Raw genomic sequence first — 144,179 nt, 5'->3', positions numbered from 1 at the left:
TCATTCTTTGGATTACAGTGGAAGAAACTAATGGGAAAAGTCCTTAAACACTGTTTTTCGTATCCTCTGGATGATACTTAGTTACAAGTTAACCTACGTTTGCCCACCTTTCTGGTTCCTGACCTTCTCACCATTTACAAACCTGTTCCTTCGTTCTCTATCTCTGCCTGGATTTCTGTTGATAATCTAACTATGAGCACCCTGCCTACGGTGTAGCTGCTGATGTGTCTTGACCTGCCTTGATCAGTCATCACTTAACCGATATTACTCCTGCAGTAGCAACCTAATTGTTTACTGCTGTTTATCTTACTGTGGTTAAAGAGGACCTGTCACCCTGAAAAATGGCACTAGGTGCTGCTTACTAAATTAAGCAGCTCCTAGTGCTAAAACAAACGCAGCAGTGTTACAATGACAGCGTTATCGGAAACCTATGATAACGCTATCTAACACTCCTGCGCTGTACACTAGAAATACCGGACCGCTCTCAACGCCCGCTCGCTCCATAGGCCGGTGGAGACTGATGCACACCATGCGGCAGTTACCGCCCCAATACCGCCTTCTCATGAATGCGCCAGACCGCCTTGAGACCGGTCCAGTGTTTGTAATGTACAGCACAGCAGTGTTAGTTAGCGTCATCGGAGGTTTCCAATAATGCTATTATTGTAACACTGCTGCGTTTGTTTTAGCACTAGGAGCTGCTTACGAAAGTAAGTAGCTCCTAGTGCCGTTTTTCAGGGTGACAGGTCCTCTTTAAATACTGAAAACCTTGGGGTTAGATCAACAAACTCTTTTTGAGCAAATTGAATATTTGGTGCTAGAGTTGTGGTCTAAGGTTAAGTTAAGGCTATGATCACATCTTTGTTTAAGGTTACAAACGTCAAAAGGCTTCTAAAGGTCTGTGCTAGTAGGTTTAGGAGACATTGGGGCACATTTACTTACCTGTTAAAATCGCAATCCCTGAGGTGCGTTCCCCGACGATGATGCACTGTGCAGTAAAGCACGTATATCCTGCGCCCGATATCCTGCCTGTGTCGCTCCCCACTCAAGTCTGCTGGAGTTCACGTTCTTCTTCCCGGTGCATGTAAGTTAAGTACTTGGCTTGCAGCACAAATTTGAATGTTAAATCCCGCGCTTAGTTCGATTCTGGCGCATCCTCTGGGGCCTTTAGTAAATAAGTCCAATTGAGTTTTACTCCTATTGTCTCATTCGGTAGTCTGAACTCATCTCTAGTGGCTCACTGATCTAATCCTTCACTCTGCACTCTGCCTCTGTCTTGTAAGAGTTAACTCTCTGTGCCTGTGATTGCTTGCTCTTTCCACCTATAAGTGTCCAGCACAGTCTACACTCCTTGCTGGTCAAATTTTTGTCAAGCCCTGGTCACATTGTTTTCTTCATTTGTTTGCTACTTCCTGGTTTTTGATCTTTCACCATTTTTTCTGATGTCTCTATTGGATTAAAGTTTTGTCATTGTTTGCTTCTGTTATTGCTGCCCCTGTTTGTCCACTCCACCTTATTGTGCTATTTGTTTGGTTGTTGTGTTCCATGTGTACATGATCTTCTTCTAGTTGTCTACCCCCTACCTAAGGGGTGGGGGGTCAGAAACAGGAAGGGACAGCATGGAACTGGGTTAAGTTTCAGGCCGTTGTCACATGTTCCGGTAGCATCGCTGAGGCCCATTATGAACGCCACGCTAGTGGAACGTGTGACCACAGCCTCAGGGCCCGCTGTCTGTGTTATTTGCCTGTCCCCTGGGTCCCGGGTCCACCTTAGGGTGATGCCACAGATGGTGTTTTTGGTCTGTTTTTAAGCATGTGTTTTCAGGCCGTTTAAAAAACGCATGTGTTTTTTCCGTTTATCATGCATTTGACTGCATTGAACCTGTTAATCTTAAAAAATAAAGAGGTTCAAAGCAGCCAAATGCATGGTAAATGGTAAAAGATGCATGCTAAGCAACGAACCAAAAACGCCATGTGTGGCATCATCCTTACACTCTATTAGAAACGTCTGTCATAGGGAAAAAAGGAAAAACTGCATTTATACATCTGACAAATGATGGACATTATCATAGTGAACATGACTCATAGAGATCCCTTTGTGTCCATTAAAACGAGGATTCGTTTTCAGTTTTTCTGCTTCTGCAAAAAATAAAAAAAAAACCCATGAGAGATGTGGACTCAGTCCAAGCATAACAATATATTATGTAATCCGAGCAGATCCATTTCATTGTAATGTCCTCCAGACGTCATTTTACTGTCAAGATGAAAACAAATTAGACTTATGACTTGAAATTCGGTGCCTCTGTTTACAAGAGCTGAGCGTAACCTCTCAAATGAAAGCAAATGTAGATTGACACTTGTATTTACTGCAAAGTGAATCATTTTCCGGCATTAAATGCCATTAACAACTAGTAATGTCATTAGCAACAGGAAAACAAATTTGCATATAAATCATTACACGGTTCACATATGCTCGCTCGCAGTGATGCTATTGATTGCCCTGAGCTTTCAGCAGTGAGAAGCGCAGCCTCTAATTGATTATACAAGATCTCGCCATGGACAGCCCGGTCAAGCGAGATGGAAGAATGTGGGTTTGAAACATGTCTGTCCTGCTGTGTTCCACCAGCAACATCAAGGACCAAAACAATGATAAATGGAGCCATTCATTGTCAGGAATAATCACGTAAGTCTGTATTTAGACAGAGAATATCACAGTATAATAAATGTGGCCATTTAGCCGGCTCCTTTAATTAGTCTTGCTAAGATGAAAATGAATGTTTTATACATTTAAATTCTACATCCAAATGTTTTATTCTCAGTTTGTCAATTACATACGGATGTTAGGCTATGACAGATGAATAAGACATCTCTGCACACATTTGTTCTATGATGTCCTGCTTGACTATTTAACCGGTTAAGGACCAGGCCCTTTTTTGTTTTTTCATTTCCATTTTTCACCTTCAAAAATCTATAACTTTTTTATTTTATGGCTTTAACTGTGCGCCCAAAATGACATGTCTACTTTATTCTTTGGGTTGGTACGATTACACGGATACCATATTTGCATAGGTTTTATAATGTTTTCATACATTTACAAAAATGAAAACCTCCTGTATCATTTTTTTTTAATTTTCTGGCACTAACTTTTTGATACTTCGTTGTACAGAGCTGTGGGTGGTGTCATTTTTTGAGACTTTTGATGATATTTTCAGTTACATGAAAAAAGGGCCATTTTCGACTTTGAGCATTATTATCTGTTACAAGGTTAAATGGAGTGAAAAAACTTTATTATATTTTGGTAGATCAGGCATTTTCAGACACGGTGATACCTAATCTGTTTCTCGGGAATGAGACCCCCAAAGATCACGAAAACGAGGTGTTCAATGGGGTCCCAGATACCTCAGTCAGACCCCTTGTCGCTTCGGAAGACTTATGGAGCCGATGGCTACAAATGACCATAAATGACCATAAATCTTAATGGAGCCGACAAAATTGCAGAGTGCCAAACCTTTATGGTCTAAACAGTTGCCATCATTAACTACTTTATTTGTGTACATACTAGGGGACAGTACAGTTCCCAAAGAGGGACCTCTTTTAGGTACATATCTACATTCTCTACTAAGAATTATGGTAGCACAAGTGGTAGCACCTGATCTTACTACGGATCTTCCCTTCATCACGTGTGACCGCCCGGCTGTAGCCGAGTGGGCACACGTCTAGCGCCACGGACTGGACCCCTCCCATCTCCATAGAGATCCCCAATGCATGGTGCTGTAACTCAGGGAAAGATAGGTCATGTCCTATCTTTACCCGTGTGCGGAGCAGTGCGGTGCACGTATTGCTCTGTTCGGCCATTGCCGTCTATGGGGGACATCTGTACAGCCGCCGTACATGCATCTCCCTGTGGTCGTGTGCATGGGGCCTAAGAGCCATTTATAGTCTCAAAATGCATCAGCTGCACGTGCTATCGTGACATGCTGAAGTTTTTCCCAATACCCATGTGGATATCTTGGAGTTCTGCCAGCAACCATCCTTGCACAGTGACCGCATTACACCCCATGAGTGCACAGTCTTAATCCATTAAGGAGTGTGGTAAGCTCTAGTGGGTTCTTTTGCAGTGCTGCAAATTTGCACCAAGAATTTTTCATTACTAGTTGACAAACTGAAGAGCAAACCGAAAAACAGAATGATACACAAATTATGTTACATGGCTCTGGCACAAACCACCGAGGAAATAAAGCCAGAGACATACTCCAGGCAGTGACGTAACATGAAGCTGATAGTTTCCAGTGCAAAGTCTGTGCCAAGGCTCCAACTATTATGTAAGGCTTATGTACTAGCCTTTTCATATTGGAAAGTGACACCTTATGGGCTCCTTAAGCCTCTTGGACTGCACCCTGGTTCTGACTGCACCCTCTGCACCCGCTCAAGTTATGCCCCTCACTGCTGCCCTCTATGCACATGTGCTGGATCTTGAAAAAATGTGTCTCCAAGATAAGATTTGACAAAGCTGTTCTGATGTAGCAGTGACAAGGAGCCATCCTACCAAGCAAGGATTGTGTTATGGTAAAAAAATATGCCAAAGCAAACTATGAGTTAAATGAAAATAAATCTTTGATATATATCTCTTCTATACATTACATTATTTCTCTTCTATACATTAAACTATTCTACTTTCTGTAGAGAGCAAAGTGGAGCGGACAGGGGAAAAAGGATAGAAGGAAAACAAAGGTTACATCTTGTGTCAATACCAGGAAATCTGAACCTACAAAGAAACAGAAGTATAAAGAAAATGTTAGTTAATTGTAACAAAATTGTAAAAAAAAAATTCAGTATTTTGCTCCAGTTTAAAACTTTCCACTCAACATTTAGTGGATTTATTTTTCTTCCAGGACATTACGTACATCTACTAAAAGCCTTTATAAAACAACATCCAGACATAGGTTTCTTTCTGCTTCTCTGTCTAAGACAGAAAAATGATTCACACAACTTAAGTTATTTTTCTCCATGTCCTGAAATAGCTTCCATTTGTTGCGCTGCTTCTTGAAAGGTTTTTGTACACATTTTTGGAACAACATTTTTTCATGTTTACATGTGTTGTGCTCATTGAGTCCAGCATCCACCAGAATGCACTGCCTTCCATAACTTTATTTGTTAATTCTTAGACTGATCATTGCAGGTATTTTAACCCCAATCTAGCACCAGCCTTGTTTCAGTACATAGTTTAAAACCTGCCTGTAAGCCCACTTTATTTGAAAAAAAATCATGTAAAAGAGAGAAGCTTTGATTCACGGATAGCCACCAGTGTGCAAGAAACAACGATGAAAATCAGCCAAACCTACACATTTCAAGTGTTATACCTGTGCGCTTACTCACGGTTAATCAACCCTTGTGTTGTGGAGCAATCTGTCTTAAGTTATAATCATCATGACCTTGAATTTGGGCTTCTACTCTACCTTATATCCAGCAAGGGTGAAATAGAGATTTTGGCTGCAACTCCTGTTAAGAAAAAGTCAGAAAAAACTTGGATCCTGTTAGATTTCTTTAGGGGGTATTATCTTGTTTGCAAAAACATGCTAGGCATAATGTGACCCAATACACTTTCCTATTGTTCAGCATTGCAATCTTTGGTCACGTGCCAGATATCGTAGCCAAGACCATCATAAAGAACCAAGACTTTTGAAGCTTATTGTGGATTTTCGTTGGCCTGATAAAGGTTACATTGTGGAAAATGTTTTCCACATGTCTATGGATAATCCCATGTCTTGGATTAAAAAGTCCTTTCAATCATTGCATCTCTTCAGTTGAGTATAGGAACTGGTTTGGCTATGTGGGAAGCCTTCGACATGGTTCAAGAAGGGGAATAATTCTCCTAGTGTGAAATCAGAAATCTACTGTTCTAAGCAAATAAAATGTCCTTGTGCTACAGCTTTGCCTCGGCCATGTTTGCTTCATTAAAACTTTGAAAGATACACATCCCAGGGATGCACCCCAACTAGAGTGAGTCCCCTCTCTGCAGGTGTCTCATAGCTATCACGGTGAAAGGTCATTTGTGTTATGAAGCTTTTAATTTCCAGTTAACATGAACCATAAAATGTCAAGCTCACTTGCATATAATACACATAATACATATAGATTTAATATGTTAACCAATATACATGTGCACATTAAGGAGACATTTCATCAAGCACATCATATCTTAATATATTGAAGTAATCCATCGACTCGCAGTTTCAAGCGAAGAATCACGCAACCAAATTAACAAATCAATTTCTGTAATTTCATGTTGTTTCAACAAGGACTAATCCAAGAAAAAACCTTATTCTGAGTCGTTCTATTTCCAATACTTGATTATGTAATAGAAGTAAGATGGAGCTCTTGTTATTTCGATGTACTTGGCTCTGCAGCACAATTTTTCTTGTTCTAGTGTTTGACCCGGTAAATGTATCCTACTGAACACAGCCAAGCTCAGACTAGAGTAGATGTGTGAGAATGTGTTAGTGTGAGGAGCTAGGATTCCCTACGAGTGCTCAGACTCATTAACTTGTCACATTCAAGTCCTGTCCATCATCTTTTCTAACTGCTCAGTTTAGCTCTCTAGACAGCCGCCTTGTTACGTGGATGCTGTCTGATACAATCCCCAGGCGATTGCATCTCATTTCTAAACAAAGCTTTGGTCACTTGAGTCACCTTCATGTCAAGACTACATATGCTTCTTGCCTATCTACTTGTCAATTTGCTTGTTTCAAGTGAAATCTATCTGATGATGTTACAAAAAAAACTTACTGCATTGATGTTTCTGTTGCTGAATTGAGTTTGAAAGCTCCCTGTTTTCCTTTATAATCCCTGGTATAATACAGCAACGCTTTACCATCATAGTCTTAATAGAGTAAGTGGATTGTGGCTGCATACTGTACATTGTCCATTATACACATTACATTTGTGGTAGTAGTATGCTCATATATTATTTATTATTATTATTATTATTGTTATCAATTAGAATAATGATGCAACAGAGGTGAATAAAAATATCCATAGAGATATTTGTATATAATATGCATAGCTCAATCGTCCCAGATTCTGTGGGACAGTACATTTTTTTAACCGCTATCCCACCATTCAGGCAGTTGGGAGATTGTCCCAGATGGGCATTCCTTGCTTCGCTTTGTCCCACCTCCTCCTGGACCAGACACATTAATGCTGAAAAGCAGCCAAATCATCAGGACCAGGAGGCGGCTACCTTCTCACATATAGGCTTCATCTTTTCAGCAGGCATGTGAGGATGAAGCAGGACTACTGCACAGGGGAAAGGGAAAGAAAAGTAACAAACTGTTTTTTTTTTTGTTTAAAACCAGCAACAACAGTTGGAGGAGAGGGGCCACAATATGAGAAGAAAGAGGATAGGGAGCCACATTATGAGGGTGGTGGATATGAGGTCACAGTATGATGGGGATGGAGAAGGAGAAGGGTCTATAGTATGAGGGGGATGAAGGAGGCGAGGGGCCTTGGTATGATAGGGATGAAGGACAGGATGCCATTCTATGAGAAGGATGAAGAATAGGAGGCCACAATATGAGAAAGATAGAAGACAGGAGGCTACAATATGGGGGGAATGGAAGACAGGAGTCCACAACATGAGGGGGAGGGGGAAGGGGGGTAGGAGTAAAGAAAGCTTTGCATTATAAATGAAAGGAAAAAATGAAGGAAAAATTAAAGAGGGGCATTTATGTTGTTGCTGAGTTGCATTAGGGCATATTATTTAGATACAAGCAGGTTCCTATAGAGACCTATTCAGTTACTGACAATTATTTTTAGAAATCACTGAGGAGCTGAATTGGGTATGTCCCAAAAATACAATTTCTAGAGAAGGAGTCACGGGTATAATTGGGGAAAATAAAATATAACTTTTAATAAACACATGTTAAAAAACTCTCCAATGTATGCATCAGTGTGTACTAAGGTAAAGATAATGACAACGTAACACACTGTTACATCTGATAATAAAAGAGGACTATTATGGCTCAGAGAGTGCACTCTGCATGAATTGTTAGCAGATGCAAGTTTTCTCAGTGGCCGTTAAGCAGGTAGGTATGTAGCGTATTGACAATATCCTCATTGCCTTGTATTCAATTTGTACCCAGTAAGGCAATGACGGAAATTATTCCCTGCTTGTGGAGCAGTCCTTTGTGCTACAATCACTTATGCCCTAACTTCTCATCTCTCCACCTCTACGCGTTTTACCCCTGATAGTGGGGCTCGTCAGGAGAACCGTAGAGGATGAGGTTAATTAGAATGGATTCTTATATCCTACATTCATTCAGGACACAAAAATAATAAAGAGAGCCCTGGCGTCCTGATGGTGGGCGCCAGCGTGTTATAGTCGTTGCCGCCGGCGCGGCGGGTCCGCTGGAGTATAAGTCCAGGAGGCTCCGCCTTGTGGGTCGGGCGCATCGCGTCATTGGAGGCACGAACCTGATCGCGGCCAATGAGGTGAATGGGAGGTACGTATGATGTCATAAGTCCGCCCATTAGTTCGTGATAGGTTGCCCAGATAGTGACGACAGGCAATCCAAACTCCGCCCCTTCTGATGTAAGAAACGCTGTAAGGCCGCCCATACGGTCGAGATAGGATGCTACAGTGGTGGGCGGTACCCATACCAGGCCGCCCCTATGATCGTAATAGGGTGCCACAGCGGTGGGCGGTGACCATAACAGCTGTCCATTCGGAGTGTGGACAGCTGTCATTGTTTAGGTCAATACGATACCTCTGGATCGCGAATAGGATGGAATTCACAGGGTAAGTATGATGATATGTAGGGACCAATGTTCTGGTAACCATAACCAGAGTCGTAGGGTCCCCTATATCCTTGTAGGAATACTCAGAAGTCGGCTCAGAGAATGAAACTTGGGCCGACGTTAGTACGATTTATGTACAGGTCAATTGCACAAAAATACCGAGCAGTAAACAACCATAACAAAGTACACTGTATGGGATAAAAATCCCTTTATGATAACTCTAAGATGATTGACACATAGGGGGTTGGCTTATATGAATGGCGCGAACGAGATATTGTCATTTAAACCTTCCGGTTTCACACACTTCATTCGGAAAATCCATTGGGATTCCTTTCTTAAGATGTTGTTATTCCAATCCCCTCTTCTTGGGGGTGGTCGAATTTTCTCGATGCCCTGAAATTTAAGAGCATCAAGGTTGCCCCCATGGTGTTTGTGAACATGATTAGCCAAAGGTCTGTCCTCCTCTCTCCTGATGTTTCCAATGTGGTCCAGGATTCTAACCCTGAATTCTTTTATGGTCTTCCCCACATAGTTGAGAGGGCATGGACAGGTGGCCAGGTAGACAACCCCCATAGTGCGGCAATTGATGAATTCACGGTTCTGGTAGGAAACCCCAGTTGATACACTACAGAAGGACTTACTTTGATTGATGTGTTTGCATGCCCTGCAGTCTCCACACCTATAGGTCCCTTTGATCCTATTTTTGTGGAGCCAGGTGTTATCTGATGCGATCGGTGCCAGATGGCTATGGACTAAACGATCGCCTAGATTTTTGCCTCTTCTGTAGGTAATCGCCGGATAAATGTCTATCCTGTTTTTCAAATCATGATCATGACAGAGGATCCCCCAGAATTTTTTAAGTACATTTTTCACTTCCGGGGCCTTGTCATCAAACGTTCCAATAAGTCTGATCTTGTTATCTCCATCCTCCTTTCGCCTAGGGATCAACAGAGATGTTCTGTCCAGACCCCTCGCGTGGCATTTAGCCTCATCCAGCACATTTTTTGGGTACCCCCTTTTCAGAAATCGGTTCTTTAGATCCCTTGCCTTTAGGTCAAAATCAGGTTGGGAGGAACAGTTCCTTCTTATGCGCAGGAACTGTCCTTTGGGAATACCTCTTTTAAGTGTTGGTGGGTGATAACTCTGCCACATTAGGAGGTTATTAGACGCCGTTGGTTTGCGGAATACTGAGGTTTCAAGGCTGCCATCTCCTTTGATGGTTATAAGGAGATCCAGAAATGAGACTCAGATTGAATTTCGGAGGTTAATCTGATGCCCAGATTATTCTCATTGAGGGTATTCACAAACGTTCTTTTGTGTCCATCCATAGGAGTAGGACGTCGTCTATGAATCTGATCCATAGACCAATTTTTGATGTCCAAGCCTCCATTTCTTCCGCAAAGACGAAACGCTCCTCCCACTATCCCAGGAACAAGTTGGCATACGTGGGGGCCATTGGGCTCCCCATTGCAGTGACAACTATTTTTATAGCTGAAAATTGTTTTGCTTACATCCAAATTAATCACCTTTTATCTTATATTACCGTGTCCTGCTCATCCGGCCCCTCCAATCTAATACTCGCCATGCCTTATGCCTCATTACTGTTCACAGTTCATGTCATGTGACCAGAGTGACATCATCTCAGGTCCTTTAGCTTCTTAACCCCTTAACGACCTGGCCCTTTTTAGTTTTTTCACTTCCAGTTTTCACTCCCCACCATCAAAAATCTATAACTTTTTTATCTTTCCACGTAAAAAATGGCTTATTTTCTGTGTGACAAATTGCACTTCATAGTGATGGTATTTCGTTTTCTATCTCGTGTACTGGGAAGCAGGAAAAAAAATCCAAATACAGTAAAAAAATGGTGAAAAAACACATTTGCACAGTATTCTTGTGGGCTCGGATTTTACGGCTTTCACTGTGCGCCCAAAATGGCATGTTTACTTTATTCTTTGGGTCGGTGCAATCACAGGGATACCAAATTTATATAGGTTTTATAATGTTTTCATACATTTACAAAAATCAAAACCTCCTGTACAAAATGTTTTTTTATTTTATTTTGCTATCTTCTGGTGCTAATAACAAGACTTACCGGCTATGAAGAGGGGTCAGACCGTGAACCCTCTCCATGCACTGGGACCCGATGCACGCCATACTAGTACCTCTCCATCCTCCATGGAGGATGATGTGATTTCATATGATCACATATATGGTGTATAGTTTGCTATTGTTAGAACACTGACCTGCTATGATGACACTCTGGTCCCCTGCCATGAATCTAACACAAGGCACCGTGTAAAAAAATTGATAAATATTTCCCATCTGTACATAGAGCTTTATGTCTGTAGTTGAATATTAGCAGGCAGTCCCTAAGTACAAGGAAGCAGAGCAGTGATTTGAAGAGACACAGAGCTTTAAGTCAGAATAATGGGGCGTGGTTCACTTCCAGCCCAGTAGAGAGATGAGTCAGAGATACTAGACATGAGTCAGAAAAGCTAATTTGCATATCAGAAAAACATCTGGGCCCCACTGGCAGCTAATTTCGGTGATATGCAGAGGACTTATAAGGACTAGAGCATGCTCTAACTTCCCCTGTGGATGGTATGGTACGTGCCACATATCTGTACACACTGTACTGCTGCCGAGCGTCCTAAATTCACCTTGAAAGTTGCCTTTAAAGAGGATCTATCACTGTTCAGAACATGTACATTTTCAGTCATTTACACTTCCTGTGAACATTTGTCTGAGTGTGTCTTTGTCTGCTATTGCAGGAGAATGCCCCATTTTTTAGGGAAAACCCAGCTGCCACCACAATAGAACAGCCCAATTTCATTTTATACATGTGTGCTGCTACATAGCATCATGATGTATACATCAGATGTGGTATAATACACAGCTCAGCTGCTAAATATGGATGCAATTGTTAATACTCTATAAAGATACGAAAAACATGGCAGAGATAATACAAGATTTTAGAAGCAATGTTCACGCTCATATATTAATAACAAATTCAGGAAAAGCAGTTCAGATCTTGTGGAAACCTGGCAGGCGATCCATCTGGTCACTATAATCACTGCCAATAGAGTTTGTCACATTTACAGATCCAGCATATGGAGATTTTAGAAATGGCTTATCAGGCTATCAACTGCCTACATATGAGAATACAACTCACTGACTTACAATTTTTACTGAATTTAAAAATCCATAACTTTTTGTATTTTACATGTACAGAGCTTTATGTTGGTTTGTTTTCTGCATAACAAATTGTACTTCCTGGTGACAGTATTTTATGATCTATGACATGTACTGGGAAGCTGGAAAGAAAATCCAAATGCCTAACATTTATGATTTTATTTGTTTATTATTATATCAGTTCTAGGGAAATGAGGGGGTGATTAGGATTTTTAGTTTTTAACTTTTTTTTTACTATTTGCTTTCCTAGGGTATTTTTAAACTGGGGAGTCTTATCCCTTCAACCATATACTGCAATACAACAGTATTGCAGTATATGAAGGATTTGCAAAGAATCTTGTTATAGATCTTGCCAAATGACAGGTCCTGGCACTGTCATGGGAACGGATTGTTGCTCCCCAATGACATCATGGGGAGCGACTATCCTACCCAAAATGGCAGTGCCCATGCACCATCCGTATTTGACTGCCGTCGGGAGCTTTATCAGTGGCACTTAAATGGTTAGCAGCCCACATCAGTGCCAAGATGGTCGGTGTTTGCTGCATAACAGTGAGAAAGTAAAATGGCAATGAGTGTTTGCTGCATAACAGTGAAGAAGTAGAATGAACCAGCCGAACTGCAAGCGTTAAAGTGATACATTTAAGTGACATCAAGTAAAACAGCCAACACATTTTAACCCTTTAACGACCCGTGACGTAATAGCATGTCACGGGTCGGCTGAAGGTGCATGGAGAACCACTGCACCTGCACCCTCTCTCCACCACACTCGTTTCCAGCCATATTCCATCCACACCGCCCCACTTCTAGGGCACAGCCAGCGCTCCCAACAATAGAAGTGCAATGGTGGGATAATGGCAGGAGATCATCTTGCGGAGTCTGACCTGATGTCAAATAACAATCATTAATAAAAATGCTAAAAGATATCTAACTCAGGATGGGGCGCATCAATCAATTCTACCACATACTTTTTTCCTCAACCTGTATATCCTCTATGCATTAGGGTTTTTACCTGGTTCCTTGTGGCTACTCACCCAGCCGGGTCACTTCCGACGTGTTGGGTTTATATTTAATCTGATTGTATTGTACTGTTGTGTTGTTATAGCTTTATTAATTTACATGTACTTTTTGCCACATGGTTGTATTTATTTATTCATTTAATCATGTCACATTTTCATTATGAATTGACACTCCGCCTGTCCATACATATTGGGTCCTTTGTCCTGTGTTTTTGATTGTTTTTAAAAATAGATTTTTTTGCTCAATAAAATTCATATTTATAGTCCATACGCATCATCTTTTTTTTCTATTGATGTATATTTCAGACCGTTATAGACCCCTACACAGTAGTGGATTATAATGTAGGCAGTTTGTGCCGTAGCGCAAGCTTCCTAGGGAGTTGATGACCACCCGAGCCACCCACCCAATTTTACACTAAGAAGGACCGTCACCAATGAAATCCTTGTACATCTGTTCCTGTTCCTAATACACATGTACACAAGAACTATTTCAGGACCTTTAAAGGTCTTCCAGAGGTCCTGAAACCACAGATTGAAAGCAGGTAGAAAGGACACATCCTCCATTCCCCAAGAAACTGATTCTCTTACCACATGTAGGAAGTGATCCCAGACTTGTAAGAGCTATAACATTCATACAGCACAGGGCAATCTTAATCCACTCCTGTCCCTACATGCGAATTTTGTTGGTTTAAGACCCGTTTTGGACCTGGCAGACTCCACTTCATTGTATCGAAAGGATGGACAAGGGTCTGAGGATTGTTTTTGCTGTGGAACACACCCACTCCTAAACTAAACAAGCTGAATAGCTCCATTCCCACTTTGTTATTAGGAACACTAAAAGCCTCTCCATCTAACAGGTCATTCACACTAATGTAGTGTTTATCTGTGGTTTACTCTCAAAAATATTTTATTTTCAGTTATTAGGGTGATCATTGCTGAACAAACTAGATAAATTGCATCTTTGTGTGAATGGCCGGGGAGATGGAATTCAGCTTGTTATGTCTAATGTCGCAGTGGAATAAAGAAGGTAATTGAATGCTTCCTTGACAGCTCTTATAATATGATATCTCAGAGGCAAAACTATAGTGAATTAAAATTGGAGCAGTCACTGGAAATGCTAGACAAGCTAACACTCACAACAAAAAAGCCCAAGCAGCTGCCGCAGTACATGACGGCATCTATTGTGTTATCAGCCTCTTCCGATGTTCAGTACTATGAGTTCTGTCAGCATCCTAATGCTCCTATTATCCTGCATTGCTGCACTTAACCAGTCGGCCACATAAGAACTGTGTGAACATAATGTTATCTCCATAATAATGATGTTTGTGTTTTAATAGTTGGATATGTGTTAAATGCAATTGTATTTGTAGTTATTATTGCAAGTTTATGGCTTTTGACTTCTATACGGATTTGTTTCTGCAACACCCCTGCCAACATATAGGCAGAGGGGTATTGCAAATGAGGTCCTCCCTCTGCATCTCCCCAGCAGGTGACCCTGCGCAACTTGCCTCAGGGAGAATACAGTCATTGTTAGGCACCAGCAGCTGTAGATACTGCCTGAACAGGCAAGGGTTAAGTATTGTAAGATTGTCATCCAATGATATTCCTTTATGTGAACTGGAGTGTGATTGGAGAGTGAGCCACCACCTGACCAGGGTTTAATAAAACCCCTGGACAGGAAGAGGCAAGTCCTCTTAGGCCCCAGTTCCTGACAGAGGTGCACTTCCTAGACTAGAGCTCTCAACATAGGAGAAGCTCTTGGAATCTAGCTCCTGACACAGGAGCAGTTTATACCACCAGCTCTCCCTAGAGAGCACAGATCTATCAGTGACCAGAGAGACAGTGTGTAGCACACCTTCAATGCTACACATAGAACTACCACCCAGGACGAAGCTTCAGCATCCAGTATTGGACACAGCTACATCCCAGCCTACATCTACTACCAGGCTGGTGAACCAACTCCTGACCACTCCAGTAATCCAGAATCATCCTGTAATCCGGAATCTGTAACAAGATCGGTTGGCCTGTTGCCTGCAGTTGTTCTAATAAAGAACCATGAGTTATTTTGCACAACGTTGCCTCCGTCTGATCCCTGGATACGGCTGTATCACCACCACGGGTTCCCCATCCATTACCCTGGGACATATATTACAGACACTAAGAGGGTTGTCTCAAGGAGAACCAGTACCTCAGCCTCTCCCTCCATCCTTCTTGCACACACCACCTGCTGGAGACCTGCCCGGTTGTAGACTCGTCCTCCAGTCCCCATACCAAGCACTGTGACATCAGCGTGCCTAGGCCGCAACCGCCAGCCACTCCAGTATTCTGGGCCCCGGCAGCCTCCAGGCCCCAATAAAAAGGCTAGGTCCCGGCGAGGGGTGTTGCATTTCTATAAGAAGATATCCAAGGAGTTTAAATCCCTGCTGCTGTTTTGGATTTAGAGCACATTCACACGTTGCGTTGCGTCACATTTTTTTTTAAGCGTTTCAAAAGGCTCCAGCCTTGATCACTTGTTGAAGTAACATTGCGTTTTAGCAATTAGAATGGAAATGCAATGTTACTTCAACATGTGATCAAGGCTGAAGCCTTTTGAATGTGTCAAAAAAGCATCAAAAAACGTAATGCGATGCATTGTGTGAAAGCGCCCTAAGGCTTTCAGTCTTGTGCCTAGGAAGTTCCCGGACACTTGACCTGATTGTAGAACCAGGGGGGCATTTATTATCAACTTTCTAATGGAAAACTGGAATTTGTTTTCCCTTGTTGCGCCTCTTGCGCATTATTTACGAAGAGACAGCGCCACAATATTTGTGCTTTTTCAACACTTACGACTTGTTCTTTTTTGGGTCCAAAATTCTGGTGCCGCTTGTGAATCCAACACTTTTTGGGTGTATCTATTTTTGGACTTGTTTTGTGGCACAATTTTTGGCTAACTTTTAGAACAGATAAAAGCTGGTCTAGCGAGTTCTATTTCACCTTCATCATGGGGTAGACAGTTCTTAACCTTGTTGTTCGTGCCGCAAACCATTAATCCCTTGCACCAAAATACATAAATATCTCCCAAGGTGCATTCACGCATTTAGTTTTTCAGATGCAGTTTTTAAAGGCAGAAGGTGTGGATAATAATGACTGAGAACTTTTGATTAAGGCCCCTTTCACACTTGCATTCTTCACACGCAAGTTCTGCGCGTGCTTTTAACGCACAGAACTTGCATTGCACTCTGACCCATGGTAATCAATGGGCTTTGCAACTTTTTTTACGTACACATGCACGGTTTTTTTAACGCGTTTAAATCTAGGCATGCTCTACTTTTGCAAGTCCCGCGCGTGAAAAGCGCACCATACATGGAAGTGCATCAAAAACGCCTTGTAAGTGCAATGCGTTTTTCACGCATCAATTGCCATAGAAAAGATAGAGTTCAGTCCTGAGTCTGATTGAAAACTGTTGAACTCTGTTGAAAAATGTCAGTTTTTCACTGACCAAACCCTGATCGCTCACTGATCGAAACTGACGTGATCTGCAATGCAAGTGAGCAAGAGGCCTTAGAGGTGCTACTCCTCTTTTTTAACTCCACACCTGGTTTGTAGCACATCTAGGTTATGCTACTCACAAGCAACACCATTACGTGGCTAGACACAATCAGTGGAAGCTATATTTATCACAAGTTACTACCAGAAACAAGCAAGTACCGGATTCAGGTATGTCAAACAGACAAAGAAGCTGGTAAACCATGAGCATTCAGTTAATTTTGGTGAAAAATGTACTTGGGATTCTTGTAGGGGGGCTTCCTAACGGGATATACAGCACCTTTTGCTCCATTCTGACCTTTGATGTAGCAATTTCTTTCCAGACATAGGAAAATAAGCTGAATGTCTGTCACAATTTTAATGTTCTAATGTTTGCTCACAATCACACAATCCGATGTAGAACAGAGGATGGCTTCAGGGTTTTTGTAGGACTGAATTATTTATATGGAATTATTTACATACAAAATAGACAAAAAAGTCCAGGACTGCACATTCATTTCATTCAAAGAGATTTATCGTTACCAAGCTAATAAAATTGTTCCAAAAAACGTAACAGGGGGTTCTTATAATATGCTGTTTGAAGCATATACTGATCAATAAAGCTCACATTTATGTATGTCTCGGTAAACAGCAAATCTTGATCAGAAAATAGGGATCTTAGGTCAAAACCCATGTTGGAAATTCCAATAACAGAGTTTGACTGAGTATTTGATATATTGCGTGAATGGAATCAGCCCAATCATACACACAGAAGGTTAATTCACAATATATATTTTGTAAGTTGTATGTCTTGCTTCACATGACGGTGGTTGGTCCTTAGTGTCTTGCCAAAGACTTGAAGCCCACATTTATTGAAGCCCCTGCACCAGTTTTCTTCTCTGAGTTTGCACGATCCTCGTAGTGAAAACTGCTTGCACATGTATTTATAAAGTGCACGCACTGTACCCAACGCAAAATTCTGCACGGAAATGGGCTTTCCTGTACACAGTCAGACCATGCTCCACATGTATAATATAGGGGCACATTTACTTACCCATTGCGATCCCCGCTGTGCGTCCTCTGACCTGGGTTCGGAGCTGCCGCGATCCACTAAGATCGTGATTCCAATTTCCTGCATGTGTCGCTTCCCCAGTGAGGCCCACCAGAGTTCACCATCTTCTTCCCAGCGCATCGTCATCCCATCACCTGGTACCAGCCCGATGCGTCTTATAACTGCGTGTCTTTCTGGCGCGCGATCCCTCCAAACCGCTCCACTGTACGCATGCAGCCGTATCCCTGCGACACTGGAACGTAACGGTAAGCCCTTCTCTCCACCAGTTTCATTTTCATTTACCTCCCCTCTGATACCCCGTCTCAACCCCTTGCTTCTTCTTCTCCCTCAGGTTTGGTCACCGGCCAGAGGCCACCCCTCCTGCAGGTACCTGAAATACCCCCCTTCCTGCAGGTACACATTCTCCATTTTTACTATCCTTTCTACCCAAACCACCCCACATACACTTTTATCTCTAATATCCAACTAATCAATTATGAAATTAAGTAATTAATTAATAATACTGCTTTATAATATTATAATATTTGAATACCTTATATGAATCCAATGAGCCCATTGTACCCAATGTATTCAGCATCTCCACATCAACTTTCTGACCCCCCCCCCCCCAACCATTCCACATCCTATGTATATGCATATACTCATTCCTATCTACCTGGTTTGCATTATTAGCATCATTGTCATGGATTATATTATTATTACATTGTGGATTATGTTATCACTATTTTTATCTATTTATTCGTCCACTTACTGATTATTGCTTTTGGATTTTAACTACTGTCTATTTGTGTATTGATTTGTGTATTTATCCTTTAATTACGGTACTTTTACCCTCAATTATCCTATATTTATACCTAACGTGGATAGTTACTAATTTATTAATTTACTAATCTACTCTATTTATTCTTGTTCTTGTCTTGTGTCATCCTATGCTATTATCACAGTCTCTAACCTGATGAAGACACCGTTACGGTGTTGAAACGCGTTGTCAATAAATACAAATAAAATTCCCTTCATTTCACTCTGGATGTAGCGTGTCGATCTATTTCCCCGTACCATTTTTTACCCCTTGCATCTATTATCTTCCCGGTGTATGTAAGTGCTGATCTTGCAACACAATTTGATTTTAAAATTCAGCGGTTTGTCCAAATCAGTCGGGTTGTTTGATGGCCACACCCCCGATTTGTGTTGCATAAAAGCCGGCGGCGATGCGCCACAATCCGATAGCGTGCACCAAAAAACCCGGGGCAATTCAGCGCAAAAATCAGTCACGGTCCTCGGACCCTTAGTAAATATCCCCTGTAGTGTCCGACAGAAATGTATCACACGCTCTACGTTAAAGGTGCACAAAAAAAATGTTAGTGCTCCCGGTCGGAGCAGCGTAGGGAGTGCCAGATTCATAAAGAATGTGTGACAGAGTTCATGAATCTGGCCCGCCTTGCATACTACACAGATAAACTGCACCAAGTACAGTGCATTGTTTTTGATAAATGTGGCCCAATTTATTTTCCTTTGCCTATGGTGTAGCAGGGTCGTTTTGGGCCGGCGGGGGGCCAGGGAATCCCACTGTGGGCCCCGTTCCAGACACCGACACCGAAGTTGCAGGGGCCTCCGTTTGCATCGGAGGCCCCTTCCAGTGATTATATAATACACATGCGGACGCTAAGGTGTGCTTTAGGATGCAGATGACATGTCTGGTCCAGGACTGTCATCGCGAACATTGGCAGTCAGTAGGAAGCAGCCACAGCCGCAGTGAGACTCACGGCGCCAGTACCTCAAGTTTTACAGTCTCCCAGACCCCGGATGTGCAACTCGATTTTCTTTCCGGACCCAAAGAGCTGAACATAGGAGGATGCGCCGACTGTGCATAGGTAAGTTATTGGGTTTTTTGTTGTTTTTTTCCCCCACCTTCAGGCCAAGGAATGGAGGGCAAAGGGGGACCCGGGGGCAGTGTTTATAAAAAGAATGGAGGGCAAAGAGGACCCTCAGGGGGAAGGGGGTTAGTATTTATCAAAATAATGGAGGGCAAAGGTGGCCCTAGGAGGGGCAGCAGAATTTATCAAAAGAATTTAGGGTATGGGCGGTCCTTGGGGGGCAGTATTTATTAAAAGGAAGGAGGGCAAAGGGGGCAGTATATACACCCACTGTATGTATATGAAATGGAAGGTTTCACACCTAAACGTCACCACTGTTTCAATAAACCTCACCCTTTGGAATTTTGCATTTTTGGAGTGCTGCCTACACTTTTTTAACTTTTTTAACTTTAACACAGCCAACCGACCCCCTGTATTCTACAGCCAGCCAGCCCCCTGTAGTATACAGCCAGCCAGCCCCCAGAAGTATACAGCCAGTCAGCCCCTGTAGTATACAGCCAGCCAGCCCCTGTAATATACAGCCATCCCCCTGTGGTATAAAGCCAGCCAGCCCCCAGTGGTATAAAGCCAGCCATCCCCCATGTAGTATACAGCCAGCCAATCCCATGTAGTATACAGCTAGCCTCCAGTAGTATACAACCAGCCAGCCTCCTGTAGTATATAGCCTGCCAACCCCCTGTAGTATATATCCGGCCAGCCCCTGTTGTATACAGCCAGCCAGTCCCATGTAGTACATGTAGTATACAGCCTGCCAGCCCCCTGTATTATATAGCCAGCCAACCCCCAGTAGTATACAGCCAGCTAGCCCACAGTAGTATACAGACAGACAGCCCCCAGTAGTATACAGCCTGCCAGGCCCCTGTATTATATAGCCAGCCAGCCCCCAGTAGTATTCAGCCAGCCAGCCCCCAGTATTATACAGCCAGTCCCCATGTAGTATACAGCCTCCAGTAGTATATAGCCTGCCAGCCCCATGTAGTATGCATCCTGCCAGCCCCCTGTAGTATACAGCCTGACAACCCCCAATAGTATACAGCCAGCCAGCCCCATGTACTTTATAGCCAGCCCCCATGTAGTACACAGACAGCCCCCAGTAGTATACAGCCAGCCAGCCCCCAGTAGTATACAGCCAGCCAGCCCCCAGTAGTATACAGCCTGACAGCCCCCTGTAGTATATAGCCTTCCAGCCCCCCGTGGTATATAGCCAACCCCTGTAGTATATAGCCTGCCAGCCCCCAGTAGTATACGGCCTGCCAGTCCCCAATAGTATACAGCCTCCCAGCCCGTGTAGTATACAGCCAGCCAGACCCCATTAGTATAGAGCCAGCCCCTGTAGTATAGAGCCAGCCCCCAGTAGTATACAGTCAGCCAGCCCCCAGTAGTATACAGTTTGCCAGCCCCCTGTATTATATAGCCAGCCAGCCCCCAGTAGTATACAGCCAGCCAGCCCCTAGTATTATACAGCCAGCCAGCCCCCATGTAGTATACAGCCACCAGTAGTATATAGCCTGCCTGCCCCCTGTAGTATGCATCCTGCCAGCCCCCAGTGGTATACAGCCTGACAACCCCCAGTAGTATACAGCCAGCCAGCCCCCAGTAGTATATAGCCTGAGAGCCCCCTGTAGTATATAGCCAACCCCTGTAGTATATAGCCTGACAGACCCCTCTAGTATATAGCCTGCCAGCCTCCAATAGTATACAGCCAGCCCCTGTAGTATATAGCCTGCCAGCCCCCAGTAAAATACAGCCAGCCCACCTGCAGTTTGCCTAGCATATAAAAAATAATAAACTTTCATACTCACCTCCCAGCGCCCTGATGTGGCGCTCGGCTCCTCTTCTTTCTTCTCTGTGCTGTAACCGCTGGCACAGATGCGTCCACGCGATCTGCCGACCAGTGCACAGTATGACGTCATCAGCATTACAGTGTGCGCCGGCCGGCAGATCGTATGTATGCGTCTCTGCCGGCTAATACAGCATATAGAAGGTAGAAGAGGAGCCGCGCCGAGGATCAGGCGCCATAGGTTGAGTATGTAAGTTTTGGGGTTTTTTATTGACAAGTTGAGGTTTTTCAGCACATTTTTTGTGCTTCCCTTTCTATACAATTCATTCTTGGTTTTGGGTTTGGAAAAAGTATCCAAAACCTTAACATAGAATGCAAAATAAGAGCATCTTGTAAGTGTAGGCCATTTGTCAGCATTTACACTCTCTATCAAACAGGATGCTCCGTCTTTTTTCGTGTATACCTTCCGTGTTATTTTAAAAAAAGTTTTTGGAATAAAAAGTTTTTCATGGTTTTATCCACACCTGGTGCGGCATGCAATTTTTTCCTGCTGAACTTCTACCACAATGTAATGTTAGACATATTTTTAACTTTAAATAGAAGGCAAAGGAAAATTTCTGTGTCCATTTTGCATTTTGTTTTTTCTCCGACAACCTAAAACAGATTTTCGAGCCCCCACTGAGTAATAATTACATTATATAAGTGAATACCAGAATATTTGTAAATAATTTGACAAGGAACATCCTTTCCACTATCCTCTATATTTCCACATTGTTATTTGTTCATATATGTATAATAGGAGACATACTGGGAGGTTAATTAATGTATATGTGAAGTATTATAAGCTGGCTGAGAAAAATGCTGCAAGTAAAATGACATGTTTTCTTCCCAGATAGGGAACGTTCCTTGTTAGGCATCAGGGATGGAATAAAATCTATTCCTTTGCTGTCTGCTTTTCACATTAGCTCAAGATTTTATTATTCCCTAAGTTTTCACAGCTTTGTGACGAAAGTGGTCTTATTTTCATCCAGATCACTTTCTCTACAAAGCCGGGGGACAATCACCACTTAGCGCCATCAACTTGCTATTCATATTATTTCTTGTTTTCTCCTTTTTTCATGTCTACACCGCCGTGTCAAACTTTTTGCTAATGCAATACTTATGCAACTGAGTGCCTGTGTGATGGAGATATCTAGTGCTGAGGTATTAGTACCAGAGGTTGGAGGAGGTCAATTAGACTCCTTTCGGTAGTCGGTTTACCGAGTGAGAACTAGCTGTGTATTTGCCAATTTAGGACTCTTAGTCCTGGGAGACACATATCACCCCTTATACTAGTGGCGGCTAACCTATAGCACAGGTGCCAGAGGTGGCACTCTGAGCCATCTCTGTGGGCACCCAGGCCTTCACCCAGCACATAGGCCACCATTCAGGACTCCTCCTCCTGCAGTCTCGAGCAACCTAGGATGTGCCACGTTCAGCGCTGACTTGAAGTGCAGGAGGAACAAGGAGGTGTGACAGATCTGGATTATCATTGTAGTCCCTTCTCCAGACTTATGATTCATCCTGTTAAGGGAACCCTAGAAGGAAACTTCAATAATAATCCAAATTACTCCTTCTTTCTACTGTATTGGTGTCCTCAGGATGCCAATACATTTGAAACCTGTAAATTACTTTAATTTGGCACTTTGTGAAAAATATGTGGCTTTTGCTTGTAGTTTCGGCACTCAGTCCCTTAAAGGTTCACCATCAATGCCTTATACCTAACCATGAACCATGCCTGCGGCACAAAATTGATATTCTCCTAACCGCCGATGCACAGGAGTTGAGGTGGAGGCTAAACTGCTATGCCGGAATCTTCAGTGCCTTAATCCTGAGTCAGGTATGGCCTCAATGTTATGGGATTACGTGCTGAACCTTAGCCTTATCACTGAAGCATACCCATGTATAATTGCACTTAGCGGTACCAGTTGTTACGCAACCATTGGACATGCGCACTAGATATGTTTACAAACATCGAGTATCAGGCACAGTGTGGTGATTGTCGTTGTTTATGTATACCACATATTCACTTAGATTGTCCTTTTGCAAATGACTAGGACATTTTAATGTTATGTACTCCCTGCACAAATACCCCAGTGCCAAAACAACTATACACTATTAGATATATTTCTCCTTTACCTGAGATACCCAGGTCTGTGTTAGAGCATGGTTGTGCTCATTTAGTATGACTCCCCAATATTCTTCTGAACAAAGCACACAAACGAGCAGCACTCTGTGGCGTGGTATATTTATTCACAATTGGAAATGCAACATTTCAGCTAACTCAATGTAGCCATTCTCAAGCAATGTGAACAGTGTTACAAGGCGGGTTTAAATCCCCCGCCTTGTAACACTGTTCACATTGCTTGAGAATGGCTACATTGAGTTAGCTGAAATGTTGCATTTCCAATTGTGAATAAATATACCACGCCACAGAGTGCTGCTCGTTTGTGTGCTTTGTTCAGAAGAATATTGGGGAGTCATACTAAATGAGCACAACCATGCTCTAACACAGACCTGGGTATCTCAGGTAAAGGAGAAATATATCTAATAGTGTATAGTTGTTTTGGCACTGGGTGAGGTCTATGCTTAATGTAATTCCAAAGTCTTAATACATAATAAGGGTTTTATTATTCATACTACAATGGAAAAACAGCCTTTATGAAATCAGATTCCGGGTTGCAGGCACACCCGTGCCCCTCACTGTTCGGGTGCCCCCGTGCCTCTACGCAGTCTTCCCTCCCTGCCTTACCTGTGCACGTTCCAGCGTCGGAACTTGAAGATTTAAAGGGCCAGTGCACCGCTAATTGGTGCTGGCCATTCCCAGGAAATTGACAAAAGCCGGCCTCTCCCAGCATTCCCCGCCAGATCTTTGTGCCTAGTGCCTCAGAGAAAGCTGTTCCATGTGATTTACTGTGTTTCTGAATTACCGTTGCGCCTGTGGAACGACCTGGTAGTACCATGCCACAACAGCTCCAACCTGCTTTGTGGCGGGCTCCAGTGAAAACCGGGTACCACTTAGACTCCGGTCCCAGGTGTTGGCTTACGTCATCGTCCAGTACCTCTGAATCCTGACAGTCAACTCCTTGTATCTGGAATATACTGTGTGTGTATGTATATGGAAAGGCTTGATAAAGGCGGTTTACACTGAAACATCGCCACTGTTTCAATAACTCTCACCCTTATTTGGACGACTGGAGTGCTGCCTACGTTTTTTTCATATATATATATATATATATATATATATATTTAGGCAGCTGGAGCTACTTTCCAGTTCCTGACCTTGAGAGCTAAAAGGGGATTTGAGAGAATAAATTGTTCAGTGAATACTAATGCAATGCAGTATAGAGAAAGACATATATCACATTAGATTGTGCTATCAGTAAGTGTTCCAAAAAGGTTCATGTTGTAGTGAGTTTCTGAGCTGAAACATCCCGTGTCCATTAGATCCCATAAATTGCTGATTAATAGCCTCACTGGCGCTAATATGAACAAAGCGGAAATATATGATGGATTAATTCTATAGCATTTGTATGGCAGTTTTTATCTGTACTTTAAATATTTGTTTCATATAGTGGTCTGAATTCTGGGTGGCTTCTCTCATGCTACCAGAAAAGTCCTGACCAGTAAAGGCCTTCACACCGCAACACTTTTTGAGTTTTGAGAGCTTGCGATTTGTGTCTTCAAAATTCTATGTAAACACCATGCATTGAAATGTGTTTTCACAATGAGAACAAATTGTAAACATTAATGCAATGTTAACAAATTCTAAAGAGAATCAGGTTTAAGGCTTCTGTGCTTGAAAAACACATCCAGGGATGCCCTTGATTGACAGCTCCCTTTCAGGATGTTTTCCTTGGGGAAAGCTGGGTTTGAGTTAATTTTGTGCACAGCTTTTTCTTGAGCGATGGGCAGCTTAACCAGCCAGCTGTTGGGGGCAGCATCCATTACTCCCCTTTTATACTTCCCTGTTCCACTGCGCAGTCAGTACCTTGAAACTTTTCCCACCATCTGGCAAGTCTACTGCAGGTTATATTAAGTTTATCTGACCAAGGTGTCCCCTACCTGCTCCCCCTTGTTCCTCACTACATTCCTATATTTTGTGTGTGTGGTGCAAAAGGGCCAAAAAGTTGCAATTTCAATGGGGTGCACCAGAAACTCATCATCCACCCCACTGTTGTACCCCCCCTATGACAACAATAGGTTAACGTTTACAGCTATGCTTCTTATTTCCATAATTCTACTTTGTTATATGATCAGAATAAAGGAAATAATACAAGACCAGATGTTTAAAACAACACCCATCAAAGCCCCAAAATATTCCGCTGACCATATTCCATATTCACAGCCCACATATTATCAGTACTGTGGCTAATGCTTTTTATTGATAAAGGAGCTACTGAAAGGCTAAATAATGAAAAATACAGGCGGCCTGGATATAGCATACAGCGTTAAGGCTAAATGAAGTTGTTTTTGTCCTCCAGTGATTCTACTGATGCTGTGTTATCAATATGATTAAAATGCAACTTATTTATTCATGATTTTAGGGCATCACCATAACACAATTACAATAGTCAACAGCTCAGCAATACCAAAAAGACAGAGCGCCTCGCTGCCTTTCCACCTGACAAAAACTGTCACCCATGTCAATTAAATTTCTATGAATATTGAGAGAATGACAATATTAAAATCCAGAGGAAGATGGGTTCCGGGCTCATCTTAGGAGAGCTGACATAGCATTTACAATAAAAGTACTCTCTAAAGGAAAGTTCTTGCAGATTTGTAAAATCCGAATTATATGAACTTCTTCAATTAACATTTTGTTGTCTCATCCCCTTGTTTATTGAGCCTTGCAATAAAAATCTAACACATTTACAACGCCTGGCTCTGTCTGCTGCCATTCTTGAGCCTTGTAAAATCTTGCGAGTGTGATTGTGGGTTTACGCCATAGTAAGGATATTCAGGGATCTTATGGCTAATGGCAGGTTACTGCGCCATTAAAATCACATTACTTTCAGTTTAAAAGGAAATACTGAATCGCCTATAAATTGGCTGGATAATCCCATGTTGGGTACACTTTTGTAATATTATCTGTAAATAAGATCAGTTAGCGAGCATGTGTAAGTTTCTTTATTACTCACATGTTTAGCTTCCTACAGCAGGAATACAAAATAATCAAAATTGTCAATGTTTTACAAAATTGAAGGAGAAGAACCACATTGATTATATGTATCAATATGATTCTCTTTATTGGAATACTACTGTGTGTATTATCTCTTTACTGTGACATTATTGTGTTTATCGACCCTGTAGCGTGATATCACTGTGTGCATTGTCATCCCTGTGTTCCTGCACTACTTTGACAACATTTACTTACAGGGTCACCAGTGTTCACTGAAAGTGCATTGTCCGTCTATAATGCTGCGTGCAGCGATTCACTAAGATCGTGCGCCAGAAATCATGAATGTGTCGCTTCCCCGCTCAGGTCCAACAGAGTTCACCATCTTTTTTGTGGTGCATTTCAAACATAGGGCATGCAACACATTTTAAAAGTTAAATATGGTGCCAGCGCAGCTGCGCCACAAAATGGTTGCGTGCGCCAAAATCGCAGCACACACTGTTATTTAATACCTGTGCAAGCCGTTTTAGCCCCGAAAAAGGTGCCCAGTCCAACTAAAGTGTGCACCGCAACCCTTAGTAAATGTGTGTATTATCCCTGTAATGTGTCATCACTGTGTGTGTGATCCTTGTAGTCTGTGTGTAATATCCCTAAGCTCTGACATCTCGGTGTCTATTATCCCTCTACTCTGTGTATAATATCCCTATACTCTGACATCACTGTGTGTATTACCCCTGCACTCTGACGTCACTGTGTGTTTTATCCCTGTGCTGTGACATCACTGTGTGTATTGCCCTTGTTTTACACTGAAATCACTGTGTGTATGGTAATTATCCTTTAGGCCAGTGATGGAAAACCTTTTAGAGACAGAGTTCCCAAACTACAAGAAAAATGCACTTATTTACTGAGAAGTGCCAACATGGCTTTTTAAGCAGTTACTTATTGCTACTTGCTCTTCCACATCTTTCAATCATATCGGCCCCTGAGGCCACCAATTCAGTTGAAAGGAGGGAGAATTCAGACTCATTATAGATTCTCTCCAGGGTGTCTTTGTAGAGTAAGAATGGATGGCCCTGCAGGATGTCCACCAAAGATACTGCAGTTCTGTCAAAATCTTCTCAACTTTCCCACAGTTCCAAACAGCCAATGAAGTGTCGCTTTAAAATAGCGCTGAGAACAGCATCTCTTAAGTTCCCTGGGACTGCAGGAAGTTTTGGTGGATTTGGTCCTATTTGGTGAACTCTGTCCTGGGGCAATGGTCTGAGTGCCAAAGAGCTCTGAGTGCCACTTCTGGCACCCGTGCCATAGGTTCGCCACCACTGCATTAGGCTATCTGCACATGTTGCAAATTCTGTTGGGATTTTACACTCTGATTTTGGTGTGCATTGTAATACAGTAGCAATAAAGTGAAAGTGTTTTGGTAGAATTAATGTAGACAATGTTTTTTTTCCAGGTGGAAATTGTTGTTCAGTGCAGAAAATTTAATATACTAAAATTAAAACAAAACAGGTAAAAAAAAAACCCCACTCACACACACTAGAGAGAGGGTTGGGTCTTGTGAGAGACAGACCCTTTTGAGAACCAGGATCAAAAGCAGTGATGAAATTAAGAGCACACCCTTTATTTCAAGCTTTTGTCCTTTAAGTGGTATAATTGATAACTGGTCTATATCAGTTTGGTACATGCTGGTTACCCTTGTCTTGGATGCTGCAATAGCAGTAACATGATCAGGGGGTGATAACTTTTTTCACCCCTGCACAGGTAAATGCTACCACACTAAACAATTTTTACATGTACATCCAATTTTGTGGTCTATTTAATTCAATGCCTATATGGTTATTTATACGTTGGTGAAACCACACAGGAATGCCACCTACGTATATATATAAACATTATGTTCCACAGGACTGGCGCATAGCAAATGTGGTACCAATATACAAAAAGGATCAAAGAGCGATCCTGGAAACTAGAGACCTGTGAGTCTAACTTTAGTGTTGGGAAAAATATTTGAGGTGTTTGTTAGAAATGGTATCCTGGAGTATCTCAGTGTACAGAACCTTATAACCCAGTGTCAGTAATGGGTTTATGAGAGATTGGTCCGGTCTGACTGGCTGCTACGAGGAAGTAAGTTCTAGACTGGATCTGGAGGACGCTGTGGATGTTGTATATCTGGACTTTCAAAGGCATTTGACACCGTGCCGCATAAAAGGTTGGTATATAAAATGATACTGCTGGGACTAGGGAAAAATTTGTGTATTTGGGTAAGTAATTGGTTTAGTAATAGAAAACAGAGGGTCGTCATTAAGCCCTTCACGCTCTGCAACGGATATATCCGCCGCAGAGCTATGAAGGGTGTATGAAGAGGGCTTATGGGCTGAGCCCTCTTCATACAGAGATGGGCTTTGCTGCATATCGCTGCAAATTGTGAAAAAAAAAAAGAAAAAAAAGTTTAAAATAAAATATTAAAAATTCAAATCACAAACACATTAGGTATAGCCGCGACCCAAAATGCCCGATCTATCAAAATATAAAAACGGTTATAACCGGTGGTGACCTCAGAAACGGGAAATGGCACCCAAATGTCCGAAATGCGACTTTTGCACCTTTTTACATGACATAAAAAATGTAATGAAAAGTGATCAAAATGTTGCACAGACCTCAAAATGGTAGCAATGAAAACTTCGGCTCATTTCGCAAAAAAATTACACATCACACGGCTCCGTGCACCAAAGTATGAAAAAGTTATTAGCGTCAGAAGATGGCAAATTTTTTTTTCCTTTTTTGTACACATTTGTTTAATTTTTGAAAACGTATTTAAACGCAATAAAACCTATATAAATTTGGTATTACCATGATTGTACCAAACCAAAGAATAAAGTAGAGGTGTTATTTGGAGCGCAGAGTGAAAGTCGTAAAAACTGAGCCCACAAGAACGCACATGTGGGGGTTTTTTTTCAATTTTTCCACATTTGGAAATTTTTTCCTGGTTCCCAGTACACGACATGGAATAATAAATAACATCAGGGAAATTAAAATTACTCACAAAGTTACGCACAAAATAAGGCCCACAGCTCTGTACACGTAAAAATGAAAAAGATATGGATTTTTGAAGGTGGGGCGTGAGAAATTAGCGAAAAAACCTTAAGGGGTTAATGGCACATTCTCAGATTGGGTTGACGTAACCAGTGGAGTGCCACAGGAGTCAGTATTGGGACCATTTCTTTTTAATATTTTTACTAATGACCTTGTAGGGGGTTTTACACGGTCAAGTTTCAATATTTGCAGATGATACTAAGCTGTGTAAAGTAATTAATACTGAGGCCGATAGTTTAGCATTACAGAGGGATTTGTGGAAGCTTGAGGAGTGGGCAGAGAAATGGTTGATGAGGTTTAATGTAGATAAATGTAAAGTTATGCACTTGGGCCATGTAAACAAAAAGTATAATTATGGTATGTTCTAAACAGTCTATTACTTGGTAAAATTAGAGATAAAAAGGACTTGGGGGTATTGGTGGATGGTAAACTTAATTTGAGAGACCAGAGCCAGGTGGCTGCTGCTAAAGCAAATAAAATTAAGGGATGTATCAGGGGAGTAATAGATTCTCATGATATAGATGTAGTTTTGCCCTTATACAAATCCCTGGTCAGACCACACATGGAATATTGTGTACATTTTTGGGCACCAGTGTATAAAAAGGACATAGTTGAACTGGAACAGGTGCAGTGGAGAGAAACCAAGATTATTAGGGGAATGGGGGGACTAGAATAAAATGACGGATTACAAAATTTGTGATTATTCGGTTTAGAAAAAAGACGACTGAGGGGAGACCTAATTACAATGTATCAATACCTGAACCGGACAGTACAAGGATCTCTTCAAAGATCTTTTTATACCTAGGCCTGTGACCAGGACAAGGGGGCATCCTCTACGCCTAGAGGAGAAGTGATTCTTTACTGTACTGTAAGAGCAGTGAGACTATGGAACTCTCTGCCACAGGAGGTTGTTATGGCGGACTCTGTGTACATGTTCAAGAGGGGCGGAAACGGTATCTGTCACTCACCAGCTGAAGACAGTGTAGGGGTCCTTCACCAGGGCCTGGGTCTGCCATGGAGACTATTGGTGTCCCCCAAACCTGGAGTGCAGGGGGTGGCGATTGAGGTTAAAGCAAGTGAGAAAGCCCTATAGATGCCTACAGCTGAGATCGTGACTATTGCGATGGCAGCTGTCCCATACAGCTGGGCTCCCGCACATTACCCGCCAACTTGAACGTGCATTTTAGTCCATGGTAGGTAAGGGGTTAACTTTTATTTTTTGTTTTTTACACTGTATAGTATAAATAACATGTTATTTATGTTCTAGGATTCAGTTAGATTTTTGGCGATATCCCATTAATATAGCTTTTTATGTTTAAATCACTTGTTTTTGCAGCGCAGTCTTCTAAGAGGCTTAACATTTAAATTTTTTGTTGATTACACTGTATTTGGACTTATTTTTTGCATGATGAATTTTTAATAGGAATCATTGTGGTGTAATTGAGACTTTTTGATCACTTTTTATTGCTTTTTTTGTTTGGTTACAGAATTGGCGATATTTTATATGTACGGTTTGTGTTGTGATTTTCCCTTTTTTATATATGTAGGAGTTTGGTCATTTATAAGTCATTTATGAAACTTTTATAAAATATAATTTTTTTATTTGTAAGCATTTTTTTTTATTGTTCTGAAAAAAAATACAGTATTTCCCAGATATTATTCCAACCTGTGTCTATGTGTCCTGGTGTATACAATTTTCGTTGCCAACAATACGACTGTAAATCTTATGACTATGGTTGGATTCTTCTCATGAATAGCTTCTCTTTTCAGCACGGCCACAGTGCTCTCTGCCTCCTGTCATTGTGTTTTATATCTATATCATGGATCTCATCATCTCTGATCCGTTTCATCTCTAAATGTTCAGAAGCTAAATAAAAGTCTGGCAATGTATTAGAGTACTCAGTAGTCACGTATACTGACAGATCCCTGAGGCTACCATGGAGGCAATCGGCGCCCCCAAAACTGGCACTGGGGGTGGGGGCTACCTATGAGCACTATAGACATTTTTTACCGTGACGCCAAAAGGGTTAAACTGCTGAGATTTCAACTGGGCTCCCGCACTGCTGTCACCGTTGACAGCAGCAGTTGAATACAAAAAAGGAACATCTAGGGGGGCAAATTAGCTGCCTATCTGGATGTACATTTTTGTGGTTAAGATGGTCAAGAAGACTACATTGTAGGAACCCTTTTGCACAATGTAGCATGCACTCATGATGTGTCTTTTTGTGGGGAGCCATATGTAAGGAAACTCTTTAACTACACACATGCAATGATGTTCATTTCAGCCTCTCATATTCATGTTTATGTGAAGGGGTCCACACAATCTTGAGCAGTGAGACTATGGAACTCTCTGCCGCAGGAGGTTGTTATGGCGGACTCTATGTACATGTTCAAGAGAGGCCTGGATGCCTTTCTGGAGAGAAAAAATATCACGGGTTATGGGGATAAAACATTTATTTAATTCTTAAAGGTTGGACTTGATGGACTTGCGCCTTTTTCCAGCCTTATATACTATGATACTATGATACAATTTTACTATTGGGGCCCAACCTTTTACAGTTCTACCCCCATCTTTATCTCTGAACACATAATTATTTAAATATAAAGCTAAAGTTCTTAATGGAGCAAGTCTTTGTTATTTTATTATCAGCATCACTTAGAACGTTATGCATAGATACAACACATCCACAGAAGGGTTGGCTCTTGTCATTTCAGGCCATGAGTTCTGTTTGTATTTTTCCGCAATGCACGACTTTACTGTGTCTGACTAATAGGGACAAGTTGTTTGTTTTCTGGATTTGATAAATGTGACAGCTATATGACCTACCTTGTTTTATTGGCAGAAAAGGGGTAAAATGACAGGAAGAGACTCAGAAAAACACACATCTTGTTATCATGCTTGAGTGGAAAATGTTCTCTCTTTTCCACTTACTCAAGTTAATTGCTCTTATAATTATACGCTTATGCAAATCTAGAAAAATTGGAGCTGCTATCATCCATTCTGGTTGTTAAAAAAACACAGTGTACCTATCCAAGTTTGTTTCAATATCACAAAGTAAAGAGACTAATATAAAAAAACGAAGACAAGAAGCCAAGTTTATTAACATTGGTTTTTATTAACCCCTTCACGCTCCGCGGCGGATATATCCGCCACGGAGCGCAGTGACTTAGCGCTCAGTGGCGGATATATCCGCCACGGCGCCTATGCCGGCTCGGCTCTGGATCAGAGCCGAACCGGCATCGGGAAACACGGGGTGCCGGCTGTAACTAATAGCCGGCACCCCAGTGTAACACCCGCGATCGGAGTTGTCTCCGATCGCGGGTGCTTAACCCTTTAGATGCCGCGGTCAGCGCGACCGCGGCATCTAACAAGCATCTGGGGTGTCTTTCCCCCACGATCGGCCCCCCCGAACCGTTTTCGGGGGGCGCCGATCGTTGCTATAGTAACTCTGGGGTCCGATCTGGACCCCAGAGTTACTAGCAAGAATTGCCAGTAAGATGGCGTCTGTGACGTCATCTTACTGGCAAAGTGCCAGCCTATGCAAGTGCATAGGCTGACACTGATAATACTCTGCAATACATCAGTATTGCAGAATATTATCATGAACAAGCAATCAGAGGATTGCTTGTTCATATCCCATGGTATAAAAGTAAAAAAGTAAAAAAAAAAGTTATTCAATAAAAAAATAAAGTCATAAATCACTAAAAATGCCCCAAACCCCCAAAACATATAAAGAGACATATAACTCAAAAAAAAAGTCTAAATCATAACACAAACCCCACATATATAGTATCACCGCGTCCGTAACAACCCGTAGAATAAAAGTAAATCATTATTGAACCCCCACGATAAACGCCGTAAAAAAAAACTGTTATAAACCCTCCAAAAATTATGATTTTTACCTTTTCAATCCCACAAAAAATGCTATAAAATGCGACCAAAAAACCATATGTACTTAGACATGATACTGGTGCAAAGTACAACATGTCCCGCAAAAAACAAGCCATCAACCAGCTCCGTAGCCAAAAACGTAACAAAGTTATGCCACTTGGAAGACGGCAATACATAAATTATAGATTTTTCCCCACATTAGGGTTTTGTTTGACAAATTTAGTAAAACGTAAGAAAATATATTCATGTCTGGTATCCCCGTAATCGTATCAACCCATAGAATAAAGATAACAGGATTATTAGTCTATACGGTGAACACCAAAAAAAAAAATTCAAAAATCCAGTACAGAATTGATGCTTTTCTACTCCTGCCCTCAAAAAAAGTTCCTAAATTTTCAACAATAGGTGATACCAACCCCAAAATGGTAACAATGGAAAAAGCATCTCATCCCGCAAAAAAAATGCCGTCACATGGCCCCAATAACGAAAAAGCGAAAATTTTATAGCCTTCAAAAGGGGCCAATGAGGAAACTAAAATCCTGGCAGCTGCAGGGCGCTCCTTCCCTTCTGCGTCTCGCTGTGCGCCCATAAAACAAGTCACAGCCACATGTGGGGGGTCTTTGTACTCAGGAGAAATTGCAGAACAAATTGTATGGTGGGTTTTCTCTTTTTATATTTTGGAAATGTGTAAATTTTAGTGCTAAATGAACGTATAAGGGAACAGTATGACCATTCTAAATTTCACCTCCATTTTGATTCAATTACTATGAAGATCTCAAGGGGTTAACAATCTTCGTAAAAGCTGTTTCTGATAGCTTGAGGGGTGCAGATTTGAAAATGGGTAGATTATATAGGGGGTTTTGATGCTAAATATGTAAAATTTCATTCAAAACTGTATTTATCCCCAAAATAGTCAATTCTGAAAATCCGGAAAAGCGATATTCTATTTGTAAGCCGCGTGACGTCAAAATAAATTATCCAGACATTTCAGAAATTATGAAAATGTAAAGTAGACAAATGGGAAATGTTATTCAGCAACTTATTTAGGTGGTAAATCTATCTGCCTGAAAACGCAATGATTTAGAATTTCGAAAATGGCAAATTTTTCAAAAAATTTATCATATTTTCTTTTTTTTGTAAATAAACGCAAAACTTATCTGCCAAAATTTACCACTAAAATGAAGTACAACATGTGGGGAAAAAACAATCTCAGAATCGTTTTGATAAGTAACAGTGTTCAAAAGTTATAACCATATAAAGCGAAGCAAGTCAGAATCCAAAAAATCGGGCTGAGCCTTAAGCTGTAAAATGGCTGCGTCCTTAAGGGGTTAAAGGGGTATTCACATGAAGACAAGATCCTTAAATGTACTCAGGATAACAAAATAGCAAAATAGTCTCTAATTGATTGTTCTTAACAAAAATACAGTATTTTTTCCCAGATATCATTCCAACCTGTGTCTATGTGCCCTGGTGTATACATTTTGTGTTGCCAACCATACAACTGTAACTCTTATGACTATGGTTGCATTCTTCTCATTCTTCTTCTCGGCCGCAGTGCTCTCTGTCTCCTGTCATTGTGTTTTATATCTATATCATGGATCTCATCATCTCTTATCTCTGATCTGTTTCATCTCTAAATGTTCAGAAGCTAAATAAAAGTGTATATAAACCTGTGCCCTGATAATCTAAACACATTGTTAGCACACAGCATCTCATAGCACAGAGGGATCATGTTATGTTTGCTTAGAGAGTCCCTGACACTCTGGAATTTTACAATGCCATCACTGAGTTATAGGAGTTAAAACTGCTATAAAACTGTAAGTAAGTAAGTAAGTAAGGGGGTTAAAAATAATCTTTATTGTGTAAAGATCACTAGGAGACTAAAATTTGAGAACTTTCTTTCATGGGCAAACCCCTTCAAGGTTTAGCTATCTCTATTGACAGGAGCATCATGCAGGGCTTACATACAGCACATTTTCTTATATACTGCATTTACTAAATACTTCTCTTTCAAATAATGCCTACTGTTAACAAAGAGAGGAAAAGAGAAGCTATAATCGTGTAAAACATATGTTAAAGGAAACCCGTCACCACTATTTTCACAAATACAGGTAGTGACAGGTTCCGATAGAGCTCTAATAACTATCTGACACCCTGCTTGTAGCTAAAGATTATTCCCCTGAGATTCCCATATATTCAACTTTATAGTTTTATCTGGTAACTAAGCATGGCTACATGGAGTCCAGGTGGGCGTGGCCTCCTCGGGCTGAATCCAGCAGCTACTCCCCATCCCTATCTCTGTATGCTGCTATAATGTCATGTGACCAGGTTGACATCATCGCAGGTCCTAGCTTTTGTAGCATTAGGAACTGTACACTAAGCATATATGTCATGAAGTCACAGCATATTTTATCACATGAAATCACAGCAGCCTGCATGGAGAGGAGTAGAAGTCCATGGAGGCTGCTGTGATGGTTTTATGTGGTCAGATATGTACATGGGGTATAGTTTTCATATTAAGTAGCTCAAGGACCTTTGATGATGTCACCCTGGTCACATGACATTAGGCCACGCCCCCCCCCCCCCCCCCCCCCCATGGGCTCGCTCCGAAGCTGCATAGATACCAGGCAAGATTATAACTCTGATTTTATGGGGATCTGAGGGGAACAATTTTTAGCTAAAAGCAGGGTGTCAGATAGTTACTAGAGCTCTATAGGAACCTGCCACTACCTGTATTTGTGAAAATAGTGGTGACGGGTTCCCTTTACAGGGAAATATAATGCCACTAATATTGGTACAATAGCAAGTTGTGATAAAAGTTGCACCTTCACAAAAAATAATCTTTTACAAAGTATCTAACATAAAAAATTGACAATTTAGCAAAAAGGTAAGAGCTATGTCTCCATGGCAACAGACAACAAACAAACTCTGTGTAGTCTGATCCTCTTATCATTGATGGACAACTACCCTTAATTTTTTGTGAAACGAAATCAGAACATGACTACCAAATACTGCTACATGCTGTAGGGTTAGCCTGTTATGATGATTAGGTCTATATAGGAAACTCAGACACAAAAAATATGTAGATTTTTTTCAATAGAAAAAAATGTTGGAATCTGTAAATATATATAAAAAAGTCAATGCTCACATCCCCATTATCCTACTGCTCCTATTTTGACAACCCCCTCTACTTCCAGGTCCCATTTCAATCACAGGAAACGGCACCCAACCAATCACTAGCTGTAATTCCAGTCTCTGGACCCAGTGCTGATGGCAGGTTATTTGGCATGTCAATGCTCTGACCACTATTTATATGGACTTTACAAAACAAATATTACTTTGTAGTCATTTAGGGCCTGCTGGAGGTTATTTTGTGTAGATCCAAATATAACGGGTTGTGTAATTGTAGACTTATGCGGACCTTGACAGTTTGTCTCCATAAACATATTTCAAAGAGGACTTTTAGTGAGAAAATCGCTGCACACGTTGCTGACTTTGCTTATGCAGTGATAATAATTTAAAATTGCCATTTCAGTTTGAATGACATCCAATTAATTATTCATAAGACTTAAACTTTTTCAAGGATCCAAAATGCATGAAAGTCATTACTTAAGCTGAAGAATTGAATGTTATGGTTATTTAAAAGTGTGGACTGATCATTTATTAAAACTTGCATACTTTCATGATTTTTTAAAAAAAATCTTCACAAAGACAAAGGTCTGTAAATAACCAATCCCTTTTTCTATTTTCTGTAACATAGAGTGCAGATACACAGATAAACTGCAGAACTCTGCAGAAACTGTGGTGTTGAAGAAGGTGGCAGCAGTTTCTATCTCCTTGCTTGAGGATGTGGAAGAGAGAGGTAGGCGAGTCTCGGAGAGATTGAAGATATCCAGATGTTTGATATTCCTATGTGGGTGTATAGGGATGAGAACTGCAGGAGTTGTTGAAGCCTGAGTGGTAGAGAAAGAAAGTAAGGAAGTCTTGATCAGATAGGAGGAGAGTAGTGTTAGACTGGTTGGATAGTGAACAGATGCGGGTGAAAATCAGTCAAGTGTGTGGCCCTCTTTGTGAGTTGTTGCAGAGGACCATTGCGAGAGGCTGAAGGAGGTGTTGAGTGAAAAAAGTTTAGAGGTAGCACCTACATCTACATCGATGGGGATGGCTCATGAGAGGAAGTGAAGAAGCCAGGTATTAAAGTGGTCAATAATAGCAGTGGCAGGGCCAGGGGGTCGGTATATGACAGCCACTTAGAGGTTAGAGGGAATTTAGATGTGGATGAGGTGGACTTTAAAAGAGGGAAAGGTAAGAGAGGGTAATGGTGGGCTGAAGGAGCGGTTGTCAGGCTGAAGGATGCCAACTCCTCCCCCAGGTTTATTGCAGGAAGGCCACCATAACAGGGAACTTCAGGTAGACAGTGACCAAAAGAGTTGGCTACATTTCCCTTAGGCCCAGAAAAGACATTTGCTGAGAAATGAAGAAGTCATGAATATCAGTGACTTTGTTGCATATGGAGCATGCGTTCCATAATGATTCAGAGAGAAAACAAGAAGGAGGAGGTGGAGAGAAGGTCAGATGGATAGGTTGTAGATTAGAGTGGTTACAAGATTTGGATGAGATAGATCTGTAATGGAGGACAAAAGTAACGGTGGCGATTTGTTTAAAAGGCCCTACATTTGGAGAAATGTCCCCAGTGGCAAGGAGTAGCAGAGTTAGTAATAGCAGGTAAGAGAAGGAAAGAGAATGAGGGTTCCTCCCATCTACGATGTAGAGTGTAACGCTCAGGTAAGCATCAACAGAGACCATTAGATGAGAGGGCAGAAGAGATGGTAAGATACAGAATTCATCCCATATTGGGATAGTTGTAGATATGTGAGAAAAGGGGAAAGATGCTTGTTGTTGCCACAAATTGTTATTAATGGGCAAGTTTAGTGATGAGGTAGCATTTGCATATAGTATGTTTTCTTCAAATCTGGTTCAATCCGGGTTTAACTCTGGTATTATTTAGATACATCACAGTGTTTGTATCCTCCGTGCTGCAATGACCATACACAGATACTGCATCATAATCAGAGCACAATGCTAATGTACCTTCGTTAGATCATGTACAGTAATTAGCTGGATGAGAGCTATATACATTCATTAGTTAGCCACAATCTCTTTTACAATTATGGACCATATACCCTAAAGAGTGGCATAATACCCAGCATATGAGAGTCATGGTCATTATACATTGAAGTGCAGCTCAAAGAATGGAAGGTTTATGCTTATCCCATTAACAGTGGGTTTGCTCAGATCAGGGGTGCATGATTATTACACACTCATACGTGCTTACCAGCAGCTCCAGTATTTGGGGCATTCTGAGAGTCTTTATTTTAATGCATACAGTATAACACTTAAAAGTGTATTCTAGTCTGATTCTATACACAACATTCCCTTTAAGAATATAAATAAAAGTTACATTTTTTTCCCCCTTGGTTGATTTATAGTACATATGGTGCTGTACAACGAGTGTGCCCCTCAGAGGATATACTAGCGGTACTCATAGTTTACCATCTGCGTCCAAGTCTGTATGTGTCTCCATTTTGTGTACAAAGCTTTTCCCTGCCAAGGGAATCTTTCCTAGAATAGTCAAATATGTTTCTTATCCTCCCAGGAGGTTCCTTCCGTCCTGCTAATACAGAGTGCATATATAACACCCATCTAAAAGTGACTTTCATAAACTCTTTTGTTTAGTTATATATAGTTTTTAATTGGATGACAGTAGTGTAAGGAGATGTAAAATTATATACCTGTACAAACCTAGGTGCGCTTTTCAGCAAAAATAGTTTGGTGCTCCTTGTGTATTTAACATTCCCTTTAAAGGAGGTTCTGCGGAATATACACATGTAAGGTACATGTACTATGTTTTGGAAAGTACATTTTGTTTTTAGAAGTTGTCTGAATTTGCTTATATTTTAGTGGAAAGTTTGAGTTTTTTATTGTCAGTTTTGCATCTTATCATAGTTTGCTGCAAAGTTGCATAAAGCTGGTTGTGTGTGTGTTATTAACTTATATTTTACATGGTAGGCTTTGCTTTCAATATATGCTTTTTACTTTGTGCATTATATATTTAGTAACATATTTGTGGATTACAACCGAATATTGCATGGGTTTTGTTTTAGCATTTTTGGAAGTGAGAATTTTTGTTGATGTTGAGTATTATAGTATATGTATAGGTGTGCACTTTTACTTGTTATATAAAGGGAACCTGTCAGGGTAATTTTGGTGTAGTACATTTTGGCTCTACTGCGAAGCCCCGAAGTTACGCTGCATGAGCAATGAGGATGGGATATTATCCTAGCAAGAGGAGGCGCGTTCCCTATGTACAGCTTTCATACAGGTCGATTTGGGCTCCTAAACACCTGTCCATAAGGACCTGTCGTTGAATTAGAATCCAAAATCAACCTGACAGGTCCTCTATAAACATCCTTTCTGTGTGTAAACCTCAACTTCAATTTGGTTGGCATGTAATTTTTATTTAATAATTTATGTATGTCACAAAGTTACAGGTGGTACAGGATACTATAGGCCAATAGGGTATGTATGAACTCTATTCATGTTCAGCTTTTACATCAAGGTGAGTGAAACATATAATTTTCTGTTTGAAATACTTTTTTCTATAAAAGTAATTTTTACAGCTTTTTCTCTAAAAAAAAAAAGTACACTTTGAATGAAAATTACATGTTGCTGCTTATGTCTATAAACTTCAAGTAAAATCTTGACAATGTGACAAGTGGCTGCTTTCAGAAAATATATGGTTTTATGGGATTGAGTATGATTTATGTTTTACATTGTAAAGTTGGTTTTATTGGTACATGTCAAAATTGGAAAAATTGCTGTGGCAAAAGGAGGTGCAAAACTTCTGGCAGCAAAAGTGTTGGCCTCCTAGTCCTTATTTCCATAGACCCTGATTCACCAGTAGATTATCTACAAGCTGGGTATTTTCTACCTGGGTTTACATCTAGTTTAACCCGCGAGCTAGCAAGGCTGTACTCTGCTGGGCTCATTAAGGGACCATGTAAAAGATGAATCCATTGACTTAACCCTTTCTAGGCATGCCTGTGTTTACAACGCAACATGTCAAAGTCCCAGTCATACACCCACAGGAAATCATTTCTAACATCATGAGCTTTTATGGTGTTTTCCCCTCCAGCAGTTTATATATACATGTGATAATGACAGATATAAACATCTTATCTATCAGTTATATATTCACATTATGTAATTTATTATATGATTTCTTCTGTAAAATGTCTCATTTTTAATTAAATGCACTTTCCTTGGAGCATTAACATATGACATAATTAATATCGAGACATCAGAATATACAGAATAATGTATTTATTCTTCAGGATTCTGTATTGTATTTAATCAGGCATAGTCCTTTCACATCACTATGTGACTAATGTAGATGTGTTCTGATAATGTTCTTCATTCTTGTATCTATTCTATCACTCTGACAAATTTTGCTAGTGCTCAGCTAGAGGTGAATCAATAGGGTACATTTACTTAGCTGTCCACGTCGCGATCCCCGATCCGGAATGTATGACGAACATGGATTGTGCTGCAATTCACTAAGATCGTGCACCGGATATCCTGCATGTGTCGCTCACCGCTCTGGTCCAACGGAGTTCACCTTCTTCCTCCTGGTGCATGTAAGTGCTTGGCTTACAGAACAATTTTAAAGTTAAATACTGTGGATTGTCCAAATCCGTCCGGATCATCCGACGGCCGCCCCCGATTTCTGTCACATGAAAGTCGGCACGAATGCACCAAAATCCAATAGCGTGCGACACAATCCCCTTCTAAATCCCTGTCCCGGCAGCGCGTTCCCTGAAAAGTCGGAAAACTATGCAGCCGTGGGACCCTTAGTAAATAAGCCCCATTGTGTATTATTACTAATACCCCCAGAAGTTTAGTGACAACAGTCGCTGAAGAAAACACCTCAGGTAAGAGTCATCTCTATTAGCTACATAAAATCATTTTGCACTCTTTATATAAGGAATAAAATTCTTCTGTATGATTAAGAGGAGCATTCCTAAAAAATCACCAGATTTTCCACCTTAAAGGGGTATGATTCTTAAAGGACCACCCGATTTACTGGTCTACAAAGTCATGCTTGTTACCTTAGGGGGTCCTGGCACTTGTTTTCATATCCTTTAGAAGCTCATTGATCCAGAGAAAATAAATTTCTAAAATATGTAAATCAGCCAGAGGTGCTCTGGTCTACATTACCGGAGGGCCTTCTGGCTCCAGCCTCTCATAAATTATTCCTGACCCCATTATCTATATTCCAGGTGCCAGGAACCCCCTAAGCTAACAAGCATCACACTGTTGCAGTCTACCACCGGTAATCTTGTCCTGGTGTATACAATTGTGGTTACCCCGGAATCCGACTGTAAATATTCTGACTATGGTGGAGATTGTTCTCATAAATAGCTTCTCTTGTCTATACACTCATAGTATCATAGTATATAAGGCTGGAAAAAGACGCAAGTCCATCAAGTCTAACCTTTAGGAATTAAATAAATGTTTTATCCCCATAACCCGTGATATTTTTGCTCTCCAGAAAGTCATCCAGGCCTCTCTTGAACATGTACATAGAGTCGGCCATAACAACCTCCTGCGGCAGAGAGTTCCATAGTCTCACTGCTCTTACAGTAAAGAACCTTTGTCTATGTTTATGGTAAAATCGCCTCTCCTCCAGGCGCAGAGGATGCCCCCTTGTCCTTGTTACAGGCCTAGGTATAAAAAGATCTTAAGAGAGATCCTTGTACTGTCTGTTCAGGTATTTGTACATTGTAATGAGGTCTCCCCTCAGTCGTCTTTTTTCTAAACTGAATAATAGCAAGTTTTGTAATCTGTCATTGTATTCTAATCCCCCCATTCCCCTAATAATCTTGGTTGCTCTCCTCTGCACCCGTTCCAACTCTACTATATCCTTTTTATACACAGGTGCCCAAAACTGTATACAATATTCCATGTGTGGTCTGACCAGGGATTTGTATAAGGGCAAAACTATGTCTTTATCATGAGAATCTATTCCTCTCTTGATACATCCTGTGATAAATTATAGGTTATGAGTTCCCTTCTTATGATAGGAGAGTCACCTTTGCCCTGTAAGATAACGTAATTAAGGACATGTACCATAGGGCAACAGATCCCACCCCCCTCTGTGATTCCCTTAGTTCTCTTCCCCCCCTTATCAAAAGAATTGGTAACTGGTTTCCTCTGTCCCTTAGAGGTGTTAATTGGTTTCCTGTGAAATGGTAGACTGGGTGTCTCCAAGGGCCTCATGGTTTTTCATGTGTCTTAAAATGACTCATTAAGAACATGAAAAATTATACTTCAAAGAAAACTTAGTCATAAAGCAAATATTTTAATTTCTGGTCAACGGATCTGTGTCAGTACCCCCTTATAGTCCTGGGGTGTCAAGCCCAAAGGATTTTAGAGGAAGGGAGCCAAGAAAACGTCTAGTAGAAAATTGGGCCGACATTTAATAATGGTGTTTGGTACTGTTAGATTTGTTAATTCATGCTGGTAAATGTGGTGGGCATGTCTTCTTATCAGGGGACTCTTGGGAAAAGATATAACATATTTTGGAAAAATGTCCCTGATTTTCCATCTTGATTAAGGTGTAGCCACACCCCTCTCACATGACCGAGGGGGCGGATCGATTATGCAGTTAAAAGTAACATGCCAGCATTGAATCCTGGTTGTCCACGGGGAATGCATTCAGCTGGCAGGACTTCCAAAATTTTCATCGGTTTTCCCCACCGCGGATCTTTATGCCAATCTAATTAGTAAGAGGTCTGTCTTTTCTTTTATTTTATCCCTTTTTATTTTACTGTTTGCTGTTATGTATGTCGGTTATTTTACCCTTTTTGTAACCATTAAGCATTGTGCCTATTTTGCATATTAAATAGTCCTTTAATAAGTTTTTCCTTGTGCTCTATACGTTCCCATACCTCTGGAGAGGGGAATTACCGCTAAGCCGTGTTACCGTGTGAATGTCTTTGTGCTAGTAGTAGCTAAAGACAGGGTGTGTCCAGGTGAACTGTACTACATCTAGAAGAGTGTGTATCTGGGTGTATGTGTGCGGTCCTGGTGTGGGCTTCTCGTAAGCCATAATTACGAGTGGTGGCAGCCATTGTATGGAACGGGTGACTTTCGGGGTGCTGAGTGGCCCTGTGTAGTAGCGTTCCATAGGCACGTACAGCGTCGGACTGGCCCAACGGAGTACCGGAGAAACCTCCGGTAGGCCCCAAGTCCCGACACTGACTCGGAACCCGAGCTGATGGTGATCGGGCAGTTCACAACAACAGTCATGGCAGCGGATATGTCGCAGGGGGGGTCCGCGATGGACGGGCATTCAGACAAAGTATAATTTATTAGGTTCCTCCCTGCCTCTGGCAGGAAACCAGTACGCTAATTTAATGATGTTAAAGATGTGTCCCCAGGCCCCTCCCACTACCGCCCCTGACTGCAGGCAGCATATGAGTAGGGTGGAGAGGTAGTGGGACGGGCCCGGGAGGCACATCATTAACGTATAGTTAATTAAACTATAATTTGGCTTCCATCTGCTTCCCAGCAGAGTCTCCTGACTGCTGCTAAAGGAGCTTGGCCGTCCCGCCTCGCCCCGCCCACCTCGGCATGCCCCGCCCACCTCGGCTCATATGCAACCCGGCCTGCGCGCCTTACATCTGTCCCTGGGGCCATGCTCCTCACAGGCCTGGCCGTCCCCTCCTACACTGTCTCTGACCTGACATCTTCACTTCCTGTCCGAGGTAACATCCAACTGAAGGTGGGTAAGTATAATTATTACTTATGTAAATGGATGTATCTGTTGTATCTGTGTATATATGCTGTGTGTGTATCTGTGTATATATGCTGTGTGTGTATCTGTGTATATATGCTGTGTGTATATATGCTGTGTGTATATATGCTGTGTGTATATATGCTGTGTGTGTATATGCTGTGTGTGCATCTGTGTATATATGCTGTGTGTGTATCTGTGTATATGCTGTGTGTGTATTTGTGTATATATGCTGTGTGTATATGCTCTGTGTGTATCTGTGTATATATGCTGTGTGTGTGTATCTGTGTATATATGCTGTGTGTATATGATCTGTGTGTATCTGTGTATATATGCTGTGTGTGTATCTGTGTATATGCTGTGTGTGTATCTGTGTATATGCTGTGTGTGTATCTGTGTATATGCTGTGTGTGTATATTCTGTGTGTGTATCTGTGTATATGCTGTGTGTGTATATGCTGTGTGTGTATCTGTGTATATGCTGTGTGTGTATCTATGTATATATGCTGTGTGTATATGCTGTGTGTGTATCTGTGTATATATGCTGTGTTTGTGTATCTGTGTATATATGCTGTGTGTATATGCTCTGTGTGTATCTGTGTATATATGCTGTGTGTGTATCTGTGTATATGCTGTGTGTGTATCTGTGTATATGCTGTGTGTGTATTTGTGTATATATGCTGTGTGTATATGCTCTGTGTGTATCTGTGTATATATGCTGTGTGTGTGTATCTGTGTGTATCTGTGTATATATGCTGTGTGTGTATCTGTGTATATGCTGTGTGTGTATATGCTGTGTGTGTATCTGTGTATATGCTGTGTGTGTATCTGTGTATATGCTGTGTGTGTATATGCTGTGTGTGTATCTGTGTATATGCTGTGTGTGTATATGCTGTGTGTGTATCTGTGTATATGCTGTGTGTCTATATGCTGTGTGTGTATCTGTGTATATGCTGTGTGTGTATCTATGTATATATGCTGTGTGTATATGCTGTGTGTGTGTATCTGTGTATATATGCTGTGTGTATATGCTCTGTGTGTATCTGTGTATATATGCTGTGTGTGTATATGCTGTGTGTGTATCTGTGTATATGCTGTGTGTGTATCTATGTATATATGCTGTGTGTATATGCTGTGTGTGTGTATCTGTGTATATATGCTGTGTATATATGCTGTGTGTATATGCTCTGTGTGTATCTGTGTATATATGCTGTGTGTGTGTATCTGTGCATATATGCTGTGTTTGTGTATCTGTGTATATATGCTGTGTGTATATGCTCTGTGTGTATCTGTGTATATATGCTGTGTGTGTATTTGTGTATATGCTGTGTGTGTATCTGTGTATATATGCTGTGTATCTGTGTGTATATATCTGTGTCTATATGCTGTATATCTGTGTGTATGTGTTGTGTATATATTGGATGTATATATATATATATGCTGTGTATCTGTGTTGTAAATAGTTGCAGTATATGTTGTAAATTTGATGTGTATACATGTAAAAGTGAGTGTGTAAATGTGCGTGTAAATTGCATGTATTTTTAAAGGGAAGGGGGCCTCATTACACAAATACAGCACCAAATTATGCTCCATACTATACAACATAAATGCATAAATGCTGGGTGCTGCAGTTATGTACGGAGATTGGTTCTGGCACTGTATTTATATAGTGAACTGTCTAATGTTCGATGCTTTTAATAAATCTGCCCAAATGGGTTTAATACTGTAGAAGTCATTTACGATTTTATACATCAAGGATGGGCCCCCCAAAAATTTTCTCTGGCGGGCCCAATGTACTCCAGTCCGACACTGGGCACGTAAGTGGTAGGGGGGTACATAGTGTGGTTGTGCGCCCAGGGCCGGTTCTAGACAAAATGGGGCCCTGGGCAAAACTAAAAGTGGGGCCCCAAAATAAAACTATTTTATGACCAGTCACAGTCAGCAAGAGGCTCCCTTTAGTATGGTAAAACAAACTGTAATTTTGGAGAATTTTATAGGAGATTGATGGGCAACATGGTGGCTCAGTGGTTAGCACTACAGCCTTGCAGCGCTGGTCAACATCTGCAAAGATTTTGTATGTTCTCTCTGTGTCTGCATGGGTTTCCTCCAGGTCCTCCGGTTTCCTCCAACACTCAAAAAAATGACTGGTAGGTTGATTAGACTGTGAGGCCCATTGGGGAGAGGGACCAATATTTTCTGAAAGCAGACACTTGCCCCGTTTTTAAAATTGCATCAAAGAGTTTATAGACATAGGCGCAATTTGATTTAAACTGAAACATTTTATAAAAAAATATTTAAAATTTGACTTTGATGGCAAAAAATTTGTTCCAAACAGAAAATATTTACCTTCACATCTCCTAAATGTAATAGATGGACATGTGTAGAGTTCACAAATGTCCCATATTTATATGTTCACATAAATAAATCCACATAATATCACTAAAACTGTAATAACTAGATATCTGTTTTTCAGCTAGAAATTTTAAGACAGTCACAACCTGCAAAATATAGCAATAAAACAGAATAAAAAGTAAAGGCGCCATAAAAGAAATATAATTTTGAAAGCAGACGACCAGGCGATGCATTTGGCAATTAACATTCAAAATTTCCTCTAAAATATGTACAAATCCAGATACTTATATAAAGAAAATATACTTTCCTAAAACAGTAAGATGTGAGGAGATCATACAGACCGCATACCAATATATTCACCAAAATATGCAGAAAAGGGAACTGCAGAAAATTTACACAGATGTATCATTGTCTGTTCCTTACACAATGGTGACCCAAATACCTAACTATATATCCATAAACCAAGCTTAGGGCTAATTTGCGTGGTCTGTTGGCGTAAGCGAACCCCGTGTTTGGAACCCGGCGACTCGGGTTCGTGACACATCCCATAATTTTATTTGCTTTAGCAGCAGCCGCCTGGCTCTGGTCTCTCAAATTAAGTTTACCATCCACCAATACCCCAAGTCCTTTTCAGCTCCAGTTTTACCAAGTAATTGACTGTTAGAACATAATTATGATTTTTGTTTCCATGGCCCAAGTGCATAACTTTACATTTATCTACATTAAACCTCATCAACCATTTCTCTGCCCACTCCTCAAGCTTCCACAAATCCCTCTGTAATGCTAAACTATCGACCTCAGTATTAATTACTTTACACAGCTTAGTATCATCTGCAAATATTGAATTTGACTGTGTAAACCCACTACAAGGTCATTAATAAAAATATTAAGAAATATAGAAGTGGCCCCAATACTGACCCCTGTGGCACTCCACTGGTAACGTCAACCCAATCTGAGAATGTGCCATTAATGACGACCTTCTGTTTTCTATCACTAAGCCAATTACTAACCCAAATACACAAATTTCCCCCTATTCCCAGCAGTCTCATTTTATATACCAACCTTTTATGTGGCACGGTGTCAAATGCCTTTGAAAAGTCCAGATATACAACATCCACAGCATCCCCCAGATCCAGTCTGGAACTTACCTCCTCGTAAAAACCAATCAGATTAGTCTGACAGGACCGATCTCTCATAAACCCATGCTGACGCTGGGTTATAAGGTTGTGCACAGTGAGATACTCCAGGATAGCATCTCTAACAAACCCCTCAAATATTTTCCCCACCACAGAAGTTAGACTCACGGGTCTGTAGTTTCCAGGATCGCTTTTTGATCCTTTTATGTATATTGGTACCACATTTGCTATGTGCCAGTCCTGTGGAACATAACCAGCCCTCAGTGAATCTTCAAATATTAAAAATCCCGGTCTGTCGATCACAGTATATAGCTCATGCAGAACCCGGGGGTGTATGCCATCTGGCCCCGGTGATTTATCTATCTTAGTGGTTGCGATGCAGTGCCGTACCTCTTCCTGGGTTAAACTGTTGACATTCCAAAGAGAATTTACATTATTCCTCATTGTGTCTTCCACCAGGGGATTTTCCTGGGTAAAGACAGTTGAGAAGGCGACATTCAGTAGATTGGCCCTTTCCTCATCTCCTTTCACCATGACCCCCATGTTATTTCTAAGGGGGCCCACACTCTCAGTTTTTAGTTTCTTATCATTTATATACTTGAAAAATAATTTGGGATTATTTTTGCTCTCCTTGGCAATATTTCTCTCAGTCTCTATTTTTGCAGCCTTTATCTGCTTTTTACAGGATTTATTTTTCTCTCTATAATCCTGTAATGCCTCATCGCTACCCTCACGTTTTAGCACCTTAAACACCTTATCTTTCTCGCTTATTGCTTTCCTTACAATACTAGTTAGCCACATTGGCTTTCTCTTGTTCCTCTTATGCTTTTTCCCATAAGGTATGTGTTTCTCACAGAACTTTTTCAGAATATATGAGAAAAAGTCCCTTTTTTTTTTTGGGGGGGGGGGGGGCTTATGTCTTTGAGAACATTATCCCAGTCTATGCCTTTAAGGTCTTCCCTTAGTTGCTGAAAATTTGCCCTCCTGCCCACCACCCCCTGCATTACAAGAGCAGCTCAGACACTTCAAGCATAGGTGTGCAGAGACTTACTCTACAAACTACACATAAGATCTTTCTAGCAGAGGAAGGAGGTATAACAGAGCTGACTGTGTGGATTATAGCTGATATATAGCAGAGATGTTATGTATTCATCTCATGGATCTCATTATCTTTCATCTCTGATCTGTTTCATCTCTCGTTCTCTGTGTGTCAGATACTAATGAATGTTCAGAAGCTTAATGGAAGAGTAGATAAACCTGTACCCTTATAGTCTAAGCACATTGTCGGCACACAACATCTCATAGCACTAGAGGGATCATGACGTGTCTGCTCAGAAAGTCCCCACCCACACTGACCATCACTGGGTTAGATAGCTAAAACAGCAATAAAACAGTAAGTTAGTAAATTGTAAAGTTAGGGGTTCAAATTATCTTTAGTGTGTTAACTAGAGATGAGCGAGCACTAAAATGCTCGGGTACTCGTTATTCGAGACGAACTTTTCCCGATGCTCGAGTGCTCGTCTCGAATAACAAGCCCCATTGAAGTCAATGGGAGACTCGAGCATTTTTCAAGGGGACCAAGGCTCTGCACAGGAAAGCTTGGCCAAACACCTGGAAACCTCAGAAAAGGATGGAAACACCACGGAAATGGGCAGGAAACAGCAGGGGCAGCATGCATGGATGCCTCTGAGGCTGCTTAAACGCACCATTATGCCAAAATTATGGGCAACAGCATGGCCATGACAGAGTGACAGAATGAAGCTCTAAAACATCCAATAATTGACCCTGACACTATAGGGGACGGCATGCAGAGGCAGCGGCAGCAGCGGCAAGCTAGAGAGTGTCTTGGCAACATACCCCAAATGGACTCAGGCTTAAAACCAATGGGTGGCAGAGAGGAACCAAAGGAGGTGAGCAAGAAGCGCTCAAATAATATCGGTAAATGATAAAAGTTTGCCAGTAAGTTTTGTGGATTACACAGCAGGGTGGCGACAAAGTTAACAAGTTTGATGTGGAAGCCATGAAAACAACCCAAAATTCTGCCTGACACAGCTCGTTTGGTAAGGGGACCATGTATGGAGGCAGTGAACTAGTAGTAGATTAAAGGTGCTGCAGTTAAAACTATGTTAGTTGGATCTTGGGATGGAGCTGGCGCTCCGCTGCCAGGCGAGCTTTCGCCAATCCAAGCCCCTGTCTCTAGGCTACTCCCCAAACAGCACTTCTAAGAACCTTTTATATAAGATCAAGTGTAGTAGCGTTCTTATAAGTTTAGGATATGGCGGGTGAGGGGAATGTAAACAGATGCGCAAGAAGCGCTGAAATAATATTGGTAAATGATAAAAGTTTGCCAGTATATTTTGTGGATTACACAGCAGGGTGGCGACAAAGTTAACAAGTTTGTTGTGGAAGCCATGAAAACAACCCAAAATTCTGCCTGACACAGCTCGTTTGATAAGGGGACCATGTATGCCTACAGTTCATGCCAGTCGCTGCACTGGCTGCCAGTCTCCTTTCGAATACAGTTTAAAATAATAACCCTCATCCATAAAGCTCTGTATAATGCTGCACCCCCCTACCTCTCCTCTCTTATCTCAGTCTATCGCCCAACCCGTGCTCTTAGATCCGCCAGTGATCTTAGATTAACCTCTACCCTAGTGCAGACCTCCCACTCGCGTCTCCAAGACTTCTCTAGAGCTGCACCAATTCTATGGAAAGCTCTGCCCCGGACTATCAGACTAATACCTAACCTCCAAAGTTTCAAATGTGCTGTTAAAACCCATTTCTTTAGGCAAGCCTATAACACTCATTAACTGCATGAAGTTTTAACTCTTCTACTAACCCGTCCTGTGTCGTCCTCCCATCTGTTATCCAGCAACCAACAGGCACCAGACTTCTCTGCAGTCCCATTCACCCTGGACCTGGTATATAAGATGACGGCTGAGTGGTTCAAGCGACAGCAATTCCATTTATTATATTTTGTTCTATTCCCTAAGAAGAATGGCTTGACCATTAAATATTCTTTTACCTCGTGTTACCCCATCATCTTCTTAAACCGTAAGCTCTGGCGAGCAGGGACCTCACTCCTGTTGTTCCATACAAATGTTGTGCTCTGTTACATTACATTTGTATTTGTTTCCTATGATTTGTAAAGCGCTACGGAATATGATGGCGCTATATAAATAAAGATTATTATTATTATTATTATGGAGGCAGTGAACTAGTAGTAGATTAAAGGTGCTGCAGTTAAAACTATGTTAGTTGGATCTTGGGATGGAGCTGGCGCTCCGCTTCCAGGCGAGCTTTCGCCAATCCAAGCCCCTGTCTCTAGGCTACTCCCCAAACAGCACTTCTAAGAGCCTTTTGTATAAGATCAAGTGTAGTAGCGTTCTTATAAGTTTGGGATATGGCGGGTGAGGGGAATGTAAACAGATGCGCAAGAAGCGCTGAAACAATATCGGTAAATGATAAAAGTTTGCCAGTATATTTTGTGGATTACACAGCAGGGTGGCGACAAAGTTAACAAGTTTGATGTGGAATGCCCTGTAATAGCTCTTGGGCGGTGTGTCTTTTATCGCCTAGGCTCAGCAGTTTGAGCACCGCCTGCTGTCGCTTAGCGACGGCACTGCTGCTGTGCCTAGAGCTACCGACTGATGACGCCATGCCCACGGATGCTAATTCGTCGGAGGAGGAGGTGGAGGAGGGGTGGGAGGGGGAGGAGGTATAGTAGGCCTTTGAGACCTGGACCGAGGTAGGCCCCGCAATCCTCGGCGTCGGCAGTATATGACCAGCCCCAGGGTCAGACTCGGTCCCAGCCTCCACCAAGTTAAGAGGTAGCAATGGAGACAACGTGTGGAGGCTGCTATGGAGACAATTTAATTTGGATAGTGTCTGTATGTGGCAGTCCAAAAAAGTTTTCAAACCAGAGGAGCAGGTAGGTGGCCCTCCAGAAAAATGAAATAGATTGAGTGCCTGTATGTGGCAGTCCAAAAAAGTTTTCAAACCAGAGGAGCAGGTAGGTGGCCCTCCATAAAAATGAAATAGATTGAGTGCCTGTATGTGGCAGTCCAAAAAGTTTTCAAACCAGAGGAGCAGGTAGGTGGCCCTCCAGAAAAATGAAATAGATTGAGTGCCTGTATGTGGCAGTCCAAAAAAGTTTTCAAACCAGAGGAGCAGGTAGGTGGCCCTCCAGAAAAATGAAATAGATTGAGTGCCTGTATGTGGCAGTCCAAAAAAGTTTTCAAAACAGAGGAGCAGGTAGGTGGCCCTCCAGAAAAATTGAATAAATTGAGTGCCTGTATGTGGCACTCCCAAAAATTGTTTAAAACAGAGGACCGGGTAGGTGGCCCTCCAGAAAAATTAAATGCATAAAGTACTATAGCTAGAGCCAGTGGGCCCTGTCAAAAAATAGCCAGTTTCCTCTGCTTTAGTGTACAAAGAGGAGGAGAAGGAGGAAAATGAGGAGGAGGAGTGCATAAATTATTCAGGTTGAGCTTCCTTCACCTGGTGGAGATTGGAAATTATGAGAAATCCAGGCTTTATTCATCTTAATAAGCGTCAGCCTGTCAGCGCTGTCAGCGCTGTCAGTCGACAGGCGTGTACGCTTATCGGTGATGATGCCACCAGCTGCACTGAAAACCCGCTCGGACAACACGCTAGCGGCAGGGCAGGCAAGAACCTCCAAGGCGTACAGCGCCAGTTCGTGCCACATGTCCAGCATTGAAACCCAGTAGTTGTAGGGAGCTGTGTGATCATTTAGGACGATGGTATGGTCAGCTACGTACTCCCTCACCATCTTTCTGTAAAGATCAGCCCTACTCTGCCGAGACTGGGGACAGGTGACAGTGTCTTGCTGGGGTGACATAAAGCTGGCAAAAGCCTTGTAAAGCGTACCCTTGCCAGTGCTGGACAAGCTGCCTGCTCGCCTATTCTCCCTCGCTACTTGTCCCGCAGAACTACGCACTCTGCCGCTAGCGCTGTCAGAAGGGAAATACTGTTTCAGCTTGTGCACCAGGGCCTGCTGGTATTCATGCATTCTCACACTCCTTTCCTCTCCAGGGATGAGAGTGGAAAGATTTTGCTTGTACCGTGGGTCCAGGAGAGTGAATACCCAGTAATCGGTGCTGGAATAAATTCTTTGAACGCGAGGGTCACGGGATAGGCAGCCTAGCATGAAATCTGCCATATGCGCCAGAGTCCCAACGCGCAAGAATTCACTCCCCTCACTGGCCTGACTGCCCATTTCCTCCTCCTCCAACTCCTCTTCTTCTGCCCATACACGCTGAACAGTGAAGGACTGAACAATGGTCCCCTCTTGTGTCTCGCCAACATTCTCCTCCTCTTCCTCCTCATCCACCTCCTCCGATATGCGCTGAGAAACAGACCTGAGGGTGCTTTGGCTATCAACATGGGAATCTTCTTCCCCCCTCTCTTGTGACGAGCGCAAAGCTTCCGACTTCATGCTGATCAGAGAGTTTTTCAACAGGCCAAGCAGCGGGATGGTGAGGCTGATGATGGCGGCATCACCACTGACCATCTGTGTTGACTCCTCGAAGTTACTCAGCACCTGACAGATATCAGACATCCACGTCCACTCCTCATTGTAGACTTGAGGAAGCTGACTGACCTGACTACCGGTTCTGGTGGAAGTTGACATCTGGCAGTCTACAATCGCTCTGCGCTGCTGGATAACATGGTTAATGTTGAATTCCACCTCGTGGGCATGTCGCACAACAGTCGGTGAGCGGGCAGTTAGAGGCGAGTGGCAGCAGGAGTGAGTGGCAGCATCTGTGCTGGACTTCCTGAAATGCGCACAGATGCGGCGCACCTTCGTGAGCAAATCGGACAGATTGGGGTATGTCTTGAGGAAACGCTGAACTATCAGATTTAACACATGGGCCAGGCATGGCACATGTGTCAGTCTGCCGAGTTGCAGAGCCGCCACCAGGTTACGGCCGTTGTCACACACAACCATGCCTGGCTTCAGGTTCAGCGGTGCCAGCCACAGATCAGTCTGCGCCGTGATGCCCTGTAATAGTTCTTGGGCGGTGTGCCTTTTATCGCCTAGGCTCAGCAGTTTGAGCACCGCCTGCTGTCGCTTAGCGACGGCACTGCTGCTGTGCCTAGAGCTAGCGACTGATGGCGCCATGCCCACGGATGGTAGTTCGGAGGAGGAGGTGGAGGAGGGGTGGGAGGAGGAGGAGGCATAGTAGGCCTTTGAGACCTGGACCGAGGTAGGCCCCGTAATCCTCGGCGTCGGCAGTATATGACCAGCCGCAGGGTCAGACTCGGTCCCAGCCTCCACCAAGTTAACCCGATATATAGTGGCCCTGCCCGGCAGCACTCGTCCACGTGTCCGTGGTCAGGTGGACCTTGTCAGAAACGGCGTTGGTCAGGGCACGGATGATGTTGTCTGACACGTGCTGGTGCAGGGCTGGGACGGCACATCGGGAAAAGTAGTGGCGGCTGGGGACCGAATACCGAGGGGCGGCCGCCGCCATGAGGTTGCGAAAGGCCTCGCTCTCTACTAGCCTATAGGGCAGCATCTCCAGGCTAAGCAATCTGGAGATGTGGACATTAAGGACTTGGGCGTGCGGGTGGGTTGCACTATATTTCCTTTTCCGCTCCAGCGTCTGGGGATTGGGAGCTGAACGCTGGTGGATGCTGTGGAGGATCGTGGAGGCGACGATGGGGTTTTTGTGCCAGGGTCCTGGGCAGGGGGCTGACTATCAGCTGACACAGGGGAAGGAGCAGTGGTGTGCACGGCCGGAGGTGAACGGGCTTGGTGCCACTGAGTGGGGTGTTTAGCATTCATATGCCTGCGCATACTGGTGGTAGTTAAGCTAGTAGTGGTGGAACCCCTGCTGATCCTGGTTTGGCAAAGGTTGCACACCATAGTCCGTCGGTCATCCGGTGTTTCCTTAAAGAACCTCCAGACTTCTGAAAATCTAGCCCTCGCCGCGGGAGCCCTCGCCACGGGAGCTTCACTACGTGACACATTTGGCGCTGATGCACCTGCTCTGGCCCTGCCTCTCCGTCTGGCCCCACCACTGCCTCTTCCAACCTGTTCTGGTCGAGGACTCTCCTCCGTCTCAGAAGCACTGTGTTCACCCGGCCTCTCAACCCAGCTTGGGTCTGTCACCTCATCATCCTCCGATCCCTCAGTCTGCTCCCCCCTCGGACTTCCTGCCCTGACAACAACTTCACCACTGTCTGACAACCGTGTCTCCTCATCGTCGGACACCTCTTTACACACTTCTTCCACTACGTCAAGAAGGTCATCATCACCCACAGACTGCGACTGGTGGAAAACCTGGGCATCGGAAAATTGCTCAGCAGCAACCGGACAAGTGGTTTGTGACTGTGGGAAGGGTCCAGAAAACAGTTCCTCAGAGTATGCCGGTTCAAATGCCAAATTTTCCTGGGAGGGGGCAGACTGGGGGGGAGGAGGCTGAGGTGCAGGAGCTGGAGGAGTGCTGATTTCGGTGACATGGGTGGACTGCGTGGAAGACTGACTGGTGGACAAATTGCTCGAAGCATTGTCGGCAATCCACGACATCACCTGTTCGCACTGTTCTGGCCTAAACAGTGCTCTACCACCAGTCCCAGTAACTTCAGACATGAACCTAGGGAGTGTAGCTCTGCGGCGTTCCCCTGCTCCCTCATCAGCAGGTGGTGTCTCACCCCGCCCAGGACCACGGCCTCTGACCCCTGCAGTAGTTGGACGCCCACGTCCCCGCCCTCGTCCTCTACCCCTAGCCCTCGGGTTAAACATTTTGAAAATGAAAGTTATAACTTTAATTTTTTTTAAACTTTTTTTTGTGGGTTTTTTTTTTTGTGTTTTTTAGTTTTTAAAACCAAACGATGCTATCCTATTGCTATGGCTATTTTCTAGCCAAGTATGAAAGCACACTGCTTTGCCAGATGAGATGACGCTGAGTTATGAAAAAATAAACGTAAAATAAAAAGTAAATGGCAGACTGTGCCTAATTGAAATCCAACCCTTAATAAATTGTCCCACTTCGGTCTTTGCGATGGATATGTGCGTCACTAAGCGCTAAACACAACGGTCGCAAGTCTCACTACAAATTCCTCACAATATGGTAGTAGATGCACTACAGCAAGGACAGCCACCAGCAGATCAACCAGAAATAAAATATATAACACTATTGTAGGCCTAAGTAAGCCGTTTGGATTCTCCTATGGCTATTTTCTAGCCAAGTATGAAAGCACACTGCTATGCCAGATGAGATGACGCTGAGTTATGAAAAAATAAACGTAAAATAAAAAGTAAATGGCAGACTGTGCCTAATTGAAATCCAACCCTTAATAAATTGTCCCACTTCGGTCTTTGCGATGGATATGTGCGTCACTAAGCGCTAAACACAACGGTCGCAAGTCTCACTACAAATTCCTCACAATATGGTAGTAGATGCACTACAGCAAGGACAGCCACCAGCAGATCAACCAGAAATACAATATATAACGCTATTGTAGGCCTAAGTAAGCCGTTTGGATTTTCCTATGGCTACTTTCTAGCCAAGTATGAAAGCACACTGCTATGCCAGATGAGATGACGCTGAGTTATGAAAAAATAAACGTAAAATAAAAAGTAAATGGCAGACTGTGCCTAATTGAAATCCAACCCTTAATAAATTGTCCCACTTCGGTCTTTGCGATGGATATGTGCGTCACTAAGCGCTAAACACAACGGTCGCAAGTCTCACTACAAATTCCTCACAATATGGTAGTAGAAGCACTACAGCAAGGACAGCCACCAGCAGATCAACCAGAAATAAAATATATAACGCTATTGTAGGCCTAAGTAAGCCGTTTGGATTCTCCTATGGCTATTTTCTAGCCAAGTATGAAAGCACACTGCTATGCCAGATGAGATGACGCTGAGTTATTAAAAAAATAAACGTAAAATAAAAAGAAACTGGCAGACTGTGCCTAATTGAAATCAAACCCCTAATAAATTTTCCCACTTTGGTGTTTGAGGTGGATATGTGTGTCACTAAGAGCTAAACACAACGGTAGCAAGTCCCCCTGCAAATTCCTCACAATATGGTACTAGCTGCAAATAAAAAAAAAAAATGTATAACGTTATTGTAGCCCTAAGAAGGGCTGTTGGGTTCTTGTAGAATCACTCCTGCCTAACACTATTCTAATAGAACAGCCTAACGCTTTCCCTGACCAGCAGCAGCTCTCTCCCTAGCGGCATCCAGACACAGAATGATCCGAGCAGCGCAGGCAGGGGCTAGTCTATTCCAGGGTCACCTGATCTGGCCAGCCAACCACTGCTATCTACGTGTAAGGGTACCACGTCATGCTGGGTGGAGTGCAGAGTCTCCTGGCTTGTGATTGGCTCTGTTTCTGGCCGCCAAAAAGCAAAACGGCGGGAGATGCCATTTTCTCGAGCGGGCGAAGTATTCGTCCGAGCAACGAGCAGTTTCGAGTACGCTAATGCTCGAACGAGCATCAAGCTCGGACGAGTATGTTCACTCATCTCTAGTGTTAACATCACTAGGGGATCAAAATTTGAGCACTTTCTTTCATGAGCAAACCCCTTTAAGCATAGTTCTGATATTTTTGTCACAAATCAATAGCACATGTGATGTAGAACAACTTCGTCTATTATCTTGATTACCTACGTGCAGCAGGTAATTGGCTCCCCCAATTAACAGCAAACCTTGCCTGTATATCTCTTTGCAGCACTGGAGCCAGTACACACAATGAGATGGCATCATCAAGTCTGCTGGCTTCAGAGTCGCTTACAGTGACTGCAGAGGGAAGAGGAGAGGATTGCTGCTGCTTTGAAGGAGCGGGGAAAGGTGAGTATAGGATTTTTCTTTTTTAAGAAAATTTTCTTATTCCATCTCATTCTTATCCATTGTTCTCAATCTGACAAAAACAAACTACTTGCAGTGATGTAAATGCATGGAGGCAATAGTAGAAAATGGATATGGAGTTCCAGCACACCTCCTCTTTTGAGTCCCAGACTTCTCCACAAGCACAGGCACATGCGCCACTTTATTCCCCTCTCTCGCTAGCTCCTGTTCCCATGTATCAGGTCGACACACAAACTGCACATGTGGCACTTCAGTGCATCGCAGGAGCGAGTAGGAAAACGGAAAATCTCTCTCACGAGGCGCTGAAATGGCAGATGTGCAGTATGCCCATAATGAAGGCCTGTGCCAGCCCTGTGTGTCACCGGGAACTCCACAGAGGAGGATGACGTCACCGGAGTGTGGGTTGGAAAAGGATAGTGAGCGACCAAGAGGAGGCGGAGCAGACTGTATGAAGGAGCTTTCCTGCCTACTTGAATGGATCTTTAGAGAGCAATGAGATGGAATAAAAGTTATGTTTCATGAACGGTGGCAGCAGTAATATATAAGGGGATTATTGAAGCACAATTATACTCCACTAATGGATACTGTTTGTTGTTTATGGAGGAGATTTGTTTTCTCAGTCTCCTCAGGTTAAGGTATAATATTAAAATGTTAAAATTTTTCAATAAATGTTTTGTGGTACTATAGGGCCTGATGAAATCTGTGTTAGCAAATCTGTATCTTGCTCAGCATTGTGTGTTCCTCAGAAGCATCAGACATGAACACAGTAGGGCACATTTACTAAGGGTCCGCACACCACATTTTCGTTTCTGGCACACACGATCAGATTTTGTTGCAATAGCGCCGACTTTCATGCAACACAAATCGGGGGGCGTGGCCGTCGGACAACCCGACTGATTCGGACTAAACGCGGGATTTAAAATTCTAATTGTGTCGCAAGACATGCACTTACATACACCGGCAAGAAGAAGGTGAACTCCGGTGGACCTGAGCGGGGAAGCGACAGATGCAGGATATCGGGCGCACGATCTTAGTGAATCACAACGGACTTCATCCTCGTCAGACAACGCACCTCGGGGATCGCGACAGGACAGGGTAAGTAAATGTCCGAGTATTTTTGCATTACTAACCCATCAATATACTGAAGCTTATTTGTAAAAAATCCTGAAAAGTCTTTTTATGAGAAATGACTTTTAAGACTTTTCATCAAGCACTATAATCCTTCATTTTACTGTTATGGAGTTTGGTAACGGTCTGAGATGTAACTAATGCTCTTCAAATAGTTTCATAAAAACAAAATTTTCGAAAAAAATATCAAATTCTCCAAAAAATATTGCAGTATACTATATATAGTTCTATATTCACTCAAAGCCAAAACAATCTGCATATAGTGTTTTGATTTAGATTTTTATTTCAAAGCCACTGCCTACAGTATAAAACATACAAAAGCTAAAACCCTCTGCACTTGCTTAACACAAGGAACGTTATAATATGAAATATATGATTTTCACAAAATACGGAAGATGTAAATACTGGGAAGCATAAAATATAATATGTTTTTTTTTAAGGTAGACATTTAAAAATATACACATTTTTGCACATGTAACTGTAACTAGGAAGTGATGGGTATGCACAACCATTGCAAGGTAACTTCACAAGAAGCATTGTTATATGATGGCGTATAGAAGTGGCAGTCTGGTAGCAGTGATCTACAGAGCACTTTAAGATTTGGCTTTTTTTGTATCCTTCTTCCCAGAGTCTGCTGCATCCGCCTTTCTTTTGCCCGACTGAAAAAAAAAATACAAAAAAAATCATCAGAATCTAGAATTATTTCCTAATATTTAACTAATCAATACAGGTGATTATTTCAGAACGTTTGAAAGATTTCTTCAACAACGTAACTGCATAGGCCATAATTCATATTAATATAAGACGTATAGGTCTTTGTTGTTCAGATCCACTTAGACTTAACCCTGGTTACAATACAAAATTTGTATTTACCGACTTGGGGGTCTTCTTCTTCTTCTCAGCTCTCTCCTTTTCTTCAATCTCCAGGTTTTCCTTCTCGATCAGTGATATAAGAGTATTACAGCGTCTCTGCAGTTCCTGACAAACGGAATAATGGAATCAGAATTTGCTGGGCATTAATAAATGATATAGCCAATCTACAGAACATAAATGACCTGACGTGTAAATCTAGAGGCTATTAACTAAAGAGCATTTGCTCAGATCTGGGGTTTATAGCTGGATTTCATCAGCATACAAGTACGATTGCTCCGAGAATATGGAAGGGTGGAAACATCCTCATATTAATGTCTAGGATAACGCAATGATAACAACACTTGGTGCTCGCTGACCTCTATTGTTAGGAGTTCTGGTAGTCAGTCAGACTATAAACTGTCTTTCCCTGTATATATATATATATATATATATATATATATATATATATATTCAGTGTTACCATTCCCTATGTGGCTTGTCCTTCCACATAGATACAGTGTAGGGATAGCTGTCAGGATCCTTTATACTCACACATAAAACCTTCCCTGTCACATGAAATCTACCTGGTTTCTTAACTAGAATGTTATACTCTGAGCCCGAATCATGGAAGAGAAATAACTGATTGCACATTGGAATAGTCTAATGTCTATGTCTGTCCTACTATTACGAATTGTTTATCTTTAGGGAAATCTCTCCTCATGACTCTCTTATGGAGGTGTAACTCTACTCCAAGTACTGTCCCTCATATCTTGCAGGACTGTCCCAGTCTGAAATAATTTTGGGAGGGTGTCAGGCAGAACTCCCACAGTCTTTTCTGATTTTTGACAAGATCTGTGTGCAGCCAGAGACTGCATTCCCCTTAGCTGGAGAGGATCTGTACAGTGGAGGATATCCAAAGATGTAGGATTTAATCTCCTCTGCAAAATGGGCATGAGTAACTGTTTGTTCTCTGTGTGGACGTTTGGACTTCCTGTTAGGTTACCCAGAGATATTGCTATCTCTTGGATGGATACAAGGTCTACTCTGTACCCTTACTGGTGCTTCTGCCGCTCAGTCAACCCCCTTCTTTTTTTCCCTCTCTCTTCTTCATCTAAACCAACACATCTTTCTTTTTTGTTTAATTACAAGGGGTATGGAAAGTATTCAGACCTCCTTTTATATTTTTGACTCTGTTTCATTGCAGTATGTTTTTTGCTCATTAATGTACACTATGCACCACATCTTGACAGAAAAAATCAGAAATGTTGATATTTTTGATAATATATTAAACAAAAAAACTGAAGGGTCATGACTCACATGCTTCTGATCCTTCCTGAGATGGTTCTACTCCTTCAATCAGGCACACACCTGTCTATATAAGAGCTCACAGTGCATGTCAGGGTACATGAGAATCATGAGGTCTAAGGAACTACCTAAGGAGCTCAAAGGCATAATTATGGCAAGGCACAGATCTGGCAAAGGTTACAAAAGAATTTCTGTAGAACTCAAAGTTCACAACAGCACAGCGGCCTCCATAATCCTTAAATGGAAGAAGTTTGGGACGACCACAACTCTTCGTTGACCTGGTCGTCCAGGTCAAACTAAGCAATCGTAAGAAACAGCCTTGGTGAGAGAGGTAAAGAAGGAGCCCAATATCGCTTTGGCTGAGATGCAGTAGGAAGATGGGAGAAATTTCCACAAAGTCAACTATCACCAGTTGGGGCTCTGGGACAGAGGCTGCCGACGGAAGCCTCTCCTCAGTACAAGACAAATGAAAGCTGCATACAGTTTGCAAAAAAACACATGAAGGACTCCTAGACTATGAGAAATAAGATTCTCTGGTCTGATAAGATGAAGATTGAAATTTTTGGTGTTAATTCTAAGCGGTATGTAAAAACCTCTTCCAGAGTGCTATGGACCTCAGACTCTGGACCAAGACAACGACCCTAAGTACACAGCTAAAATAACAAAGCAGTGTCTTCAGAACACCTCTGTGACCATCCCTGACTGCCCCAGAGCTCTGAACTAAACCTAATTGGGTTACTCAGGAGGGACTTGAAAGTGGCTTCCATTGACGTTCATCATCAAACCTAAGGTAACTGGAGAGGATAATAATAATCTTTATTTACATAGTGCTATCACTTTACAAATCGTAGGGGACATATACAAATATAATATTATATTACAGAGTACAAACAGTTACACAGAACAATAGGAGTGAGGGCCCTGCTCACAAGAGCTTACAGTTTGATTCTGCAAGGAAGAATGGCAGAGGATCCCCAAATCTAGGTGTGAAAAACTTGTTGCATCATTCTCAAGAAGGCTCATGGCTGTACAAGCTCAAAAGCTGCTTCTACTCAGTACTGAGCAAAGGGGCTGAATACTTATGACCTTGTGATAATTCACTTGTTCTTGTTCAATCAATTAGCAAAAATATCTAGATTTCTGTTTTTTTCTGTTGAGATGGGGAACAGAGTGTGCATTATTGAGCAAAAAAAGAACTTCTTTCTACTAAATGGCAACAATGAAACAAAGAGTAAAAAATGTATAGGGTATGAATATTTTCCATACACACCAGTGTTTGATTTAACACTCTGATGCTTTTTTTGTGCTGCTCCTCTATTATTCCTCTGAGAATTGATAACTAGGTGTTACCAGTTCCATTGAAAAAGGGGCGTTTTTTGTAAAAAGTGTGATACTGGCAGCACTGATCAGGGTCAGACTGTGTAGGAACAAACCACTAACTGATAACCCTCATTTGTCACAAGTTTTGTCAGATTTTTATGGTTCCTAACCAACCATTGTGTACGAGCACAAAGTGGAGATGTGCTGCAGAACATGTTACGGTCACATACTAATCACATCAGTAGATCCTCTTTGGTTGCGATTGTTCAATCATTACCCTGCAAATGACTGCATCCTTTCATTTAATGGCCATATTGTTTATTAAAAGTTTTGTTGCTGGATATAAAAGCCTAAAATCAATATATCTATGAGTTCATCTTCCTTATAAAGAAGTTCTAGGGTTTTTATATAAATATGCAAGTAAGAATATGTCCGCACGGGGAATAAACCTTTGCTTTATACGGTTGGGCAAGGACAGGACTGCCCCACAGGATTATGTGAGCCTGTATTTTAACGTCTAAGTTTAGTAGCTGAGCGCAGGCTAGGGAATCGGAGACTGAGGGGGGGGTTATGTTTCTGTATCCCTGTAAAGGGCATAAGATAGGCAAACCCCAGTGAGCATTTAAGAGGTGACTGCAGGTCTTTTGGGGGTGCAGTACATCACTTCTCACCTTGTCAGATGCCAGTTAATGTTTGCCAGCTTCTATGTGAGTATACTTCACAGCAGCGCAAGATGAATCAGTTACCTGGTTACCAATTAACCTAATCAGCATATTACAATAGTCTATTGATCTCAATGTTAAGTCTTTGGAACAGAAATGAAGGCAGTGCACTACTCCGGGAACATACACTATATGGGAAAAGATTAATGGTTTCGGCCGGGAAATGTTACAAAACTGTCCTCCAGAGATGGTGGCTACTGAATGCAGATGATTAATAATGAGTACGGCAAAGCAGCGCAGAGTCAGCCCGTGACCCCTCGCACCTCAGGGGGAACTTCTAGTTCTGATCCGCACAAAGAATGGACACATTATGCAGTGAATCACGCCGTACGCAAAGTCCAGAAACGTTACATTATTACTCGCATCCTGCAAAGTTTTAATGTAACTCGTACTATAGGCGTTATGTTAGGTAACAGATGCGATGGAGATAATAACAGCACTTATATCTCCCTAGGCCATACAAAAATAACATGAAAACGTCACCAAACATAGTCATGGCAACCAGTACTCCATGTCACTGCATGAAAAGAGACAGACAGCACCATGAAGTCACTTCTTTAAACTTATTTCCCCCTAAAATACGAAGAATTGGATATTATATAGTGCATAATGTATATGGATGTCACGGGCATGGTTTCCCCAGATCCTTTTATAGCGAAGAACAAGAGAAAAAGGAATAAGATGCACAATGTGGCCGTGCTGCCGCTGTGTAATAATCTTATGACGTTCTTTCTAGTGCAAATTGTTTGCACATGTATTTAAGAAGTGTCAGCGCCACATATGTATCACGGCTTCACTATACCCGATGCACAAATTTTGTCACCTAAATGGGCGTTCCCGTGCCAGACCGTGTGACACATTTACCATGCAGTGTCCGACAGAATTGTGTTGTGTTGCACACTCTGGGGGGGATTTATTAAACCTCGACTGTCGGAATCTGAGATCCGACGAGTGGAAGCATAGCCCGATGTATTAAAGTAGCACACAGACGGAACTAATCAGTCAGGCATCATAAAACCGCCGACACAAATGAGATGTGCGCCAAAATCTTACATGGGTTGCACCTGTTTTTCTTTTGAGTTCAGACCATTTTTTTCCTAGTCTGTTCTGCCCCAAAAATTTTGCCTAAAAATGCAGACAAAGTCCACATAAATGTGGCGGATGATGTGGAAAATATAGGCCACGGCCACTTGCGCCAAAAAAGACGGACGAGTCGGAATAGTCAGAAACATCTGTTCTTTCTGGCGCAAGCGCATTATAAATGATCCACAACACTTTTGTGCCTAAAAAAGTGTCTTCCCTACACTTTTTTGGCGTATACGATAATACATCTGCCCCTCTATGTTAAAGGTGCACCAAAAAAAGTTGGTACACTCTGTTGGGGCAGTGCAGGGGGCGCCATATTCATGAAGAACATGCGCCACAATTCATGAATCTGGTGCCCCCTGCGCACTAAACAGGCAAACTGCACATAGTACAGACTTCACTATTTTTGATAAATGAGGACCATTGTGTTTAGTTTTACTCTTTGGATGTAGTGTGCTTCTTTTGATTTTGCAGCAAATCACATAGACTAAAAATTACAGACCGATCCAACAAAGCAATAAACGTGAAGGTAGTACCGCACTATATTTTGTAACAATGGTACCTGCAACAGGTGGGATATGTTACACAACAAAGGAGGAGTCAGTACTTGTAGTTATGGAAGATGGAAAATTTGGCAAGTGTTCTCTGCTCAGCTCCTTTTGCTGTTTAATATGCTGCCTGCTAAGGGACACTGGGGCACATTTACTTACCCGGTGCCTGCGCGATCGCCGATGCAGACTATCCAACAAGGATGAACTCTGCCGCGATTCATGAAGATCCTGCAACAGATTTCCTGCATGTGTCGCTTCCCCGATCAAGTCAGAGTTCACCCTTTTATTCCTGGTGCATGTAAGTGCATGGCTTGTGACACAAATTTATATGTTAAATCCTGCTGGTAGTCCGAATCCATCGGATCGTCAAACGGCCCGCCCCCCGATTTGTGTCGCGTGAAAGCCGGCGCGATAGTCACACAAAACGATTGCTTGCGACACATTCCCCGTCGCAATCCCCGAAAAGTCGTAAAAACCGACGTAAATGCGGCCGCAGGACTCTAAGTAAATAAGCCCCACTGTGTACAATGTTTAGCTCCTTCTGCTCTATTATATGCTGCCTGCAAAGGGAAACTATTTATAATCTGCTCAGCTGATCCTGCTCTATAACATGTTGCCTTTATATTGAGCAGTGCCTTTACATTGTATAGTGTCCTATCTGCTTAGCTACTCTTGCCCTATAATATGCAGTCTGCAGATTACACAGCAGCATTAGAGAGATTTGCTTTCATGCTGTGAAGATACTTAGTTGTCCGAACAGACAATGCTCTGCAGTTTTAGATGTATGTGTATGTGTAGCTGAAAACTAAACATTCTTGGGCGGGGGGATTTCATTGTATAGGTGACTGGTGTATATTTGCACCAATATTAAAAAAAGTATACAAAATCTACATCACTATCCACATTCTCATAGTAATGACACATTCAGCGTTTGCATTTCAATGTTTCTATAAACCAACACGACAAAGATAATATCATACACTAGACACTATGTAATACTATGTTATTCTATAGTTTCTATAATACATTCACATTATGTTTTATTTGATTGCATAGCTCGAGCAAAAAAAAAAAAAAATCATAAAATGAGGACAAAGACAAAATCCTGTTTTTCAAAACCGGATGAGATGTGGATTATTTTTTAGTATACAGCAGCCTCTAGTGGCAGTCCAGATGCGTATAGATGGCAGCTGAGTATATTGTGTTAAAATGCTGTCATATACAGTTCCAGACTTGGATATCTAAAATATGCTTATAGGTTAGCTAATAGGCAGTAACATTAAAGCTTCCTACAATAACCATATGTTTGTATTATGCCCTCTAATCCCATACCACCTGGGGGTCTACTGATCTGATTCTACAGCATTATAGATTTCCATAGTACTGTAAGTTCACTTCATCAGACCTGATGTAAAGATTGGATTTGGGGTCATATTAAAGGTGTTTTCCCACTAAAGAAAATTCTCACACCTCAATCCCCTAGTAATGTTAACACAATAAAGATCATTTTAGCACCTTACTTTACAATGTTACTCAGTGTTATTGCTGTTTTAGATCCTATCACTCTCTATGGTGCTCAGCGCAAAATCCCAGGGTGTGGACGGGGCCTCTCTAGCAGACACACTGGGGCAGATTTACTTACCCGGTCCATTCGCGATCCAGCGGCGCGTTCTCTGCGGTGGATTCGGGTCCGGCTGGGACTCATCAAGGTAGCTCCTCCGCCGTCCACCAGGTGGCGCTGCTGCGCTGAAAAGCATCTGAACGCACTCAAGTTCACCGAGCTGGACCTAGTGAAGGTAAGCGCATCCCAAGCGACACTTTTATTGTTTTAAATGCGGCGGTTTTTCAGAATCAGTCGGGTTTTCACTCGGCCACGCCCCCTGATTTCCGTCCCGTGCATGCCTGCGCCGATGCGCCACAATCCAATCGCGTGCGCCAAAATCCCGGGGCAATACAGGGAAAATCGACGCAAATCGGAAATATTCGGGTAACACGTCGGGAAACTGTGAATCGGGCCCTTAGTAAATGACCCCCATTATGACCTATCTAGTTTTGTTGGGTGACAATGTTGTTAGATTATCTGGGTACAAGGTATATATACACTTTCACATAGGAGGAGAGAGATGAGACAGATCAGAGATTCATGAGATCCATGCATGATAGCCTATTACAAATGTAGCTCTGCTACATCTCTGTTCTCAGTCTCACAGATATGTGCCTGCATCCCCCTTTCCCCGGATCACTTATCTACTTGTAGTTTGCAGCTTGTCTCTCCTCACAATCTCCTGCCAGGAAGTGAATCAGTGTCTGTGTCTCTGAGCTCCCTGCAAGGGGCGTGGCTACAGGCACATGACAAAGAAATCTTATCTGCACAATCTCACACAGAAATCTAAGATGGCGTCCGACCCAGTCTGAAGTCTGAAGTTACAGGGTCGTGTCTAGGGGAAACTGAAATTGTATACAGCAGGAATATAAAACTTATTTTGGTTAATGGGCTACTTCAACCAGAAATCACACTTGGGAATAAGCCACCATTCAAACACGAAAACGCTGCGTTTTTCCTCTTGTCCCAATCTCCTCCATTAGCTGTATAGAAAAGACATAGCTTAGATGGTTTCAGCAGATAAAACTTTTTATTCTCGGTTCTTATCTGTTGAAACCGTCTACGCTATGTCCGTATATGTCTTTTCTATATAGCTAACGGAGGAGAAAGAAAATAAGTTTTATATTGATGGATAGAAGATCGATAAAGTATTTGTGAGTTCGGGTCGGACTGAATCCTGTGTCCAGTATGTTCTGGCTTTTTAAGTTTTTTTAACTCTACAGTTTATGTAGTGTTTACAATATTCAAATAAAGTATATTGGGGCAGATTTATCAAGCAGTCTGAAAGTCAGAATATTTCCAATTGCCCATGGCAACCAATCACAGCTCCCCTTTAAAATATTCATGAGCACTGGTGAAATGAAAGCTGAGCTGTGGAAATATTCTGACTTTCAGACTGCTTGATAAATCTGCCCCATTGTGTCCTAAAAATGCACATCAAACTTTTTTTCTTTTTCTTTGGTTACATGGTTTTTACGATGTGTGGACTAGATACCCTAGGCAACTAGCCCTATCTGCTTGAAAAATATGTTGGATGATTGCTGGATCCATCCCGGACCGTTTGTGCAGCTCTTGTGTGAGAAGGTGCAGCAGTGTATTTTGATTTATTCTACAGTATGTATACAGCAGGACTGATAGATATAAGAAACTGGTCTTTGTGGGAATTTGAATGTACCTTTGCCAGAACTAGTTGAAGAATGGCTTCTAGTGTGAATAAGGGAGCCAAGTGCAAATGTACAGAACAGAAGAGTGTGTCCCTTCATTTTCTGTACGGTAAGTGTTCATCTAGCTCTCACTTTGTATAACTCAGTAGCCGGGGTCCACACCATAAGCAGATGTGCTCTCAGATAAGATATGCATGTAATATTAACAGCATACAAAATAAATCCAGTTATCTGCTGCACTTTCCATTTCCAGATCTTGGAAAGGCCATGGACTTTTATCATAAAATCTGAGCTGCATTTTCATTTGATAATTTTATTATTTCCATTTGACTTTCAGCCTAAAAGTGATGCATTAGTTCAAAAACACAGAAAATGACTTTTTCCACATTTCTAAAATGTAATTCTACAATAATTATCCAATTATGTGAACGTACTAAGTGCGGACAATGGATGGACTCCACTACCAAGCCCCTATCTCAGGAGGAAAGTGTCTTTTCTTCTGGATATGGTTGCATATGTCGTTGTGAAAATATCCCGACCTTTAATGTTAAATTATTATGACATTTACTGTATCCAAGAAACAGGGTCACACAAAATGCCTCGGACTCGAAGCTAGAAATAGAATAGAAGAAATGGAAATGTCTGTTGCTTTTAGACTAGATTTCTCCACAGACATCTTATTGTGGAGACATGAATGTATGCTGTTGTTTGGATGTCCTTGCATTTTTGGGACTTCAAGGATGGTTTCTCATTGTGAATTTGATGTCATTCTCGCAGATCAGCTCGTTCCTGGGGGATTCACCCCTGAACCAAGTCTACAATTTTTAAAGGAGTATTGTAAAGGAGTAATAATTTATTGATCACCTAAGATGAGATTAGTGGGGGGGTCATATACCGGAATCTCTGTCCATAAGCTGTGGTTCACATCATGTTCCCATATAGAAATGTAGAAATGCAAGGGCAGTGGGGAGTAGCCTCTCCCAAATGCAGATGTGTTTTGACATAAATGCAAACAATTGGAAACAAGCACCATGTGGGTCATTTACCAGGCCATTTATTTTTTATGGCAATTCATTGAGAAACGGCAGGAATGGCAATTATTTCCTACTTCACGTCAACTCCAAGCCAAGTGGACATGTCTGGCTGAGTGGGCCAACTATAGTCTGCAACTGTCCTGAATGGTCGCAGGTAACAGGGCAATTCTACACCAGACAGAGCCTGGCAAAGGATCTTATTCCAGCACAGCCGCCGTCAGCCTCATATGCCAGTGTGTAATAAATGTCCCTCTTTGTTTTTTGCCTACCATTTTTTTTTGCATTGTTTACCGGTTAAAACTATTTTCCACTCCTGATTGCAAGTGCTAAGGTCTAAACACATCTGTGATCAGGAGTAGCCCCTACACACTTTCCACAGCCTGAAAAGACCTAATGGTTTAGTAGCACTGCTAAATTGGTCCAATAAGTTTGAATTCAAAATTACTTTTCTTAAGGTTTGAAGGGAACCTTGAAGAGACCCACACAAACAGGATAAAAAACAAACTCTATGCAGTTTTATTGATCAAAACACCATGGCTTTTTGATTGTGCCATAATGTTTTTTAAGATGTTGTGATTCGACTACTTTAATCCCACAAGGACGTTCATAAAGACATTGTCAGATGTAGATCTTTCCCCATCCCATAGGTATACAATCAGAGAGGCTGAGCTGCGCATTCCTCTATTATTACTGTGTGATGGAACTGATTGAATAAATAGAATTATGATATGAATATGATAGTCTCTGTCCCTTTTGGATAGTCTGTAAGAAATATAGTCCACCCAATTAAAAAAAATACAAGAAGGCAGAGACCTCTCCTAGGAAACTCCGTAGTACGTACTATGTTCCCGAATGTCTTGCCAGTATGTACCCCCATCTTGCTTCCGAGGCTTTCAATGCCCTGAGCGAACTGCCCCATAGTTGCCTCCTGCGTGAAAACCCTCACCCGTTTTTTGTTAGGCAACACAACACCTGTAACCCCAGCAGTACTTCTACTAGATAAACCAGCAAAGATTAAAAACAGAGCCCATCGCTTAGTTCAATTTATAGCCTTAGCAGCTAGAATTCACATAGTAGCTAAATGGAAATCTATCCTTTACCGTGGTTAAGAACAGAATGAACCTACTGATGCTGTTTGAGAGAACTGAGGCGACGAGGACAGACACCTTCCCACAGTGGGAAGGGATTTGGAATCCCTGGATCACTTCATAGGCTCCCCCACCCTCGAGAGAGCTCTATCCCTGTCCCCTTAATGGTCCATTATGCCTCAACATGGCTCCAGCACTTCTCCACAAATAGTCTTGGTCTATCCACTGTCTATTCTACACTATACAGTTCTTGTGATCTTGTTACCTGTATGCTTTTCTCCTTCACCCTCTGTCCCCTTCCCCACCCTGTGTTTTATTATTTTGTACAACAGAAGCTGGCTATGTATCAAAAAAATTCTGTTTTCATTACTAATCCCCCTTCGTGGGGTACACCTTGTGCCTTGACCTAATGTAAGGCATTTTCCCGTTTTTAGACAATGAAACCTTGTTGAAACTAAAAAAAATACAAGAATATGACCCAAAGATCATGTCATTGGAAGCAGAATTACACTGCTGCTAAGCAACCATCACAATCTTGTATGTAGAGATAGAAACCACAAGCTAAAGAACTGGTAAAAGACTGACACATGGAATACCCCAATGTAGCACTTGAGAAGTTTTAGTATGGGCTGCAGTGTACCAGAACCCCCCACCCCTCCATGGCACTGCTGGAGTCAGCACTTAGTGACTTCTGGTAGGCTCACAGTGAATGGAGGAGCATATCATAAAAATTCACACCCATTAATAAGGCTTCACGTGGTCAGGCCCCATAGATTCAGTAATTGTTCTCCCTGGGGAAGGGATAGTTTCGAACTACTAGATTTAATTGGCATCAAATATTTTTGTTTTAATACTAGTGTCGATGTTCTCCTATATGGCATATGACCCTAATCACAAACTCAACTCCCCTGCTGCTTCCAGACTGAACAGCTCTATACAATGTATTGTAGTTCACACAAAATAAAGGTGGTTGTCCTAAGATAAGCCCATAAGAGGCACATGATACAGTCACTGTAGATATAACAGTATACATACCATTGCAGTCCGTGACTTGATGAACCAATCAAACCTAAACTGGGGGGCAATTCTAACACACTGGCGCAGCTCTTCATATACATTTTCCTTATCGAAGCCCATTTTATGCAGCATGCATATCAGGAACCGATCTTCTTCCTCTGTGTAGTTTTTGCCTTTATTGGTCCCATATTGTATTCGCAACTGATGAAATGGAGCTTTGTACCTTGCAATCTGAAAAAAAGTAAAAATATGGAATATTTCTGTAAATGGGGTTGGGGATAACCAGAAGGCGGTAGCCTGAGGGCTGGGACCCAATGATATGAAAACAGTTCCCATGAAATGTATCCATATATCTCTATAGTTCTAGTGTATGTCCCATACAGTCATAAGACAAGAATGATCAAACTTCCATACAGAGCATATCTGATGACTGTTCTTGTGATTAGAGAGGGTCCAACTCGGAGACCTTCAAAGTGATCCCAAGAATGCAAGCCCCAATTGTTCATGAATGTTTCACATAATTATAAATCCACTTAATATGTTCCGGAGGATTATCTACGAGTCCACAATAGCCACCATCATATTCTTCACCGTTGTCTAGTGGGAAGGTAGCATAAATGAAAGAGACAAAGATAAATTGGCCAAGATCATCAAGAAGGCACATAGCACTATCGAGGAGCCACCTATTCAACACAGTATGGGAAGAAAGATGTTTGTGCCAATTCGAGGTGATCTTACTGAACAAACACCACCCCATCCTGGACAATTCTCCAGCAACACAGTAACATCAGCAGCCGATACCACCAGTTATGCAGTCACACTATGAGCTTCCATAACTCCTTTATCCCCAATTCAACTGAACTGTACACTAGAGAGCTGAGCTCTAGTAGTAAGTGCTTGGATAGCCCCCAGCACTAGCCACCCAAGGATGTTTGCATGTTACTTGCTTATGTATTTTCTCTTGTTTACTATGCCTGAACCACTGTTACCAAACAATTAGCCTAAACCAGCAGCTTAATAAAGCTGTATGGTATCTAGTGGATAAGTCTTGATAAATGTGCTCCCTTAAAGGTTTATTTTTTTATTTGTGGTGGCATGGTAGTTGACATTCTGCTCAGATTCTACAAACCTCAAAAAGACATACAGATCACCTTTGCGTCCAGGGCTTTTTTGATGCTGATCCGCCGTTGAATACGTGCTTCACCCCGTTCAATCTGAGCCATGATCTTTTCAATATCTTGTAATTCATTGCAACGTTCCCAAAAGACAGCTGAAACCAAACATGTGAACGTGTGCTTATGTGCTGTACATATAGGAAAATAAGTATCCCATTAGCTACGTAACGTAGCTGATGTCTGCTTTGTGTCTTAGATGAAGAAATACTAGTCAGACATTAGCTGCTAACTGTGATTCATTATAAGGGTTAAATTGACTATAGATGATCAATTGTGCCATTTACAAGACTCAGGGCTGTCTTGTCTGAATAACAAATAGGACACTTATATGTATAATCCTATGAATGGCTTATGTAGCATAGGGACTAACAAACCTGAGTATTCAATAACCTCTTCTGGAGTCTTCCCTTCCACTTCTCGAGCAATATTATCAATATCGTCACGGCCATATTTTTCATTAGCTTTAATAAACTGGTTGAAGTCCCGTTTATTCCAATTTGTAAAACCCTAGCAACAAACATAACACAAAATGAAGATCCAATAGCATTTACTGAAATGTGCAAAGCCCTTGTACATAGTAGTAACGTGATGCCACAGAGAAGCGAAGCAGAAGAAAAGAAACGCAAAAATGATCTGCGAAACAGAAGGCTGGAAATCTTGTCCAACAACTTGAAAGGTCACATGCTTGTGTTAAATAGCAACTAATCAGCAAATGCGGAACACACAGACAACCATGTGACTTCTGGATTTTTCATATTAACTTCTATTGAAAGCATATCACACAAACACGGGCAGGAATAGGACCTGTGTGGAGTCTTGTACAACTTCCACACACATCAGTGAAAAAGACATTTAGGTGCCTTGGTCAATTGAAATGGACGTGTGCTAAAACATGTATTCAATATTGGGCCGCTACAATCCCATTGTTTATCACCTTTGCGTGATTGGTGCATGAGGTCCGCGCATGCGCTGATGACAATACAAAAAGGCTGCGGCTTGGGCCGTTAGCTCATACACAGCACCATGTGTATGACCTATAAAAAATACATGTGGATCTGAGCTAGTCATTGAAACAGGTCTGACCTGGTAAAGATTGCTTACCAACACATGTACTCACAGCTTGATTTTCCAAGAGCCAGAGCCGGCAGGGGGAATATTAAGACTAAGCGCCGGTCTAAATAAATTCTCCACAGTATTTCTAAATAAAAAGGGCTATCTTTATGGTATCATCTAAATATCAAAAAAATATAAAATCTTCGTGCCGATTTTTCTTAAGTGAAAAATAGAATGTTAGTTTTAACGGTATGTTAACACATAATACATGTATTGGAATAGGTGTGAAGAACGCCGCAGGCTCCACTTCATAAATTTACAATTTTACTGGTGTGTATTTTATGCTGTGAGAACAAACACTAAATGGCAATGCTCTGTATACCTATATGTAAATCTATTTATAATATATATCTTTTTTTTTTAATGAAAGCTTTAATGAAGGCTACCAATGTGCAACGGGAGCCTCTGTCACAGATCCCATGGTATTTGACAGAGAGAGAACAGTACCAGTAACAGAAAAGTTGTGGAAGAGCTTCATGGACCAGCTTAAAAGTTAATGTTGTACATTGGTTGCCTCTAGTGTCCGCCATGGGACAGATTCATCATTGCCTTGTGATGGACAGCATAGCACTGATGTGAACAAAGCATAGAATGCATCAACTAATAAAGTATTTGCAACTATAGTCAGATTTCATTTTTTGATCCTTATATCAGATTGTAACCAAAGTATCATAGCATGTGAGGCTGGCAAAAGACGCAAGTCCAAATTTTAAGACTTAAATAAATGTTTTATCCCCATAACCGGTGATATTTTTGCTCTCCAGAAAGGCATCCAGGCCTCTCTTGAACATGTACATAGAGTCGGCCATAACAACCTCCTGCGGCAGAGAGTTCCATAGTCTCACTGCTCTTACAGTAAAGAACATTTGTCTATGGTGATGGTAGAATCGCCTCTCCTCTAGGCGAAGAGGATGCCCCCTTGTCCTGGTCACAGGCCTAGGTATAAAAAGATCTTTGGAGAGATCCTTGTACTGCATGTCCAGCTCTTGAACATTAACAAGTACTTTGCATATGAAAGTGACCCATGACTGTCAGCTCTGAGTTTGTATGTTTTTCTGTTTAAGTAATTCATGAATACATTGACAACTGGGGGTGACCATCTAGGAGGAGGAATGGTAACGCTAAGTGGTTGATTTATTCCAAACTAATCAGGAGGATAACTAGAGGAGCAGCATAACACGAAGCCCAGATACTGTAGCAATGTTATTTTGTAGGGCATGCAATGTTCTTAAACAGACGTGCGCTTCTTTTCAGTGTCATGTTGTAAAATATATACATTTTTTTAAGGTTGCATTTATTTGAGTGAGCACAGAAATTATGGCACTATAAAAGGATATGCCAGACAGAATTATTATTATTGTGTTCTATAATGTGGATGTGTTCTGTGAAATGAGGGTGAATCTTTTCATCAGAAAATTGAAATGAAATTATAAAGGAAGTGCATCTTTAATAAGACGCAATTGTAAATTGTGATTGTCTTCAATCAGCAAATGCAATTTCTTCTTTCATAGTTTGTTTAAAAAGAAAAGTAGAACAACCCCAGGAAGGACTGGACTTCAAGTCAAGTGCATTGTAGCTTCCTAAAAGCACTTTGCTATTGCTGTGCACCTATCATTAACGCAATTTCAATCCTTTACCTGGCATAGACTTATCATTGCTTACATCCCAACAATACAGACTAGCCGAAATAAAAGTTCAGAGGTGACCCCTTTCTGGTGCAGTCATTAAGTCTGTAAATGCATTAAAAAGCATGTTTTATTTTTTTTTTCTACTACTACAGTATTTTACACCAAGCACACTTGAACGGTGGTGTCCCCTGAAACAGGATACATTCTTCCTTTAACTTCTAATGGCCTAATTTTGGAGAAAATCATCATTTAAAATGGGATGATTTGGGAGTGGATAAACTCCCTTTGACTTTATTTTAAGTACAGATATTTATTTTGTATACAGATATTGCTTGGATATATCATGACTGCATGATTGGTTAGTAGTTGTTTAAAGTCAGTGACCCCCCAACAATACAGAACATGAAGTATCCATTGTGCTAGTTTTTGTTCTGTGTCCTCGTCACCCCTTTCCATCTATAAGACAATAGCCCCAGCTGAAGAAGGAGGCCAGTAGTGTTGTGTAGCTAGTTGTGGCCACCACTAAAGTGATATTGTATTCCTGTGCCTCATATTGAACGATAGTCTTATACCTGGGTAAGAAGCGCCTCCTTTTCTTCGGACTCTGCAGCATCAAGCGGCTCGGACTCATCAATCTTCCTCTGTTCCTCTTTTTGTACCTGTGATGCATTTGGGAGGTCTGAATTCCTGGGGACCTGAAATCAGAAGTCAAAATGAGAATAAGCCGTGGAGGAACAATGCTATTATACATTCACACTCATATCAATCTTACTTTACAACACACGCTACAGAAATTGAGCCGAGTAATGCCGATAAAAGGATTGATGGACTTCGGCACACGGCATTTGTCACATAGAATAACACTGCAGCTCCTCTAATAACTGTGCATTAGAAAGGAGAAGATTTTGGAAGTGTGGCAGATAAGTAGGACTGTTTACAACAATGCTTACACATCAATGAAATGTACCAGCCATAAATTATAAAATGAGACTTGGCGCAGGCAAGCATCAGCAGTTTTGTCTTTTTTTTTTTCCTGGTGGATATTAATAGTATGCAGCATAACCAAGTAAACAAAGCTGCAATGCAAGATATGTATGTGTACAGAGACAAAGCAAGACACAATGTATTAAACTGCATCAATGTACATTTCTGGGATCAGTTTTGATGAACATAGGCTTTACAGAAAAGCTTTATTCTGCCATTATCCTGTAGCTACATGTTGTCCCACTCTTATTTATAGGAAATTCCACTTTTCTTTGAAATGTTTATGTCCTGTTTCTGACCTCAGACCCCATGTTTTTTTATTGGCTTTACATTTCTGCTCGTAGGAGAGAATAAACGAGAGATGCGGCACAACAGACTGTTTTCTACCTCATACCAGCGATGGCAGAGAGAGGGTCGCCTGTTTTCAGCCCTTTGCTACATTTGATATAACAAGGAAATGTGGCACTCAAAATTATCTAAGTGCAGACATGAGAGACAACCAGAACACCGTCCGTCAAGTTTTTTCATAGGACTATATCATCTTGTTTGGAGTGGTGCAACCCCTGGACCCTGTTGTAGATGTATTAGTCACTCCGGTTAGTGGTGCTGGCTAAAAGAACCTAAAAAAGGGGCAGTGCAAGTAATAACTTGTTATAAATGGATACATAATGTATGCAGAAAAATCCCTTCAAAGCGGGTAGGCTCTCATTCTTTGGCATTAAAATACCTGGATTTAATTGATAACAAACTATATATTATTAGCGAATAATGCAATATCAACTAATAGCAGACACATCCATACCACCAAGCAGCATGAATGCCTACAATTCTGAACATACTGCTAAGGGGAAAATAAGCAATTGTTCTGTAACTAGGAAACAGGAAAATACATTGTACATCACAGATGTTATTCTTAACAGCAAAGATACTGGAAAACATGAAGGAGTTCATTGACACCTTAACCACCTTAAATGTGTTTTGCATGAATATGGATTAACATCAGATGGTCTGAGGAAGAGAAAAGAAAGAACACATACTTGCTCCCTTGTTGCTTTGTTACAACTGATTTTGAGCCTGCACCTAACCGGAAGTTCCTGGGGGGTGGGGGGTGAAGAAGTCAATGGCCTCCTTATACCTTACTATCATTTTTTTATGGGTCTTTACTCTGTATTGTCCCCTAGTCCAAGGAGTCCACAAATTAAATGAAGTACATCCTGTGACCCCGACCCCCATACTAGAAGAACAAGAGGCACACAAGAACCGTACCAGGGTAAGTATACCTTCTTTTTTCTCCTTACCCCCATGCAAGGCCCCTTTAAGTGCTCTGCACTAATAAAAAGCAAAAAAAAAAACCTTTTCCATCTTTTCTGTCAGGAGGAGACTTACTGGCTTGAATATTATCCCAAGTCATGTCTCAATGCTTCTGAAAATCAGGCCCATACTTATAAGGATCCACATCCCAAAATGCACAAGTTTCCTTCTGCCATATATGTAAACTTATTTGCATGTCCTTTCTCAGAAAAACTGCTTAAGTGTCCACAGGGCATTACCAGACTATCAAAAGTGGCAGTAGACATATATGGGAGCTTCCTATGTCCTCTAAGCCTCCCTATGTTTTTACTAGCGCACAATTCCACAACTTCGGGAGGAGACGGGACATGCACACCCTTGGAGCCCAATCTGGACAAAGCACAGGAACTTTAAGTCAGGTACAGATTGTGAACCTCCTAAAACTTTCAGTTAAGTAGAGAGCAAAGTAGTAACTAAAGATTAACCAACAACCATGATGGAATATTACATTTGTAGGTAGTTTAAACCAAGATAATCCTGTTTGTTATGGGCATGTATCAAATCTCTCCAATACTTTGTGAAATTAACCTGTGTCATGTTGGAAAAAGGGTTAAGTCGGCAAGTCTCATTGCCCATAAAACAGGTACATGATAATAAAGCCTGAATCCTCACCTGGGCTTCTATCTGCGAGAATATTGCCTTTTTGTGAGTGCTCCATGGAAAAAGATCAGATTTACTATTACAGAATAATATCTTTTATGGTACTTTATGTAAGATTTGCTGCCTTTATTAAATGTGTTCCCACTAAAGGGAGCTGGCAGATAAAAAAGTTATAGCAGATATATATAAACGTCTTTTACAATATTGAGACCGACGATACAGCTAAACTGGGATGTGAAGATATGAAACTTAATTGCAAGCCCCGCATACTAAAAAAAACACTGCAGTACATGTAAAGCCTCCATGTACATAACTAAGTACACACGCCTTAACCCTTTCAAGACCGAGCATGCTTAGTTTAACCAAACACATTTTTGTAAAAAATTGTTTCCCATGTATAACAATGCCACCTTGCCCCATTATCCTCATTCCTATATAATATATACTGTTATATTTTTCTCCTTCCTTTTTCAATTGAATAGTAATTTATGTAAAGTAACATAGTTGCCATGATTGGGAGCACATTATTGTATACATGTCCATAAATTTCATGTAACAGAAAATATCGCTGCTGGTATGGTTGGTTGGGTGAGGTCTTCACAGGCTGTTAATTTTATTATTTTTACTTAACTTGATTCTAAATAATTTTGGGGGTTTTTGTCTTTTTTTGCCCCAAACTTGTGTTTGTCCAGCACTCCTTTGTAAGTAGATCACAGGTCTGCTTTATATTAGATCACTATTTTAAGCAATCTGTATACATGTTGTTCAAACATAAGGAGACCTGACTTACAGATGACCCTTAGTTACAAATGGACCTCTCTGACCACGGTGACCTCTGGTAAAGCTCTCTGGATGCTGATAATTTACTGAACTTTAGTCCCAAGATGTCTGCAACAAAGTTTTATTGTTAATCCTTGTTTCCATGACTTTCTAAAATTATGAAAATCCTATAGTCACAGGGACAAAAAAATACTGGGGTAGATTTATCAGGCTGTCTAAAAGTAAGAATGTTCTTAGTTGCCCATGGCCTATCTTGTATGTTGCCTTTATAGGTGTTGCATACATGTCACAGATCCTGTCCTCCCAGCAGGCTTCTTTCCCTTATTAGTTTGCTACTCTTATCTACATTCTCTGTTAGCTCCAATACCAGTGTGGATAGCAGGACCCCATTAATCTCTAAGGAGAGATCACATCACACCCCTTTCCTGTATGCAGCATTTACAGGCTCATAAGAAATTTTATCCTCTGAGAAACATCACCTTATATCCAATGGTCTTTCTGTAATAAAGGATTTCCTTCTCCAGCAACTCGAACAGTCTTGGAGGAAAAAACTGAAAATCTTGAATATTCGGTTGTTTTGGTGGCCTTGGTGCCTAAGCAAAGCAAATATACATCTTTAATCACTTATGCTCTCAGAGTAAGTGGAACTATTCCCAATGGCAAAAGATTTATATTCTTCATTTCCCAGTGTCTTACATCACAGTTCAAACTATAATAAATGCATGTACCAGTCATATAACGATTTCCAAATTAATATTAGAAATCACATATACTGTCAGAAAACAAAAAAAAACATTAGATTTGCATAATTCGGACTTGCAGTCTTTAAATTGATGCATTCTAAGACGATCACTTTTGAATTTACTTATCCTGAATGTATGGGGCCAAATGATCTTTTGAATAAATTTTTTGTAAAGTTAGGGTTGGAATGGACTCTGCATTATATATTTGTCATATGGAGCTTTGGTATTTTATTAATGAGGTCAAATCATAAATAAAAAACGAATACAGTATTTTTCGGACTATAAGGCGCAGCGGAATATAAGGCGCACCATCAATAAATGCCTGCTAAAATGTCTAGGTTCATATATAAGGCACACTGGACTATAAGGCCCCTTCCACACTAGCGTTGCATTTCACGTCAGGGTGCAATGCGTGAAAAACTGACGTTTTTGGCTGCGTTTTTGTTCCATTTTTCCTTGGAGTAATTAGCGTTTTTGCGTTTTTCACGCACATGTTGTTAGCGGTTTTTTTGCGTTTTCGGCGCGTTTTTCACGCGCGAGTCAATGGGAGACTCAAGCATTTTTCAAAGGGACCATGGTTTGGGATTAAAATGTGTTATTTAATTGAAAAATAATGTCTTCTGATAAGTTGCAAACATCTGCGATCTATTCTTCACTGTTCCCCGTGTATATTATCTCCCGACAAGTTAGCAGATGTGAAGAACAGTGAAGAATAGAATAAAAACAGTGAACACAGTGAACACAGGATCATTTAAGAGATAAACACAGTGCAGAACACAGTGCAGAATAGATTACAGATGTTCGGCACATCTGCTTACTTGTCGGGAGATACGCGCGGAACGGTGCGAACAAAATAGCATGTGAAGAACAATATATATGTGTGTGAAGAACACATTGCAGATGTTCTGCGCGTCAAATGCACGCGCAGAACTCGCGCGTGAAAAACGCCAGTGTGGAAGGGGTCTAAGGCGCACCTGATTATAAGGATGAATGACCAGCAGGTGGCAGACCTGTGCACAGTTCAAGGCAGCTGTTGTCTGTCAGTACGGTTCACATATAAGGCGCACTGGACAATAAGGCACACCTTTGATTTCTGAGAAAATCAAATGATTTTTTGTGCGCCTTACAGACCGAAAAATACGGTATTAGGATTTATGTTGCTATAGTAAAGGGCATAAGGATTTACCCTGTGACTGCAGACTCTTTTTGATGTACATCATAGCAAAGACTATGTGTAAGCCTTATGGATTGTGCAGCCATATTTTTGGGCTGACCAGTGAGAAAGCTTTAAGTGACAATTGGACTGAAATCTCTAAACTCTAGAAATCTCAACAAATATTGCTTTACCTTGGGAGCCCTTGGTTCACTAACACGCAAGGCGTCTCTGAAATACGCATCCACTGCATAATTGGCTTTGCGCTCCCGTTTGGGGGGCTCTATCCACTCCAACATGCTAAGCTAATTGTACAAACAGGGAAAAAAAGCACTTTAGAAAAGTATCCACTTTACAGAAAATTACAAATCAACATGACGGCTTGAAGTGGCCAATTAAGAAAACATAGCAAGAAATGGCATTACTCTTCTTCTATATAAAACAATGACTTGATGAGTCAGCAGCAGTCCTCTAAAGAAAGACATCATATTCAAGGCCAATGCAGTAATGGAAGTAAAGCATCCAAGTGTGTCCTTTGTTTCAATGAAACTTTTTATATATGGAGGGCAAATGATTGCCTGCTGATCTGAAGCTGCAATACAAGTCTTAAAGGGGACACGTTACCATTATGATTAATAAAAAGGTAAAATAACAATTTTTTTTTTCAGAATTCTGTGTCATTTTATTACTAGGACTGACAACTTGGTTACCACCTAGGGTACGTTCAAATCATGTTTTTGTATATGCTCATCTTTGACGCCAGGAAAGGTATCCTTCTTGCCTCTGTTTAACCATTATACATCATATCCTATGGGAAATACAGGATGGAAAGACACAACAAGCTTTGCCTTTCCAGCCTGCTCCCTGCTGCTTAGAGATGTACACGCTAAGCAGACCCCTGTGATGTCAATGTCGATATAAGGACAGTCACATCACTGGAGGAAACAACGAGAACATCAGCAGAACATCATTGGATGCTGCCGATGTTCATTCCTTCCACTTTTAGGACAAGGACAAGGAATCTAGCCTTAGAAAGGTGTCGCTACACAATCTGATACTGTCCAATAGGTGCTGATAGTGGCAGACTATGTAGGGACACACTTCTTGACAACTGGACTCCTCTGACAACCAGTTTTCCATATATCCTTTATTTTAGAGGAGTGCCCGGCATATTGCAGTCCTACAAATGTATTTTATCCCTGTGAATCTATTGTATCGCAGGAGTGTGAAATAGCACCAGCTATTTCAATGGAAATCTACTCCAAAAGTGACTGAGGATCTGTCAGTATTCCCGCTTGGTCCTTTTCACAGTCCATGCCTTCATTGTTTTTTAATGAAAGATACTTCCATTTACTAAATCAGGGATGTCAGGAGAGAGGTTCTCCATATTAGGCAAGAAAACACATTTCATTTTGATGTTTTACCTTTAGGTATTTCATACAGAAGTTCAAAGTGGATGAACCTCCTTACATGCTTTGGTTTTGTATCTTACAGAATTGCCATTTCCGTCTTGTTCCCTTCATATACAGCCTATATTAATTATTATGCAGCCGGGCCCCCACGATTAAAAAAAATAATAAACTTTGAACTTACCAGAATGCAGGTCCTCCGGCTCCAGCGATGATCGATCCGTCTGCTGACTTTGCTCCGCTCTTCTCTCTCCTTCTGCCACGATCTGTGACTTCTGCGCAGCGTGCGTCGGACGCATGCGCAGTGAAGTCATCACGTTCAGGCACATCTATGCGGTGCCGCTGAGCTGATGTCACCTGGCAGGACACTCCTGCGATGATCCGCGCTGGCGCCGCCCCCTGTCAGGCACAGCAGTCGCATACAGTAAGATCGCGGCAGCCTTCCTCTTTAAACTGAGAGCTATGTTTTATACAATAGAGGTATTGAAAAGAAATGCCTTGCTGTATTGTGTGAAGACGGCAGTACAGCAGCCTCTGTCAGAGAAAAGATTATCAATTTTCGCCTCTTGTGACTAAAAATAACTGTTTGTCTAGATGTTATGAATTTACTGATTTGTTGTTTTTATAGCTCTGATGACTTGTACGACTCTGAGGATGAGTTTCCAATAACACTGCATGTCTATGGTCCCGCATTTCACTCTTCCATATAAACCATGAGACGATGTATTGCAGCAAATGCCACACAATTCACCACAATGTCCCTGAATTATACAAGATGAATCTAGAATCAGTGCTGAGCTCTCTCAATCCAAAAACGGGTAAAAGTACAAATATATACTACACATTTCCTTTTATTTACCTGTCATAAACACCATTTAATTTTAACAGATATAAATACACAATTTTATGAAAATTATACACCAAAGGTTATTTTGCCAATTGACAGAATTTTATGCCTGATATCTGATATGTCATAAGTCTTTATTGCAGTGGAAAATGTTACCTTCTGTTTCTCTCGATAATCTTCTCCTTCAAAGTTATATAAACTGGTTTCCGTATCCATGGAGAAGTTTCTAAGTGAACTCTCGCCCATTTGCTCCATGCGTTCTGCCATTTCTGCGGTCTGTAAAAGGAGATTTTAAGAGATTTAATAGAATATTCTGGTTCTCCACTTTAACTAACCAACAATGAAAAGCTTTAGGCTGTGTTCACAAGTAAAAGCAATGTAAACACAGTGTAAACACACTTCAAATGTGAACGCAGCCTCAGAGATAACATCAGATTCTATCGCTTGTCTATATGATCCTAGTGAGGATTATTGATGCGGTGTGTAATTTAGCCCTATTATACATCAATGTCTAGAGTGAATAAAATTAAAGGGGTTGTGGCACATAGAAAAGTTATACCCAAACATGAGAGGGCATGACCTGCTTATTGGTGAAATTTCAAGCATTAAGATGTGTGTGGATTGGCAAGTCACACTTCAGCATTGTCACTTCACTCATTATTTATGACAGTGACAGAGTAAGGCCCAATTCACACTGGCGTCTGGGCTTTCAAAAACTAAAAATGAAGGGATAACTAAAGGTCTTCCAAACACCGCTGGTTCCTCATAGACTTAATGGATCTTCCGCTGCACATCTGTCAATAATAGCGGGAGGACATTATGCGCTATTTTCCGGTTTTAATAATAGAATATTTAACAGAACCTGCAGAATAAAGATGTGAACTAAGCCTTAGTCGTCTTCCTCCAAAAGTCCAATTGAGAATTAAGAGAGGGACCCAAGTTCTCAGAATCAGCAGAGATCCCAACAATTGGATCCTCACAGATTCATAGAATTGTGTATAGCTTATAACTTACTTAGGTTGTAGAACCCACAAAAATGGGTCAGGATGTGTATAGGACTGATCACCGCTCCCTCCAATGAAGCCCAGCTATTCTGTAATATTTAATATTACTATCATAGAAATAGCAATGCTACCTTCTTTTCCCCTCTTTCCAAAATGGTAGTAATATCTTCATCTGTAAGTTCGCTGTCCTTTGATGCAAATACGTGTGTGGCTCCGTGACGAATCATCTGCAGCATTTCATCCTTTGCAAGCTTGTTTGACTGCTGATCGATCAGTCGTCCTAGAGTTAAAAGATAACAAGTATTTTACCAACACTGTACATCCTGATTGTGATTCTCGTAAACCCCTTTTCACAAAAAAGATTTTTGGCAGAATGTTGTGAATGTCCCTGTCTGTCTGCATAGCTCAGCATTATCTGAAATTCCATAATAACTTTCTTTCCCACCATAATTCACTTAACTTCTCTCAATCTTTTAGCATACAATATCTCAAGGATATGATTACATTTCAGTCAATAGTTATGATACCATTACGGGAATGGCCGGCTCTATCTAGAATACAATTAAGTAGGAGGAGCCAGCCTATCACTTTACTCAAAAAAGGGCTGCACAGGTAGGTATGATCAGCGCACCTACTGGGTGCACAACAGCAATGAAGGCTTTCAACTTCTAGTGAATGATGCGAAATGAGAAAAACGGTGGAGCATAGTGTGCCGCCTTTTTTCGCATTTTGCAGCAGCAAAAAGGGACTAGGCCTGTTTTTTAACATACAAATATTTATGTATGTTACATATGGAAGATAAAAGATGTACCTTGTATTTACTTTTATTAGTTTTTTTTTGTAAATAATGATATACATGTAATATTCACTTCTCCTTTCCCTTAGTTCTATCCAAATCTCCCATTAGTCTCATCGCTGTGTCTCAGTTCTGCTAAAAAAACATTTACTTGAAACCAATGACATGGTGCAGAATTACATGTAAAACACTGTCCCCCCATCCCCTAGACATAACGAGCAGCCTATTTAGGACACTTTACCATGAGTAATCTGTGGTAGAAGTCCTTTAAATGCGGTCTTATATCTTGAGTTTATTTGCACTGCACAACACTTTATAGATTTTCTTTCAAGGACATCCATCACCAGATCAAGGATTGTAAACCAAACATACAGACATACTGGTATGTGCCCGTCTGGTAGGATCTGCTGTTATTTTAGCAGCTTATGCCATTGTTTTTTTTTTTTTAAGGGCTTTAAAATTATGCAAATGAGCCTGAGGGTCATTTGTGTAATGTTAAAACCCTTTTGTTAAAGCCTATTTGTAAAAACCAGGGCATAAAAAGCTAAAAGAAGATCAGATTCTACCAGAGGGGGCGCACACCAGTATGTCGGTGTGCTTGGTTTACAATCCTTTATCTGGTGATAGATGTCCTCTAAGCCAACATTTTTTTACTCTTAGAAGAAAAATTCTGGAGTAAGATCTAACAAAATGAACAACTATTACAGGGAGATACCTTGTTGTATGACTATAGAATCCAGTCTGAGTTTTATCTCTGCTCTCTCCACAATCCTCTCTTCTACAGTATTGTCAGTAATGAGGCGAAATACTCGCACTGTCTTTGTCTGGCCAATGCGATGGGCTCGATCCTGTTGCAGATACAAATATAAAGGGAATGCTAAGGCATATGTTGTATTACAATTTAAAGTTACACAAAATAGACATTTACAAGGGCTAGACACAAGAATAAGTATAATTCATTGTCATTTTCATTCATAGAGATCTATACATAAACATTTTATTCCAGAACATATGAATAACTATTTACATCTAGTGGTAGTGTCAAACACTCCAGCATGTTACCATCAAACAATACCATGCAAGGGGCTACCATCTATCTATAGCTGCAGCTATGTCTGGCCATACCCTCTAGATGCAGCAGTTCATCTAATAAATGTCCTTATAAAGGTCTCTTTTAAATTAAGCACATTTGCTCTATGTATTTAGACAGTTTCATGTGTCAAACATATTAATAGGCTCCTATTTATGAAACAGAAGAGTTTCCTTTTGGTCTTCGTCTGTCTGGTATATGTGGGATAGCTTGGTGTGGTGATCTGTAGATATACGTTTTGGAGTCTTGTATAGGTATAACTTTTGGAATATTGTATAGTTTAGGTTTAAATTATGTGAAGCACCCCCCACCCACACGACCCTATACCCCATCCTCTCCTCCTCATTGAAGACGAGAATAGCTTCTCCCATTTCCTCTCCCTATACCATATAACCCATAAATCCGTCCAGTTAGTCCTTCCTTTGGGCCCTTACCCGCCCATCCCCATTACTAGGTAGTCAAGTCCCACAAAATATGTTATTGTTTATGTTAACAATATATGTACAGAAGTTTTCTCACTGTGTATGTTCTACTGGAAGCATATTTGCCAAGCTAATGGTAAATTGCTGTTATATATTTTGATCACTATGACTGGTACCCAACAATGTCTGATGTATTTTATATTGATACTGTTTACTGCGATAAAAAAAGAAAAAAAACAAAAGATTTTAAAAACAAAACAAAATTACGTGAAGCATGCCTCCAATGGACAAACCAATTCAATGGGGCACATTTTCTAAAAACAGTGCAAACTGTACTATGTGCAGTGTGCCTGTGTGGTGTGCAGAGGGCACCTGATTCATGATTTTCTTTTTGCTTCACCTTTCACATGGGCCTTGGGACACACTCTCTCGGACTTTGCATGTTAAATGTGGCGCATGGTCTGACTGGGCACTGGAACGTCCATTTCAATGACGAAATTTGTTTCGCATGAAGAATAGCGCAGCCGTAACACACAATTGGTCGTGTGCAACACATGTGTCTCAAACACTTTATAAATACATGTTAAAGCAGTTTGCACATAGCAGAAAGTGCAAAGTCCGAAAGAAAACTGGTGCATGGACTTGAGTAAATGTGCCCCAATGTAATTTGATGTTCTACTTTCAGCACTGCGGACAGCAGCAAAGATAGAAAACTGTCAATTTCTTCTCACCATCCTAACCTGACATTAGTTACATAACCAAAGGAGTTCTCTGTAGGGAGAGAAAACTTATAAAAACACAATGGAGCTTATTTACTAAGGGTCCGCAGACTCACTTTGGTCGGACTTTCCGAGGTTTTCGGGTTTTGAATGGCTGGGACAGATATTTAACAGGGGATTGTGTTGCACGCAATTGGATTGTGGCACGGCTGCGCTGGCATTCAAGCAACAGAAATTGGGGGCCGTGCCGTCGGACAATCTGACTGATTCGGACTGAGTGCGGGATTTAACTTTCAAATTGTGTCGCAAGATCAAGCACTTACATGCACCAGAGGAAGAAGGTGAACTCCGGCGGACCTGAGCGGGGAAGCGACATGCAGGATATCGGGCCCACGATCATAGTGAATAGCGGAAGAGTGCATGATCATCAGACAATTCCTCCAGACGTGTAAGTAAATGTGCCCCAATGTGGGAGAACCCTGATCAGTATTGCTTCCTACATGTTTTTAAACCACTCTGAGTCTGTTTTAAAGAAATATTTTCCTAGACTAACAACCTGTTAAGGCCTCATGTGTATCTCAGAGCTGTGAACAGTGGAGCCATGATCCAATATATGCCGATAACAGAACAAGCCACATAATAGGGGCAGGGATAGGACCTTCTCTGAATGTTGTGCATAAACCTGTAATTCCAAGGAAGAAAATATTAGAAAACATGTAAAAGACTACTATGGAAAGTTTTATTTCTTACCATTGCTTGTAAATCGACTTGAGGGTTCCAGTCTGAGTCATACAAAATCACCACATCAGCAGTCGCCAAATTTATTCCAAGGCCTCCGGCGCGGGTACTCAGCATGAAGATGAATTTGCTGCTGTTAGGCGCATTAAATCTTTCTATGGCTTCCTGGAAAAGAGGTTATTACAGACAGGTTAGTTTTTATATTTAAAGCTAATAATTTTCTACTTTTCCATAGAACCATACAGAAAACAAAAAAATATACTGCAATCGTGCATAAAGGGCTGGGGGACATTTCCAAAAATCAAAAAATATTTTTATTTTTTTACTTCAGGACGGTTTTAATTGATATATTCAAATTTAGTATAGGAGGTCCCCGGGTTACCTACAGGATAGGACAGTGGTGGCGAACCTATGGCACGGGTGCCAGCGGTGGTACTCGAAGCCCTCTCTAAGGGCACCATGCCATCACCCCACCGCAGACTTTGCCAGACAGGACTCAAGGCCTCTTGCAGTCCCAGGAAGCCCAGGACCCGAGAAGGAAGCTACAATGATAACGAAAGCTTTTTCTCCCTCTTTCTACTGTATTGGTGTCCTCAGGTGCTCATACAATTTAAACATGTGACAGAGCAGGAGTAATAAGTTACTGTTTAAATTGTCGCATCGGAAATATGTGGGTTTTGGATGTAGTTTGGGCACTCGGCGTCTAAAAGGTTGGCCATCACTGGGATAGGTTATTTAGGTTTGTTGAATTTGTATGTAATACGAAACTGGTATATTTTATAATTATATCTCCAGGAAAAAAATGTGTTCCTGTGACAATTGGATTTATAATTTAAATTGGATTTCAATTTTGTGCTGTCATGGGAACAAGGATGATCACTAAAGCTTTATTACAGACACCATACAGATGATCATTGGAGCCTCTGTTTGCATTGGAGCATCCAGAGATCTTCACCAGAGGTCTAAGTGGGCAGAGAGATCCATCTGTAACTAGGTGGTGTCTGCCTTAAAGAGAACCTGTCACCAGATTTTGCCCCCCCCCCTGACTAACAATACCTGCTGATAAAGACTTACAAGTCCTCCCCATATCACCTAGAATTAGCTGCTAGTGAGTACCTTAATTAACTTGTTCTAATATGCAAATTAGCTTTTCTGACTCATGTTTGGTGACTCTTCTCTCTCCCAGGCTGGCAGTGAACCACACCCCATTATTCTGACTGACAGCTTTGTGTTTCTTCAAATCACTGATCTGCCTCCTTATATTCAACTACAGACATATAAAGTTCTATCTACAGATGGGAAATAGTGGGGCTCTTTAGTCAGGTTTCCCAAATATTTTGCTTTTGCCCTGAATTGCCCTGGGTTTTTGGCGCACACAATCGGATTGTGCCGCATCAGTGCCGGCTTGCACGTGACAGAAATCAGGGGAGTGGGGAAGAAGAAGGTGAACTCCGGCGGACATCGGCGCAGCAGCGACACATGCAGGAACTGGGATGCACGATCTTAGTGAATCGCGCCGGACCCGAATCCTCGTCGGACAATGCACCACGAGATCGCGACGCGACCGGGTAAGTAAATCTGCCCCATTGTGTCAATTTTTTTTCATGGTGACTTGTGTTACATTCATGACATATAACCAGAGTGACATCATTGCAGGTCTCTCAGTCTTCTAAGAATAGCACACTGTACACCATGTATGTGATTAAATGAAATCACAGCAGCCTCCATGGAGAATGGAGAGGAGTAGAAGTCCATGGAAGCTGCTGTGACTTAATGTGGTCAGATACATGCATGGGGTACAGTTTGCTATTGTTTAGAGGCTAAAGAACCTGAAATGATGTCACCCTGGTCACATGACATGAACTGTGACCAGCAAGTAGGCATAAGGCATGGGAGTATTAAATGGGAGGGGCCGGATGAGCAGGACACGCCCCCTCTGATGCCAGGTAATATAAGATAAAAGGTGATTCATGTGGATGTAAGCGAAACAATTTTTAGCTAAAATATGGTGTCAGTCAGGCTCTATAGGAACCTGTCACTGGCTGTATATGTGCAAATGTGGTGACAGGTTCCCTTTAAGTTGGGACCACCTGTATACAGGAACACATATATCGATTTACATATATTTAGCTCTGTTCTCCTCATTGTGCCAACCTCTACCTCTACACAATGAATACACAGCTGTGTCCAAACTTTCAACAAGTTCTGTCTATCTACCTCAACTACCTCCCCCACCACAACCCCAATACATTTATATGGCCCCTTTCAAGTGCCCCCTTGACCTACAGCTTTGTCTGTGTCTGACTCTAGCTTCCCTCCTCCACAGTGATCACTACTGCATAGCAGTGAGAGCTGCATGTCTGTGTTTTCTATTTCTGCAAAATGGATAGTAAAATGTATTATGTAGATATTTGGGTATAACAGAATGTGAAAACAAAGGCAGCATTATTTTAAGTTCTGTGTGAAGATGTAACTGTGCACCCCTCTCCTTCCTAGTATTCAGAGAGAGAGAGAGATTATTCACCTTTTTCTGTATCCCTGTGCAAAGGCAGAATCGTAGACCAGACACCAGATTTATCTGATAAATATGTCCAGCCTTACACATTACCCTATCTCGAGTGTATTCCCGTATACATGAATGATCCTGGCAGAGGAACACTCACTCCATAGAGATCCTGGAGCACGGAGCATTACTCTCACATGTCACTTCTCATGTCACCTAGAAGCATCTATGAATGGAAATGTCTACATATCCTCTAGCTATTGGCATGAAGTTTTCCACCATAGGCATTCGGTAACCTTCATCACAGGCGACATCCTAAATCTTCACGTTACATTACCAATGACATATCACATACAAGTCTGGGGGAGATTTATCATAAGTCTCTTAGAGCACAACTGTTCTAGTTGCCCATGGCAACCAATCAGAGCTCAGCTTTTATTTTCCCACCACTGTTTATTAAATTAAAGCTGAGCTCTGATTGGTTTCCATGGGCAACTAGAACAGATTTACCTCATAAACTTGATGATAAAACTGAAAATCCTTATTGTAATGGAAGATTGTGATAAAGAAATTTCCCAATTGGTTCTGGGGGAAAACTAGTGCTCCTCACTCATTCTTAATGTTGGAATGACCGACTCTGGCACAGAAGCCTGAAAGACCCATAACATGTATGAATATCATACTTCCTAGAACGGTACGAAGGAGCAGAAGACATATCTATCTAGGTAAGGGTTCTTAGGGCGATGCCACACATGCCGTTTTTAGTCAGTTTTTAAGCATACGTTTTCAGTCCGTTTAAAAACGCATCCATTTTTGAAAATGCATCCGTTTTTAACCATTTTGTCAGTTTTACCCAATTATCTTAATAGATAAACAGGTTGTAAGCAGCCAAGCACCTGGTAAACGGTCAAAAACAGACCAAAAAAAAGCCATGTATGGCATCACCCTTACTGGGAGGTCAGACCACAGAAGAGGTAGCAATGGCAAATCCTACAGCAGCGATGGCGAACCTTTTAGAGACCAAGTGTCCAAACTACAATCAAGACCCACTTATTTATCGCAAAGTGCCAACACAGAAATTGAATTAGTGATGTACACTCCCTGCTCTGTCACAGCTTTCATTCATACCAGCACCCTAAGGACACCAATAAAGCAGAAAATAGGAGAAATTTGGGTGATCATTGTAGTTTCCCTCCAAGGTCCCATAAACAGGAAGAATTGTCAGGGCCAGAACAGAAGCTACAATGATAATCCAGATCTGTCCACACCTTCCCACTCCTCCAGTAGTCCCAGGTAGCCCTGTCACTTTAAAATAGCTCTGTGCATAGCAAGTCCTGGGCTGCCTGGGACTGCAGGAAAATACCTAGAGTCATCTCTGGTGTTGACCTGAGTGCCCACAGAAAGGGCTCCGAGTGCCACCTCTGGCTCCCGTGCCATAGGTTTGCCACCACTGTCCTACAGTATTTCAGCAGTTATAAAAGGTCTGGAGTCATAATAACTCAAAAATAAGTCAGTAATTACTCAAAAAAGGAGAAAGATTCTGGACTTTACATAAATCTTTTCATGGTTTATTTGAAGACTCATGAGTTCTCTCCTTTGTGTAGAAGTAGATCACATGTCAATTATTACATCATTAATAGACCAGAGAACAGGAGCAAATCTTTCTATTATACCTTATCTCTATGTTCTCCACACACTGACGGAATAACCAAGGTGTGAACAGACCCTTATTTATAATGGATATACAGGCGCTCCCCGACTAAAGGACACCCAACTTACAGACGACCCCTAGTTACAGACAGACCTCTCTGACCACTGGTGAAGCTCTCTGGAAGTTACTTTAGCAAGGATCAGCTGTAAGATGTCTGTAATTAAGTTTTATCAATAATCCTTGTTCCCATCCCTGTTGACGGCATAAACTTTTGACATTCCAATTTTCATTGGGGCTAAAAAAAAAATTTGCCAGGAGCTACAATTATAAAATATATCTATTCTGACTTGCATACAATCTACACTAAAGTACAAACCTAAAGAACTTATCCTGTACGTAACCCGAGGTCTGCCTGTATATAAGAATGGATATCAATACAAAGTATGTTTATGAAAGCAACAACTCTGTCCAATCCACAGGCTCCATCTGTTGCAATAATAGAAACTTTAATTGTAACACTACATGCGATAAGTTTCCTAGTGCCGCCCCTGATGGTGTTTTCTTACTGTCTCATGCATCAGATTGTTAAATCCGTAGCATGAGACTTCTAAAATCTGCATCCAAATCGGAACATGGATGTGCAAAATAAGCAGAATACTGTACATGCACAAAATACTACTGAGAATGACATGTGAAGCATGGAGGGGAGGATGTAAGCCTGGGCTGAATCTCTCACTTGCATTACCTGTGTCCACCTGGAAAACAAGCCATATGTCTGAGATCAGGACAAGGTGAGCTAAAATGTCATGCTTTACAAACCTTCTGTCACATATCTGAAAGGTAATCAAAATGTGTGCATTTAGCATGAAAAGGAACCTGCCAGCATGAAAAGTGTGATCAGCATGTTATATGGCAGGAGGAACTGAGCAGATTGTACACAGTGTCCTATCTGCAGGCAGCATGTTATACAGGAGAAGGAGCAGAGCAGATTGTACAGTGTCCTATATGCAGGCCACCAGCTGTAGAGCAGGAGGAGCTGAGAAGATTGTATATTGTGTCCCATCTGCAGGCAGCATGTTATAGAGGAGAAGGAGTGGAGCAGATTGTACACAGTGTCCTATATGCAGGCAGCATGCTGTAGAGCAGGAGGAGCTAAGAAGATTGTACACCATGTCCTATATGCAGGCAGCATGTTATAGAGGAGAAGGAGCGGAGCAGTTTGTACATAGAGTCCTATCTGCAAGCAAACTGTTGTAGTACAGGAGGAGCTGAGGAAATTGTCCTCCCTGCTGGCTGGTTGATATAGAGAAGAAGGAGCAGTGCAGCATGTTAGAGAGCAGATAAGCCTAGTAGATTGCACAAAGTGTTCTATCTGCAAGTAAAATTTTATAGAGCAGGAGGAGCTTAAAAGATTGTATGTAGTGTCCTGTCTACAGGCAGCATGTTATAGAGGAGAAAGAAAAGAGCAGACTGTACACAGTGTCCTATATGCAAGCAGCGTGCTGAAGAACAGGAGGAGCTGAGTATATTGTAGATTGTGTCTTATCTGCAAGCAGTGTGTTATAGAGCAGGAGGAGCTGAGCAGATTGTACATTATGTCCGATCTGCAAGCAAACTGTTATAGTGCAGGAGGAGCTGAGGAAATTGTACATAGTGCCAGGATCCATAGAGCCAGGATTTACCATAAAAAATGTCATTATAGAATGTTGCTGTATGCATTTATTTTTCTATTAAAAATCAGATGTTAGAAATATGTCTCCTTGCTGTCTTGCTTTGCTGATAAGCAGGTCCATTAAGCATCATGACCTACAAAGTCCTCAGTGGGAGATATCCAGGACTGTGCGCTCTGTAGGTCTCCAGATGAAAGCTATCTAATATTACCTCTCTCTCTTCATGTGGCGTCTGTCCATCAAGGCGACAGTACTCATAGCCACGCCACATGCAGTAATCTTCCAAAATGTCGAGCAATCGGGTCATCTGACTGAATAAGAGAACCCTTGAACCTGCAGAAATGAAATATATGGATTGCTACAATTGTGCACATTTATCATCCTACAAAAGTACATGAATACCATGAAAGCTTTTTTTGTTCACAGAAGCAATCATATAAATGGATTCTGGTGTTAATGTATGTTTTGTTATTCTGTAGAATATGAAGGCATTGTTAAATGTTATATCAGACCTGGCAACTTCAACAAAATGTATTCTAATATATTCCGTAATGTATAGAATAAATCAGATTAAAATGTTCTGAAGACAGGGGCGGATTTACAGCTTTATACAAAAAAAGGCTGCGAAACCGACTCTGCCGCAAGATCAATGGCAGGATCCCTGTGCCACAGCGCCATCTAGTGTAAAGGGAAAGAATCAACCCAAAAACTGTAGGTTTCATGGTTTTTTTCTCCTGTGTTCGTTTACCTGTAATAAAATGTAGCACCAGATGTTACCTGTAATCAAACGGTGATGTATGAATTTCATGTTCACGTATTTTTATTCAACAATGTGATAATGAGGGCCTGCTCTGTTCTTATCTACCCTACGCCGGTTATTTTTTTGTGTTTTCCTACTTCACTGAATTTTACATAAAAGAGTATAACAGAGATATTTGCTAGAACAGTTTTATTACAAAAAAAAAAATCACAAACATGCAAACTATGCCCATGTAGGAACACGCCGCTCTCGCTGCTATGTTATCATGTGATAAATGGCGCTATTTAGGGAGTATGTGGCTATTATTCTCTTCCTGACAAACTCTAAATTACAGGTACTTCATCTTCTTACTGTATCGTCACGCTGCAGCCAAAACCTTCTCAACTTAAAGAGCACCTGTCTGTTCTATCTGACAAGTTTACTGGGCTAGGATGATTGCACCCAGTTATCCATGGATTTATAACACAGCACAATTCAGACTTATAAGAACAGATCCTTTATAATTGTCACATTATTACCTATTTACTGAATATGCACTGAATATTTGACTTTTAAATGTGAAGTTTTGGGAGGCGATCAGGCCACCTCTTTTTCTGCATACATTGGTCCACATTTATCGAAACTGGTAAAAACTGTATTATGTGCAGTTTGCCTGTGGAGTGTGCAGAGTGTGCCAGTCTTCATTAATTTGGCGTCCCCTGCACTGCTGCATTTTGTTTTGGTGGACTTTGTTCATTACTGCGATGCGTGTCAGTAATAAATGTGGCGCAAACTTGGACTAAGCAGTAACTCCCCCCTTTTGCTGCACATTTTTTCTTGTCGGACACAGTGTAGCCATGACACAAAAACTGGTGCAGACACTTTATAAATACATGTGCAAGCAGTTAGCATGATCTTTTCAGTGCAGAAAACTGGTGCAAACACTTTAAAAAATGTGGCCTATTCTCTGTTACATATATAGACAGCAGTAGGACCTGGTCACCCATTCAAATTTTTAACAAGATCGAAAAATCTATGTTAGCCTAGCCACTGGTGCTAATGGTAGGACATTATGGAGCTTACGTCATAGATGGACGGTCATCTATCCAGTTCATGGAAGCTGCTTGTTTTAGTTTACAGATGAAAACACAGAAAGAAGAGGGGCACAGAGAAATACATTGGAGGCAACAAGATGGGGCCATAGAGAACAGATGGGTACAGAGAGAAATAGGAGGGGAGAGGAAAGACAGGGGTGTAGAGAGAAGGAAGAATAAAGAACAATGGGATGGGTGGGGACAATAGACAGAAATACGAGGGGAAACAAAGACGGGTGCAGTGAGATGGGAGTACAGAGAAGAATAAGGGGAGGGGGAAATAGAGAGAAATAGGAGGGGAAACAGAGATAGGGGTGTAGAGATGCGGGCGGAATAAAAAGTGGAGGAAACATGGATGAATGGGGGTATAAAGACATAGAGATAGAAAGATGCAGAGAAATAGAAAGAATGATGTAAACATAATTAGGGGAATATAAATAAATTAGGACTAGCCAATTACACCCATGCCTATATGCTTGGCTGCTTTGCATCCTATCAAGCAACATATCCAGGTTAGACGGAGTTGCCAAACTGAGGACTCCGAACCTCTAGTAAAGGAACAACCTTATCACCACTATCAGCGAGTGACAGATTCTCCAATGAGAACATCATACATAAAGTGAATTTGAAATCATGTGCCCTAATAAGAGGTCAATATTTACCTTGTTCTCTCAGCTTTCGAAGCAGTTTATCCAAAGCCACCATCTTACCGCTGTTATAGACGAGATGGGTGTCAGTGGTATAAGGGGGACCTGGCTCGGCACCATCAAACAGGTATGGATGGTTACAACATTTGCGCAGCTGCATTAGGATATTTAACAAACGCATTTTGTCCATTTTCCCAGCAGAATTCAGAATGTCGATATCTTTCATTAAAATTTTTGTGTACCTAAAAGGTTACAAAAGAGTTTCTTGTCATAATGAACACACTATAATATGATAAATAATAGAACATTCAGCAACTCTCTATTAACAACCAACATACAGGTTTATTTCATATTCTAGTATTTCATGATTGTGATACAGTATAAACTTTATACTCACCTCGTCCCTCAGTCCCTTCGGCGTCTGCCGGTTGCAGCTAGTGAAGCCGGCGTAGTACATCCAGTCCTCACTGTACAAGTGCTGTGGGTACGGCACATGCACATTGCAGCCAGGGCATTATCCCGGCTTCACAAGTAGCATGGCGAGACAAGGTGCCAGCACAGGATCTTCCGATGTAAGTCATCAGGCTCGCATCTAAGTTAGTATAAAAGGTTTTATTTTTTACCACGTACATCCCTGAAACAGAGCGATTTGGGACCCTAAACCACAGGTCCATAAGGTTTTTCAATTGGTTAAAGGTCCATAATTAACATGACAAGTTGTTCTTTAAGGAACTGGTTCACAGGGAAGTAATCCATGACACAGTCCCCAAACACTCCTCCAAGGGGACCAGTGTCTTTCTAAAGAAACTGAAGGTAAAGGTACTGAACTGCCCAAGCATGTCTCCAATCTTATGAGAATCTATGAGGCATTTTCAAACAGAAGGTAGAAGACCTCCAACACCTACCAGTTCCATCATGTCGTCATGGAAGAGGATTCAAGTAGCTGTTACCTGTGAAGCTCTAACCAATACCATGCCAAGAGAGTTAAAGGGGTTGTCCAAGTGTTATAAAAATTTAGGAGCTGTGGAGGGCTTTTTAAAAAAATTAAAGCTGTTCTCTGCTGCTCCAGCGCTTCTGGGGTCCCGTGCCTCAGCCTGTCGGAGCCGTGCTCCCACCCGTCTCCTATCCCTGCATCTTATACAGCGCTGGTACAGGGGACCGGTGAGCTCTGATGGACTACAGCACAGGACACTGGGAACACCGGAGGAGCTGAGTACAGCTTTATTCTTTTAAAAAGCCCTCCCCAGTTCAGATCCTACATTTTTAAAACACTCAGACAACCCCTTTAAGTCAGTGCTGTAAAATAATTTGAGCAACACAAAATATTGATACTTTGCCACAATTTGGCAATTTTCACTTATTATAGGTTATACTCACTTTTGTTTCCAGTGGTTGAGACATTATTTGCTTTGTATAGAGTTACTTTGAAAGCAAACCAAATTATACAAGCTGTTTGCTGAGTACTTTACATTGTATCAAAGTGGTTCCATGGAAAGGTATAATAAAATATTTCCAAAAAAGTGAAGTGGTGTACTCACTTTAGTGCAATTTTGTACTTTGCATTACTTAACTTGAGCTGAAGTAGGTGAGACAGGTTCACTTTGTAAATGTATTGCAGCTTGTGTATGATCTTGAGTTCAATATTACAATAGCGACTAGACTTAAAATGAATTTCAATTTGGATATACTCTCTAAAATCACAAAATCTGACTATTCTAAAACGTCATGCTACAAAATACAAGAGGGTACAACATCTTTTTTCATTAGATGTGGTGAGGGGAAAATCACTTTCTTACCATTCTCTCTGCATTTTACTGAGTCCCAGATAAATTTTCACTTCTTTCTTTGGAGGAAGGCTTTTTTCAACTTCAGCTTTTATACGACGCAAAAGAAATGGCTTTAAAACCTGGTAAAATACATAAAGACAGAGTCCTAAGAATAAGAGTATATACATTACTGCTCCATTGACACAAGATACTCCATTTTCAGCAGTTGGACCTGCAAAGATCTGACACCCATCCCTCATCATTTTTTGGATATGATAAGTGTTGTCAGAGGAAAAACCCCATACAATCAGACTTACTGCATGAAGTCTTTCAACAAGCTTCTGATCTCCAAGACAATTGTTGGTGTCAAACCAAGAATCAAAATCCTGTAAAATAAAATGTATTAGAATAAATGGTGCAAACAGATAGTTGCCACAAACAGTACAACTAAACTTATATAACAATAAAAAACAATTAGTTGTTTCTATTTTATGATTGTGGATAATCTAATATAAACTTGTTTCTTTACAAAAAATGTTTGTGCTGTGTTTGTGGTGATACATCAGTGTTATGTTCTGTGTCTGGTCCATGGGCCTTATGTGGTTTTTTTATTTTGTCATACACAAATAAAATGGAGGCAGCCCCCTTATTTTCATTTACTACTGTGGAAGTTGGACTCCCCATGGATAACATCCATGTCATGTCCATTTTTTGTAGCCTTATTGACTTGGGAGATACCAGGATTCAGATAAGAAAAAAATTATGCTGCAACACTGTATGTAAAAACCTACATGACACCACTAACTATAATGGGTTTGTGTACTGTCAGTCATGCGCTGACTGCATTTACACAGTGCACACAGGATACATTTGAATTGTGTAGGGATTTAGCTGAATGCAGTTGAAAGTAACTTTCTTTTTAATGGAATATAAAAACAATAGTGCAGGTCCTTCTGATTATTTGAAAACCTTGTTGATCTGTGTGTTGATTCTAGTGTAAGTCTCATTGATACAAACATGTGCCCGCCGTACCCTAGCATGGCGGGCACATGTAGGCGCCCCTCTTCATAGTGATATATGGCGCACGGCGCCGTATTCCGGGGAAAGATAGGACATGTCCTATCTTTCTCCCAGCTACGGAACGGAACCCCATACGGCCGTGTGAATATAGCCTAAGAACGGTTTTATAATTCTGTGTCCAGTATGAGAAACGCGATCTGCACTGCACTGACCATAGCTGTGTGAGCCAACCTCACTGGTTGAGTTATGATGTAGTGCACTACTGTACTGGCCTGTAAGATTTATGCCAGATTGGTACAGTACCACTACTGCATATCTATAATGCATTGAGGTCAGTTCACACAGTCATGGTCGTTCTAAGAGATGCAGTCTGCACATGGATGTGTGTGAACATTTACATGCTAAGTTCTGCTAATTTTGTACATTTAAAGGTAACCTGTCTGGACAATTATGAGTTCCTATGGAGCGGGCGGGAAGCATAATTTCCCAAAACAGCTATAGAAAAAACATAACTTAATCCTCCACCTAGAGATTAGCCTAATAAGGCTCCTCTCTGGTGTCCCGGCACCTGGTTCGGCTGTAATGTAGCCAGCATAGTATACCCAGGCTTCATTGTACATGCTGTAGTAATGGCAATAACATTGTAAGGCGCAGACAGTGTAAGGCCCAGAAATAAAAAATGACCTGTGGTAGGTTTAGTGTCCCAAATTGCCCTTATAGGTTCCTTTAAATTTCAGTTTTGTACATTTGTTTAAAAAGCCTGAATTTCAAAGAAAAGAAGGAATACTTACCTCTGCAGAGTTAAACACATCAGGCAAAAGGAAATTGAGTAATGCCCACAATTCATGGAGGTTATTCTGAAGCGGTGTACCCGTCAGCAGTAAACGGTTTGTGGTTTTAAACTCTCGGACAATCTCAGATAGCTAAAGAGAAGAGCAACACAACAAAACATTTGTGACATATGTGACATTTTGACACTTCTAAAAATATATATATATTTAGTATAAACCAATTTTACATCGAATACATTTACATTTACGGTTGTAACTGTGGCACAGTTGGAAACTTTGGAGTTCTGGCTCCACAGAAGTGACATACTGTAGACTATCTACTGCTAGACTTTACATTGACTCCTTCACGGCTGCCATACAGTTTTATACGTCACATTTGCACATGCCCTGTGCAGAATGGACATTTATAAAGTTCATGACAGTGACCAACTTCAAACGGTAATATCTCCTAAACCCTGGCACCTAGAAACACAATTCCTGTGTCATATTAAACAATCACCCCTCTAATATTATGTATGGATTGTGTATTGATGCTTAACAGAACCAGAGATATCCACTCCTAAAATTGTACTAAAAATGTTTGATTTTTATTGACAGTTTTCTATGTCCGATTAAGAGGGGGGTATCTCTGTTTCTGTCAAGCACCTATACACAATTCTCATACCAAATTAATGGAGATATTCTTCCTTTTAATGTGACAGGAGGATTCTGTTTCTAAGTGCATGGGTTCAGGAGATATAGGTGTTTAAAATGTGCCCCCATCCAGTCAGCTGAAATCAGTGCGTTGTAAAAACTGCAGGAAAGACTTTCACTTTGCAGAAGTACATGCACCCTCTGCATCTGTAGCCGAACCTGGGAGAGGGTGATGGAATAATTCTGTACATATTTACAACATATTTTGGTAAAAGTTACTACTTATTAAAAAAAACCTTTAATTGTAAAAATGACAAATATAAAAGTAAAACTTGTTCTGATGTGTAAAGCTTTTCCAGAGATATTGTCATTTAAAGAAGTGCATAGCAGAACGTCAAAAATTGACCTGGACATTCAGGCATCCACGACCATCAGTCATGAAGGGGCTGAAGGCTGTGATTTTTCATTTTTTTTAAATCTATTAAAACCTAATACAATATATATAAATTTGATATCTGGGAATGGGCAGCACACTCTTGCACATGCCTGATGAAGACCCACAAGCATGATTCCCTAAAACCTCTTTAGATATGCATCTTTGGGTGTATAGACCAGTTGCAAAAACACTGCAACAGTGTCGGTGCTGCTATTCCACCAGCATACAGGGGGTCATTGTATTATATATCACTATGATGGAAGGTCTCCTTTCCACTCCACTGTGCTTGGTTCGAGCGTGGTCGTGTGCAGCCAAACTTAACTTCAGTGTTCTCCAGAAATCTAATGTGAGCTTTAAGGATGTTTGGTTGCTGTATATTTTCCCGGCTGCACATTCATTTCAATATTGGACAGGTAGGAGGAAATTTAAAATAATGCAACTATTTACTACTAATAATAGTTTAATAATACAAACAGCAGAATAGCCAATAAATACAACAAGAAACAAAAAAAAGAAAAACTGGAAACAACAATAATAAAGAGCAGACAAATTCTCAGAGCAGACAATGGTAAAAATAGAGGTCCCAGAGCCACATAACCTGGAGCCCCCTAATTATGCTGGAGACTGCCCAGAGTTCCCTAAAAATACTAGACCCCCAAAGAGTCCCCCTAATAATACTGGAGACCACTCAATGTCCCCTAGTACTGAAGCCCCCGAAAGCCGCCCTAATAAGACCAGAGGCCCATAATGATTTTGAAGCCTCTAAGAGCCCCCTAGAATAATGGAGCTTGCCAGGGGCCCCTAATGATACTGGTGCCACCCCAGAGCCCCTTAATCACACTGGAGCCTCCTAAGAGTCTCCTAATAATACTGGAGACACCCAAGAGCACTCAAATAATACCATAGCCCCCCAATAATACTGGGTTGTACCGCCCTGCTCTAGAGAAGTAAGCCCTCTTTATGGTGAATGAAGGAAGCAGCACCCCTGTATAAGTGCAGAGAGTAAAACAGACTAGTGACTACATCAACAGACAATAACAACTGCCTGTTAGTGAATAATGAAGGATTCTGTACGTTTTAAGCTTTTATACATTTGTATACTTTTGTTGTATTGCCTGTGAGTATGAACCACACAATTCAGTATGATGGGACTGACCTTTGACTTTTCATTCTTGATCCTGTGCGCCTCATCGATGACAAGGTATCTCCAGTTGAACTTCTTAAATACAGATTTTTCCCTTATGACCATTTCATAAGAAGTAACACAAACATCCCACTCTCCTGGCATCATGACATCTCGGATAAAGGCAGCCTGGTATAAAAAAACATAACACCTTGAATGTGACAACACATATTACGCTACAATGGAAAACGTTCTTATTTAGGAAGCAGATGTCAGTAGAAGTTTTATAACCTATCTGTTAGCAGTAAATTATATAGCGTATATACTCGTGTATAAGCCGAGTTTTTCAGCACAAAAAATGTGCTAAAAAACCTCACGTCAGCTTATACACGAGTCAATAAAAAAAAAATAAACTAACATACTCCCCTTCCGGCGCCTCCAATGCTTGGCACGGCTCCTCTTCTGTCTACTCCGCAATGCTCCGCTCCCTGCAGCTCCTCTTATGTCTTCTGTCTGCTATAACAGCCGGCAGAGACGCAGCCATGCACTCTGCCACACGGCGTATACTATGACGTCAGCTTAGTGTGCGCCAGCCGGCAGAAAACAAAAGAGAAGCCGCAGGGAGCGTTGTATGGCAGAGACGACAGAAGAGGAGCTGTGCCTAACATCGGGGAGCCGCGCCGAACATCAGAAACACCCGGAGGTGAGTATGTAAGTATATTTTGGTCTGCTGAGCAAACTTGGGGTTGGCTGGCTAGTAAAGGGGGCTGGCTTTATACTACTGGGGGCTGACTGGCTGTATACTACAGGGGGCTGTCTGGCTATATATGGGGGGGGTGACCAATGCATTTCCGACCCTCGGCTTATACTCAAGTCAACAGTCAACAGGTTTTCCCAGGTTTTTGGTGGCAAAATTAGGGCCCTCGGCTTATACTCGAGTCAATAGGCTTTCCCAGTTTTTGGTGGTAAAATTAGGGGCTTCGGCTTATACTAGAGTATATACAGTATCTGTTTGTATAGATCAGGGGTCAGGAACCTTTTTGGCTGAGAGAGCCATTAATGCCACATATTTTGAAATGTTATTCCGTAAGAGCCGTACAATATGCACATGCAGTAGATTGGTAGTCTCAGTGTCACGGGTACCCCTGCAATCTACTTCTCGGATCGAAGGGACACCCGCGGCCCACTCCATGGCGGCGCCCCTTTCCGAGCACACTCACCTCTCTGGTACCTGCAGATTTAAAGGGCCAGCGCGCCACTGATTGGCGCTTCCCACTTTCCGGGTTCCTATAAAGACCGGCTCCCAGCATTCACTGCTAGATCTTAGTGCTTCATGCCTATGTGGAAGCTTTCCACAGTGTTTCCTTCCCAATTATTGACCTCCCGTTGTGGCCTCGGACCTGTTCCTGATTCTGCTCTTTCCCTGCCAGCCCTGACCTCTTGACCGTCCCCGGCCCTGCATCATTGCCACCTGTCTTGACCGTCTGTATGTTTGTGACCACGAGGCTGCCCAGAGATCCTGCACAACGACTTTGGCTGCCACCATGGACAAGTCGCACCTGTGGAATGACCTGATTGTACCACGCTGTAGCAAGACCATCGTGCTTTGCAGCGTGCTCTGCTGAAGACCGGGTGCCACTTTGATTCCAGTCCCAGGTGTCTGCTTATATCATCATCCGCGGTGGTCCAGGAGCTTACTACTCCAAATCCTGACACCCACCACATGCCTCCCAGAGATAGGTAGTTCCAGCACATGCATCCCAGTATATAGGTAGCCACAGCACATGCCCAAGTAGATATGTAGCCCCAGCACATGCTCCCCAGTAGATAGGTAGCCATAGCAAAAAAAAAAAACGAAAGACACAGTGACAAACAGAGTTGGACTAAGGGTGGTGGATGTACCCAAACAATGATACACATTACTATTCTAGGGGTCTTTCGCACTTCTAAAAATTCTTTATTTTCAAAGTTCTAAATTCTCTACTTTTGAAGCAGATAGTCCTAGCACCCAAATAGATTCACAACTTACATTTCCCAAAGGTATGCTTTATGTTGCCATAGTTATTTAAGATTCCACATATTTTACTAGAATGTTATGAGGCTCAGAATTTGGGTGCTATTTTTTGCATTTTTTGAAAAATCACCAAAACCCGAATTTAGATGGACCTGCTCGACTTTTAATTCACGTTGAGAGGCCTAAATAATAGCTAGACTAGTAAATTACCCCATTATGAAAACTACACCCTCAACATATGAAAAAGCACTTTTAAAAAGTTTTTTTAACCCTTTCTGTGTTTTATAGGGGTTAAAACAAAATGGAGGTGCGGTCTACAAATTGTTGACAATACACTCATTTTGGGTGGAAAATTAAATATTTGCAATGGATTAAATGAAAAAAGGCTCCACAAAGTTTGATACCCAATTTCTCCCGAGTACACCGATACCCCATATGTGCTGGTAACCTGCTGTATGGGCACACGGCCGGGCATTGAAGGGAAGAAGACGCCATCCAGATCAGATTTGCTATGTCACATTGTACAGGCTATAATTTTTTTTCTTTTTTTAATGTGGACCTATAGGGGCTTATTTTTTACCACATGAGATGTGCTTTTCTGTTACATAATTTTGGGGCATCTATAGCTAATTGGTGAGATTTTATTAACTCTTTATTGGTGGAGGAAATGAAAATCATCAAATTTTTGGAAGATTTTTTGGGGGGTTTGTTTTGGACGTTTACCATACCATAAAAATAGTATATTATTTGTATTCTATGGGTCGGCACGGTTAAGAAAATACCTCATTTTTTCCCAAATTTTACTGCATAATAAGTAATTTGGCGAAAATGTTAATTTTAGCATCACTGTCTTTTCAAAATGCATAACTTTTTTATTTTTCAGCTGACAGATCTGGTTAAGGGCTTATATTTTGCGAGACGCGTTGTTCTTTTTAGTGGTCCTATTTTAGATTGTGTAACATATTTTTCACTTTGTTCACATTTTTAAAGGGTATGAATTAAAAATTAGCTTTTTTTCGGAGAGTTTTTTAAGGTTGTTTTTTTACGAGGTTCACTTAGCAGGTCCAATAACGATTCTGTTTTATTATGCAGATTGTCACGGATGTAGCGATACCAAATATGTGGGGGTTTTGTGTATTGTATTCAATTTTACTGAATAAAAACTAATTTGGAGAAAATACTGTTCATTTTAGCATCACCATCTTTTCATATGCATAACTTTTTTATATTTTGGCTGATGAATCTGGTTGGGTGCTTATTTTTTGCGAGATGAGTTGTTAAAGCATGTTTTGAAAGGGATTAATTAAAAATTATCTTTTTTCAGAAAATTTTTTGCGTTTTTTTTTTAGGCGTTTAGCGTGCAGGTCCAGTAACGATTTTGTTTTATTATACAGATTGTTACAGACGCAGCAATACCAAATATGTGGGGGGGGATGTGTATTTGTGTTTTTGATACTTTATTAAGTGTTTTTATGGGAAAGTGACATTTTAAGGGCTTATATTTTAATGTACCGTATATTCCGGCGTATAAGACGACTTTTGAAGACAGAAAAGTCTTCTCTGGGGTCATCTTATACGCCGGTAATCCCGACCGCCCACCATGTATTCACGGCGGCGGTCGGGTCGCGCTGCATGGAGATTGCAGCAAAGGCTTACCGGTAACATCCGCGATCGGTGCTAGCACCGATCGCGGGTGTTTTCACAGCGCTGGCCTCAACAGTGGCGTACCGATCGTGGTACCGAGGCCCGCACCTGACCCCTGTGCTGCGCTGATAACTTGGCGCAGCACCGCAGGCAGATGTTTTAAATTGTGACAGCTGCGGGCCTGCCTGTTACAGCGCACGGACTGTTCTGCATCTTGTCCGTGCGCTGGATCAGGAGGGCCCGGAGCTGTCACAATTTAAAATTTGAACGGCCCCCGATCCGCCCACCTTTCCACCCACCTCCCCACCCACCTCATCCATAGACGCCGGCACAGGCTTAATGACGCGCCTGCCTGCGCCGGGTCTGCTGAGGTCTATGACCCGGCACCTGACCTGGCAGATGCATCATCAGCCGTCGCCTGCGCCGATCTTTAGAAGAGAGAGAGAGCGCGAAGAGGAGCGGAATAACTAGGTAAGAGTTTTATTTTTTTTATTTTGCTTAAATCTATGGGGCCCTGTTTCTATTTGGGGGGGGGGGGCTACTGCTTGGGGGACATTGATTATGGCTACTGGTAGGAGGGACATTAATCACGGCTACTGCTGGGGGTGGGGACATTAATTATGCGTACTGGTGAGGGGGGGGATATTAATTATGGCTACTGGTGGGTGGGGGCATTAATTATGGCTACTGGTAGATGGGGGACATTAATTATGGCTACTGGTAGATGGGGGACATTAATTATGGGCACTGGTGGATGGTGTTCAATGTTTTTATGCATACCGATGGTAATGTTGTTGTTGTATGCCTTATGTTTATGAGCGACAGTTTTCCTGCTATATACCTGCATGTCATAAGAATTTAAATTAAAAAAAGGACCATGTTAAATTCAAATCTGTTTTTTTTTTTAATTTTTACCGGTGTTTTGTATGCGTTGGAAAAGGGGTAGTCTTATACGGCGAATATATCTTAAACTCTATATTTTAAACAGGAAAGTAGGGGGGTCGTCTTATACACCAGGTCGTCTTATACGCCGGAATATACGGTATTTATTTTTCATTTATTCAAATGTCTAAACTTTACCTTTTTTAACTTACACAAACTTGAACTTGAACCAGCGATGCTCTGATCACTGGTTCAAGTTCAAAACACTGCTCTACAATACTTCATTCATTGTAGAGCGTTTGCATGCTCAGACAGTTTACAGTCAGACCCAAAGGGGTCTGACTGCTAAGAACATTGGGCAGCTCCGGGCACTTGGCAGACCTCGGGGCTGCCCAGAAGTGGATTGGATCCCCCGGTAAGTAGCACGGGGGATCTGATCCATAATGGGTAGACCCTTACACGCCGTTGTCATGCATGTAAGGGGTTAACACTCGCGATCGGAGTTGGCTCCGATCGCGAGTGTTGGAGCGTGATGTCATCTGTGATATACAGCCGACAGCAGCTGCTTCTGGTACCGGCACCAGAAGCGGGACGTTATAGCACGTCCCCGTGTGGGAAGTATCTTCCCCCACGGACGTACTATAACGTCCTGGTGCGCGTAGGGGTTAAAAGAAATCTACCATTTGTATTTTTGCATTGTGAACCAAACACACCTTTAATAAATGATTTTTATTATTTTTTAACAACAAGGCACAGGCTTACAGAAAAGATATACAGGGAATTCATATAGCTTTGTTTGCATAGTACAATCCTCTATCTATCTCATTTTGCATACATTGTACCTTCCTTGGCTGACCAGAGTGGGAATAATAGAAGGGGATGGGGAAGAAAAACTGAGCTAGGGAGGGGTTACAAAAAAAGGAGGAGTAGGAGGTAGGAAGGGAAATAAGGCGGGAAGGAGTATGTAGTTCGCCATAAGGATATTCCCGTGGCTGACTACTTGTGCATATTTTAAAGACTACTTGTGCAAAGTTTAATCACTGAGCTGAGTGGTTTTGCTCAAAAAACAATTATAAAATTCAGGACCTTGGGAAAGCTGGGTGTAGACTGATTAACACATTACACAGAGCTTCCTGAACAGTCCAGACAGGACTAATAAGCAAGATGAATCATACACAGCAGCTTGGGGATGGTACAGCTATTGATTATCGCCAGCCACAGGAGCGCCAGAGCCTCATTATCATAATTTTATAATAGTTTTTACATCAAAACCACTCGGCTCAGGAATTAAAGAAGATATGTTCCTGCATCAGTGTAGCTACAGCATTCTCAAGGTATGTTTGCTTCATAACGCATAAAAGCAAATGGTAGATTTAAAAAAATGTAAATCTTCTGTACAAAAAAATTTGCAATCTTCTGGCACTAATAACTTTTGTATACATCAGTGAATGGAGTTGTGTGTGGTGCATTTTTTTGTGATATGATGCAGTGGGGCTTATTTACTAAGGGTCTGTGGACGCACTTTTGTCTGATTTTACGCCGTTTTCGGTTTTGCAAGGCTGTAACAGGTATTTAACTGGGGATTGTGCCGCACGCAATCGGATTCTGGCGCGGCTGCGCTGGCTTTCATGGGACAGAAATCGGAGGGCGGGCCGTCAAACGATCCGACTGATTGTGGGATTTAACTTTAAAATTGTGTCACAAGACAATGCACTTACATGCACTGGAAAAAGAAGGTGAACTCCATTTGACCTCAGGGGGGAAGCGACACATGCACAATATCGAGCGCACGATCGTAGTGAATTGCGGCAGAGTGCATTCTGGTCGGACATTGCACTTTCAGGGAACGCGTCAGGACAGGTAAGTAAATGTGCCCCAATGTTTTAATTGCTACCATTTTGAGGACCTATTTGGCAAACTCTGTGCAGTGCTGCGTAGTCTGTGTGTGCCAAAAAAAGGAATTTATTATTATTATAAAGAAACGTTATGATCGCTTTTTATCACATTTTTGCAAGATGACGAAAAAGTGGAATTTTCTGTTACAGGGTTAAATGCTAGCTGCTAACTAATAACTGTTATCATATTTTGATAGATCAGACATTTTGGGGCACATCATGCTTTTTACTGTTTATTTTTCTACCAATTCTAGAGAAAGGGGGGTGATTTCGAATTTTTAGGTGTTTTTTTTTTCTCTTTTTTTATTTTTTACTATTTTTCAGACCCCCTAGGGTACTTTAACCCTAGGTTGTCTGATTCTACCATATACTGCCATACTCCAGTATATGGGGATTTTACTGATCATCTATTACAATGTGCCCCTAGCACAACGTAACAAATGATCAGAAACTATTCTGTCTCGGGTCATAGCAACAGATCGTCGCTCCCAGCGATGTAATTGGGAATGACAACCTAAGCCAAGATGGCGGTGCCCATGTGCCAGCATCAAAGAGTTAACACCACAATCCGTGCTAGCTGTGATCGCGGGTGTTGCCTGTGGTGTCTGCTGAAAAATGCACCTTCTATGGAGAACCCTCTCCACACTCCTGCAGCCAAAGTGTGACATCACATGTAGGTAAGAAGATAAGGCAATAGAATCACAAGAAATTCCCCATGGAATTCAGGGCTTGGAGAGTTATGACGATGTTCCAAAAGATATAGAAAATATTTTTCAGTTCAAGAATTAATGGATGTTTGTTCATAAAAAAAATAAGGAATACCGAAAATAAGCCCTAACCCATTTTTCAGAGCTAAATCTATGCTTAACTATGATGACATGACCCACATGCACCACATGTCACAAGATCTGATTCAGATTTTAAGAAAAGTAGTTTTGTTCAAAAGATGTACTTACCCGAGCATCTTTGTCACCAATAAGACACACTGCACGAAGTGTTGGGACCCAGCGTTTAAACTCGTTCATCCAGTTGTGCAGAGTCGATTTTGGTACCAGCACCATATGTGGACCTGGTATATTCCTGTAGTGCTTAAGGTAGCCCAACAATGCAATTGTTTGCAAGGTTTTACCTAATCCCTGAAAACAAGAAGAATGATATAAAACATACTGTCAATGAATGAGAACATGAAGCAGCTCATGATGTGAAGCAATGCTAACATCAAAACCCTGCCCTAAATATCACATATAGCACATACATTTTTTTTATCTTTTTGCAAGAAGTACTAAGGACTGTTTCTGCAAGAAACTGAATCATACAGTGCATCTGATCCAAAATCTTGCTCTAAGGACTATATACGCTCACCGGCCACTTTGTTAGGTACACCTGTCCAACTGTTCATTAACACTTAATTTCTAACCAGCCAATCACACGGCGGCAACTTTGCATTTAGGCATGTAGACATGGTCAAGACAATCTCCTGCAGTTCAAACCGAGCATCAGTATGGGGAAGAAAGGTGATTTGTGGCCTTTGAACGTGGCATGGTTGTTGGTGCCAGAAGGGCTGGTCTGAGTATTTCATAAACTGCTGATCTACTGGTATTTTCACGCACAACCATCTCTAGGGTTTACAGAGAATGGTATGAAAAAGAAAAACATCCAGTGAGCGGCAGTTCTGTGGGCGGAAATGCCTTGTTGATGCCAGAGGTCAGGGGAGAATGGGCAGACTGGTTCGAGCTGATAGAAAGGCAACAGTGACTCAAATCGCCACCCGTTACAACCAAGGTAGGCAGAAGAGCATCTCTGAACGCACAGTACGTCCAACTTTGCGGCAGATGGGCTACAGCAGCAGAAGACCACACCGGGTGCCACTCCTTTCAGCTAAGAACAGGAATCTGAGGCCACAATTTGCACAAGCTCATCGAAATTGGACAGTAGAACATTGGAAAAACGTTGCCTGGTCTGATGATTCTCGATTTCTGCTGCGACATTCGGATCAGAATCAGGGTCAGAATTTGGCGTCAACAACATGAAAGCATGTATCCATCCTGCCTTGTATCAACGGTTCAGGCTGGTGGTGGTGGTGCCATGGTGTGGGGAATATTTTCTTGGCACTCTTTGGGCCCCTTGGTACCAATTTAGCATCGTTGCAATGCCACAGCCTACCTGAGTATTGTTGCTGACCATGTCCATCCCTTTATGACCACAATGTACCCAACATCTGATGGCTACTTTCAGCAGGATAATGCACCATGTCATAAAGCTGGAATCATCTCAGACTGGTTTCTTGAACATGACAATGAGTTCACTGTACTCAAATGGCCTCCACAGTCACCAGATCTCAATCCAATAGAGCATCTTTGGGATGTGGTGGAACGGGAGATTCGCATCATGGATGTGCAGCCGACAAATCTGCGGCAACTGTGTGATGACATCATGTCAATATGGACCAAAATCTCTGAGGAATGCTTCCAGCACCTTGTTGAATCTATGCCACGAAGAATTGAGGCAGTTCTGAAGGCAAAAGGGGGTCCAACCCGTTACTAGCATGGTGTACCTAATAAAGTGGCCGGTGAGTGTATATTGTAGGAAGGTACAAGGTGTCATCATGGATGGTAGATACATGTCAATGAGGTGTCTGGCCTCGGGGACCATTATTTCTGGTGTCAGCGGCACTGACACACATTTGTTATTTTAGCATAGCTGCAATGCAGCTGATCCGGGACAGGTTTTTCTGGAGAAGTCAAAGTGCTGGGTGGGATGGCTGCTCCCACGTTCCAGGCCAGGGCTTACAGCATTATGTAAAGCCACCTGTGTTAGGTGAAGCGGGGGGGGGTTGTAACTCAGTGGATGTCAGAACCAGAGCTGGGCCTTGCTGTAAGGGGAAGTCTGAGGACTGGAAAGGTGTGCCTAAAGGTGGGAATAAAGTACCGTACTGTTCCTGTTAATATGCACTGTGCTTGATGACATGGACTGGGATCTATCATGAGGACCATATGTTTTGTTTCGAAGAGAACCCCTTTTTCCTGTAATTTTTTTATGTCCAAAACCCCTGTTTTGTTTATCTGAAAGACTTTTGCCTGGCGCTTCTCTAAAGGCTACCATTTGAGTTGAACTGCCTAAACATATATATGAGTGGACACAGAAGGTGACATTGCTTGTACAATGGTCATAAGAGCTCACAATCTATGAGGATGTGATGGTGCTTGTACAATGGTCATAAGAGCTCACAATCTATGAGGATGTGATGGTGCTTGTACAATGGTCATAAGAGCTCACAATCTATGAGGATGTGATGGTGCTTGTACAATGGTCATAAGAGCTCACAATCTATGAGGATGTGATGGTGCTTGTACAATGGTCATAAGAGCTCACAATCTATGAGGATGTGATGGTGCTTGTCTATGAGGATGTGATGGTGCTTGTACAATGGTCATAAGAGCTCACAATCTATGAGGATGTGATGGTGCTTATACAATGGTCATAAGAGCTCACAATCTATGAGGATGTGATGGTGCTTGTACAATGGTTCCAATCTATGAGGGGAGACCTAGAAGGTGAGCATGTTTGTACAATGTTCCCCCCCTCCTGTGGCTATTGTACAAGCTCTTTCACCTTCTGCGTCACCCATTCACCTCATATACTGTAAGCTCCTGTGACCAGGGCTCTCACTACTTTTGTTTCATCTGACCATGTTATTTTTCTATAAAGTCCTGTCTATTATGTTTGCACATGTACCCCATGATCTGCAGAATATGATGGTGCACCATAAAGAAAGATCTATATTTTATCATGTATGTTGAGACCCTTTGTTGGATTATACTTGCTTGAAGAACATAGAACAGGACTAAGCTGGGAATAGGATTTACCATTTCGTCTGCCAATATGCCATTTATGCCGTTTTCATACAGAGAAATCATCCAGTTGAGGCCTCTGACTTGATAATCTCTCAGTGTTCCTCCTTTTACATCTGTCGGACAAATGTACAAAAAGAGCGATGTTAGAAACAGCAAACACCTACCACCAATTTCTATCACTGGGGTTTTCTATGACTACAGTACAGATGTCTTATCCTTAAAACAGGCCATAAATTTTAGATTGTCAAGTCTAAAGTATGTAATGTCTCACTATTAGACAGAAATAGGTACATCTGCCCCAATATGTCTATATACTGCTATTGCAATGCAGTGACATCAGATATGCAACCACTTTGTTAGGGCCCCAAACCTGGTATCCATGAAAGTTATAAACCTGCAAAATGGAGTAACAGTCAGGACCAAGGTTACCAGGTTTGGTGCCTAAACTCCATGTGTCTGGTTCTGGGGCCACAAATCCTGTAACAGGTTCCCTGCAATTAGAATAAAATTAATCTTCTACCTACTCACCCATTTGTGAATGCCTAGAATGCAAAGAGGGAACCTGTCATTATTATACACTTTAGTGTCCCAACTGTAGGTAGCATGTTATAGAGCAGGAAGAGCTGAGTAGATTGTATATAGTGTCTCATCTGCAGGTAGCATGTTATAAAGCAGGAGAAGATGAGTAGATTGAAGTACATTAAACAGTTTCTAAAAGCATTGGTGACTACATAAAGCTATGAATTGTGTAGGTCGAATCGCCAAACAGCTGTCTAATAATAGTTTTGAGTAGGTCTTTAGTTACAGCAAGATTGTGAAAATGCATTTTATTTGTAGCTGGGGATCTCTTCACTGAACAAAGCCTCTGCCCTCTGCTCTGAGTAAGAGCTGTAGCAGGCTGCTGGTTAAATATTACAGAATAGGGGAGGGACTGAGGAGTGGTTTGGATGCAGAGATGAAAGAACACAGCAGTGTGAGAAGACAGCTGGTCCCCTCTGCTATTGGCCATTACTGTAATAGGCTTCTGTTTGAATATTACTGTACTCGGGAAAGGGGCTTTGCTGTGATCACAAGCACCAATGTGTTTCAAATCCAGCTAAAATATTGGAACATAAATGCACTTTTCCTAGTCCTGCTGCTATATAAACAAAATATGTAGATAAAGTTACAAACATCTTTAGGGCTGCATGGTTGTATGGCCACATCTGCTGGGCGACTCCCTTTTACACCTTCACTGTATTTGTGCATACATAAAGAAAACTGTCTATTTAACTAATCTGGATGAAGAAAAGTCTGATGGAACTGTCCTCTCTGTTTTAAAGTAATGTTTTAGCATCATATTACAGAGTCTCAAAGCCAGAAATATTTCTTACCAATGAGGGAACCTGTCATTATTATACACTTTAGTGTCCCATCTGCAGACAGCATGTTATAGAGCAGGAGGAGCTTAGTATGTACATAGTGTCCCATCTGCAGACAACATGTTATAGAGCAGGAGGAGCTGAGTGGATTGTATAAAGTGTCTCATCTGCAGACAGCATGTTATAGAGCAGGAGGAGCTTAGTATGTACATAGTGTCCCATCTGCAGACAACATGTTATAGAGCAGGAGGAGCTGAGTGGATTGTATAAAGTGTCTCATCTGCAGACAGCATGTTATAGAGCAGGAGGAGCTGAGTAGATTGTAAATTGTGTCCTATCTGCAGGCAGCATGTTATAGAGTAGGATGAGCTGAGTAGATTGTATAAAGTGTCTCATCTGCAGGCAGCATGTTATAGAGTAGGAGGGAGCTGAGTAGATTGTATATAGTGTCTCATCTGGAAGCAGCATGTTATAGAGAAGGAGGAGCTGAGTAGATTGTACATATAATTATACAAACCAAGAGGACAAGTAACCTATAAATAAGGGGCTGGTCACTGTGCAAACCTACAAAAAGCAGATTAAGTTATCATAACATACACGAAGGTGATTCCTCGAAACGCACGCAAACATTGGAGGTTTTGCGGCTTTCCGACAGCAATTCTTCATCTTCTTCTTGTTCTGTGCGTCGGTGACGATTGCTATTTTTGAAAAAAATAAATAAATTAAAAAAACTTTTATTAGCAAAATCCAAATTAGTTTTACTCATCTACATGCCACTGCTTTCCCATGCCCTCAGTAAGGGCAGAAAAAATCATGACCAGATCCACATAAAGTAAATTTATTGCTGTATTCATCATTAAAGGACATCTACCATAAGATTTACTTATTTGCTCGTCCCGACTGTCAGGGGATGATCTCGCTTTTATGAAGACCTGGGAAATCAGCGTTGTTCTAAAAAAGAATTTATAAATATATTCAAATGAGCCGGAGGCGCTCAGGCCTACATCACTCGGGCGCTTCTCAGCTCCGCCTCCTGCTTATGTATGCAGGCTTTCTATCTGTGTTCATGGCACCTGGCCCCGCCAAGCAAAGTTGATGTTGGTGGGACATGGGTGGGGCCAAGCACCATGAACACACAGGGGGCGTGCATTTACTAGCAGGAGGTGGAGCCGAGAGGCACTCGGGTGATGTAGCCCGGCTCATTTGAATATCTTTATAAAGTCTTTTTAAGCACAATGCCAATGTCCCAGCATTTCATAAAATTGAGATCAGATGGGACAAGCAAGTAAGTTAGGGACATCTACCATCAGTAAATCTGATGGTAGATGTCCTTTAAAGATGCTGGGCAGCTCCCAGCAGGGGGAGTACTTTTATTAAAATTACCATTCAAATTTATTTAAATGAAGACCATGTGCTCCAGGAGGCATCACAAGAGCCCCTCCAGCTATTCCACACCCCCTGGAGAAGTTCTTATGGACCAGTCTTACATAGATTTATATAAACTCAATCTATGGGCTATGATAAAAGAAACCAATGAGATGAGCCTATGGAACTGGTCCCTGATGCTATTTTATCACTTAAACATAAAGTGAATTACAGAAAAAAAAAATTCCACTTTCAAGTGAAATGTAACAGGACGCAAGTAGCAATTTACATACTCTCCAGCCGACAACAAGCTTTGTTTTTCATCTTTCTTTATCCTGGGGCGGCCCAATTTCACTTTGAGCGGAGAGGTTGGCGACTTCTGTGAAGCGGGCTGAATAAAATGTGCAAACAGCTCCGTCTGCTTCAGGAGAAACTCAAATCTTTTAGACCGATCTGTTTTCTGAAAATATAGGGAAAAAAACACCAGCATCAAAGTAATGTATATCACCCACGCCCCACCTTCCAATTTCTGTATATCATGCACTTTTGTCAAAAATTTTATCATATTTATGAGTTTAAAGCAGTAAATTCCTTGCGTTGTTCCTGGACTAAAGAAAATGCATCTAAACTACAGAATACTGATTCAGATTTATCTGAAGTCTGGAAACAGTTTTGTTTTGCCCAACTTATCTTAGTGGTTGATAAATGACACAGAGTAGCACCCAATTCTGACATTTTTAAGCAAGCCCTTTCCTACACCTGCTCTGGACTGGAGGTTATTTGTGCAAAAAAAGTGTGACTTCTTCAGATGTCCATATTTTTATAATAAATAGGGTACCGCAGTGTAAAACTGTGACTTGGAAAACTTTGCGAAACGAGTGTAAAAGTTGCATATTTTGGTGTAATTACACTAAAAAGTTGCAAAAAGGAGAGGGAAAAAAAATAAAAAGTTTGATAAATGACCCCCATTGTTTTTAGCCATAAGTCCTTCACTAATCCTTCCATAATTCCTCATGTGATCCTATAGCACTACCATTATAGAACATCAGTAACATTAAAGGGGCTGTCAATGTTATTGTGGGGCCATAAAAACAATAAAAATCTTTTACCCTACCCCCTGCGGCACCTCCTGTCTGACTACTTCCGCACGTCTGATACACATTGCAACTCTGTATCGGGGGTGCAGCGGTAGTCAGGACTAGAGCGCTGCCTTCTGTAAACTAACAGTGACACGGCAGTGATGGTGGCGCCATGGGAGAACGGGAGTGCTTGAGGAGGCAATTATAAGGTTTTATTGTTTTTATACCCCCAAAACCCCCAATAACATTTTGTAAAAGCCCAGACAAGCCCTTTTAAATGGTCGCTTTTCAACAAACTTTGCAGAAACCAATAGCACAAGTGACCTCAGGTAATATATATTAAATATAAGGCAACTAATAGTAAGTATAAAGTATACTCAAAAAAAGTAGCAAATTTATCATCCAGCAATATACACGGCTTGTGGTGCCCATTGAGGTCTATTGTGCACGGTCACAGTGCATAGAGGCATGGTGCATGGACCATGACTGCACCGAGCGGCCACACTGCAACTTATATAGCGGGTCCGACTTCTGCCCAGATTCACTTATTATGAACACAGACTGAAACATGCATGAGACCTAAGAATGGTAAACTATTTAAGCAACTGGATTCATGTACTGAACCTACTGCAGACATGGCGTCAATGCTGATATGGTGTCAATGCTTATCATAGTCAAAATGGTTCATGGCATCTTTTTGTAGTTTTCTCTCTGTACCACCAGAGGGCAGCAAAACACAGCAGCCAGGATAACCCGGTCATGTCCTCTCCTGCTGTGTGTGCATCATGGGTATGATCAGCACTATTGCATCTGTGTACAGCAAAATATGACTTGTACTGACCACAATATATGTCAGCGCAGTGTAGCCGCAGATATCAGCAGCACAAATCTATCTCCAGGCCTGAGGGCTCATGACACATCATTCTTTGGAAACAAAATTGAGGTTAAAGTTTTCTTAGAACAGGAGACAACTTCCTAAAACTGCTGTTTCTTCAGCAACTGCAGAATATCATGAATTTGCAGCTTTTGCTATGAAGACTGAATAATGCTCTGTGGCACTATGGGGGACATGTAACATTATTTCTGCTGGTTTTTTTCTTAAATTTCTCGTTGTTTTGTGACTTTTCACTGAGACTTTTGATGTTGTTTCTGAAATACTTTTGTCTGCACCTTGTGCTGTGCCTTATGTATCTTTATTTGCCTTGTGTATAGTGTTTGTCTCTATTTTTGTGACCTTTCAGGGACAGATCTGCAGCTGGGCAGGTGCAGGGAAGGATTGTGTGCACTATTAAAGTAGAGCCCCACAGCTACTTGCCACACAAGGTCATTAATAATAATTCCTTTATATATATAGAGCACACAGATTACACAGAGCTTGTCAAATCAGTCCCTGTCCCCAATGGGGCTCACAATCTAATCAACCTACCAGTATGTAAATTGCAGTTAGCGCACGTTAGGCCCCTTCCACTCTTGAATTTTTCACGCACATTTTCTGTGCATGCTTTTGACGCGCAGAACTTGCATTGCACTCTGACCCATTGTAATCAATGGACTTTTTCACACTTGCATTTTTTTTCACGCACACACGCTTGTTTTTTTTAACGCACGTTTAACTCTTGACATGCTCTACTTCTGCAAATCATGCATGTGAAAAACGCACCATACAAGTCTATGGAGACGCATCATAAATGCATTGCAGTCTGAGACACTTGCAAGTCCAATGCAAGTGCAATGCGTTTTTCATGCATCAATTGCCATAGAAAAGATGGAGCTTAGTCCATTATCTGCGCATGAAAAACACATTGAAATTGCATTGAAAACGCGCGTGAAAAACTGAGACACTGAACAAACTCTGACTGAAAACTGATTGCACTCTGATGCAAAATGTTTTTCACTGACCAAACCCTGATCGCACCCTGATCAAACTCTGACGTGATCTGCAACGCAAGTGTGGAAGGGGCCTTAAATGTTTAAAATTCTGCATACAAATCTGCTGGGCAATGAAAGTTTGGGCTACTCTTTTTTTTTTTTTTCTCACTCACAGTTATTGACGTTTATTGGTTACTTATAAATCCTGCTTGCTTTTACAAGTTTGTTTTGTGGCCAATTAGAAGAGTTGACGTAAATTGTTATTTCCAGGTTTAGGCTGCATTTACACATTTACACAAACGAGTGAGAGACGTATGAGTGAGATTTTTTTAAATTTTTATTATGATGTTTATGCTTGTATTTTTACATGACTGTATCCATAGTTAAAAGGGGAAGACTTCACTGCTGGATTTCCATTATGGGAATTCAACAACAGATCTCTGGTACAAACTCTCCCCAGTATGAAATAGATTTTGATGTGATATTCCAATAGGAATCTGCATCTGGCCATCCACAGCAATCAACTTTATGTTGCAAAAGTAGAAAGCCATGAGATCAACAGTCATGTTGCAGTATAGGCTACAGGCTCTGCATTTGGATGAGATTTCACCAGATATATGATGATTTGTATCGTGGTACTGTACAATACACAGTTATCAGTTAATCTGCTGCACGTGTGTCATTTGTGGACATAACATAAAGCTGAATGGACTTGTTTCAGCACAGACACACACAATCCGGTCCCATATTGTGGGCCACAAACTAGTTTGCTGCAGGTTTGTTGCACATTTTTCTGCTCCAGAATCTGCCTCCTTTATTATATGAAATTGACTGTTGTTGCAATTTAAGTCCCTTTAAATAAGAATGATCAAATTTCTATCTAAATGCATTGGCACTGTGGCTGCTATATATAATAGGTGCCAGTACTGCCACCACACAGACCCTGCTGACTTGTAATGGGATCCATCAGGTTCTTTATGGAAAAATACATTTGTAGGTCTGGCTCCGTTTTATTACAGGTGTTTATATAAAAGATTGAGGAACACTGCCAGTACAAAGAGACTGCTCCGTTTTATATTTTATACCAAAAAGGTGCCAACACCAGCTATAAAAACCATTCAGTCCTGGCTGAAAAAACATGACATGATCTAGGGCAGTGATGGTGAACCTTTTAGAGATTGAGTGCCCAAAGTGAGACTCAAAAACCACTAGCTTTTCCCAAAGTGCCAACACAGCAATTTAGGCAGTAACAAACTTATTGCCTATGTGTGTGCCCACAGAGATGCCTCCGAGTGCCATCTCTGGCACCAGTGCCATAGGTTCGCTGCCACTGATCTAGGGTGATGTCACACATGGCGTTTTGAACCCATTTTGAATCCGTTCTTGGGCTGTTTGTAAGCAAAACGCATGCTTTTTGCTTAAAAATGGACCAAAAACGGATTCAAAACGGTTTCAAAACCGATTCAAAACACCATGTGTGGCATCACCCCTACTCCTATAACGCAAATGTGCTCGTGAGTAGTAAATGTCCCCACCAGGGCCAAATGGCATCCATCCAGGAGATCTGACTCATCCCGAGATTTGTGAATAGACCCTAAAACAATGATAAAATGGACTGGACACTTTACCTCATGTTTTTGTAATGTGTGGAAGGGGGGGCAGGATATTAGGTGATTTACCAATATACATCATTTCATCAGCCAGAGATTCCTGTCCATGGCTGCAGATGGAGGGTCATGTCTTTCCATCCATGAACAATTGCTCTGCCACAATCTTGATCTTACGATTATGAATACTATCATAAGGTCCTGGCAGGGCGATTGCTCATGGTCTGAGATCAAATGACCCTCCATCTATGATTTGGCAAGCTATGAGCGCTATATAAATAAAGGAATTATTATTATCTATAGTCAGGAATCTCTGGCTGATGAGGTAAAAGACAGGAGGCTTCACTTTGCATATAAAAAGATTCAGAACTATTAATAGATATTTATTGGTAAATTTCTTAATATCCTGCTGCCCACACTTACACACACAAATTACAAAAACATGAGGTGAAGTGGCCAACCCCTTTAATGACTTTTCATCTCTATGGCTGAGCCACAATTGTTGCTATAAGCAGTTGCCAGTTAATAATAGAATGATCAGCTTACCACTTAGAAAAAGCAGGAAACACAGAGTAACGGCAGTCTGAGTATAATAGCAGGCCTACTTCCTGTCTACCAAAATCCTGACCTTTCATATAGACAAAAAAAGGTTAAGGTAAGGTTAAACTGTTAGTTTATCATATAGAAAAATGAGTCCATGTTTTCCCCTTCTGTTTAAACCAGGAGTCAACATTTCCTGACATCTTCATCACGTCTGCTCTCTCAGATCCTAATAATTCATGGTCTTTACTGGGACATTGGGGCACTAACATGTACCAGGAATACAGTACTGTGTGGGTAAATGTATACTACGTTTAGTAGATTTAAAGGGATTCATATAAAAAAAAACTGTAAAAATTAATTCCTACTTATCAGCACCTTCACTCTGGGGACACTGGTGGTCTTAAAGGAAATCTACCACCAGGATCAAGGATTGTAAACCAAGCACACCTACATGTGGGTGTGTGCCCCCACTGGCAGAATCCACAGTTCTTTTAGCTTCTTTTGCCTTTTTAGCTTCTTATGTTTTTTTGTAAAAAAAAAAAAAAAGGCTTTAAAAATGATCCAAATAAACCTGAGGGGCTCCAGGCTCCATTAAAGGGCATCTACGACCAGGATGAAGGACTGTATGCAAATGAGCATGAGGGGCTCCAGGCTCCATAGGTGTTAATGGAGCCTGGAGCCCCTCAGGATAGTTTGCCTAATTTTTAAAGCCTCGTGTTTTTAAAAATAAGAGCATACAAACCTACAACCTACATACAAGAGCAGATCCTGCCAGATAGGGCACACTCTAGCATATCAATGTGCTTTGTTTACAATCCTTCATCCTGGTGGTAGATGTACTTTAATGACTTGTCCTGTTGTAATGATAAGCCTAAGCAGGATGCATGTGTGATCGCTGAAGAAGCCATATATGTAGGCACCACAGCTTACACAGAGGCGACAAATTTTACCATGTGAACACAAGTTATTGGCCCACATTTATCAAAAGTAATGCAGTTTGCCTTACTAATGTGCAGAGTGCGCCAGATTCTAGAACACTGGCGCACAGTCTTCTGTGCTCTGGAAGTGTGCGGCAACTTTTTTTTTGTGCACCTTTAACATAGAGCGTGTGACAACTTTCTGTTGAGTCTCAGTAATAAATTTTGGGCACGGGCCGTCTCTGCTATCGAATGCTCTTTTAGGCGCAGAATTTTGTGGCCCGGTGGACACAGTACAGATGCTACAGAAATGGCGTAAACACTTCATAAATACATGTGTATGTTCTTTTCAGTGCAACGTCAGATCTACGGGATAGGGCCTAACTTGCTGATCACTGAGACCCCCACAGATCACAAAAACGAGGGGTCCGATGTGGTCCCAAGTACCTCCGTTGGACCCCTTGTCGCTCCTCGAGACAAGCAGAGCAGACGTTCTGCTCCATTAATCTCTATGGAGCTGATGGAAATCGGTGAGCACTTAGCTCAGTAATCTCCATCAGCTCCATAGAGATAAAAGGAGCAGAACGGTCATGCGCAGCCGTCTGCTCCATCTGACGGAGCGACGAGGGGTCTGGCAGATGTATTACACTTTATTATGTGACACACTGAGTGTGCTGCGCATGCTCAGTGTGTCACAGCCGGGTCCTGCCAGAAGGCACGGACCCGGCTCATGGAGGAGGATCACGCAGCCCCGGGCACTGGCAGTCCCGGGGCTGCGATCGGATGAGGTTTTGTAAGGGAACTATACTGACCGCAATATGTTGCACAGTTCTTTAGAGTTGATTGTGTGCATGAGGTCTTAATCTGGTGATATAATATATATATATATATATATATATATATATATATATATATAGTATGGGAAATATAACATACTCCATGTGATGCAACATAATTATTTAAAAATAGATTTTATTTTCATATTTTTCATCATTCGTCACTTGCTTTGCCAATGGAAGTAGATGTGAAAACTCTGCTCTTCTCTGATGTAGTGAGTATTCACATTGTATTCATGTTCTATTACAGAATAATGTAGTGCTCAGTAAGGCCAGCTATGGGCTCGGTCGGTGGAAACTGACCCGTGTGTTGGCCAGATCCTACAGACCAAGCACAATGAAGAGGACAGGAGTCCTTGCATTATAGTAATAGTTGGTAGTCTCCGTACTGCTGTTCAGTTGTCAGATAGGGAGTCCTTGCATCATATATCAAAGGCAGTTATGCATGCCCTCCTTGAGCCAGAAGGGCCCTCTTTGCTGTAGCTTCACAATGCATTTCCCCCCACCCCCACCCCGTTGTAATCTTTCACAGTGGGAGGGGGAAGTGCTCCTGCAAAGTTTAGCAGCCTGAGAAGCTAAAGCTGCAGCACGGAGTGGCTCTGAAAAACTACCCTAAAGACTTTCTGGCTCATTATCATAATTTTAAAGGTAAATTTTAGAAGGAAGGAGGCCTTGGTTTATCGTGACTGATTTTGGTGGTAGAGTTCTAAAAAATATCTGTATATGTCTTTTTATTATGGTTACTGAATACACTTATTCCATACCAGCCTTACAGACAAAGTTGTATTGCAGTGTACAAAGGAAACCCCAAATTCTCTCTAAGCAGACACTTCATGATTCCTCTAGTTGTGTGGGGTGAAAATGTGGTTGGATTATCAGGGTACAAGGTGTATATACACTTTTATTTACTTTCTGAAAATTGTACACACTAACACATAGAGGATGTTACCAACGTAACAAAGAGGAGGACTGGGCCAACATACCAGAAACAGTGTGTGCAAACCTTGTGAAGTCTTACAGAAAACGTTTGACCTCTTTCATTGCCAACAAAGGATATAACAAAGTATGGAGATTAACTTTTTTTCCGCCATAATTTGCAGATACTTTGAAAATCAGACAGACAATGTGATTTTCTGGATTTGTTTTCATTTTGTCTCTCATAGTTTAGGTCTACCTATGATGTAAATTACAGGCCGCTCATCTTTATAAGTGGGAGAACTTGCACAATTGGTGACTGACTAAACTAGTACTAAACTATGATCCCCCCCCCACTGTACAACGCTAACTACAATCAGTTATTACTTACACATAGTGACACCTTAGTAATTAACAAACAAGACACAGTTACAACAACTTTATTGAAACAATTTCTGAGCCTTTTCACCTGAAAGCATGACCTTTTTCACAAATTTACTCAAAAAGCAAAAATATTACATTTATTAGAATTTTTCAATATATAGTAAGAACATCTAAGGGCTCATTCACATGGCCGTTCATGGGGACGCAAGTGTGGTTTTTTTTTGTTTGTGGTAGAATATGTTAAATCCAGGTGGTCACGGCATGACTCAATAGCACAAGCCTGGCCACCCCTGTGAGAGTATGAAGTGGTTGTATCCAAAGACAGTAATCTAATTTTCAGCTTCTTAATTTAAAGGAAACCTACCATTTGATTTGATGCATTATAAAGCATCACTTCTGTTGCTGGCTCAGTGCTTCTTCTAGCACGTTAGTTATTCACTGCTGCGCAGGATGTAATCACTGGGTTGTGCCTGAAGGCAGAATAATCAATTGCTGCACCATCCCCCCAGCTGCTGCGTATGAGTGATCCAGCTCAGGTTGATTAGTCATGTTTGGTCTAAGCCCTGTGTGTAATACAATCTGTAATACAAGCTCTGTGTAACTTGTGCACTTATGCAATCCAGTTTTCCCAAGGTCCTGAATGTTTTTTCAGCAAAACCACTCAGCTCATGGACTAACCAAGATATGTGCCTGCATCAGTGTAGCTACATTCTCAAGGTATTTCCCCCATTGTGTCTGATATTTCTCTCAGTGCCTAATAAAGGAGGCTTGCGATTCCAGTGAGTTAACTTTATGGGGAATCATAAGACTGCTACTTTTGTTACAAAATATTTAAACATTTTTTGCCTTCACTGTGTTCCTAGGATGTTGGCTTTGCAGCATTTATACTATAAAAAGCACATGTAGAACACTTACTGGGCTTATCATGGAGGAGATGGTGTATCTAAGTGGGATATACATGAGGGAGCAGGCACTGACAGTTTCCCACTAACTTTCCTTGTTACATCCTGTCAGTAAAATTGGTGTTTCCTTGTATTGTATTCCTCTAAGCCTTTACTCTGAGGTACATTATCCTGGTAACTCTCTGCTTACCATCTTTTCTTCATACTCAGGATCCACTTCCTTTTCAGGACGCTGAGCTTTAGGTGGGAGTTTCAGGAGAAAGGGAGGATCATTTTTCTAGGACAGAATAAAAGTGACAATTACACATGTGACCATAACAACACATTGTAACAAAGCCTTGCTGTACAAAGCTGCTTCACAATAAACTGATGATAAGGAACACACAGACAGAAGGGGGGATTGATTGGAACAAATTAGCGTTGTAATTAAAGGAAATCTACCACCAAAATCAAGTCTGATACATCAGGGACACCAACTCATAGAACCAGGCCCCATGACTGAAGTAATCTTATATTTGTTAACCACGACCTTCTTCCTTCTAAAATACATTTCTAAAAATTATGCTAATGTGCCACAGGGGCTCAGGGGGTGGTTGTTTCCAGAGCCAGTCCATGCTGTAGCTTCACCGGCTGTTGCTATAAAAGGAACACTTCATCACCACCACATTACTGTGTAAGATTACATCAGGCAGAGGGAGTGGGAAGTTCGAGGCAGTATAACAGTCAGCGAAGCTGCAGCCAGGAAGGGCTCAGGTTGGAAAAAAAAAAAACCTTCAAACTCATCAGCATAGTTGTAAAAGTTGATTTTCGAAGGAAGGAGGCTATGAATAACAAATATGAGAAGATTACCACAGTCACCGTGCCTGGATCTCAGAGTAAGTGTCCCTGATGATAGATTTTTTTTTAGTCCACTAAATATGGCTGACGTGACTATTATTGTGTGAACTGAATACATCTATCCCAGGCCAGCCTTTCAGACAAAGCGGTATTGAAGGGTACAGAGAAAACAAGTGTCCCTGAAATGATACACCCTCTATTACCCTTAGGGTGATGGCACACTTGGCGTTTAAGCAGTCCGTCATAAAACACATCCTTTGACAGGTTTGACCAATTAACTTAACAGACTGCTTAAAAACGGGCCAAAAACGCGTTCAAAACACCACGTGTGCCACCACCCTTATGGTTATGCCACGCAGAGCTTGCAGTCTTATACTTTTGATTATAAAATTAGAAAAAGCTGATACATTAGTAATCTCCGCCCCTCGTATAGCATAATGTCCAATTAGGTATAGAGAAGGTAATGCACTAATATCCTAAAGGGCAGAACCCACTCTTTCTAGAGGTTCTCTGTAGGAGAGGGGCTTTAGTGAAGCCCCTACCTCTTTGACATCAATATAATGAACACAGTAAAATTGTGCTTCAGTAAGAATCTATTTTGTATACTTACAGGTAACATCTTTACACTGTGTAATCAATACACTTCTATGTTTAGATGTAACCATGATGGAAACTAATATTTCTTCAAAGAATATATATACAGCCGGTCCCCTACTTAAAGGACACCTGTCATCAGGTCTCTGTCACTGTTTCTGTCACTTCTACCTGTTGGAGCAGCTCACAAGGATCCATCCCAGCTTTTATCTAGTCAATTCATACATTAATCATTGTAAAATCATCTATTCTTTATTATGTAAATGAGGCTGTTCACTTGCCCAGAGGCAGTGATGTCACTCCTGTTACCCCTCCCCCCTCATGTCTGTGTGTAATGTATAGTAAAGCATGGCTAGTGTGTGTGCTACATCTGCTGACATGCTGCATCCTTCTAATACACAGAGACATGTTCTGCTATAACACGGCTGCCTGGAGCTGTTGTATCTCTCCTATACACACACACAGGCTGCAGGGGGTGTGGCCAAGCACATATAACAGCCATTACACCATTATACATGACATCATTGTAGAGGCTGTCAGTCAAGCACTGGGGGTGTGGCTGTGCCTCCCACTCATGAATAAGCTGGACAGCTTGAATATGCTAATGACTCATTGGACATCTCACAGGCCGTTTGCATACAGCTTTAGGACCTCATTGCTTAAGTTTACAGGTATGTAGAGGGACAATGAAGGGATAGAGGCAATGCTTTCTAATGACAGTTTATGAAAATATATTTAGATTAGGGGGGTTATTTTGCATGACGGGCTCTCTTTAAGAACACCTGACTTACATACGACCCCTAGTTACAAACGGACCTCTGGATTTTGGTAATTTACTGTACTTTAGTCCTAGGCTACAATAAACAACTTTACCAGTTATCAATGGTGCCTGTAATTAAGATTGTCACAGAGACCAAAAAAATTTTGACTGGGGGTTACAATAATAAAGTATACGGTTCCGACTTACATACAAACGCAAACCTATCTTGTATGTAACCCAGGGACTGCCTGTATATGAGGAGAGGAGGAGATATGACAGACTTGTCTCAGTTTATATAAGATAAGCAATTATACAGGGCCAGACACCTGAATGCTCCAGCAAATAGGTGAGGTCTTTTAGGCTAAGTCGCCATAAAGGTTCAAGGACAAGTGTTTCCAATAGGAAGGTGGCCATGTAGTTTATCAAAGGAGTCGCAAATTGTCGTAAAAATAGATTTTCGCTGTTAGATTTGCAAGATCTCTTGTGGTTCAGAAGTTTGACACAGAGATTCTCCATATATTACACTGGGGAACACTCATTTTGGTGCCTTAAAAGTTGGAACTGTTTAAGAATATTTGGGTCCCTAATTCTGGAAATTACACCCGTTTTCCCCCATCAGCTGTATTTTGTAAGGTGGCAATGCCAGAGCTTCAAAAGTATTCGCTGCTCAAACTATGTAACAAATTGTGTAAGAAATTTTGAAAATTGTCAGAATTTTGTGGCTCTAGACTCTAGAGATTAGAGATCAGGTCACTGAAACCTCATTTCTGTGATGAGATGTTCTAGGACATTTGCGCTGCATGTTCTAACCGTGATCAGCCATTTATGTGTATACCCTTCCTCCACAGTACGGTTCTTCCATTGTACTTCTTCATTGATGCAGACGGTCGACATCTCAAGAAATGGAAGATATTTTTGGAACCAGCAGGTCAAAAATACCCTGTATGAGATGAAAAACTTCAGGTACTTTGAAAAAAATGTTTTATTTGTTCCCCAGTGTTACCATGAAGGTTTGTCAAGATTGGATCCAGCGCATTGATTAAGTTAACTTTGGCTATCTGAGACAATTGTCTCCTTCGATATCCTACAGAATTGCCTTCCCCTTGGGAAAATTTCATTTAAATGTGTTAAAACATAATAAATCCTATCGTATATACTTGTGTCCTAGCAAAGTTTTGCAATACAAAAAACTCACCTTGGCTTATACACACACGAGTTAATATATAAAAAAAATTATATATATAATTACATACACACCTTCCAGCTCTCACACTGATGGGAGAAGCTCCCCACAGCTTTGTGTGGCTCCTCTTCTTTCTTCTCTCTGCTGTATTAGCCACACCACTATGATGCCTATTGTACCATAGTCTGCGCGGGCCGGCAGAGGCGTGTCCATGCGTCTCTGTTACAGCAGAGAGAAGAAAGAAGAAGAGGAGCGGCAGGGATGGGGGCACCGGAAGGTGAGTATGTAAGTTTTATTTTTTTTAATGTGCTGGGCAAACTGGGGGCTGGCTGGCTGTATACTACACTGGGCTGGCTATATACTGGAGGCTGTGACCAATGCATTTCCTACCCTCGGCTTTTACGAAAGTCAATAGGTTTTCCCAGTTTGTCGTGGTAAAATTAGGGGCCTCGGCTTATACTTGAGTATATACATTTGGCTTTTCCATGATTGTACCGACCCAAAGAATATGGTAGAGTTGTCATTTGGTGAAAATATAGAACAAGCAAGAAAAAAAAAATGCAAATTAGATTTTTGTCAATTTCATTGCATTTGGAATTTCCAGCACATTGCATGGGATATTAAATACTTACACCGGAAAGTACAATTTATTATACAGAAAACATGCCTTAATACAATTCAATACATATGTACACTTAAAAATACAAAAAGTTATGGATTTATGAAGGTTGGGGAGTGCAAATGCAAGCCTTTTTAAGGAAACCTACCTTGAGAATGCTGTAGCTACACTGATGCAGAAACATATACTGTTTAATCCCTGAGCAGAGTGGTTTTGCTGAAAAAACAATTATAAATTATGTGAATTAGGCTCTGTCACTCCTGTGGCTGCCCTGGTGCTCTCCTCACCCTAATTGTGCTAGGCAGGACAAGGCTAACGGTGCATAAGCCCTGTATATGTCATCACTATGTGGTCCCAGACAAGCAGAAGTAATCAATCACTGCACCATCCCCTAGCTACTGTATACAAGTCATCCAAGGTTGATTAGTCCTATATGGACAGTTCAGGAAGCTCTGTGTGTAATGCGTTTATGTAGCCACCCAGCTTTCCCAAGGTCCTGAATATTATATTTGTTTTTTGAGCAGAGCCACTAGATTCGGGTATTAAACAAAATATGGTTCTGCATCAGTGTAGCTACAGCATTCTAAAGGTATGCTTGGTTCACAATGCATAAAAACAAATGGTACATTTTCTTTAAGGCAGTGAAACAAAACAGAGCGGCTTTGTGTCATATTACATGCAACTAGCTTATACATTTTTTTTTCTGGTTTGACAGCTTAGCAACGTGTACTATGGTGTCTGCAAATTCTAAGCAGCATTCATACTGAACTAAAAAGCCATATTGTTTAAGATCTGAATTGACTCCATATTTCCTAAAAGCATTTTTCAAATGTACAGTCCGGGTTTCAGTAAAATGTTACAGCAATGTACAACTCAGTCTCTCAAATTCTACAATAGAACATTTCAACAATACTAAAAACAGCTAGACAGATGCTTCATGGCAAAGCCAAATTTGGGGTCCTATTCCTCTTTCCTCTGGGAGATTCTGAAATATAACACAATCTGAAACGTCAAAAATGGATTTGAGATCAAAATCCAGTAAGGATCAGGCCTACAATGATGTGAAAGCGATGGTTGAGATTGTATACAAGAATTTTGAACTACAAAATTTAGCGTTTATCAGATTAGCAACCTGGTGAGGAAACGCTGAGCGCTGTATCAGGAGACGGGTGGGTGTGCCAGGCTGCTGGAAATTGCTGAGGCGGAGCTTCCATTCCTCCGTAAACAAAAAGGGGCACGGCTCCGACAGACCGTGGCACCGGACACCAGTGGTGCTAGAGGAGGCGAGTAAAGCTTTATGTTTTTTATGAAACCCTCCCCAGCCAACCTGCTAAATGTATCTATTAGTTGAACAACACCTTTTAAGTATGTTCAATCTCATGTTTGGTGTTATATACATATATATTTTTTTAATTTGTGACTTTTTCCTCCTTCCAGGAAAGAATCCTGCTAACCCTAATCTATATGTTAGGGATCACCACCCTGTGCCACAGGTTTTTAGAGTAAATTGGTAAATCTTGTAGGGAGGAAGTATAGAAGCCACAATAGAAAACACAATTTTCTACAAAATGACAGGTCACTGGGAAACAGGAAAGGTATTTGTGTATGGCTTACGAAGTGCCCATTACAAGGCTCCTCTTTCTTGTGGGTTGATTTGTGGGTGAAACACGTCCATTTTATTCTTTACATGACTTTGAGGTTTTGCATGAATACTGTAAGCCCCCAGGGGACTGGGATAAGCAAAAAAAAAAAAAAGAACACAAAGAAAACACATACTTACCCGGCTCCAGCTCCCCTGCCTCTGGGTTTGGGGCCTTGTGACCAACATCGAGTTCTGGGAGAGCACTTCCTGCGGAGGCCTAACCCGCTCTATCTTATGATAAACGCCATCACTTAACAGTTTTCATTCACATTCTGAAGAATTAACCCCTGAAAGCAGATGTGTTTAGACATAAACTTGCAATACTTTTGCCTTATTGACCAGTTCCCCGGATACAAACCCTTACGTCTAAACCCATGTGATCGCTACCGAGACCGGCCCAAGTATACTTGGATTGCGCTACTAAACATAATGGAAGCTCCGGTGGCCATTAGACACAATGGTGGTGTATGGGACCAGTGAACTGTGCATGAACTTTGGTTCTATCAGCATCCTGTGTTATTGGCTCCTGATTGGTTACTTTCCCTAAGGTCTTTTCCCAGATAATAACATCTTTCTGTCATCTTCCCAGTGTTCTGGTTGCTATGCAACAGGAGAAGCTTTAGATTGGAAGTGAGAACCCAGTGGGAAGATTTATCTTGTTACATTTATTTTTTAAGAGTATTTACCCTGGTGTGCAGCTGTCAGCTGTATACCCAGCAGTGCGCAGCTGTATACCCAGCAGTGCGCAGCTGTATACCCAGCAGTGCGCAGCTGTATACCCAGCAGTGCGCAGCTGTATACCCAGCAGTGCGCAGCTGTATACCCAGCAGTGCGCAGCTGTATACCCAGCAGTGCGCAGCTGTATACCCAGCAGTGCGCAGCTGTATACCCAGCAGTGCGCAGCTGTATACCCAGCAGTGCGCAGCTGTATACCCAGCAGTGCGCAGCTGTATACCCAGCAGTGCGCAGCTCTGTGCCCTCTGCCCTCTCACCCCTGGGTCATCTTTGTTGCCTGTTCCTGTCCTGGATCACGGAGAAGCCTATGTAGCATCTACTTCAAGGGCTGAGAGCCTACCTACCCCCAGCTCCGTGTGACTTACCTCTTCCTGCGGATTCAGCTCCTGCTGCGGACTATCCAGAGCGCCCGATGTCTCCGGATCCGATGCCATGGCTGCAGACCCTGGAGGAGAGACCGCGGAGGATGTGGTCACTCCCCGCCGAGAGGAGAATAAGAGCTTCAGCCGCTGCTCAGCCCAGGAGCCGGGATCCAGATGTGTCCGGGGAGAGAAGTTCCGTCCATGGACGGGTCTGCACAGCAGCTGCTGCCGGAAGAGCTCAGGAAGTTCAGTCCAGGCTCCGCCCCAGAGAAGATCACTGCCGGGGACGGGGGCTCCGCCTCCTGCTGGGCGGGCGCTGGTCACCTGTGGAGGTGTCGGGATACTCACCCGCTTACTACTGGTGTGACAGCTGCCGGGACTCTATGTGTAGCGCGGGCTCCTATAATACTATACTGCTACAGTATTGTCTGCTGCTCAGGCCGCTCTGTCCTCCGCTCGGTCTCAGTAACCTGTGGCTTCTCCTCTGTTGTCCCCGCTCTTCCTCCCCGGCAGCGCCAGAGCCTGTTAACCCCGTACCTGCCGCTCCTTAGTGACTAGAGGACAGGGGTAGTAGTGTGTGCCAGTGACTAGAGGACAGGGGTAGTAGTGTGTGCCAGTGACTAGAGGACAGGGGTAGTAGTGCGTGCCAGTGACTAGAGGACAGGGGTAGTAGTGCGTGCCAGTGACTAGAGGACAGGGGTAGTAGTGTGTGTCAGTGACTAGAGGACAGGGGTAGTAGTGCGTGCCAGTGACTAGAGGACAGGGGTAGTAGTGCGTGCCAGTGACTAGAGGACAGGGGTAGTAGTGTGTGCCAGTGACTAGAGGACAGGGGTAGTAGTGCGTGCCAGTGACTAGAGGACAGGGGTAGTAGTGCGTGCCAGTGACTAGAGGACAGGGGTAGTAGTGTGTGCCAGTGACTAGAGGACAGGGGTAGTAGTGCGTGCCAGTGACTAGAGGGCAGGGGTAGTAGTGTGTGCCAGTGACTAGAGGACAGGGGTAGTAGTGTGTGCCAGTGACTAGAGGACAGGGGTAGTAGTGCGTGCCAGTGACTAGAGGACAGGGGTAGTAGTGTGTGCCAGTGACTAGAGGACAGGGGTAGTAGTGTGTGCCAGTGACTAGAGGACAGGGGTAGTAGTGTGTGCCAGTGACTAGAGGACAGGGGTAGTAGTGTGTGCCAGTGACTAGAGGACAGGGGTAGTAGTGTGTGCCAGTGACTAGAGGACAGGGGTAGTAGTGTGTGCCAGTGACTAGAGGACAGGGGTAGTAGTGTGTGCCAGTGACTAGAGGACAGGGGTAGTAGTGTGTGCCAGTGACTAGAGGACAGGGGTAGTAGTGTGTGCCAGTGACTAGAGGACAGGGGTAGTAGTGTGTGCCAGTGACTAGAGGACAGGGGTAGTAGTGTGTGCCAGTCACCAGAGGACAGGGGTAGTAGTGTGTGCCAGTGACTAGAGGACAGGGGTAGTAGTGTGTGCCAGTCACCAGAGGACAGGGGTAGTAGTGTGTGCCAGTCACCAGAGGACAGGGGTAGTAGTGCGTGCCAGTGACTAGAGGACAGGGGTAGTAGTGTGTGCCAGTCACCAGAGGACAGGGGTAGTAGTGTGTGCCAGTCACTAGAGGGCAGAGGTAGTAGTGCGTGCCAGTGACTAGAGGACAGGGGTAGTAGTGCGTGCCAGTGACTATAGGACAGGGGTAGTAGTGTGTGCCAGTGACTAGAGGACAGGGGTAGTAGTGTGTGCCAGTGACTAGAGGACAGGGGTAGTAGTGTGTGCCAGTGACTAGAGGACAGGGGTAGTAGTGTGTGCTAGTGGCTAGAGGACAGGGGTAGTAGTGTGTGCTAGTGGCTAGAGGACAGGGGTAGTAGTGTGTGCCAGTGACTAGAGGACAGGGGTAGTAGTGCGTGCCAGTGACTAGAGGAAAGGGGTAGTAGTGTGTGCCAGTGACTAGAGGACAGGGGTAGTAGTGTGTGCCAGTGACTAGAGGACAGGGGTAGTAGTGTGTGCCAGTGACTAGAGGACAGGGGTAGTAGTGTGTGCCAGTGACTAGAGGACAGGGGTAGTAGTGCGTGCCAGTGACTAGAGGACAGGGGTAGTAGTGCGTGCCAGTGACTAGAGGACAGGGGTAGTAGTGCGTGCCAGTGACTAGAGGACAGGGGTAGTAGTGTGTGCCAGTGACTAGAGGACAGGGGTAGTAGTGTGTGCCAGTGACTAGAGGACAGGGGTAGTAGTGTGTGCCAGTGACTAGAGGACAGGGGTAGTAGTGCGTGCCAGTGACTAGAGGACAGGGGTAGTAGTGTGTGCCAGTGACTAGAGGACAGGGGTAGTAGTGTGTGCCAGTGACTAGAGGACAGGGGTAGTAGTGTGTGCCAGTGACTAGAGGACAGGGGTAGTAGTGTGTGCCAGTGACTAGAGGACAGGGGTAGTAGTGCGTGCCAGTGACTAGAGGACAGGGGTAGTAGTGTGTTCCAGTGACTAGAGGACAGGGGTAGTAGTGCGTGCCAGTGACTAGAGGACAGGGGTAGTAGTGTGTGCCAGTGACTAGAGGACAGGGGTAGTAGTGTGTGCCAGTGACTAGAGGACAGGGGTAGTAGTGTGTGCCAGTCACCAGAGGACAGGGGTAGTAGTGTGTGCCAGTCACCAGAGGACAGGGGTAGTAGTGCGTGCCAGTGACTAGAGGACAGGGGTAGTAGTGTGTGCCAGTGACTAGAGGACAGGGGTAGTAGTGTGTGCCAGTCACTAGAGGGCAGGGGTAGTAGTGTGTGGTAGGGGCTGTAGTTACTGACATTTCTTCCCTGGGTTACCACTTATCAGCAGCTGTGAAAGAAATGTAATCTGGGGTAGTCAGTGGGGTAACTTGCAGCTGATGGGCCCCAGTGCAAAGTTTGTGCCAGGGCCCCAACTATAATTTATGGTTCATAGTAATAGTCTTCTCTTATGGGAAAGTGACACCTTATGGGTGTCATTCTTGGGCCTGGTTGCGACCGCACCCTCTGCACCCCCTCAAGTTACTCCCCTGACAGCGTGTTCATAACGTGACAGTAGCGCACAGGGGGTGGGGCTCGGGGCAATAGTATATGCGTTTCCAGAGAAACGCATATGCGATCGGCCCGAGCCCCGCCCATTAGGGGGAAGTGAATTTGTTGATGTTTTGGAATTGTTGCCCTCTACTCGAGAGTTTTTACCCATTTAACCCCTTTTCACCGACACTAGTTTTCAGCTCAATGACCAGACTCGATTTTTCAAATCTGACATGTCTCAGGATAATTGGTTATAACTTCGGAACGCTTTAACATATCCAGGTGATTTTGAGAATGTTTTCTCGTGACACATTGAACTTCATGTTAGTTACAAAATTTAAGTGATAAGATTTGCATTTTGTTTTAAAAAAAAAGTGAAAATTTGGCAAAAGTTTGTAAAAATTCTTCATTTTCCAAGTTTGAAATGTTCTGCTTTCCAGACAGGAAGTAAAACTACCCAAAAATCTTGATAATTAACATTTATGGAATGTCTGCTTTATGTTGAGATGATATCTTATGTGTCCTCTCATTTTTCTAGGATGTTATGAGGCGCAGAACTTTAGGTGCGATTTTTCTCATTTTCATGAAAATTGGCAAAACTCACATTTTAAGGGACAACTCTGCTTCCAAGTGACTTTGAAAGGCCTAAATAATAGTAAAAGCCCATAAATTACCCCACTAGAAACTTTACCCCTCAACGTATGTAAAACAACTTCTATTAAGTCTATAATATGGACCTGTGATTTCGAAACTTTAAAATTGTTTTAGAAAATACATTCATTTAGGCCAAAACTGACAGTTTTAGAATAAATAAAATGATGAAACGAACTGCAACTTTTGATGCCCAATTCCTCCCGAGTGTAGCGATACCCCATATGTGGTAGTGTCCTGCTGTATGGGCGCACGGCCGGGCATAGGATGAATGGAGGCGCCCTTCACAGCAGATTAGTATTGTAACATTGTACATAATTTTTTTTTTTTTTTTTGGCGAACATATGAGGCTTATTACTTACGGGATGAGATACAATGTATATATAATTCATTTTGGGAGTCTAAAGCTTATTCATGAGATTTTATTAACTATTTTAAGGGTGACACAAACAAAATCATCAATTTTTATTTTGGATTTTTAGCATTGACCGCGGCGTGTAAGGGGTTAACCACCCGGGATCGGAGTGATATCACAGACCGACACCGGCACTTTCATTACCCGATGTCCCGAAATCTTCTTTCCCTTAATGACCGCCATAAAAAGCCGATACGGCGGTCATTAAGGGGTTAAAGACCTGGCCTTTTTTGTTTTTTATTTCCATTTTTCACTCCTCGCCATCAAAAATCTATACTTTTTTATTTTTCACACGTAAAGAGCTGTGTGAGGGCTTGTTTTCTGTGTAACAAATTGCACTTCATAGCGGTGGCATTTAATATAACGTGGCATGTACTGGGAAGCAGGAAAAGAATTCCAAATGCAGTTATAATGGTGGAAAAACAGTATTTGCTCCATTTCTTGTGAGCTTGGATTTTATGGCTTTCACTGTACGCCCCAAATGACATGTCTACTTTATTCTTTGGGTCGCTGCGATCACAGGGATAACAAATTTGTGTAAGTTTTATGTTTTTATACATTTATAAAAATGAAAACCAACTAAACAAAATAACTTTTTATAGAATTTTTTATATTTTCTAAAATGGCAAAAAAGTGCCATTTTCGACTTTGGATATAGGAACGAGGTGGAGAGACAAGAGGAGACAGAGAGCGCTCCTATGGTGTATTACCCTTGATAATATGGATATCAGTGTTGTGGTATTCCACTCACCTCTGAGAGTTGTGCATCAAGGACACAACTCCTTTTGATGCCTGTAACAAAGCTCTAAGCCGCTGCCCGGTCCCGCTGTTCGCTCTCCTGTAAACAGTACACAGTATTCAAAAGCATCCGAATGGGGTGCGTTGATGTTCTCCTCAAATTTTGGGACATGAGACAGGCGCTGACTTACTCGGAAGCTTTTCCTTAAAAAAGGCTTTTTTTTTAATTTAAGCCATAAATGGCGATAAAACAATAAAAGGTTCTTACAATTAAAAATTGGAATAACGCGTTTTGCGCTAGGACTTAGCGCTTCCTCAGATTCCTTGACATACGATTAGCTGCTTGACATTTATAGATGACAAGGAGCAATCAAACAAACAGGAAGTCCAACAGTGAGACTTCCGGCCCAGAACCGCATGGGGACAGGCGGGCCAGTGGCGACATCAAAACCGTTACTTACAAGTTAAAGTAGGTTAAAAATAAAATCAAGTATTAGCAGGTGAAATACATGGCATTTATCACAGTAAAAAACATAAATATGATTACGTATCCAGCATGATCCATTGTATCTCAAGGAGCAGCTAATTGTATGTCAAGGAATCTGAGGAAGTGCCAAGTTATTCCGATTTTTGATTGTAAGAACCTTTTATTGTTTTATCGCCATTTATGGCTTAAATAAAAAAAAGCCTTTTTTAAGGAAAAGCTTCCGAGTAAGTCAGCTCCTGTCTCATGTCCCAAAATTTGAGGAGAACATCAACGCACCCCATTTGGATGCTTTTGAATATTTTCGACTTTGGGCGCTATTTTCTGTTACGAGTTAAATAGTGAAAAATGTATTATATTTTGATAGGGCGTTTTCAGATGCAGCAATACCTGACTTGTTTATGGTTTGTACTATTTGTTTATATTTATATGACTTCTAGGGAAAGGGGAGTGATTCGAATTTTTAGTTTTTAACCCCTTCACGCTCCGTGGCGGATATATCCGTCACGGAGCGCAGTGACTTAGCGCTCAGTGGCGGATATATCCTGGATCTGGCTCAGAGCCAAACCGGCATCGGGAAACACAGGAGTTGTCTCCGATCGCGGGTGCTTAACCCGTTAAATGCCGCGGTCAGCGCGACCGCGGCATCTAACATGCATCTGGGGGGTCTTTCCCCCACGATAGGCCCCCCCGAACCGTTTTCGGGGGGCGCCAATCGTTGCTATAGCAAGAATTGCCGGTAAGATGGCGTCTGTGACGTCATCTTACTGGCACAGTGCCAGCCTATTCAAGTGTATAGGCTGACACTGATAATACTCTGCAATACATGAGTATTGCAGAATATTATCATGAAGAAGCAATCAGATGATTCCTTGTTCATGTCCCATGGTATAAAAGTGAAAAAGTAAAAAAAAAAGTTATTCAATAAAAAAATAAAGTCATAAATCACTAAAAATGCCCCAAACCCCCAAAACATATAAAGAGACATATAACTCAAAAAAAAGTCTAAATCATAACACAAACCCCACATATATAGTATCACCGCATCCGTAACAACCCGTAGAATAAAAGTAAATCATTTTTGAACCCCCACGATAAACGCCGTAAAAAAATACTGTTATAAACCCTCCAAAAATTATGATTTTTACCTTTTCAATCCCACAAAAAATGCTATAAAATGCAATCAAAAAACCATATGTACTCAGACATGATACTGGTGCAAAGTACAACATGTCCCGCAAAAAACAAGCCATCAACCAGCTCCATAGCCAAAAAAGTAACAATGTTATGCCACTTGGAAGACGGCAATAAATAAATGATAGATTTTTCCCCACATTAGGGTTTTGTTTGACAAATTTAGTAAAACGTAAGAAAATATATTCATGTCTGGTATCCCCGTAATCGTATCGACCCATAGAATAAAGATAACATTATTATTAGTCTATACGGTACAAAAAATCCAGTACAGAATTGATGCTTTTCTACTCCTGCCCTCAAAAAAAGTTCCTAAATTTTCAACAATAGGGGATACCAACCCCAAAATGGTAACAATGGAAAAAGCATCTCTTCCCGCAAAAAAAATGCCGTCACATGGCCCAAATAACGAAAAAGCTAAAATTTTATAGCCTTCAAAAGGGGCCAATGAGGAAACTAAAATCCTGGCAGCTGCAGGACGCTCCTTCCCTTCTGCGCATCGCTGTGCGCCCATAAAATAAGTCACAGCCACATGTGGGGGGTCTTTGTACTCAAGAGAAATTGCAGAACAAATTGTATGGTGGGTTTTCTCTTTTTATATTTTGGAAATGTGTAAATTTTAGGGCTAAATGAACGTATAAGGGAACAATTTGACCATTCTAAATTTCACCTCCATTTTGATTCAATTACTATGAAGATATCAAGGGGTTAACAATCTTCGTAAAAGCTGTTTCTGATAGCTTGAGGGGTGCAGATTTGAAAATGGGTTGGTTATATAGGGGGTTTTGATGCTAAATATGTAAAATTTCATTCCAAACTGTATTTATCCCCAAAATAGTCAATTCTGAAAATCCGGAAAAGCGATATTCTATTTGTAAGCCGCGTAACATCAAAATAAATTATCCAGACATTTCAGAAATTATGAAAATGTAAAGTAGACAAATGGGAAATGTTATTCAGCAACTTATTTAGGTGGTAAATCTATCTGCCTGAAAACGCAATGATTTAGACTTTCGAAAATGGCAAATTTTTCAAAAAATTTATCATATTTTCTTTTTTTTGTAAATAAACGCAAAACTTATCTGCCAAAATTTACCACTAAAATGAAGTACAACATGTGGGGAAAAAACAATCTCAGAATAGTTTTGATAAGTAACAATGTTCAAAAGTTATAACCATATAAAGCGAAGCAAGTCAGAATCCAAAAAATCGGGCTGAGCCTTAAGCTATAAAATGGCTGCGTCCTTAAGGGGTTAATATAATTTTTTTTAAACTTTTTTTTTAATTTATTTTTCAAACCCCCTAGGGTACTTTAACCCTAAGTTGTTTGATTGATCCTACTCTATACTGCCGTACTACATTGTAATCAATCAGTAAAACATGTGATCAGGCTTCAAGACAAAACATTCCACCGTTGTTATTCTTAAAAATTCCAAAAGTTTATTGTCATCTCAGCATAAAAGCATAAATGTACAGAGTCAACACTTAGGTCGAGGAGAATTGCCTACGTGTTTCGGGTAAAACCGCTACCCTTATTCATGGCTAACTCTTAATACATAAACATCCCATTTAAATAAAGCAGGTGCTGTCACATGACCAGAAACACTCCACGTGACAGACAAAATCACCCCAAATGTTCATAAAATACAAAAATTGTAATATACAAAGAGTTATAAAAGAGGACAGGGAGAAACAAGAATTTCACACAGATGTCTATTTTAAACTACTTGTAAAGTCAATATTGGCAAATGACATCGAGCCTCTTGTTTAACCCTTTCGGTACTCAAGTCTCAAGTGAGAAAATCCAGAAGGTTTCTCTATTCAAGAGTTTCCTTCTGTGGTCTCCTCCACATACTGGTCGTAACACCTTCTCTATCCCCATACATATAAAGGTGCTGCAGTCTCCCCCGTGAATCTTCTGGAAATGCCTGGAGGCCATTGAAATGTTAACTGCTTCTTTATTCCTTGCATCTGACAAATGGCGCCACATGCGAACCTTCAAAGGGCCGCTCGTTCAACCTACATATTGCAATTGACAACATCTGCATATTATAATGTAAACAACAAAGGTTGTATTGCAATTAATAAAATGCTTTATTTTATACTGTTTGCCAGTACTTGTAGATACAAACTCTTTTGAGGGGAGGGTATGGTTACAGCAGGTGCACTTCACATGGCCACATTTGAAAAAACCCGTAGTAGAAAGCCAGGTAGTATTTTTCTTATCATTCGATACAAATAAACTGGGGAACAGTATATTTCCTAATGTAGGGGCTTTTCTTGAGACAAACCTAACATTATCTTCTACGTGTCTAGCTAAGGTATCATCTGTACATAATAGTGGTAAATATTTTTTCACAATTTTAACAATATCACCATATTGGGAGCTAAACATTGTTGAGAAGGTAATGGGACACTTTCGAGATTCTCGGAGGACTCTAGTTTTTCTGTTAGTTGCAGTGATAAGGTCAGATCTAGGGATATTATTCACTATGCTCTTGGCTCTAGTCAACATCCAGGGGGAATATTTTCTTTTTAAAAGACCCTGACACATTTTTGAGCTAACTTGTTCATACGTGCATGGGTCTGTGCAATTTCTTTTCATTCTAATCAATTCTCCCGCTGGGATGTTTTTAACAGTGGGGGTTCATGACATGATGTAGCCTCCAGGATAGAATTTACAGCAGATGGCTTGACATACGGGGTAACATAAATAGAGTTTCCCCCTTTCAATGTGATATCCAAAAAATTTATGGATTGACAATCCATGCCAGATGTAAACTTGAGATTCATCTGATTGTCATTGATATATTTAACAAATTCCAAGGCTTGCAACTCAGTCCCCTCCCATATCAGGAGCAGTTTCTCCTCCCACGTCGCCATGTAGATGTTTGCCAGGGAGGGAGAGCATTCCCCCCCCCCCCCATAGCAGCCCCACACTGTTGAAGAAAAAACCTTCCATCAAATGAAAAATAGTTTTTTGTTAAAAGGAATTCCATAGCTGACAGAATGAACTCCTTGACACAAGTTTCGTAATTACTGAAATATGACAGAAAATATGATAATGATGCTAGTGCCACATCATGTAAAAGAGATGGCTATAAAGCTACTACATCACATGTCAACCAATAATAAGATTTATTCCATTCGAAGCCATCTAACAGGGAGACAACATGTTTGGAGTCACGGAGATAACCGGGGAGTGTTTTAACAATGGGCTGAAGGTGGTGATCCACCCATTCACTGAGTCTCTCTGTAATAGAACCAATACCCGCCACTATAGGTCTAAGGGGGGGTGGGAAGATTCCTTTATGGAGCTTAGGGAGGGAATGGAATATGGGAACAACTGGATTATTCACTAACAAATATTCACCAGTTTTATTGTTAATCGCCCCCATGTAAACACCCTCCTCAAGCAATTTCTTAAAAGATGGTAAGAGAACATTGGTTGGATCACTCGTTAATTCCCTGTATGTATTATGGTCTGATAAGATCTTAAAATTCAGGTCCCTATACGGACCCGCATTCATCAACACCACCTCCCCACCTTTGTCAGCCTGCCGTATTACAAGATCACTATTATTTTTTAATTGTTTCAAAGCGGTCTTAATCAATGGGTTAAAACAATACAGCCTTGAGTCTTTGGAAGACCTGAAGCTGTCATGGTAACCGATTGCCGCTCCCTGATGACGTCACAGGGAGCGACGTTCTTCACCAAGATGGCGGCGTCCATGCGATGTATTGGATAAAGCCGTTATCAATGGTAGCACTGATAGTGGGTGTTGACATAAGTCTTTGCCGCAAAATTCCCAAAATTACCTGCTAAGGAGAGGGCTCAGCCCGTGAGCCCTCTCCATGCTCCTGCAGCCGGCCCGTGACGTGCTATTACGTCACAGATCGTTAAAGGGTTAAAGAGGACCTGTCAAAGCAGGATTTCACATCATTCAGAGTACACCACATGCTTCTGCTTTTAATCACTAACACGGCATTGTGGTAGTTTTTTGTTAAGACACCAGAGGACCCGAGTGTGTCTATATGTAGAATCTGTGGGCAGAAAGTGAAGCGTGGCCAGGGAGCTAAGGATGGCACGACAGCCAAATATGTAGAACAGACCAGACAGATTTTGCAGCATCTGTTCCAGGACATGAAGCAGTGTAATGAAGTTCTTCATCCCGCTTTCCTGGCGACTGACAAATATTGTGGCCTCTTCAAAGGGCCTGAGCAAACGGCAGGTGTCACGCATGAGCTGCCAGTGGCTGACATCAAAGTTACACAGGGGAATACAGGCAGTCCCCGGGTTACGTACAAGATAGGGTCCGGAGGTTTGTTCTTAAGTTGAATTTGTATGTAAGTCGAAACTGTATATTTTATATTTTTGTAGATCCAAACAAAAAAAATTTTTGCCCCAGTGACAATTGGAGTTTAAACATTTTTTGCTGTAATGGAACCAAGGATTATCAATAAATCTTAATTACAGACACCTTACAGCTGATCATTGCAGCCTGGGACTATAGTAACATCCAGAGACTTCACCAGAGGTCAGAGGAGTCTGTCTGTAACTATGGGTTGTCTGTAAGTCAGGTGTCCTTAAGTAGGGACCGCCTGTACTCCGGTCCGCTTGCATCATCCAAAAATTATTAATGGCTTTACTCTGTTCATACAGGCGGTCTAACATATGGAGGGTGGAATTTTTTTATTTTCTTTTTTAATTATTTTTATTTTAACGGGTGGAAACATCACATATAAGCCTCTATTAGGGGAGGCCATTCTGCCGCTGCAACTCGAGGAGGGTGTGCTTGGCTTTGTAAGACTGCATGAAGTGCATGCACAGTTTCCAGGCCATTTTTTAGAATGTCTTGCAAATGGGTGGAAGACTTCAGGAACCTTTTGACAACCAGATTGAACATGTGCACTATGCAGAGCGCATAGACCATCCCTCCTCGGTGCAGCGTGGACACCATGGTTCCGATTGGCAGTTGTTGCAGAGAAAGCCACACATTGATTTCTGGTTGCATGACGCGGAGCAGTTCCTCACCTTTTCGCCCAGGTAAACCAGGTGTAGAACTGCGTGACACTGCTGTGCCCTGACAGAGCAGCACTTAGACTTGTGGAGGCAGAGGAGGCGGACATTGGCACAGGAGCAGCAGTTTGACAATGTGGAGGAGAAAGCGGCGTCTCCTGTTCAAGTTGTTAGTGTGGCTGGGCAGGAAGCACATTCACCCAGTGGGCCGCAAAGGACATGTACTGGCCCTGACCGTAGTTACAGCTCCACACGTCTGCGCTACCGTGCACCTTGGAAGAAACCGATAAGCTCAAGGACTGTCCCACCTACCGGAGTAGAAAAACCACTAATTTCACCAGACTCTGCCTGGTGCTCCAATGTCCTCCTTCAGTTCAGCCCCTATTAGACTCATGGGGCCATGAGATATAGTCGCCACTTCTCCAGTGCCCTGGTGACGGGAGAGGAGGAGCAGGAGCATCCGGAGAAGGTAGAAGACGAGGCAGATGACCTAGAAGCAGTATACAGCGGAGATGGAGGCCGGGAGTCCCTCAGTCACTTGTGCAGATGGCCCGCAGCATGCTGCTTTGCCTAACGAGTGACAGCCGAATAGTCAACATCCGGCATAGGGATGACTTTTGGCTCTCCACCCTCTTGGACCCTCGCTACCGGTCCAAAATGGGTGCCTTTTTTCCAGCTGCCGAGAGGGAGGAACAGCTGGCGTACTATAGAGAAATACTGTGTTGTCCGATGCCTGTGTGCACCATTGTCCATCCTCTGTCAGGTCTTTCCAGGGGGTTCATATGCGCACTGTATCTTCATATCTCACGGCTGACTGCTTTGCAGTGTGGCTGTGCGAAATGAAGATTCAGTGTGCCAGTGATCCCGAGAGCTTGGTGATGTCACCGGCTCTCAGGAGGTGGGAGAACTCTCAAGCACACGAGGCGTGTGAAAAGTTATTCTAGCAACCGAGCGCCCTGTGTCTGGGCACAGGAGCGGCGAATGGGGAATTTGCCTATTGCATAAAATCGATTTTTGGACGAAACTGCTAGGCCTAAACAAGACAACTTCCAGCATCAGCTTACCTACACCTATGTAAAGGTATGTTTTAGGTCAGAATGACCATTTTCAAATGGTAGATTTCCTTTAAGGACGTAGTGTTTTTTCGCTCATTTCTCACTCTCCACCTTCAAAAATCCATAACTTTTTCACTTTTCCGTTCACAGAGCTGTGTGAGGGCTTATTTTGTGCACAACCAATTTTACTTTACGTGATGTTATTTATTAATTATTTATTATTTTATTGCATTTTGAAAAATTAAACGAATGTGTATGAAAAAGAAAAAATAATTTTTGCCATCTTCTGATGCTAATAACTTTTTCATACTTTGGTGTACCATTTGAGGACTGTGCGACATTTTGATCACTTTTTATTACATTTTTATGTCATGCAAAATGGTGTAAAAGTCGCATTTCGGACATTTGGGAGCCATTTCCCGTTATGGAGGTCACCGCTGGCAATAACCGTTTTATATATTTTCCTAGATCTGGCATTTTGTCAAAATGACACCACCCACAGCTCTGTACATCGAAGTATGAAAAAGTTATTAGTGCCAGAAGATGTGAAAATCAAAAAAAAAAAAAAATTGTACAGGAGGTTTTCATTTTTGTAAATGTATGAAAACATTATAAAGCCTATACAAATTTGGGATCCCCGTGATTATACCGACCCAAAGAATAAAGTAGACATGTCATTTGGGGCGCACAATGAAAGGCGTAAGATCCAGGCCCATAAGAAAATGGCGCTAATGCATTTTTTCACCATTTTCACTGCATTTGGAATTTTTTGCCCGCTTCCCAGTACATGGCACAGAATATTCAATACCATCACTATGAAGTGCAATTTGTTACACAGAAAACAAGCCATCACACAGCCCTTTTACGTGTAAAAGTAAAAAAGTAATCGATTTTTGAAGGTGGGGAGTGAAAAATGGAAATGAAAAAACAGGAAAGGGCCCGGTCCTTAACCGGTTAAGCTGGCTTGTCCTGGTGTGTTTAACCTTTTGAGTATGGACTGTAAAAGTTGGCTCCATTTCCTGGACTGAACAGTGTCCATGAATCTGGACTTGCAATGTCATACACCACTATGGGGTTCTGAAAGCGTGTTTAAAGTATGGGACTGTAGGTCTATGGTAACGCTGTGACACAACATCATATGTGATTACCAGGGTCGTACTGGGGTACCTAGGGCCCACCAGTGAAATTGATTCTAGGGGCTTACCCTACTGCTACATAGAAATTTTACCTCGGCAGTCTGGGTTCTGGGA

At 41.8% G+C, this 144,179-nt stretch overlaps 1 protein-coding gene across 3 annotated transcripts; it reads right to left on the bottom strand.

Moving 5' to 3' along the window:
- Positions 1 to 58,954: 58,954 nt before the first annotated feature.
- On the bottom strand, positions 58,955 to 130,617 carry SMARCA1 (SNF2 related chromatin remodeling ATPase 1). 3 transcript variants are annotated; one of them, XM_072124184.1, is made up of 24 exons: positions 130,363 to 130,616; positions 123,818 to 123,904; positions 114,869 to 115,035; positions 113,808 to 113,908; positions 111,862 to 111,962; positions 108,952 to 109,131; positions 101,594 to 101,749; positions 99,369 to 99,500; positions 97,875 to 97,943; positions 97,588 to 97,697; positions 95,807 to 96,033; positions 93,523 to 93,644; positions 87,500 to 87,652; positions 85,234 to 85,366; positions 83,854 to 84,002; positions 82,875 to 82,994; positions 80,657 to 80,767; positions 79,046 to 79,159; positions 75,425 to 75,547; positions 72,486 to 72,618; positions 72,088 to 72,206; positions 70,955 to 71,167; positions 59,568 to 59,672; positions 58,955 to 59,353 (listed from the first exon to the last, which is right to left on the bottom strand). In XM_072124184.1, the coding sequence occupies exons 1-24, from the start codon at positions 130,429 to 130,431 to the stop codon at positions 59,288 to 59,290; spliced, it is 3,060 nt and encodes a 1,019-aa protein (XP_071980285.1). In that variant the 5' UTR covers positions 130,432 to 130,616; the 3' UTR covers positions 58,955 to 59,287. The 3 variants fall into 3 exon arrangements, with proteins under 3 accessions (XP_071980285.1, XP_071980287.1, XP_071980286.1); XM_072124185.1 differs by lacking the exons at positions 58,955 to 59,353; positions 59,568 to 59,672 and having other exon boundaries at positions 71,042 to 71,167; positions 72,066 to 72,206; positions 130,363 to 130,617; XM_072124186.1 differs by lacking the exons at positions 58,955 to 59,353; positions 59,568 to 59,672; positions 72,088 to 72,206 and having other exon boundaries at positions 70,965 to 71,167; positions 130,363 to 130,617.
- Positions 130,618 to 144,179: the final 13,562 nt, after the last annotated feature.

Source organism: Engystomops pustulosus, chromosome 9, assembly GCF_040894005.1.
Source record: "Engystomops pustulosus chromosome 9, aEngPut4.maternal, whole genome shotgun sequence".
Classification (NCBI taxonomy): domain Eukaryota; kingdom Metazoa; phylum Chordata; class Amphibia; order Anura; family Leptodactylidae; genus Engystomops; species Engystomops pustulosus.
Note: the sequence above shows the minus strand (reverse complement) of the source record. Positions and strands in the feature narration are given on the sequence as shown.

Coding starts and splice junctions, on each gene's coding strand:
- SMARCA1 (XM_072124184.1), bottom strand. CDS start 130,431: ATGGCATCGGATCCGGAGACATCGGGCGCTCTGGATAGTCCGCAGCAG. Junction 109,132..111,861: donor GCATATTGGCAGACGAAATG/GTAAATCCTATT, acceptor TCTTGTTTTCAG/GGATTAGGTAAAACCTTGCA. Junction 93,645..95,806: donor TCGAAAGCTGAGAGAACAAG/GTAAATATTGAC, acceptor TCATTTCTGCAG/GTTCAAGGGTTCTCTTATTC.